This window comes from Oncorhynchus masou, chromosome 23 (assembly GCF_036934945.1).
Source record: "Oncorhynchus masou masou isolate Uvic2021 chromosome 23, UVic_Omas_1.1, whole genome shotgun sequence".
Taxonomy (NCBI): Eukaryota; Metazoa; Chordata; class Actinopteri; order Salmoniformes; family Salmonidae; genus Oncorhynchus; species Oncorhynchus masou.
The window spans coordinates 17,103,682-17,224,473 of NC_088234.1; the positions used below are offsets into that span (position 1 = coordinate 17,103,682).

At 43.0% G+C, this 120,792-nt stretch overlaps 6 protein-coding genes and 1 non-coding gene across 17 annotated transcripts; 3 read left to right on the forward strand and 4 right to left on the reverse strand.

Moving 5' to 3' along the window:
* Positions 1-1,412: 1,412 nt before the first annotated feature.
* On the reverse strand, positions 1,413-7,616 carry LOC135509924 (homeobox protein SIX6-like). The gene is made up of 3 exons (XM_064930745.1): positions 7,148-7,616; positions 2,673-2,836; positions 1,413-1,820 (listed from the first exon to the last, which is right to left on the reverse strand). The coding sequence occupies exons 1-3, from the start codon at positions 7,553-7,555 to the stop codon at positions 1,607-1,609; spliced, it is 786 nt and encodes a 261-aa protein (XP_064786817.1). The 5' UTR covers positions 7,556-7,616; the 3' UTR covers positions 1,413-1,606.
* Positions 7,617-24,215: 16,599 nt separating this feature from the next.
* b4gat1 (beta-1,4-glucuronyltransferase 1) lies at positions 24,216-28,954 on the reverse strand. The gene is made up of 2 exons (XM_064931402.1): positions 27,520-28,954; positions 24,216-25,646 (listed from the first exon to the last, which is right to left on the reverse strand). Exons 1-2 carry the CDS (start codon positions 28,624-28,626, stop codon positions 25,455-25,457), a joined length of 1,299 nt encoding a protein of 432 aa, XP_064787474.1. The 5' UTR covers positions 28,627-28,954; the 3' UTR covers positions 24,216-25,454.
* Positions 28,955-32,680: 3,726 nt separating this feature from the next.
* On the forward strand, positions 32,681-32,762 carry trnas-gcu (transfer RNA serine (anticodon GCU)). Its single transcript has one exon. It is a non-coding gene; the product is annotated as a tRNA-Ser (tRNA).
* A 618-nt stretch (positions 32,763-33,380) lies between these two features.
* On the reverse strand, positions 33,381-36,808 carry LOC135510463 (prefoldin subunit 2-like). 2 transcript variants are annotated; one of them, XM_064931414.1, is made up of 5 exons: positions 36,652-36,761; positions 36,058-36,102; positions 35,684-35,772; positions 35,265-35,388; positions 33,381-34,668 (listed from the first exon to the last, which is right to left on the reverse strand). In XM_064931414.1, exons 1-5 carry the CDS (start codon positions 36,730-36,732, stop codon positions 34,489-34,491), a joined length of 519 nt encoding a protein of 172 aa, XP_064787486.1. In that variant the 5' UTR covers positions 36,733-36,761; the 3' UTR covers positions 33,381-34,488. The 2 variants fall into 2 exon arrangements, with proteins under 2 accessions (XP_064787486.1, XP_064787487.1); XM_064931415.1 differs by lacking the exon at positions 36,058-36,102 and having other exon boundaries at positions 36,652-36,808.
* A 17-nt stretch (positions 36,809-36,825) lies between these two features.
* On the forward strand, positions 36,826-40,104 carry nit1 (nitrilase 1). The gene is made up of 6 exons (XM_064931413.1): positions 36,826-37,153; positions 37,621-37,857; positions 38,011-38,114; positions 38,217-38,353; positions 38,475-38,600; positions 39,100-40,104. The coding sequence occupies exons 1-6, from the start codon at positions 37,056-37,058 to the stop codon at positions 39,367-39,369; spliced, it is 972 nt and encodes a 323-aa protein (XP_064787485.1). The 5' UTR covers positions 36,826-37,055; the 3' UTR covers positions 39,370-40,104.
* Positions 40,105-40,200: 96 nt separating this feature from the next.
* Positions 40,201-94,644, forward strand: LOC135510461 (H(+)/Cl(-) exchange transporter 3-like). Of its 10 annotated transcripts, none has more exons than XM_064931403.1 (15): positions 40,201-40,496; positions 45,924-46,116; positions 68,202-68,362; positions 75,530-75,629; positions 76,374-76,561; positions 78,361-78,483; positions 81,654-81,860; positions 82,566-82,646; positions 82,894-83,442; positions 84,044-84,230; positions 84,518-84,735; positions 85,251-85,431; positions 87,308-87,524; positions 90,746-90,821; positions 93,195-94,644. In XM_064931403.1, the coding sequence occupies exons 2-15, from the start codon at positions 45,951-45,953 to the stop codon at positions 93,369-93,371; spliced, it is 2,631 nt and encodes an 876-aa protein (XP_064787475.1). In that variant the 5' UTR covers positions 40,201-40,496; positions 45,924-45,950; the 3' UTR covers positions 93,372-94,644. The 10 variants fall into 10 exon arrangements, with proteins under 10 accessions (XP_064787475.1, XP_064787480.1, XP_064787476.1 ...); XM_064931409.1 differs by lacking the exons at positions 40,201-40,496; positions 45,924-46,116 and adding exons at positions 50,327-50,513; positions 51,136-51,211; XM_064931408.1 differs by lacking the exon at positions 90,746-90,821 and having other exon boundaries at positions 40,202-40,496.
* A 3,554-nt stretch (positions 94,645-98,198) lies between these two features.
* LOC135510464 (microfibrillar-associated protein 3-like) lies at positions 98,199-108,418 on the reverse strand. The gene is made up of 3 exons (XM_064931416.1): positions 108,004-108,418; positions 100,322-100,617; positions 98,199-100,117 (listed from the first exon to the last, which is right to left on the reverse strand). Exons 1-3 carry the CDS (start codon positions 108,275-108,277, stop codon positions 99,473-99,475), a joined length of 1,215 nt encoding a protein of 404 aa, XP_064787488.1. The 5' UTR covers positions 108,278-108,418; the 3' UTR covers positions 98,199-99,472.
* Positions 108,419-120,792: the final 12,374 nt, after the last annotated feature.

Consider the following 120,792-nt stretch of genomic DNA (forward strand, 5'->3'; position numbering starts at 1 on the left):
CATCCCTAGTAAACACAGCTGATGAATCAAATTGCGTTCTAAACTGAAGATCATGATTAAGTGATTATTGGAGTTAGTTGTGTTAGCTGGGGCTGGTGCAAAACTGTGACACCAATCAAGTCCTCGGGGACTGGAATTTCCCACTCCTGGGTTAGAGCGTTGGACTAGTAACCGAGTGGTTGTAGGATCGAATTCCCCGAGCTGACAAGGTAAAAATCTGTTGTTCTGCCCCTGAACAAGGCAGTTAACCTACTGTTCCACGGTAGGCCGTCATTGTAAATAATAATTTGTTCTTAGCTGATTTTCCTGATTAAATTAAAAATATATAAAGATGAAACGGTCATGTTAAACAGGTCATTCAGTCCTCAAACGTTTATAGGCACATCAATGAGTTAAGACCAAGTTGTGCTTCACTTTATCAATCTTGCTTTCAATTTTATCCCACTTATTTTGTTTTGCTCTGACAGGCAATTCCTGCAAGGACATCTCTAGTGAAATCTGCACAGAGGATTCCACACTGAATGATGCCTCAAACCACAGTCTAAAAGGATATAACAGGTTTGAACTGGATAATGTTAGAATGAGGATGTTTTGGATACACATCAACACTGTTATACAGTAGTCACATTATCATAATACAGGAAAACATTTAAACCACCATGTATAGTGATGTGTAATGTCTTTATCCATGCATTACAAGATTGTCTAGAGACCATTTGTTTAGGCTGTGTTAGCTTTAGGGACAGTTATGGTCTGCAACGGTGCCTAATGTTAGCCAAACTAGAAGATTGGGGCTGTGATGCCAATATACTTCCTTCTTAAGGCAGTGACGTGTATGAAGAGAAATGCAGACCTGTCCAATCCAATCAAGCAGTTTTGCGTCCACCAACGTCTGATCATGTAGGAAACCAACAGCCTACAGAAGGCAGTGGTTATTGTAAGGGGCTAATTAAGAAATGGGATTAAAGCTAGCGCTCAATGATCGACTACTCAAAAATAGACCCCCGATGAGTTGAAACCATTAAGTATCAAAACATATAATATTATAATTCAAGCTCAGTAATTACTCTACGACTTTGTATGTTTATATTCTTTCTATAAATAACGTGCCTGAGAATTGCTGTCCTAGAATATGTTATCGCTGCTGACTGACTGACTGACTGACTGACTGACTGGCTGACTGGCTGACTGACTGACTGACTTCTACCCACGTTGTAGTCCAAATCTACAGAACAGAGAATTGTAATGGGTTTTTATAGCAGTCAGTAGCACAGTCATACGGTACTTAGTAATAGTTTACCTTACAGTCATGTGCGATGGTGCATTTTAAGTGCATGTGTTTGTAGATGGTCTAATCCCCAATCCCCCACCCCTCCCCATTCGTCCACTAGCAACCACATCAATTGTCCATATCAAGTCTCTCATAGAGAACTTCCTGTCCAAGTGTCCAATCTCAAGCTACAGACATAGTAGTTCTACAGTGTCTATTGTCTCTATATATCTGTGGGGTCGGGCCTTCCTGGCTGAGAACTGATGATAGCCTCTCTCTTCAGGATTTAATTAACCAATGAGAGCCTCTCTCCTGCTGTGGTCAGTGACCCGACCCTCAGGATTCGAACTCGCTGTCGCTGCTAACGGAGTGGTCTGGGGTGGAGGTGCCAGTGCCCCGGGGGTCAGTGCTCGTGCTGCAGTCGCTGGCCTCTGGGCTGCCCGGGTGACGCGGAGAGGCGGCCAGCAGGTGGGGGTGGTGGGCGTGATGCTCCTGGGCAGAACCCTCAGGGGAGCTTCCGGAAGGCAGGTGGGTGGGGTCCTGCTGCAGTCTGAGAGAAGAGAGAAGAAGAGATGAGTATGTTTTAGTTTTTAGAGATACATGGTTGGTTTAAGTGGTACCTAACTGGTACTCTCTCTCAACGAGAGCATTCAGCCTGGTCTCATAGGCTAGACGTAACATAGTAATTGTAAATCTGGGACACTAAAATTAACATGTTATGTTACATTTGGTATGGTTACATAAGATAGATAGCTATTTAAGGCAACAAAAAAAGTATGGTGGTTGGTCGGGCGTATAACGCAAACGTCTAGCAACCCAAAACATGCATGATTGAATATCATGACGGATAACTTTAGCATTTTAGCAACTATTTAACTACTTACTACTTTTTAGCGACTACTATTTAGCTACTCGCCATGTAACCAACCCTTCCCCATGTAACTAACCCTTCCCCTAACCCTAACCTTAACCCTTTAACCTAACTCCTAACCCTTAACCACCTGGTTAACAGTAGCCACAACAAATTGGAATTTGTAACATATCACATGTTTGGCAAATTCGTAACATATCCTAAGAATTGTAATTCGTAACATATCATACAAAATGTATGATAGACATCCACAAATGAATACATAGCATACGAAACATAAGGTATGATACTAATTGGAGTGTCCTGGATATCTGTTTACTATGCTACGTGTACCCCTGAGTCCAGGGTGCAGCATTGGTTATGTATTTGATGTAAAACAAAAATTAAGATGTCCACAGTCCTATATTATTATTTTTAACTGACTTATATATATATTCTTTTCTTCATTTCATTTAATTTCTAAAATGTTCAACAAGACACAAGAAGTCAAAAGGTTTCGGCTGAGTAGAGTTCCTGTCTGTCTTTACGTACATGTTCTTTGCCGATGCAGCCCTGTCTCTCTGGCGTCGGTTCTTGAACCAGTTGCCGACCTGTGTGGGCGTGAGTCCCGTGGCCTGGGCCAGGTGCCGTTTCCTGGACGGGTTTGGGTACGGGTCCTGGAGGTACCACTCTCTGAGCAGGCTGCGAGTTCTCTCCTGTGATACATAAAGTACACAATAATGGTCAGTTCCCTGCTTCATGTAACCAACAGTGTTCCTAATAACTATATCTATCACAATGAGATATGACATACACTACCAGTCCAACGTTTTAGAACACCAACTCATTCAACATTTTTTCTTTATTTTCACTATTTTCTACATTGTAGAATAATAGTGAAGACATCAAAACTATGAAATAACACATGTGGAATCATGTAGTAACCAAAAAGTGTTTTATATTTGAGATTCTTCAAAGTAGCCACCCTTTGCCTTGATGACAGCTTTGCACACGCTTGGCATTTTCTCAACCAGCTCCATGAGGTAGTCACCTGGAATGCAGATGTGCGTTCTTACAAGTGAATTTGTGGAATCTCTTTCCTAAATGCGTTTGAGCCAATCAGTTGTGTTGTAACAAGGTGTGTGTGTGTGTGTGTGTGTGTGGAGGGGGTTATACAGAAGATATCCCTATATGGTAAAACACCAAGTCCATATTATGACATGAACAGCTCAAATAAGCAAAGAAAAATTACAGTCCATCATTACTTTAAGACATGAAGGTCAATCAATATGGAAAATTTCAAGAACTTTGGAAGTTTCTTCACGAGCAGTCGTAAAAACCATCAAGCGCTATGATGAAGCTGGCTTTCATGAGGACCTCCACAGGAATGGAGGACCCAGAGTTACCTCCGCTGCGGAGGATAAGTTCAGCCTAAGAAATTGCAGCCCAAATAAATGCTTCACAGAGTTCAAGTAAAGGACACATCTCAACATCAACTGTTCAGAGGAGACTGTGTGAATCAGGCCTTCATGGTCGAATTGCTGCAAGGAAACCACTACTAAAGGACACCAATAAGAAAAAGAGACTTGCTTGGGCCAAGAAACATGAGCAATGGACATTAGACCAGTGGAAGTTTGTCCTTTGGTCTGGTGTCCAAATTGGAAATTTTTGCTTCCAACCGCCGTATCTTTGTGAGACGCGATGTGGGTGAACAGGTGATTTCCACATGAGTGTTTCCCACATTAAAGCATGGAGGAGGAGGTGTTATGGTGTGGGGGGGCTTTGCTGGTGACACTGTCTGTGATTTATTTAGAATTCAAGGCACACTTAACCATCATGGCTACCACAGCATTCTGCAGTTATGTGCCACCCCATCTGGTTTGGGCTTAGTGGGAATATTATTTGTTTTTCAACAGGACAATGACCCAACACACCTCCAGGCCATGTAAGGACTATTTTACCAAGAAGGAGAGTGATGGAGTGCTGCATCAGTTGACCTGGCCTCCACAATCCCCCGACCTTAACCAAATTGAGGTGGTTATGTGGGAACTTCTTCAAGACTGTTGGAAAAGCATTCCAGGTGAAGCTGGTTGAGAGAATGCCAAGAGTGTGCAAAGCTGGCATCAAGGAAAAGGGTATTCGCTATTTGAAGAATCTCAAATATAATATGTATTTTGATTTGTTTAACACTTTTATGGTTACTACATGATTCCATATCTATAACTACATAGTTTTGATGTCTTCACTATTATTCTACAATGTAGAAAATAGTACAAATAAAGAAAAATCCTTGAAAGAGTAGGTGTTCTAAACCTTTTGACCGGTAGTGTATACAGTATGTTGGTGTAGTGTCTTTACTAGGCTACTCCATTGATATCAGTTAGAGAAGATCTCCTAGTCCTAAGACATTACAACCAAATAATCGTATAATTGGATGAAATAATTGGATTTAAGGGATAATAATTATAATCCACATTATCAACATGAATATGTTGCACTGTATATTGGCTCAGGATGAAAAGCTTAGTACTGATGTAACCTGGGGAGTGGGGATATCCCCTAAGCCCCCTGACCTATATACTGTCTATAGCAACAGGGAGCGCTCAGCCTCTGCCCTTTCACCTAATGCTCAGGCACAGACTTTATCCCCTCAATCTTGTAGACAACAACCTGGGCCAGAGACTGACACACGGGGCTTATATTGTTTAACGTCCATGGACCGTCTGTGGAAATGTGACCTGCTCAAAGTGTGTATCTGTCCAGGGTTAAGTCTAGGGCTACTCAGTCAGTCGTGGATCTTTACGCTGTATGTTCTGAAATGCCTATTCCCTGCCCTGAAGCAAGTGCTTTCATATGCATTTAATTGGTTTTAGTTGGTTGAAGTGCTGTCTGCTCCCCTATCATTACCAGGGATGTTCCCTATTGCCGCTGGCCAAAAGTAGTGCACTATGAAAGGAATAGGGTGCCATTTTGGAACACAGCCTAGGTGATTGCTCACTGCTGTGAGGGATGGAAACCCCAGAGTAAAATACTGCCGCAGGTGGTCTCTGACACACACGGCTTAAGCAGACTGACTCTCTCCATGGCTTTGTCCCAAATGGAACCCTTTTGACCAGGGTCCATAGAGTTTGGGTAAGAAGCAGTGCACTCTATAGGGAATATGGTGCCATTTGAGACACAGACCATGAACTACAACCCTAGCATACGGCAGCACAGTCCCTGTTTAACAGGCTTGTCTGGTGCTCTTTAACCCCTGGATTACTACCTGCAGGTTGAAGTAGCCTGATATCCAGACCTGTTTTGTGCTAAAATTCCACTCCTTTTACTCTGTGCCATATGAGGAGTGGATTGTTAGCACAAACAGACTGGTACCCAGGCTGAGGTTGAAAAGCAGAGGCATGACTTCCCGCCTATGTCCTTTACATGTTGAGATGTAGATCAAAATAAAGTTTGAGAATACTTTTAAATTAAATATATATTCTTTGTGTAGCCTATTCAGGTTCACTTTCATCACATTCATGTTGTGATTCCACACATAGATGCTGATGCATGTTGATCAGTGGCAAAGCCAGAGAAGGTTGAGCAATGAGATTGTATAAACAGTCATTTATTGCTTCCATACACTGTAAAAAGTAATTACTTCTGATAACTCAATTTTTGTGTGGAAACCCGTTGCCTAGAACCATTGAAGCAACCCAACTCAAAGTATTGCAGTGTTCAAAACTTAATTAATAAAGTGACATCACCACCCATATGGTTATTTTTTTAAAGTTATAAATACTTTTGTTTTATTAACTTTTTGACACTAAATTGCATTATATATTCTGAACTATAACGATTGTAGTTACTTGAATGGAATATTTGTTGTACTGAACATAAAAATGTGGGATCCCTTCTACTTAAATGATTAACCTTCCTTACAAATTGTTTTCAAGTGTAATTAGTAAGTAGTTCTGATTAGTAATTTCCAGTGGTTGTGTCTTAATGTTTAATATTTTTTTAATGTATTTGATGACTTGTCATTTTAACCTGCCCTAGCAGACATTGTCGATCACCGTGCTCATTCCTAGCAGTAAACGGGAAGAGCTGTAAGCATTACAAGATGCTGCATTAGCCTCTGTCATGAAGAGTGGTGCACATGAACTTGTTGATGGTGGAAATGGCATCTGTCATTATTGAACGTCAATTTGTCTGACTGTTTTGATATCCGTTCATTATGATCAATTACACCTCAGAACAACAAACTGCTTCATACTATTTTAGAAAGAAATCTACTTTTTTTCTTTAAACATTTATACAACATTGTGTAAAAGTCCACAATATTTGAATTACCCACAATCCTGTAAAAACAGAGCCATGTTCACTATTGAGTATTCATAACATGCAAAAACAAAATAATTCTATATCAGCACAACACAGATAAATGAAGTGTTTTTTATGCAAATATCAACTACACCGTTGTTATTTTAAGTAAAGACGTAAAACATAATAAAACAAATGCGTTTCTATTTATAAATAGCCTACGTGATGTATAATCTTTCGTGAACAGACTACCTAAAGATAACAGCTGACCAAATGACGTCCCATTTTAGTTCTGGGTCAACCAAGATTAAGTGATTTACTATTTCTAACCTTGCAGGGTGGCATTGACCCTATAGTTTGCGTTAAGAGCGATCAGGGCTGGAGAAAAATAGATAACCCTGGTCCATGTCATTTAGACTTAATATGCCAACGTGCCATAATGGGACCTTCTGAATTCATTTCAAATGGTTCATTGTAAGAATGTAAAAAAAAAAAAGTTTTACAAATTAGCTTTCAGTGAGTCAGCCCAGTATACCCAAGTATTGAAATGCATGGTTACAGATATGAGTTCAATATAAGTAGCTACATATATATATTATTCTCTAATATATAGCCAGGTGGTGCGTAAAATGGATCATGGAAAGGTGCGTCACTATAGTTATGGAAGGTAAAGTGCCTAACTACAATTGGTGCGAAAGAATATTACTTACAGCTTGGTGTCTCACCTTAAAGCAGTGCGTCTTCTGCTCGCCGTCCCAAATGGTGCGAGGCAGGGGGAACTTCTTGCGGATGCGGTACTTCTCCACGGGTCCCAGGGCACGGCCTCGGAGCCGCTCCGCCTCGCGGTAGTGCGCATCCAGCCACAGATCTTGGAGCTTGGCGTGAGACTCTCGCGTAAAGCGGTGGCTCTGGAGGATCTGGTAAAGCGCCTCGAAGTTTCCTCCGTGGAAGGCAACCAGCGCCCTGGCGCGCATCACTGACTCGTGGCGGTTGAGAGCCTCCCCCGCGGAGCCAGGGACAGCGGCAGGCAGGGACCATAAGAACCGCCCAAGGCGCTCGATGTCGCCGGTCTCCTCGAGGTTCTCGCACACCCGAGCCACTTGCTCCGGGGTGAACATAGGCAGAGGAAACATATTTCGTTGTTCTCAGACTTTGTCAACAAACAAAATAGTCTAAATTTGCTAAATGGACATGGCCAATGGTCATATCATTCCAGCTGCCTGGTGCGTGTTCAAATAAAGAGACCGTAGCCCGCGATGAAGCAAAACGCGCTGGAAGTGTCCTTTTACGCACCACGGTCACCGTGCGCCTACAGAGCGATGTGGAAGTTCAGTTGAGTCAAATATAGGCCTAGTTTTGCAGTGTAAAAAGACACCAAACAAAATCTGATTGGTAGCGAGTTGCTTATATAAGTTGTGTCTCCTCTTTTCCCGGTATTGGCGAGCTATGCTATATGTGAGAAGATTCGTGGCGGGGTCATGCGCTTCCAGGAGTTCAGGCCGTTCTAGTAGGCTAAAGAATGAACGCCAAGAGTCAACCGGTATTTATAGCTAGATGCAATTAGCATCGTTGTAGTTGTTTTGAGACGGATTATGCGCCTCGGAGGTCATTAGCCACTTAGGGGGTGGTGTGTGTGTGGGGGGGGTGGGGGGGGGCTAGCCTGATCAGATTGTTTGGCTTAGTCGAGGGATACACTGACTGTCAGGCTGATTGGTAAGCTAACAACAAGGATATTTAATTGGTCTGATCTGCATAACCTGCAGGCCGGGCGAAATCCATTTCAGGCCAGGGGACAGGGAGGGAGGAAGAGGGGAAGAGTAGAGAGCAGGAAAATGTGGGTAAACAAGATTTACCCAGTAGGCCGGGTTTAATCACCCACTGGAAATAATTTAATCACCCAAATATAATGAAGTGATGAATAAGCAATAACATTTCTGTGACCAATAACATACTTTATATTGGAATAGTAAATGTGTCATAACTGTTGTGCTTAAAATCGTTTGAAAAAATCACGATATGACGAATGTATAGTTTAAGTGTTGGGTGAATTCAGAAAGAGTGGGACAGCATATAAACTGGGACAATTTAATCCTGACGCGTTTAATTCTTGGTCTGACAAGAGAAAATAAAAACTATTCTTACTAACCCTTGCAGAGAACACACATGATCAAAATCAAATCACATCATTGGTGTGACATCATAGAGGGACAGAGCACGCGTTAAATAGGAAGCTCACTCCGTGAAGGACACAGTACACTTTTTGTTTTATTTTGATGTTAAGGTTATAAAACTGTAATAAATAATGCCCTGTGCAAAATTGTGATGTCAAATGTGCATACTATGAACTGGTGCATCAAAATATATTTTAAAACGTTGCTAACGTCATTTCAATTGTGTAATTCAGTCATTTGTGTTGTTGTACTATATCCTGTTCGTTTTGTCTTTGTGTTATTAGACTGTTATTTGAGTGAATTCAGAAAACTGTCCATCTTCTGTAACCTCTTCAGACATCTATCCAACATATTCAACCAGAATGTCATACAGGTATTACATCCTCAGATGCTTCCTAATCACAAAAAAAAAATGGAATTGACATTGGGGTACCATTGGGACTATAATAAGGGTGTCCTAGTGTCATGCCTCCTGTGAACATTTGTTTTGTGTGTGTGTGTGTGTGTGTGTGTGTGTGTGTGTGTGTGTGTGTGTGTGTGTGTGTGTGATTAGGAAACATCTTAAAAAATTCAGAAATGTATCAGGTGTTGGGCTAATAAGTTGGATAGATGATGAACGAGTTTACAGAAGACAGAAATGCCAAACGTGTCCCACTTATTCCAAATTCACCCTACAGAAGGTTTGGCGACTGACTATTTTAGGTCTTGGGTAAATTGTGCATATGTCAGACATACCTAACAGTGATACTTGCAAGAGCAGTGTGCGGGTTTCTCTTTTCTTTTAGATAGGCCCAAACCAATTTATGCTACAGTTGTTTTCAGATGTTTTTTTTTATTATTAAGTTTTGAATCTGCTTTAAAAAATGAAGGCAACAATAATATACGTAATATTATTAGTAGATGCAACTTTCAATGTTTTTGAGTAACAATTGTTTGAATAAATTGTTCACACAAATAAAGTAAGTCCAGGGAATTAATAATAGCCATAAAAAGGTTTTCGATTTTTAAAAATTGAACCATTATTTAACTAGGCAAGTCAGTTTAGAACACATTCTTATTTATGATGAAAGCCTACCCTACTGGGTTACCTGCCTTGTTCATGGGCAGAACGACAGATTTTTACCTTGTCAACTCGGGGATTTCTTTACTGATAATATGATTAAATATGAGTTGATGTCACACCAATATTTAGTAAACCCAACATGAGTGTTCACGTGCTAGTCGGAAGTCAGATTTTTCCAATTTACTAACTGGATGAACGCTTTGACTAGCATGTGAACAAGTTATTATTCCACCAGCAGTAGCCTACCTGAAGGTAGAACTGCAAGCATTGCATGATGCTGAATTTGCCCGTCATTAAAACTGGTCATGGTGGGAATGGGTGGTCTCGCCATTGAACATCAATTTGTCAACGGTTTTGATATCCGTTCATCATAATCCAACATAGCACAACAAACTGCTCAATACTAATATAGAGATATAGCCTACTTTTCTTTCTTAAAAAATGCACACATTGCGTAAAAAAACAATGGGACTCACAATCCTCCAAAAAACGGGCAAATTGTTGCCATATCTTAAAATTGTTAAGTTGAGAGAAATATTATTATTATGAATAATATTTACAAAATGTATTAACATTTAGTAAATTAAATCACATACTTTTCTATCTTTTTTGGTTGTCCTCATAAAATATATATTTTTTGGTCAAATTAAATGAACAAATCATTGAAATGACCTGATCTCATTTTTATTATGTTGGTTGTTGTTTTTTGTTGTTGATTGTTTCAATTGACCTCATAATTGTCTTTTACAGTGTTGGTGGATGGATGCACCCTGGCTATAAAAATGTAGGGAATATAGACGACAGACAGCTATAATATACCCTCCGTTTTTAATAAGGATTGGATATGAGCGCCAGATACCGCGCGTTCGCCTTGCATGTAAACCTGTATCACTTGCGTGGAGGCTGCGTCCATTTATCGCGTCGACATTTCCAAGGCGACTGCATCCTCTCAATGCACCTGACAACTTATTGCATGTTAATTGAAGTGGACACTGTTATACCGTAATCTCCCCATCCCGGTTGGTCCCCGGGTCAGGATTGGAAAAAACACCAGTCTCTCGAGGCAGGATGATGGGGATCCACGACAGTTACACGAGGGCACGGTATTACATGATCCTGCCCCATGGGTTCAATACCTCTCTGATCTTATAGTGTTAATCAGTGTTTAGGGGACAATAAATCTGGTTTAAAATAAGCATATGTCTATGAATGCAGTACAACAAACACACATGAAAAGCTATGATATGTGTATAGGCTATAGGGAATTGATATGTCCAATTAGCCCATTAGGTTATAGCCTATAGCTTTTCTATTTCATTCAACAGATCTGGGTCTTTGTGCACATTGCAGTTTAATTTATTACTGTTTTGTTTAGGAGTGATGTCAATGGGTTTGTGTACAATGGTGGCTAGCATAGCCACAGGATGTAGGGGTGATAAAAAATGAAATATCTGACAAAACATATCCCCCCAAACTACTATGATAGCTAGCCTATATGTTGGTGGAGGTAGGTTGGGATCAGTTTAGGAAGATACACATTAAAAAATACATCTTGCTATTCTTGAATTGGAATTCCAATAATTCTCCTTAATTGATTGAATTGAAATGGGATTGACCCCAACCTTGCCCAGTACATTCCTAGTCTAGAGTGCCACAGGCTTGCCAATCCACCACCACCAAACCAAGTTTATGGGCTTTGTATGCATATATGTTTTAAAATAGTTGTACTCAAATTAAGAGGTCATGGTTTAGAATAAGGTAAATGGATTTAGTCTTGTCTAATAATCTGTCTACACAACACAAATATGGGTTTACTTGTCAGACAATGCTGGCTTAGCTGGGGACATTCAGGGTGATGATTGATTATAGAATTAAGTCAACAGACAAGATATTCAGACTATTAAGTCATCAGACAAGTAATTCAGACTTTATGCAAAATGTAAGTGTAATAGCTGAGTTAGTAAGTAAATATGTTATTGTATTAGAAGGTTTTTGGTTTTCTTATTTTGCTTACTCTTTTGTACACCTCTGAAAATAACTAGTCCAATTGAATCAATCAGTCATGATTTGTAAAGCCCTTTTAACATCAGCAAATGTCACAAAGTGCTTATACAGAAACCCAGCCAAAAAAACTCAAACAGCAAGCAATGCAGATGTAGAAGCACGGTGGCTAGGAAAAACTCCCTAGAAAGGCAGCAACCTAGCAAGAAACCTAGAGAGGAATCAGGCTCTGAGGGTTGGCCAGTGCCCTTCTAGCTGTGCCGGGAGGCGATAGTAAGAGTACAAGGCCATTAAGGCAAAATTGGGTATCTGACCAGCAGGATCAAATAATAATCACAGTGGTTGTAGAGGGTGCAACAGGTCAGGAGTAAATGTCAGTTAGGTTTTCATAGCCAAGCATTCAGAGGTTGAGACAGCAGGTGCAGTAGAGAGAGGGAGAGAGAGGAAGACTCGAAAACAGCAGGTCTGGGACAAGGTAAAAAATATGGAATAAATCATTACATAAAAGCAGTCATATTTTAAAGAAAAATAAGACAAAAATGTAACTTCATATACATTATCTCCAGCACCACCCCAATATCAACATATGTGAAAACTGTGCATTTCTATGTTTTGTAGTAAAAAAGATAGAGGACGATACACTTACATTCTCAAAAGTATGTGGACACCTGCTTGACGAACATCTCATTCCGAAATTATGGGCATTAATATGGAGTTGGTCCCCCCTTTGCTGCTATAACAGCCTCCACTCTTCTGGGAAGGATTTCCACTATATGTCGGAACATTGCTGCGGGGACTTGTTTCCATTCAGCCCAAAAGCATTAGTGAGGTCGGGCAATGATGTTGGGCGATTAGGCCTGGCCCGCAGTCGATGTTCAAATTCATCCCAAAGGTGTTCGATGTGGTTGAGGTCAGGGCTCTATGCAGGCCAGCCAAGTTCTTCCACATCAATTTCGAGTCAACAAACCATTTCAATATGGAACTTGCTTTGTGCACAGGGACATTGTCATGCTGAAACAGGAAAGGACCTTCTCTAAACTGTTGCCACAAAGTTGGACGCACAGAATCTTTTAGAATGTCATTGTATGCTGTAGCTGGAACTAAGGGGCCTAGCCCGAACCATGAAAAACAGCCCCAGACCATTATTCCTCTGCCACCAAACTTTACAGTTGGCACTATGCCAACTGACGCGAGCCTACCAGGCGAGCTAAATGCCTTTTATGCTCGCTTCAAGGCAAGCAACACTGAAGCATGCACCAGAGCACCAGCTGTTGTGGACGACTGTGTGATAACGCTCTGGGGAACCAATGTGAGCAAGACCTTTAAACAGGTCAACATTAACAAAGCCGCGGGGCCAGACGGATTACCAGGACGTGTACTCAAAGCATGCGCAGACCAACTGGCGTGTGTCTTCACTGACATTTTCAAATTCTCCCTGAACGAGCCTGTAATACCTACATGTTTCAAGCAGACCACCATAGTCCCTGTGCCCAAGGCAGCGAAGGTAACCTGCCTAAATGATTACTGCCTTGTAGTACTCACGTCGGTAGCCATGAAGTGCTTTGAAAGGCTGGTCATGGCTCACATCAACAGCATCCTCCCGGATACCCTAGACCCACTCAAATTTGCATATCGCCCCAACAGATCCACAGATGACGCAATCTCAATCACACTCCACACTGCCCTTTGCCACCTGGACAAAAGGAATATCTAGGTGAGAATGCTGTTCGTTCATTGACTACAGCTCAGCGTTCAATACCAAATTGCCCACGAAGCTCATCACTAAGCTAAGGACCCTGGGATTAAACACTTCCCTCTGCAACTGAATTCTGGACTTCCTGACAGGCTGCCCCCAGGTGGTGAGGGTAGGCAACAACACGTCTGCCACGCTGATCCTCAACACTGGGGCCCCTCAGGAGTGTGTACTTAGTCCCCTCCTGTACTCACTGGCAGCTTCATTAAATAGTACCCGCAAAACACCAGTCTCAACGTCAACAGTGAAGAGGCGACTCCGGGATGCTGGCCTTCTAGGCAGAGTTGCAAAGAAAAAGCCATATTTCAGACTGGCCAATAAAAATAAAAGATTAAGATGGGAAAAAGAACACAGACACTGGACAGAGGAACTCTGCCTAGAAGGCCAGTATCCCAGAGTCGCCTCTTCAATGTTGACGTTGAGACAGGTGTCCTGCAGTTACTATTTAATAAAGCTGCCAGTTGAGGACTTCGGAGGCGTCTGTTTCTCAAACTAGACACTAATGTACTTGTGCTCTTGCTCAGTTGTGCACCGGGGCCTCCCACTCTTTTTATTCTGGTTAGTGCCAGTTTGCGCTATTCTGTGAGGGGAGTAGTGCATAGCATTGTACGGGATCGTCAGTTTCTTGGCAATTTCTCGCATGGAATAGCCTTACTTTCTCAGAACAAGAATAGACTGATGAGTTTCAGAAGAAAGTTCTTTGTTTCTGGCCATTTTGAGCCTGTAATCGAACCCACAAATGCTGATGCTCCAGATACTCAACTAGTCTAAAGGCCAGTTGTATTGCTTCTTTAATCAGGACAACAGTTTTCAGCTGTACTAACATAATTGCAAAAGGGTTTTCTAATGATCAATTAGCCTTTTAAAATGATAAACTTGGATTAGCTAACACAACATGCCATTGGAACACAGGAGTGATGGTTGCCAATAATGGGCCTCTGTACGCCTATGCAGATATTCCACAAACAATCTGCAGTTTCCAGCTACAATAGTCATTTACAACATTAAGAATGTCTTCACTGTATTTCTGATCAATTTGACGTTATTTTAAATGGACAAAAAACTTGCTTTTCTTTCAAAAACAAGGACATTTCTAAGTGACCCCAAACTTTGAACAGTAGTATATATCATAGGCGGTGTCAGAGGAAAGCCCATAAAATTGTCAGAGTCTCCAGTCACCCAAGACAGAGACTGTTTTCTCTGCTACCACACAGCAAGCGGTTGAGGAGAGCCAAGTCTAGGTCCAACAGGCTCCTTAACAGCTTCTACCCCCAAGCCATAAGGCTCCTGAACAATTCATCAAAAAATCCACCTGACTACTTACATTATTTACTTTTAATAATTTTTTAACTCTAGTTTATTTGGTAAATATTTACTTAACTCTCCTTGAACTGCACTGTTGGTTAAGGGCTTGTAAGTAAGCATTTCACAGTAAGGTCTACACTGTATGTACAGAGACATTGTTATTTTAAATGTTTATACAGTATGTCCATATAAAAATATCCAGTTTAACTTTAATATCAACCAAAATATTAAGGTTTTAAAAAGTTAAAAAACGATTTGTGACAAATATAGTATTTTTCAAATGAAGTCAGCAGAAACAGCAAGTAGCCTAACTAAAGGAAAGAGTACAGATTCCCAGAGGGCAGCGGATGATAACCTGGCAATATGTTATATCCTAAAACTAGATTAGATTATCAGGGCAGTGGGGTGCAGTGTGTGCGTGTGTGTCAGGGGGGATTGTACTGTGTGTGTGTTCAAGTGGCACACAGCCGGTATTTAGAGGAACAGAGAGAGGGAGAAAGATGAACCGGGGGTAGATCATACCATTAATCTGACCCTGTTAGGTCTCAGACACTTCCCTCCACTGCCACACACACCCCTCTATCCCCCTCACTGAACCCCAACCAACCCCCAATCTATTAACACTGAGAGCAGACTGAGGAAGCTGAAATCTGATAAACCACTCCCAAGACGTTAGAACGGGATGAATCATAAAATGAAGACGGGATGAGGGGATGAGGGTGTGTGTGTGTGTGCGTCAGTCAGTATCAGGGTGTTTAAACTGTATTGATTTACTGAATACTATACATTCTTAGAGGCATTGTTTTGATATGATACAGACAATAGCATGCTGATGGAGCCCGCCAATGTTAACCTAATCAAATTGTTCATATTCTTAACTTAATTATCAGCATTGCACTCTTTGACCTATATAGTGTATTTATTGATATGTAGGCTACGTGTGATTTTACATTTTTTCTATGTAGTTCTGTCCTTGTCTATTAATGTTCTGTGTTATGTCATGTTTCATGTATTCTGTGGACCCCAGGAAGAGTAGCTGCTGCTTTTGCAACAGCTAATCCTAATAAAATACCAAATACCAAGCAAAGTTTTCAAGCTGAATCAAACATATTGGGGCTGAAGAGTGGTCATCAACCTTGTAGCAACATTTATATCTATTTATCCATTTGTTAGCAGAGTTATTTGAAGTGTCAGGAAACAGGTGGGGCTGGATTCAATCTGTATTGCTGAAGTTCAGCAGTGTGGCGCGCTTGAGCCGACATATGCAACGTTTACTGTGTATGCAGTCTCTGTGAATGCGGGAACATTGCCCTTACATTTCAATCACGCTGTAACTCTGATATTCAGCGCTAGGGATTGAATCGAGCCCTTGGTCTTAGTAAGAGCATGCACTGCGGCTTCACCAACTCTCCAATGTGTTTTGTTCAACTTGTAAACTTGCAAGAGTGCAATATTGACTATAAAGGCAAGAAAGTTAACAACGGGATGGTTTAGCTACCTGGCCGAAAAAATGGTCTCATAAGTTATGTGACTAAACAACTACGAACTCAAAGCAGAATGTGTTTGGTTGGTTTTGCCATGGTTTTGCCTTGTGCTATAACACCACTACTTCTACAGAGATACAACATAATACATTTGTGTACATTTTTGTTCTAATTAATTCTGTGACCATATGCGCATATCTGGACCCCCTTCCCATACCCCCCTCCCCTCTTCCCTTTTCTGGACAAGACAAGGCCTGCGTTACAAATGGTACCCTATTCCCTATAAATAGTGCACTACTTTTGACCAGAGTCTTATGGGTCTTGGGAAAATGTAGTGCACCATATAGAGAAGAGAGAGCCATTTGTGATGCAGTCCAAGGCATTATGATGGTGGAACCCCACTTGGCATAATTAATTAGGCTTAAGCAAGAAGCCCTGCTTAAAAACTAGCTGTTGGTTTTGCCATCAGGAAAGGCAGGGGGTGTTAGGCCCTGTGGGCGGGGTATTATCCTTCCAACCATGCTGTATAAATCCACAACACAACACAATTAACAAGCAACTGGGAGGAGAACTAATTACCATTATTTACTCATCATTGGCCCCAACCCCCATTTCTCCCCAAAGAAAAGGGGGTCAACACACACACAGCGAAACACACGCAGTAAGCACACACACACACACACTCGCATAAGCGTAACACACCAACACAAACACACTAATTCCCTCCCTGCAAGTGAAGTAGGGGCTAATTACAAATGCATTTGCAACTCAATACCAGTATAGTCTCAGACAGTTCTAGTGTCCCGCCTGCTCCCCTGTTCCTTCCCCACCTAGCAGAGCCTCCCTCGCAGCACCAAACAAACAATATATTCACTTCCCCTGACGCTGTTGAGCGGTGCTATAGAGGTGAAAGAGCAAAAGACAAGGGGGGAATCCTCATCTCATCGTAACAGCCAGAAGGACACCGCAGAGCTCTTATTTTAGCCAGCATTTACCACGTGTTGACAACATACCGGTTTTTGTTGTTTGCATTGTACTAAATATCAGTTGACTTTTTGTTGTTGTTGTTGAGAGGTACAGTGTATGGCGGGTTGATCAGTTTTTAAATAAATGCATACTTTTCTCCCTGTGATATGATGATATCCACAGGAATAGGTTTTCAAACACAACTAAAAAGCAGAAAGGCTATCTGTCTATGTAACTTTTCATGCTAATGAAAATGAAACCCCCAAAATGTTTACCACATTGTACAATATTTACCACAATGACAAGTTACCTAACTAACACACATCTCATTTCCAGGAGAGATTCTACAGAAAATCCCTTCTAACTTGAATCAATGGTCAAATTAGTCTAGATGTCACCGGGGGGTCATAAAGCCGAACAGAGATTATATATCATAATGAGATGTTCTTTTCCGCTTCAGTTAATGGCCCATCCTCCTAATACAGTCCCAGAAAGTACTCCACCACCCATAGAAGTTGAAGCACGAGCTCTGGCCACCCATCATGGAATCGCCACTTGGATGGAGATGCCCGCTCTCTAGTAATACTATTTCTATGGATCCACCCTAACGAAGGTATCATCCACTGCTGTGTGTGAAGATTAGTTTACACAAGGGGATCTCCTCTCGGTGGCTAACCGACCAACTGACGACACATTCTAATTTAGGCTCTCTGCAGGAGAAAATAGATCCAGAGACGGATGGGTGGGTGGACGGATCACTCTCAGGGTTTGTTTGTTTAATTACTGGGCTGGCCATTGGCCCTTGTGCTCTGAATCTGTCATTAGTGACTAGCACCAAAGGCTACAAGAACTACATATTTACATTTTTGCAATTTAGCAGACGCTGTTATCCAGAGCAACTTTCAGTAGAGTGCATACATTTTCATACTTTGTTTTATTTTGTACTATAGGAGATGATCCTGGTGGCTATTAGTGGTCATGGTGATGTCTGTCTTGACATTTTTAGAAAGGTAAAGGTCATTTACTGCATTTCTATACAATTTAAAAAGTCTAAAATGATATTAGGAGCACAGCAAAAAACAAGCACAAATGACCCCAGCCATTATCACATTGGCTGCTGTAGCTTCATTCACCTCAGTTGATCTACAGACACACAGCTTATGAGCTATACTATTAGCCACTACACAATAACTCACATTTATACAGCACCGGGATTAAAAACTATAATGTAATACGTACAGAGGGATCTGTTAGCAGAAAAAGTATTTTATTGAGAAAAGGTAAACAAATACATTTGCTTTACAAAACTCTTTTGTTGCTACATTTGTACATTTCCTGTAATTCTACACACTTTGGCATGATTTATGCCATATGATATCCAAGTGAGAGTGACTAACAAAATCAATGGGTGGCCCCTGGAGGTCAGGGCCCATGGGGGTCAGGGCCCCTGGGCATGTGTCCTGCAAGCATATGCCAGGTAGGTAATATGGCCATGATTACTACTGGTTTAGAAAGCTGGCTAAACTAACTAGACTGATTTACCGATTTAAAAATGTTATACTGACATGGGCTGATTGAGTGACATAACAAGAGGAAAACTGCTGATGCACAACTAAGTTTTGAAATTTCACCTGTATTCTACTATTCTAACTCTCAACAGTAAGTTGAGACCCCAACTGAGTCTGTATGTATATTTTTTTTACTAAAAAAGACCTCAGTGTCCTCATATGTAACTACAGCCACCCTGCCGCCATGACATCATCACCCAGAGACTAGAAGAGAATATCCAAGGAAATGAAAGAGAGTCTTAGAATTCTTTGAAATCTTAGAAGCCCTGTGTCAAAAAAACTATTCACTGTTCGCTTCATGCATTCCGTCTGCAACTCAATAGGCAGTTCTGTGGATTTGGATTGGAGTCTCAATTCTATTGGTATTGAGTTATATTTGATGGTTACCACTCCTTTACCAATTGTAGTCAAATTGAATATCATACTCATAAACATTGTTTAAAATGTGTACTTGTCTTTCAAGTCTCCATACCTGCGAACTTACTGATAACTTTTCACTCACCAGTTTGGCCATCATGTCTTTATTGTCTTAGGTGTCTCTCAAGGGGAAATCATTTCATTCTCATGCTATGCAGCCTCGCTGCGATTCAATGATATAACAGGTGTTATTGGAGTTGTTTAGAAATGTTAAATGGCTTAGAGGTAGGACTTATTCTCACCTAATACTTTAATGCTCATTAATTCCTGCTTCAGTGACTTACCTCTTCTGATCCTCCCTCCCGCCTCACCCACAGCCATGCCCGTCAGAGGAGAGGTGGTCAGCCAACGGGCCCCACGGGAGGGACAGGTGGACAGAGTGAAGAGTGGGGGAGGGATGAAGAGGATGGTGATTTAAGAGTGCTTAAAGGCTCATGCATAACATTTGTTTGTGTGTCATCTAGAGGCACTGATAGGAGAGTATTGCATACACACTGACCTGAGCTCATAATTACTCTAAAGAGCCCCGAAGAGACTTAAGTAATTGATTGATGGATAGATACTCAGAGATACACTTTGAGACACATTGTTAGCATGGTTATTATTAATTCATAACAAATACAAATGTTTTATTTTCCAGCGGGTGAATGTGTTGTTTTACAGGGCCATCCCATAGTGGTACAATGTCCCCGGAGCAAAATAGTGTTAAGTGCCTTGTTCAAGGGTACAGACAGATTTTTCACCTTGTCGGCTCGGGTATTTGAACCAGCGACCTTTCGGTTACTGACCCAGCACTCTATAATTGTCTTTATTCTTGAGTGACGTTTAACAAATGGAAACTATTTCTACTGCTTTTTGTTATGGAAAAACATGTGTACCAGTGTGTACCAGAGAGGTTTAGCCAGCCAGCTAATTTACCTAAATAATCTAAGTGTAGCTTTTTCAATGAACCAGAAAATCCTTGTTATTTCTGGTTGTTTATCAAAAGTTAGCTGAATAACTCATTGATCCTGATTTATTGTATCCCCTCTTGGTGCACTCGCCTCCACTTAGTCTTAATGCAATACAACATGTATCATGTCAAATCCTAACTGGGGTCCCAAGCTGAAGGCCCAATGAATGTGCAGCTGGTGTACAAACACAGTCAATAACATGTCATCCTTCATCTGTTACTAAATGATTGTGATAGAGGATCTTGCATTAGCGCATCGATCGAGGAGACAGGTTTAATTTAGCACCGTGTGACCAGTGTCAGGTCAGTAGGTTCCTGCACCAACTTGTTGGTTCCTTGTTGTGTGTGTGTCTGTATGTACGCAACTGTGTTCGAGCCTCAGTGCACGTGACAGTGTGCAACTGTGTGTCAGAGGGGGACGCCCTGCCCGCCACCGTCCGTCTGTTCGCTCTTGATGAATTCACGCGACAGCGGGGAGGGGAGAACTTGGAGGAGGCTTCTAGGAAGCCGCTGGGCAGCGGGGAAGACAACGTGAAGGCGAAAGAGGCGAGGAGGACTTGGAGGCTAAAAGCAAGGCGCTGGTGAGGCTCGGTGAGAGAGATTACCGTGATCCGTTAGGCCTGATTGTCTTTGCCCCTGGTCAGTGTCACACCCTATAAGAACCGCCCCTACTAGCTGGATACCAGGGGGGCGGAGGGTGGAAGGAAGACGTGTGAGCAGGATACGTTTAAGGTGCTAGTAGCCAGGGTGTCCAAGAACACTCGACTTAACTGGCCAGAGTAATCTGGGTGCGTGCATCGGTGGGAACTTGTTCCATAAGCAGACATAACCTACTCCTGAAGCTGCCATTTGATGACTGATAAGCTCACACTCGTCTAAGTGAGACAGATCACTCCCTCCCGGTGTTCAGTGTTACCAGGTGACAAAAGCTGACCTGTTCCTCTCACCCCTCAGACAGATGTCTCACCTTTTTGGGGAAATGTATACAAAGTCCCGTTGTGTTTGACCGGTTTCTCTCAACCTGAGACACAAGCACTTCTCACATTTTACTGAAGTGTAGTCCTATTTGGTTTATAGTTAGGATATTACTTAAGTAATTAAAAAAAAAAACATTTCCATGTAGTCAAAAGCTACTTTTGGTTAAAAAAAGAAGAAGTCATAGTTAAGTTTTAACATGTTGTTGATCAGTCATGACCTATCAGCTTGAGAGTGACCTCAGTTGAATTCAGGCAGACCCATCAGACATGGAACACTCAACAACTTCTACTTGGAGAGTGTAGGACAGATTTGATTTCCCTTTTCTAGTTGGTGACATTTTATTTAACTTACGTTAATGTTGTTTCAATGACACACAATGACTCAAAATGCACCTTGAGATAACCAGACAGCATTTATCCTGTACTGCATCATACAGTTATGTTATTCAACTCTGCATACAGAGACTCGTCGTGGTTCAATTCAATTCCCTACAACTTTACTTATCCCCTAAGGGGCAATCAATTGAGAAGGGCATTGATTGATTGATTTACCAGTCAAGTGCTCTCTAATGGTCAATCAACAGAGGTAGCCTGTCATTAGCAGCACGCAATAAGGTTTTAATGGTGAACCTTTTCAATGACTGACTGTTTAACATGCTGTGTCCATAGACAACAGGTCATTCAGCACTACTTTAATATACGTCCCAAATGGCACCCTATTCCCTTTACAGTGCACTACTTTCGACCAGGGCCCATAGGGCTGTTAAAAGTAGTGCACTATAAAGGGAATAGGGTGCCATTTTGGGACACACCTTGACTCTCCAGTCCTAGTTTTGGGGTCACTGCTTCCTCACTCCACAAAGCCCCCCCCCCCCCGTAGTACAGAAGCTGTCCACACACACACACTGTGTGAAACACACCGCCTCTCCTCCTCCTCTCCTTGCTAATCCAGTGGTAGGCCTCCTGCTAGCTCCACATAGAGGCCAGCCCTAATTGCTCTTGTCGTAAAGCTCCCTGACCCAAATAAGCTGCAGCTCTCCAAAGCTGTGGAGATAAACCCCACTTTACCTCACCAAACCTGCTTAATACCACCCCCACCCCCCCAAACACCATGGATGGGACGAGGTGGGGGGTTACTAAGGAGGGGGCTGAGGGTGACACCGAGGAGAAGGGTAGGGAATCAGAGAGAGAGGAAGAGACAATATGCTAATAGTCATTGGTCCGGTGAGATAAAGGAGAGGCACACAAAAAATAAACGACAAAAGAAAAGAATATTGAAGGAAGATTTTTTTTTAAATGATATGGTTGTGAAGTGGAGTTGTTGGGGTGAGAGAGGAGATGTGTATCAGTTTAGATAGGAAGACTTCCAAGAAATGTTCAGCTGGTGTTGAGATTATGAGCTGAACGGGTTGGTATGATGAACCAAGTGTCCAGCAGTAGTGATAGCGTGTTATTCTCTTCTTTGTCTCTCCACCTGGTTCGGGAACGCAAGGCGGCTTAGCCACAAAAATGTCACTTTGTCACGAACGTCCTCACGTGGCAACCGTCACACCACTAGTCAGCTAACCTCATTAACGTGTGTTGTTGCTATTAAGTTTCTCTATAAAATGGAGATGAGTGTCATATAAATGTATACTCTTTATACCGTAATCACTTGCGACAGACTGTTTCGCAAGTCTTTAGTCCCTACTTGTTATGAAAAAATACAGCATTTCCAGTTTGGTTTTCAGATATGCCTATACGGCTGTGTTTACACAGGCAGACCAATTTAGATTTTTGTTGCCCAGTTATGGGCAAAAGAGCTGATCTGATTGGAAAAAAAGACCAATATTAGTGGAAAAATATCAGAATTAGGCTGCCTGTGTAAACGCAGCCTATGAAGGCCTATGATTCCCCCTAGAAATACATTAGGTTAGAAAAAAAAAAAAACACCACTATGAAGTGAAAAACATCACTTGCGGCTCGGCCATTCTAGTGTTGCTCTGTAGTTCCCTCTTATTGGAAGACTTCTAGGCTACGTCCCAATAATATCTCCTTTCTCCTGAAGTGTGCACTTGTTCACTTCACTACATTGATTTGAAAGGACATTACTGGTATAATAAGAAATATGGTGGGAACATCCACTAACCCTGGTCTCCACCTCATCCACCCTCCCAATGCTTTCAGATTTGTGGGAAACTAGTGAATGATCGCACATTTCAAAATAATTCGATATTATTGGGACGCAACCCTACTAGATGTGTGTCTGCCTTACAGATCTAATTCAACATACCCCTATCAGGCGTTAGGCAAATCACAGGGCTCTGTAGAGTTTACTTCAATACAGGTCATGTTGATTAGTAAAAAGGGGCCTTTAATTGGATGTTCGGCCGAATCACCTTTGGCGTCACCTCCCATCGGTTTAGGGATATCTTTTAAACTCACAAGCCATGAACAACACCACACTACAGATACGGTTTGCTTGGATGGAAAGATACATGTTCACTTGCAAATTCATGAATGGATAACTGTCCATTATTTTATATATGATGACTTTTCCACTTCCTGAATTGAAAGCGGAATTCATAAAAAAAACGGGAGAGAAATTGAGATATACCCAATGTGTAGTTTTTGCATCCAATCATCTAAGTCAGTACCCCCAACAGCACAACATTTTAATTTTAGCCCTGGACAAGCACACCTGACTCAACTTGTCAACTAATCATTAATCCCTCAATGAGTAGAATCAGGTGTGTTTGTCCAGGGCTTCAACAAAAATGTGTGCTGTTGGGGGTACTGGAGGACTGGAGTTGAACACTTATCTAAGATGTAAACACCTTCCCAATCATCTAAGAAATATATGGTGAGCATGAAAATCTACTGGATTGACGTACTCAGGAACTTGATTTAGAGTCAACAGAACAAGAACTGTAGTCCTACAAGATATATCCTCTGAACATAGAGAGCCTTCACTCCATTGCCTTCTGCTGGTTTGTGTTGCTACTACACACAAGTGTGTGCCAAAAAAACGTTCTACATAGCAAATTGAAATGGTCAAAAAATATTTTGATCGTTTTAAATAATGTAGTAACATAGTTCAGCCAATTAACTTCCACTCCAAATAGTACATTTAATGAAAAGCAATTTAAGAATGAAGTTAAAGTTTTGTTGTATTTTAATAGGAATCCAAACAAACCATGGACATTTACTTTCGGACAACTTGAACCACTCAAGTCAGGGAGAAAAAATTACATTTGAAAAATATCTCACTAATATGTAAACTTTCAAAATGTAATTAAAATGGTACTCCCAAATAACTAAAAACAACATTTATTAGTGGTTGGAGTACAGAGCTTCTCTGTGCTACAGTAAGTTCTTCACAGGTCTAACGAGTCAGTCCCCATCTATGCAGAAAATAGTAGTACTGTACCATATGTTCACACGCCAAATATCCAGGATGCAGACTATGGGTAGGTCCCGATTGGCACCCTATTGTTCTATTAGTAGTCTATAGAGAATAGGGTGCCATTTGGGATGGACGCTAGGGCCTACACACTGTACGTGACCTGAACAGCTGATCACCTTTAAGAAAACAACATCAGTGTTCACAAAACACTTCACACTTCAAATATTCACAAACCATAACAATCTAATCCTTTATAAATAAGTGAGCATTTAAATTAAATAGAGTATCTATGTCAGTAGTAGTGAATAACATGTATATTATCCGTTGCTTTTACAGTCTCTCTAAACATTCATCAGTGTTTGTAAAACCTGCAGGTATTAAATAACTTTTTCCAGTTAACACGCTGGTATGATAACAGTGGTAGATCCAGACCACTCACTCTTTCCTGCTACATAGACTACATCTCTCTATGGTAGTGTCCCAACTTATATAGAACAAGGTCATATTTACAAAATATTCTGTGTCACAAATGCTCTGTAAGTAAAAAGTTTAAATGTTTTGTTCTCCTTGAGCTGGATGAAGGTCAGAGGGCACTGGAAACCACTGGAAAGTATAAGACCACCCTCACTGTAAATACATAGGTAACGATGATGAAGAAACCCTAGTAGTCAGGTGTCTCTCCAGGGGTTGAATGAAAGAAAAATTTGCAGAAATTGATGGACCAGACTGGCTCATGTTGTAGTGTAGGGAGTCATTTGTTGATTTCTTGCTGGACAGAAGTCTTGTGAACTTCTCCAAATCAACCCTTCGAGCCATACTTAGGGGAGCAGTGATCCAATGCTGAATCAAACTATAGGGCCAGACCGTACTATGTTGGCTTGGATATCAACACTAGCACGATACCAGCAACTACGGTGGCTGCGTAACCAGGCCAACCCATTGATTCACCGTATAGTGTCAATCAGGCACCAGTGTTCTCACCTGGTCTCCTCAGCAGCGTCGAGGGGAGGAGGGGTACTTGGTCTTCAGGCCCTCCTTGAAGCTGCGGAAGAGCAGGCGGTTCCTTCGGTTCTCCTCGTCTTTCCTGCTGTGGAACTCGCCCTGAACTTTGAACCCTTTGTGCACCACGAAGGCAGAGTTCAGCACGGAGAACCTGTAGCCTGCCACATGGAGCTCACAGGCCTAGGGAGGGGAGAGGAGAAGGGGGAGAAGAAGTAAGGGGAACAACATGAAATGGTGATAACTTTATTCAGCTAAAAGTTATCTCCAGAGATGTTCGATCAGGTTCACGTCCGGGCTCTGGCTGGGTCACTCAAGGACTTGTCCCAAAGCCACTCCTGTGTTGTCTTGGCTGTGTACTTATGTAACAGTATAACTTTAGCACGTCCCCTCCCCAGGCTCGAACCTGGGACCCTCTGCACACACCGACAACAGTCACCAATGAAGCATCGTTACCCATCGCGCCACAAAAGCAGCGGCCTTTGCAGAGCAAGGGGAACAACTACTTCAGGTCTCAGAGCGAGTGACGTCACCGATTGAAACTCTATTAGCGCACACCACCGCTAACTAGCTAGCCGTTTCACATCAGTTACACTCACCCCCCTTTTGACCTCCTCCTTTTCTGCAGCAACCAGTGATCCGAGTCAACAGCATCAATGTAACAGTTTTTAACTTCAGTCCGTCCCTCGCCCCTACCCGGGCTCGACCCTCTGCACACATAGACAACTGACACCCACATAGCATCGTTACCCATCGCGCCACAAAAGCAGCGGCCCTTGCAGAGCAAGGGGAACAACTACTTCAGGTCTCAGAGAGAGTGACGTCACCGATTGAAACGCTATTAGAGCGCACCACCGCTAACTAGCTAGCCATTTCACATCGGTAACACTTCGTCATTGTCCTGTTGGAAGGTGAACCTTCGCCATAGTCTGAGGTCCTGAGTGCTTTGGAGCAGGATTTCATTACGGATCTCTGTACTTTACTCCATTCATCTTTCACTCAATCCTGACTAGTCTCACAGTCCCTGCCAATGAAAAACATCCCCACAGCTTGATGCTGCTACCAGCATGCTTCACCGTAGGGATGGTGCCAGGTTTCCTCCAGACGTTATGCTTGGCATTCAGACCAAAGAGTTCAGTCTTGGTTACATCAGACCAGAGAATCTAGTTTCTCATTGTTTGAGAGTCTTTAGGTGCCTTTTGGCAAACTCAAAGTGGGCTGTCATGTGTCTTTTACTGAGGAGTGCCTTCTGTCTGGCCACTCTACCATAAAGGCCTGATTGGTGGAGCGCTGCAGAGATGGTTGTCCTTCTGGAAGGTTCTTCCATCTCCACAGAGAAACTCTGGAGCTCTGTGTCAGAGTGACCATCGAGTTCTCTGACCAAGGCCTTTCTTCTATTTAAGAATGGAGGCCACTGTGTTTTAGGGGACCTTCAATGCTGCCAAAATGTTTTGGTACCCTTCCCCAGATTTGTGCCTCAACACAATCCGGTCTGAGCTCTAAGGAAAATGTATTCGACCTCATGGCTTGGATTTTGTTTTGACATGCACTGTCAACTGTGGGACCTTATATAGACAGGTTGTGTCTTTCCAAATCATGTCAATTGAATTGACCACAGGTGGACTCCAATCAAGTTGTAGAAACATCTCAAGGATGACCAATGGACACAGGATGTACCTGAGCTCAATTTCGAGTCTCCTACCAAAGGGTCTGAATAATTATGTAAATAAGGTATTACAGTTTTTATTTTTTATAAATTTACAAAAATGTCTGAAAACCTGTTTTTGCATCATCATTATGAGGTATTGTGTGTAGATTCCTGAGGATTTTACAAATCTATTTTAGAATAAGGCTATCACATAACAAAACGTGAAAAAAGTCAAGTGGTCTGAATACTTTACAAAAACACTATATATTTTACTGCAGTGCAAGTGTTCTGCAGTGTACGGTGTCAGTTGATGTAATGAAGCCCTAACTGTGTGCAACCATACACACACGTGCCGCATCTCCACTGCAATCTAGAGTACCCGGTTACCCGTATCCATACAGCACATACCTGGCTGATGCGGTTGAAGCCGTACTGCCTGAAGTTCTCGTCATACAAGGGCACGGTGCGGTGCCCGATGTAGAAGGGCTCCCAGGGGTCCACCCAGGATAATGTATAGGCCACATCCAGGGGCCCCAAACCCTGACTGTGTCTGTTCACCCACTGAGAGTAGTTTGTGGGGGCCTGGCACCGCGGGCATAGCTCCTCGTAGAAGGGCCTCACCTCGCCCACCTGATACAGCTGCACCAGCTCCGACTTGGTGGCAGGCATCTTGCGTACGTGGCGGATCTCGAAGGCGGGCAGCACGAAGACCTCGTCCGTGGCGGGTTCACGTCTCATGACCAGCGCCAGAAACTGCTGGTGGAGGTCAGCACTGGGCGCCATGTCGATGTCGATGACCAGGATGTAGTTGGCTTCCGTGCCGCCACGGGCAACGTTCCGAAGGAGATTATTCGGGTAGGAGACGTTTCCATTTCCACCAATGGCGTAGTTCTGGTATTTGTCTCGGTGCGTCTCGAGCCTGGCAAACACAGCGGCACAGTCCTCAAGCCCGGTGAAATGCTCCCGGTCCTGCTCTGGGAAACTGGCCATCTGCCCAGAGTGGCACACCAAGTGAAAGTCCACCAAGGCCTGGATCTGAGGGCAGAAGATGGTGAGGGCGTAGACCAGGGCTGTGGCAAACTTGACATCTTGGCCATGAGCGAATATGGCCACAGAGAGAGGGTTTTGCCACCTTTCCACTAAAGAATTCAGGTGGTGCAAGTTGTTGATGGATGTGTGCGTTGCTAAGGCCAAGAAGTGAGAGCTGGCATCCGCTCCTGGTTTCTGATTGGTAGAGAAATCGCTTTTTATCAAGTTCTTGTACACGCGGTATTGTCCGCTGGGATCAAAGATACCCCCTGTGGACAGAGAGTACCTGAGACGCTCTTTCCGTGAGTTTTTCTCCGGGTTGGCATTTTTCTTGCCAGAGCTCCCGAAGAGCTCTGAGTATCGGTAGCGCTGCTGCTTACCGTGCAGTTTCGATAGGAAGGAGAGGTAGATCATTTGTAAGAGTGCCACGAGCACCAGAGCGCCGAGCACCACTTTGAACGCGGAACATTTCTTAGATAAATGCATTCCCGACCATTACATGTACACCACATGCAGCAAGTCAAAAATACTTGAGCAATATGCCCCAGGAAGGTATCAAATCTACCACTGCTAGTTGGCTAGCTAGCTAGTTAGCTACACGGCGCTAGCTAGCTAATTTGGCAATTTGGGTACGTGGGGGAGCTCGAATATCTCGTGTCGTTGACACCACGCAGTGCTGCCACAGGGTTCGATTTTAGATCGTGAAATCATTGTACGTGCCTCCTTCATATCTGATGCTTTGCGGTTCTGTCAATCTCATAGCGTTTCAGGAACATCAACAAGACGTGTTATTCTTCTTCGATGGGGTTTATCAGCGATTGACATCCAACTTTATGGTGCATTACCGACACCTACTGTACTGGAGTACGGAGAGAAACCAAATCCTACATGCCAGCCCCGTTGCTCTTAAAAATATAAAATATGTGTGACTATATCTAATGACGTTCTACTCCCTCATACTGAATCTCAGCCTCGCTCCTTCCCACACTGTAGCAATAAATTGTAATTCCCACATTAATGCCCACTGCTCTACCTCCTCACTTGCTTCCTGTAACTTCCTGACTACGTATGGCACATTTCTTCCCCTCTTCCATGAGGCCCCATCATCTGCAAATAACAACCTCCCAATATCTGGCTGTACCTGAGAGTAAACATTATTGATCATGATTGAGAACAGAGGATGAATCACACTCCCCTGTGGTGTACCGTTATCCACCAGGTAGCTGCCTGATAGACTTCCCCACCCTCAAAAGGATAGACCTTCCAAACAGGAAATCCTTTATCCAGTTGTACGTTCTTCCTCCTGCCCCCATAATATCAAGCTTGATTAACCACCCCTCCTTCCACATCATACACCTTCTCCAAATAAAAAAAGATAGCTACAACAGTCTCCTTGTACACCTGAGCCTTCCTGACTTCTGCTTCTAAGCAGAGCACTGGGTCCATAGTTCCCCTACCGTTCCTGAACCCCCTGCTCTCCAGGAAGTAAGTTAGCGTCCTTCCTATCCTCCCTCCTATCTAGTGCCCCAGGATGCTCCTCTCTCGTTCTCCCTCTGCCCCGCTGACAAATTTGCTGAGCTATGCACTTGGACAAATGCTTTGGCCATCACCTCTCATCATCTGTTACTGCCACATCCTTCCCACTCATCAACACTGGATAATCCCACTCCCTTCTGACCCCACTCATCCTCTTAATCATCCTCCACACTTCTCTCGCAGATGTCGCCCTTCCAATGGTGTCACAGGACCGACGCCAACATGACCTCTTTGCCTGACGGATAGTTCTCACCAGGGCCTGATAATACTGAATCAGATGTTGGAAGTTATGCATCCTTTTCAGTATTCGAAATGCCCTGTTTCTACTTCTCAGCATTGCCACACTCTTCTGTCCACCACAGGACTGCTTTCCTCCTTCTCCTCCCTGAACTCTTAGGTATAGCCTCAGTAGCTGCCCCCACTAATGCTGTTCTCACCCAGTTATTCATACTATCCACATCCCCTCTCATATCCACCCGAGCCATCACCTGCTCACTCAGCTCCTGAAACTGATCCCACTTTGTCCTTCCAAACACCCACCTGCCTACTCCATCCACTGACACCCCGTCCTCACTCCGGCCTACTGTGTATACTATGGGGTAATGATCACTCCCTACTGTCGACTCCTCCCATACCTCCCACTCACAGATTCCTGCCATCGCACTGAATACCAGAGTGAGGTCCAAGGTAGAGCCTTTCCCTGTGGCTACATCAATCCTGGTCCCCCGGACCTCCCACTCACAGATTCCTGCCATCGCACTAGATACCAGAGTGAGGTCCAAGGTAGAGCCTTTCCCTGTGGCTACATCAATCCTGGTCCCCCGGACCTCCCACTCACAGATTCCTGCCATCGCACTAGATACCAGAGTGAGGTCCAAGGTAGAGCCTTTCCCTGTGGCTACATCAATCCTGGACCCCCGGCCATCATTCAGGCACAACAGATCTTTAATTTCTATTAGATTTTCCATTACTTGGCCATTTCCATCCTTCTGCCCCCCCCCAATAAAATCCCCACACCACATTACTTCTATCCTGGTCCTCCACCCTCTTCAGCACTTCTAGGTCCAATATCTTCCAGGGGTTTTAGTAGTTCACTACCACTAGCACCCGTACTTGCTTTTAAAAGGTAGCACATCACCCCCCTCCCCCTACATCTCTGTCTTTACGAACCACAAGTGGTGCAGTGGTCTAAGGCACTGCATCGCAGTTGCTAGCTGTGCCACTAGAGATCCGGGTTTGAGGCCAGGCGCTGTCTCAGCCGGCCCAGGGGGCGGCGCACAATTGGCCCTGCGCCATCCGGGTTAGGGGAGGGTTTGGCTAGCAGGGATGTCCTTGTCCCATCACGCTCTAGTGACTCCTGTGGTGTGGCAGGCTGGGCGCATGCACGCTGACATGGTCGCCAGGTGTACAGTGTTTCCTTGGACATGTTGGTGTGGCTGGCTTCTGGGTTAAGAGGGCATTGTGTCAAGAAGCAATGAGGCTTTGTTGGGTTGTGTTTCTGAGGACTCAGGGATCTCAACCTTCGCCTCTTCGGAGACCGTACAGGAGTTGCAGCGATGAGACAAGACTGTAACTACCAATTGGATACCATGAAATTGCAGATTTTCTTTACAAAAATATCTATGTATACCATATTGCCGCCCACCAGCCCCGTAATCCCCGGTCTAGATGCTCCTAACCATCTCGCCCTTGAACCTGTATCTCCCTGGATCACCCTCTCTGCCTCTGCATATGACACCCTTCCTTCCACTCTCACTTGTTGCACCTCCACTGCCTGCTTCATTGCCTCACACCCACTATGAGCACCCCCACAGCTGCAGCACTTTGGTTGTACACCATCCCCACACTTCCCATACTCATGCTCCCCTCCACACCTGGCACACCTCTTTTTCTCTTTACAGACTGTTGCCACATGCCCAAACCTCTGGCATTTATAACATCTTAAAGGCTTTGGTACATAAGCCCTCACCTAATAACTCATATATCCTATAGTTACTTTATTTGGCAGTATCCTGTCCTTAAAGTGTAACAGAATAGACAGTAACAGAATCTACCCTAACTCCACCCCTTGTTGCTTGCAATCTTTGAACACACTAGAACGCCTCCTCTCAAATTGTACCTCTTTAGTGCTAACACTCACAGGCACTCCTGTTATCACCCCTTTAATCCACTGCTTCCCTGCTTGATCAGTCCAGCTGCTCCACACCACCTTACACTTCCCTATTTGCGCCACTCTTGAGAGCGTTTTCCCTCTGCGCCATGTCCTTACAGAATACCAACAAGCTCCCATCTCTTAACACTTTAGCATTGACAACTTCCCCAATCAACTCTTTTATCACAGCCGTCAACCTTATCGTACTCATCGCCCCAACTTCTCCTTCCTCCCTAAACTTCAGAATCACTTTATGGTCCTCGCCTCCATGCTCCCCTCGCGATTTATCTTGCCCTTCCTCGGCACTTTCTACCTCTGAACTGCGGCTAGCTTTAGAAACTATGTTGCTCTCCTCAAACTTCCTTTTCTGCCTCCATAGACCTCACGCTCCCCTTCAAACCCCTTCTCCCTTTCTATCCCGCTTTATTTTTCTTACTCCCTCCTTCATTCGTACCACTATGCTTCACTTTCTTATCCATCACTATCTCCTACCATCTCTGACCCAATCTCAGCACAGCCGTGCCGAGTAAAGTTTGATAGTTTTTTTAATCAAAGATTGATCGCCAGCTTCAAGCTCAGACTCGAAGCCTTGTGTGTTTGGAGTAGGGGCAACTGTGCGCCTTTCATGTTACCACAAACCCTAAAATAGAAGGGCATATAGAGTTTGACATAATGGAGCATTTGTTGTGTTCATAGCAACTGCTGGACGTTCAAATATGCTGTGCGGCAAGCTAGCGCTTTTATGAAAATGGTATCTTGAATATGAAAAACCAATATAGCAAAATTAATAAAATAAAAAACACTGGTTTACTTGAGATAAATTGTATTGTTGCTTCTAAAGTATACGTAGAGGACGAGGTGGCCGAGTGGTTAAGGCGATGGACTGCTAATCCATTGTGCTCTGCACGCGTGGGTTCGAATCCCATCCTCGTCGGCAATTATTTTCCCATCTCACGAATAGTAGTGCTATGATGTACATACACTATCTGCCAAATAGTCCATATCCGTGTTTATTGAAATTAAGACGATCTTGGTCAAAACCACCAGTACCTTTGCCTCCTATGAAACTATTCTAACGTTACATTAAAACATATGTTGCGAATTAGTATAGCCAAACTATTTACTTTACTAAATTGTGATAGATGTATGAATGATCGATTATATACAGTAAGTACCAAGAGTATGTTCATGTTGCTGTGTACAGTTCCATCATCTACCCTGGACACACAATCCAAACGTTGTTTGTATGGGTACTGTATGAACGTCATTAACGCACCCTTCTAACAGGTACTGTATAGTTTACTAACTTGCGCCGGGGGATGGCATGCCATAGCTCTGTTCATGACAGCTGGTAGGTCCATCCTCTGAAGATGTTGTCCAGGTTTGTTTCATGTGGTATTTCAGGTATTTGCCCATGAAAGGGTCCCCACAGCAGAACGAGACTGCTGGCGGCTTGCTAAAGACGCTTGAAACAGTGACCACCAGCAAACTGATTGTATAATATGACTTATATATTATGTATATACAGGCAAAAAGCAGCAGACATCAGAAACCATGTTTACATTTATTTTTATTCCTAAACATTCATACACAAAAAAAACTAATTTTCTCCACACAACTACATGGTGATAGATGATGTAGTTTAGGGCTGTGTGCTTCAGATACTTTGGGGGCACTTAAGATTATACCAATACATCAGCTGTCAGAGACTGGGCGTGTCTGAAATGGCACCCTCAGCAAAAGTAGTGCGCTATATAGGGAACAGGCTGCCGTTTGGGAGGCCGATCTTACCTTATCCAGATACTCTGGGCAGTTTTTTTATTTTCTCAAATGCACATAGAAATGTGAGTTATAGATCTGTCATTATCATTGGACACAAGTCTAAGCAGCAGCAAATATGTTCTGTGCGCGCAATTTCTATGCTCCCTGATCTTAAGTTTCATTTTTTGCTTCTTTTAATTTAGGTTTGGTACACCAGCTTCCAACAGCTGGAAATACAATATTTTGGTTATGGAAAAATATATTTCACAGCAGTTAAGAGCGTACAATGATTTTCTACACTTGCTTGTTTTGTCACAAACTGAAATTAGGAGAACTACTAGAATTTTAGCAATGAGGAAATGGCAGAACTATTTCTGCACAGTGCACCTTCAAGAAAGATTGAAACGATACAGTGCGTTGTTATGAAGTGTTTTTCCAATCAGATTGTCATTCCTTTTGCAAGCATTATTTTACAGCATGCCAGAGACAAACCTCAAAAACAAAGCCCCCAACAACAGGATCATAATATACATTGAAATATGACTGACAATATAGTATAAATAAACTTCAAGAAGGCATGTCTTTCACAACAATCATCCCGTAAGATTTTGATCAAACACTGTCTTGAGTAAAAGGCGAAAGGCTTGTAATTAAACCAGAGTGTAAGTGAAAATGTTGGTTTAAGTTTTGTTGAACTACAGGTGAAAAGGGATCACTTTGATCTGAAATTAATGTTCTGGATAATCTGGCCCTTGTGACATTGGTTAATTATATAATTTCTTTCATGCAAGACACACGTCAAACTCTGCCTTTGAAATGCCTTCCAGGATCTGTGCTGACTCGATGCTCGGTGGCATTCCGCACAATTTCCTATCGTACTAAAGTCTCCACACACAAAGCTATGAAACTAGAACACCGGCACCGCCTTTAGACCCGCCCCCATTGGAGGTAGCTGCCGATTTGCCCTGTCCTTCCTCTCCTTCTCCCACCAATCGGATATTGTATTTTTCCCGATACTCCGTGAGCTCCCGGCCTTTTGTCTGCATCTGTATGTTGAGGGACTCTACAATCTTTGATATCTGTAAGGAAAAGAGAGGGGGCAGCAGAATGATAATCATGATGTATGATCAGCAGTGATTTAGTTTTACAAGATAGTATTGCAACAACCTATAGCATTGGTAATTATGTTAAAGGAAAGACGCACCATAATTAACGTTGATCGTGTGCAGTTGATTATGTATTGGGTGTCAACGAACGGCAGTGATTTAATATCTAGAATTGTCAGGAAATTAAAATAAAGTAAAGGCCGGCATTCTTGTCGGAGGCGATAGGACGGCCACCTACTATTTTTAAGTACACTTGGCCATCAGTTGCTCTAGTGCTTTTTCTTTATTAAAAACACTGCCAAGCGAGATTGCCCTCTTGGGAACGTTATGCGACCGGAGTGTTTGGACTGTAGTGTGTCTGGAGTACTTTGGAACCAGAAGGATAGAGGTTTTCTTCCCCAGTCGGACTATGCTCATGGCCACATCATGTATTGACAGTTGATATATTAATGGTATCTTCTCATCAAGCAATCTTCTTTTAGACAGCCCTTTTTACAACGGCAGTCATTACAAAGTGCTTTACAGCAACCCCGGATTATACCCCAAAGAGCAAGCAAACAAAAGCTTACCTGTTCTTTATTGCTTCCCAGAGCTGGTAAGACTTCCTTAACCGTCCTCTCCACGAGCACCCCGCCCACCAGTCGGAAGCACTTCCTGGTTGGATCCACATCTTTTAGGGTCTCGATGACTAGGCTGAGAAAAAAAAGAGGGAAGTTGTGAGAGGAATGTAATAAGGGTGAATATCAAAAAGTTAAGACATTATGCTCCTCCCTTTGGAACCTTTCCTCCAATGCATTTTGAGAGTGAGGCGAGGAGAGGAAATGAGGAATCCAGGGAAGACTTGATTCACCCCCCAGTGTCCAAATCTCTCATCTCCAACACCTTACAGACTGATCAAAGATCATTCCTCTCTGTGGCCAAGTCCATAGTTAAGTCCACAGAGGTGAACAGTGAGTGAAATAGAAGCTGTAACTAGTACTGTAGTTACCTGTGCTCGTTGATCTCCATCTCCAGCTCTGCAGCCTTTGAGGCCATGCTGCGCTGTTCTGAGCGCATCCTCTGAAATGCAGCCACAACCTTTTGAACACACCAAACAGATCACATTAAAACATTTGCTCATTATAATATATGCCCTTTAGCAAACCCTTTAATACAAAGTGACTGAAAAATCTGGTGACCTGCGGGAAGGTCTGCGTGGGCAACAACTTTAGTCAGTGTCAAAGCTCTCTTACAGTAGTGCATGCATACATACATATTCGTATCCGGGTCCCTAGTGGGAGTTGAAACCATGATCCTAGCGTTGCAAGCACCATGCTCTACCAACTCAGGGGAGCCACAACACACACAGATTTCTGAACTTACATTAGATTGAACAAAGTTGCAAAAAGCCTCGTTATATAGGCCTACCTGGAAAAGGAAATATTATTAGACCATTTATTGTTTAGCTACAAGTAAATACAATAGTCGTTTATTTGTGATTTGTCAAACTGGCTGTATTACTAATGCGGTTCTGTATGCCACTGGTTGGCAAGGGAGAGCGACGCTAATAGCACGAACTGTGACATGCAGAAATAGTTTCTCATCTGCTCGACAGCACAACTAATCCCTTCCTTGCAATTCGCCTGAGTATCTTACGTTAATGAATACTGATGGAAACCTAGGCAGGCTAACAGATTTCAGTTATCCAAAATTATTATAAACTCAATGAGGTATTGTGAATACGACTGATACCAGACTTGGCCTCTAAATCATAAAATATCAGTTTTGAGGAACACACTAGTAGGAAGCAGACGATGGGAGCGAGCTAGCTCGATAGCTAGCTTGCTAACGTTAACTAGCCAGATGCGTGACTGGCAAGTCCAGGTTTATATCTCAAAGCCCGCAACTATTAAACAGCATTTGATAACAACACACGAATATTCTGACAGTTAAGGAGTTAAAGGAGAGTGGGGATACCTGCTCGGCCGACGGCCCTGATTGTTTCCCCCCGATAATGTTGCTGGGTTTGCTAACCGTGCTGCTACTGTTCGCTGCCATCTTGGAAGGGTGTCGCTAGTGTTGGGGGCTGAGGGCCCAAGGCTTACCATCTTGAGCTGTCTCATGTGATTGCCTGTTAGGAAAATCGTAATCAAAACAACACATGAAGAATGTTGTACTAGCTTGTCTCGTAGTCGTGCAATTTGGCGCCGCAAACACAACGTAGGTAGTTACATTGTTGATGTTTTGATACTTTACTGACTGGATTTTGCATTCACTTGAAATTAAAACAGAGTCCAAAGTACAGCACGAGCAAAGAAGAGACTTTCTGGTGTTGCTCAGTCGGATACAGACAGATTTGTTTTGACACTTGCGTCAAGCCAATGTTCGTGCTCAGGTGCAGTTTGAGAAGAACTCGGGTGAAACATTTACTGGACTGTCATTCTTCTTGGGGCTCGAGCTGCATTGGGGTGCATCAAAGGTAACGACACCAGTTAACCTTTTAACGTTGTTAATGCATGTGTCTGTTACCATAGCCCATTAAATGAGGGATTAGGGTTGAATTGGTTATTCTAAAATTAAAACTTATTGTCTTTAATTCATTTTCTGTCAAGGTCTACTAGTGTCACTGACTTGTGAATGTAGGTCAATGAGTAATGTTCAGCTATTATAACTAGCCACATATTTTTTACCTCTTACACTAACATGAATCCTTTAGATGCTTGACTTTAAAAAAAACTAGGCAAGTCAGTTAAGAAGAAACTCTTATTTACAATGTTGGCCTAGGAACAGTGGGCTAACTGCCTTGTTCCGGGGCAGAATGACAGATTTTTACCTTGTCAGCTCTGGGATTTGATCTAGCAACATTTCGGTTACTGGCCCAATGCTCTATCCACTAGGCTACCTGCCGCCCGACTAAATGTAAACTCAAGTGTCTTTTTTTCCCAGGATGTCATCATCATCACCTCATCCAGTGGCAGCGGTGTGCCAGGTGACCTCAACCCCTGACAAGGAGGCCAACTTCACTGCCTGCAAGCGATTGGTGCAGGCGGCAAAAGAGGGTGGAGCCAGCATGGTTTTCCTACCTGAGGGGTTTGACTACATCGGCTCTAGTCGAGAGGAGACCCTGAATCTGTCTGAGAGGCTAACGGGAGACATTATCTCACGCTACACACTGCTCGCCAAGTGAGTACTCCTAGCTACTGAGTGTGGTTGTCTATTCTATTAATTTCTATTACATCCTAGTGTAATAATAATTATTGAATGGGGGACTTCATCTCATCATGTTCTGTTATTAATTGGTGTTTTTGCAGTTAATCCACATCTGTCCTTTCTTAGGAAGCTGAGCGTGTGGCTCTCTCTTGGAGGGTTTCATGAGAGAGGGCATGACTGGGAGACGGACAGGCGAATCTACAACAGTCACATCATCATAAATGCAAAGGGTATGAACACACACACACACACACACACACACACACACACACACACACACACACACACACACACACACACTGAAGTGCTGACACTTTCACTTAACTCTACAGGTGATATAGTGTCCGTATACAGGAAGTCCCACTTGTTTGATGTGGAGCTGCCAGGAAGAGGCGTGTCCTTAAAAGAGAGTGCCTTCACCATACCTGGATCCAGCCTCATTCCTCCAGTTCAAACTCCCATTGGCAAGGTCATTCTATGATTCCACCAATCCTGCTCTCATTGAATTGTTATTGCAACTAACCTCCATCTTTGTACACCAGATTCTTAGATCTACCACCCCAGTATTCTGTCACTGTATTGTGTTCCAGGTGGGACTGGGTATCTGTTATGACCTGAGGTTCCCTGAGCTGTCATTGGCCCTGCTGCGACAGGGGGCGGAGATTCTGACCTACCCGTCAGCATTCACTGTGGCCACAGGAGCTGCCCATTGGGAGGTGGGATAGATTTTTGCAGAAACACACATCTTCCTCTGTCTTGCACTATAATTTCTACTAGCTACTATTTCTAGCACTGCTATTTCTATGTTTTAATACAAGTTATAATAGTGTTGTTCGAACATTACATTTACATTTACATTTAAGTCATTTAGCAGACGCTCTTATCCAGAGCGACTTACAAATTGGTGAATTCACCTTCTGACATCCAGTGGAACAGCCACTTTACAATAGTGCATCTAAATCATTAAGGGGGGGGTGGTGAGAAGGATTACTTATCCTATCCTAGGTATTCCTTGAAGAGTCATGGTCTTGGGGACCCACAGGGTATGCAGGCTTTTGTTCCAGTCCAATACATACACACCTGATTCAAATCATACACTTCATTAGTTGATTCAGGAGCCTTAGTACTGGGCTAGAACCCCTGTGGATCCTACTCTTTAGGACCAGTATTGAAGAATGTGGACCAATATAAAACACGCTGCTCTTCTAATCGCAGGTGTTGCTTCGCGCCAGGGCCATTGAGACCCAGTGCTTTGTCCTTGCTGCAGCCCAAGTGGGCAGTCACCATGAGAAGCGTTCGTCGTACGGCCACGCCCTGGCTGTGGACCCCTGGGGGGTGGTGATGGGGGACTGTGGAGGAGAGAACACAGGCATGGTTCTGCTGGAGATTGACTTGGAGAAGCTCAGGGACACACAGAGAAACATGCCTGTGCAGCAACATCGCAGAGACACTAGCTTCTACTACAGTTTGGGTGGAAAGGACTGACAATCAAAGGTGTGTCGTAATTCTCCACACTTTGTCTTGAAGTGTGCACTTGTGCACTCCCCCACATAGATTTAACAGCATAGGATTGGCGTAAGCATGTGGCCATTACACCAATCCTATCATTTTTAATCCATGTGGGTACAATCAAATTTCAGGGAAAAGGGTGGAGAATTGAGACATAAGCACGTTCCTATCAGAAAGAAAAAAACACTGGAAGAGCAGATTTACCATGTTTATGATGTCAACGTTGGTATGCTGTATACAACCAGTAGATGGTGATATTGGTATGAGGATTTTACACTCTTTTTTTTTATACCACAAATGAGTTATGATGCTGCAATCAAGAAGTTCACCAGCTTTTAAAGATGTGATTGACTTTCTGGCTTTTTGACCTTTCAAACAAGAGAAACTAGATTTTCAAACCACAATCCAATGTTAGCCATGACCAGAAGATATTCCTCTTTTACCAAATGCATGGTGGTTTCCAATGAAGCACTGTATGTGTGTGTTATGATGGATGAAATGAGGACATGGATGAAAGAATCTGTTTAATAATACATCCATTATATAGGTCAAATCCTTTGTTTGCTAGAAATGTGTCATATGATCTTGTTTGCCTTCAAATCTAAAACATTGCACTCTGACTATTCCGAATACAATGTCATAGTTTTGGCTTTTAATGTATATTGTTTTATTGTACTTGATGAAACATTTTAATAATAATGTCAAATCCAGCCTCTTTGCTTCTTCTCTCGCTCCTTACGACGGCGGGCGATCAAGAAACCGGATGTTAACGTCACCGGTACAGGATTTCCCCCCCACTAGACAGTACAGCCACAAAGTCGTTAATATCATGAAAACTAAAAATAACTTTTGGTCTTAATTTAACGTTAGGGTTAGTCATAAGGTTAGCAGTGTGGTTACGGTTAGGTTTTAAAAAATAATCGAAATTGTAGAAATAGGCGGGGTTTATTACTTTATGTATGTATGAATTAACTAGTGACGACCCACAGGAGCGGGACAAAAAAACATGAGGAGAATGTCAAATATATTTGAGTAAAAACTCTCCGTTTCTACTCAAGAAAAGGATGATTCGGTATGTCCCGGGTGGAATAGGGATTGCAAAGGTAAAGTATGTTGCTGGTGCACACCGCGATGTGATGAGGTTATATTTTACACACTATCGTAACTACCGTTGGCAATTTTAACTGAATACATGTTGCTCATCTCTCCCTGCATTATGCTTTAAATAATTGTCACCATAATGATGTTGCACATATTCAGCATATGATGCATTTATAGAGAAGTTTGACAGGTCAGTTATGCATATAATAAGAAATCGCTTTGTGAAATTCATCATACCAAATGGTGAAATTGCATCAAAATCGATCAGGCCCCCTTAACCAACTGATGTTATGAAGGAGCGCTCGAGCCCCTGCCAGTCGTAGCTGGTTCGTTAGCAAAATTCTAGTTTGCTTTTATATCATACTACGAGACAGTTATTCCCAGATAAATCGTACTTATTTGTGGTTCTAACTAGCTGGCGGCATCTTTTATGTGACATTTAGGATGATGTCATTGTAAGTTATAACATTTGTTGTATCATCCAGAAACACTGCTGACCTAGCTTTCAAAAATGTCATAGCACCCCCATGGCATGATACATCAGAAAGGCGCGTGATGACAGATACTGTAGTTGCAGTGGAACTTGGTATTTTCATGCTTATTTAGTGGCAAGGTAGCTTACACAGCAAAACAGAGATACATATAGTTTGTATTGCATGCAGATGTTATGGCATAAATCTATATGGAGGTATTGCATAGTGATATGTATTTTTCCTTTCTTTTCACCCATGCGTTGTCCTGAATGGAATGTGTCAGCTGTGTTCTACATACTGCAAAATATAATGCTAGGGTGAGTATGGGGCATAGATTGGCCTCTGCATGTGAGCAACAGAAAGAACCCCAGGCCTCACAACACACTTTCTTTGGGTGAACATGAGCTTTTTTAGGATAAGTGGATGTCTTTTTCTAGTTTCTGCTCGTATTCATTTGCCCCATGCAGCTACAGGTAACTGCCAAAATAAAGGAAACACCAACATAAAGTGTCCTAATGGGGAATTGGGCCACCACGAGCCAGAACAGATTCAATGCACCTTGGCATAGATTCTACAAGTGTCTGGAACTCTGGTGTCACATCCCTCCAATATTCTTGCACAAAAAAAATCCATAATTTGGTGTTTTATTGGGGGTGGAAAAAGCTGTCTCAGGCACCGCTCCAGAATCTCCCATAAGTGTTCAGTTGGTGAGTGATTCGGCCAGGGCATATGATTTACATCGTTTTCATGCTCATCAAACCATTCCGTGACCACTCGTGCCCTGTGGAGGAGGGGATTGTCATCCTATGGGGGCATAGCCATGGTAGGCAACATAATGGCCCGATCATAATTTTATACATGACCCTTAGCATGATGGGATGTAATTGCTTAATAAACTCATGAGCCACACTTGTCTTTTCAGTGCTGCATGATTAAGTTAGCCTTCTGGAGCTCTTGACCAGAGCATCGGTTGGAGTCCATTGTGCTTGAAGTGGACTGAAATAGGTGCCTGCTGGTACTCTTTATATTATTTAAGTGCAGGGTGGAATTCATAGAATTTAAGAGACAATATTCATGTCCATATTTGGTGTTCCATCTATGACAGTGCTGACATATTATAGAAGAATCATCTGTTTTTAACTCTCACTTCTATAATGTGACAACACAAGTTTCTTTTAAGGTTTCTCACAACTTGCAATTGAACAGTTTTGCATTATAAGGCTATATCCTTGATTATTACAGTAGGTAGGGAAGGTATAGTAGTTAAAAAAAATATATTGCTTTTATTTTGTTTGGAGGTGTGTCAAGTCAACCTGTAGTGTTGGCAGTGGGGACTATGCCTTACAGGAGATGTGATCATATCACCTGAGGGACAGGCAAAACGTTGAGTCATATCCCAGCAACAGTCTCCCCTGGCAACACTTTAGCTCCTTGACTACTGACAGAAGAGAACCCTTTCTCCTCTCCTCTATAAGTTGTAGGAGGTGGCAATAATGCTGTTGCCATTCAAACACATATGTTCTACACACCTCACTCCTCTCACACATTCTAAAATGTCAGAGTGAAAATTGATAAGGAACAAGTATCCATTGTAGCAGGGTTGGGGGTGTAACGGATGTGAAACGCTAGCTTAGTTAGCGGTGGTGCGCGCTAAATAGTGATTCAATCGGTGACGTCACTTGCTTTGAGACCTTGAAGTAGTAGTTCCCCTTGCTCTGCAAGGGCCGCGGATTTTGTGGAGCGATGGGTAACGATGCTTCGTGGGTGACTGTTGTTGATGTGTGCAGAGGGTCCCTGGTTTGCGCCAGGGTATGGGCGAGGGGACGGTCTAAAGTTATACTGTTACAGGGGTAATTCCATTTAAATTACAGTCAATTCAGGAAAAACACTGAAATTCCAATTATCTTCAAAGCTTGTCAATAAAAACATTTTTGGGGGGGAATTTGGTTTATTTTCTGAATTGACTGGAATTAAAATGGATTTGACCCCATCACTGCATTTTAGTAGCTGTTTATAAATTCATCATCCTGTCAACTTTAACCTAATGCTGTATTTGTTCTGATACGAGATCAAAAGCTTAGCCTTAGTGTGCAGTAAGCAACTTCATGTACCTGACATCTGTTGGATTGAAGTCTATAAAGATACTTAGCCAATTTATGATTGATCATTTCATACCCATTTGGTTTGTCATGTCAGGCTGGTTCTGAGACTCCCCTGGGAGTGTACATTTCACTATTGGCTCTTATTGGGCTATTGTAAACTAAACATTTCCCTCTGTTGATAATGAAGCCTGAAGTTTGTTAAATTGACCAATAATGTTCACGACTTTACCTCAACCTTGTGAAAAGGTGAGAGGAAGAAACATGCACCTCTCCAGACTGGGTAGGAACAGACAGTTCCATGTGAAAATGTAACAAGATGTTAGTAATTTAAATATGTCATACGGTACCAGTCAAAATTATGGACACACTCATTCAAGGGTTTTTCTTTGTTTTTACAATTTTCTACATTGTAGAATAGTAGTGACGACATCAAAACTATGACATAACATATATGGAATCTTCTATTAATCAAAAAATGTGTTAAACAAATCAAAATATATTTTAGATTCTTCAAAGTAGCCACCCTTTGCCTTGATGACAACGTTGCACACTCTTGGCCATTCTCTCAACCAGCTTCTAAAAGCAAACAGAATTTAATTTCATGCTTTGATTTGATCCAGCTCAAATTGATTTCTTCATTCAAGGTGAGAGGGAGTTGTTAGCCTAGTGGTCCAGACTGTTGGTGTATTGGCATGACAACAATAGAAAATAGTAGGTTACTGTATATGAAGGGACCAGGCTAGGGAAATGTAGGCTCTCTGGTGCGTTTCTTCCTTCATAGACACCTATGAGAAAATGTTGATGTGACATGATGTGTGTCTGTCTCACAACGTGGTGTTCACAGAGCCGTGTCCGCAATGATTATACTTGAATGAAACATAAGCTGTAGTGACATCAGTTAAGCTATCATGTCCTATTGTTTTCATTGTTGAATGTTGATGAGTGCAAATGATCTGGATCAGGCCTAGGAGGACTTCTGACTCTTTCTTCCTGTCATAATGAGCTTGTGACTTGTGTGACTTGCGTCTGTATATGTCCCAAGTTATCATTACTCATTGTGTATTTATTACTTTAAAAAAAATGTTTCTAATATTGCTCTATTTTCTTTCACTCTGCATTGTTGGGAAGGGCCTGTAATTAAGCATTTCACTGTTAGTCTACACCTGTTGTCTGGCTGTTACTTGGTGACTCGTCTACAGATGAAATGCCTTTTGATTTCATATGGTTCACTTTTGGATTAATTTAGTTCATTGCATTGGGTCTGGATGGGATGATTATACACTAGTTCTATTAAATTTAAACGTATCGTTAGCTCAACCTGCTTCCATTTCAACTCATAGGCCTAGCTTGTTTTACCACATGGAAAAAGATCACGTCTTGCTAGATAAGACCAGAAACCATTGTTAGAAGAATCATTAACCTGCGTATTCAGTCATATAGGGTAGCTAGTGAAAAAAGATCACATCTTGCTGCATTAGACCAGAAACAATTGTTTAGAATAATTATTAACCTGGTTATTCAGTCAGATAGTAGCTATCCTATCTTTGATGATCTAGCTCAGATGTTGGTGTATCTCCCCTTCCTCTCTAGTTCTCTACTAACTCATCACATACGCTGTTGCTACTGTTTATTAACTATCACTTTATTCCTAGTTATATGTACATATTTACCTAGTACCCCTGTACCTCGACTCTGTACTGGTTCCAAGTGTATATGTACAATAACTATCGTTACTCATTGTGTACTTATTATTACTTTTATTTTTACGTGGTTTACTTTTCTATTATTTCTCTTTTTTTTCTCTGCATTGTTGGTAAGGGCCCGTAAGGACACACCCAAATCAAACCACACCCCCAAGCCAACTCATAAGCATTTCATTGTTCGTCTACACCTGCTGTTTACGAAGCATGTGATGAATACATTTTTATTTTATTTCTGATCTGGAAGGTGTTGTTTTCCCCTGCCAACACTAGTGGGCACAATAGTGAAGTTACTGTGCTCTAGGAGTGTTGTTCTAAACCAGCATCACATCACTGTACAGTGGACAGGATGTATCCACTCCTGTTCATGTGTGTCACTCTGTTCATCCTAATCCCCAATCTAAAAATAGGACGACACACTCCTGGCTAGTTCTTCCCACACAGAAATGTTTTGTTTGCATTCATGTGTATCCTCAAAACGGATGCAGCACAAATGCCCCACATAACTGATGGACTGGAGAGGTATAAATATTTCAAATAGGAATCGATATCTCCATCTGAGTGGGGACCATATAAACAAAGGAACAAACACAAAACGACAGAGTTCAGATTCAGACAGAGAGGTGACGTGCACAACGTGCAGGGCATACAGACTCGTTACTACTATCTAGCACACACTCCGACAGACAGATGGAGGTAACGAGATACATGGGCTTTAGGATGTTCACAACCAGGGCCCTCCATCATCAGTCCTCCATACTGACAGTAGAAAGATACAGCATATGGGTGTACTGCTACTGCTGTTCTTCCTCATCCATCTTCCTCTTTAGTGAAGCGTCTGGGTCTGACGGCTCACACTCATGTCTTCTAATAACCTCCGCCCTTTCCTCCTTCCGTCACTACTAGAAACAACCCTGCACTGAGGTTGGTACCAGGTTCGGAGTCAGACCTAATCTGAAACCGAAACCTTTACCAGACTCGGCCCTCTGGTTCCAACTCCCTAATCAGCCAGCCCGTGGACTTCCTTGTCTGCCTGAGTGTGTGTGTGTGTGTGTGTGTGTTACTACAGGAGCCACTACACAGGAACAGCTACAACGGCATCGCCACAGTGCCCTACCCTGTGATCTGAGTTTGTGTGTGTTCCCTCCACTCAGGGCACTGCGTGTGTAGCGCGTAGCTAAATGGAGTCGGAGCAGCTCTTTAACAGGAGCGGCTACTACAGGAACGGTTACAACAGTATCACCAGCGCCAGCAGCGACGAGGAGCTGCTGGATGGCACAGGGGTTGTCATGGACTTCCACACCTCTGAGGATGACAACCTTCTGGATGGAGACACCACCTCACCAGGTAGGCCCACTGCTAATTGCTGCTGACTACGCCATCAGACCCCCATAACTGCCCATGGCGCTGGGTTGCTGTTCCCAACGGAGAGAGGGTCTGGCTGGGCTGACTTGTTCAGATAAAGAGGGTCTGTTCCCCCCCCCAGTCCATATTAGCCTGGTCCCAGATCAACAAACATGTTTTTGCATGACAATAGCCATAGGACTAGGCTAATATAGTACAAAGAAACAGATCTGGAACCAGACTGTCCATTCCTGTTTTGTTTTGATACTTTCTCTGCTATCGCCATCCATGCGGTACCTCATTCACTACTCTATTCATTGTGCTTCACTTCCTGTTTACTTTGTGGTCGTGACTTGTGGCGTTACATTTTGCAGTGTTTATGGTTGTGCTGCTTTTGGCCTTATTTGCTGCTTTAATAGGTTTTCCTGCTTGTATCCTGTTGCTGCCTGCTGGCCTGATGCTTGATTTGCTGAGTCATGTCTTGTTACCGTAGTTACACTGGCTTCCTGCTGCTGCTCTAGGTTTGGGTTCTAGTAGCTGATCAAAAGAGAAACAACTCCCTCATATCTGATATGATGTTTTAATATGACAAGTCCCAGAGAAACAGCTCCCTTCTATCTGATATGTTCAATATGACAAATCACAGAGAAACGACTCCCTCAACTCCCTTAATATGACAAGTCACAGTTGGCTACAGTGACAGTGCAAGCTTCCCTAATTACTATTCACAATCTGAAGTTTTTTTTTAAATGAAATTGAATCGAAAGCTAAGCTCCCTCATGAACCTATTTCAGGGTTTTTGTGTGACATTTTAAGTGCGTCTGAACTGAATATGTGAGTCTGAAAGAAGGATCAGAAATGGATTACCTGTATTAAACCTCTTCTGGAAAGGACCCTTCATCTCAATTTCTGCCTACAATGACATACCCAAATCTAACTGCCTGTACCTCAGGAACTGAAGTAAGGATATGCATATTCTTGATACTATTTCAAAGGAAGCACTTTGAAGTTTGAGGAGATGTGAAATTAATGTAGGTGAATATAACACAATAGATCTGGTAAAAGATGAAACATACAAAAAAATGTTTTCTATTTCGATTTTTGTTGCATCATCTTTGAAATGCAAAAGAAAGGCCATACATTGAAATAGGAAGCTGTCAAGGTTAGGGAGTAACTGATTAGAAAACGTTACCAGCAAAAACATTGTAATCAGATTACAGCGTGGTTAAATGTGGAAGACACATTTCAGTTGAAGGAATTCAGTTGTACAACTGACTAGGTATTAGAGGTCGACGATAAGGATTTTTCAACGCCGATACCGATTTTTATTGGAGGACCAAGAAAAGCTGATACCAATTCAATCGGCCAATTTATTACTATTTTATATATATAATAATACTGAATGAACACTTATTTTATCAGAATATAATACATAAATCAAATAAATTTAGTCCCAAATAAATAATGAAACATGTTCAATTTGGTTTAAATAATGCAAAAACACGATGTTGGAGAAGAAAGTAAAAGTGCAATATGTGCCATGTAAGAAAGCTAATGTTTAAGTTCCTTGCTCAGAACACGAGAACATATGAAAGCTGGTGGTTCCTTTTTTAACATGAGGCTTCAATATTCCCAGTTAAGAAGTTTTAGGTTGTAGTTATTATAGGAATTATGATGCGGCTACTATTTCTCTATGTAACATTTGTATTTCATATACCTTTGACTATTGTATCTTCTTATAGGCACTATAGTATTGCCAGCCTAATCTCTGGAGTTGATAGGCTTGAAGTCCTAAACAGCGCTGTGCATCAAGTATTGCTAAGAGCTGCTGGCAAACGCAGGATAGTGCTGTTTGAATGAATGCTTATTAGCCTACTGCTGCCTACCACTGCTCAGTCAGACTGCTATATCAAATCATAGACTTAATTATAATAAACACACAGAAATACGAGCAGTAGTTCATTAATATGGTCAAATCCGGAAACTATAATTTTGAAAACAAAACGTTTATTCTTTCAGTGAAATACAGAACCATTCTGTATTTTATAGAATGGGTGGCAACCCTAAGTCTAAATATTGCTGTTACATTGCAGAATCTTCAATCTTATGTCATAATTATGTACAATTCTGGCAAATTTAATTAGGGTCTTTGTTAGGAAGAAATGGTTCGCAACGAGCCAGGGGTCCCAAACTGCTGCATATACCCTGACTCTGCTTGCACTGAATGCAAGAGAAGTGACACAATTTCCCTAGTTAATATTGCCTGCTAACATGAATTTCTTAACTAAATATGCAAGTCTAAAAAAATATATATACTTGTGTATTGATTTTAAGAAAGGCATTGATGTTGATGGTTAGGTACATTTGTGCAACGATTGTGCTTTTTTTCGCGAATGCACTTTTTTTTTAGATCATCATCCGTTTGGCGACGTTGGAGTAGGCTGTGATTCGATGATAAATTAACAGGCATCGCATTGATTATATGCAACGCAGGGCAAGCAAGTTAACTACACATTGTTGATGAAATTACTAGGTTAACTAGTGATTATGTTAAGATAATTTTAATGCTCGCTAGCACTTACTTTGGCTCCTTGCAGCCACAAGGTCCTTTTGATGCTGCACTTGCATAACAGGTGGTCAGCCTGGCACACAGTCTCCTCGTGGATTGCAATGTAATCGGGCATAATCGCCATCCAAAAAGGCAGATTAACGATTTGTTATGAGAACTTGAAATCGGCCCTAATTAATCGGTAATGCCCGATTTTATTATATATATATATATTTTAAATTGTTATTATTATTTTTAATTGGTCGACCTCTACTAGGTATCCCCCTTTCCCTTAAAAAAACACTAGAAGATTACTTCAAGGATTACTTTTTAAATTCAGAAAGGATGTTTGCGATTTACATTTTTTTTATTTACAGTAAGTTTGTTCCACCTGAGCAAGTCTGACCTCAGGTCCGAGACCACTATGATGACAGACCAAATGTGTTTGATGGATCGCTGGAATATGCTTTTGTAGGCTACAGTCCAAGCTATGTCGTCCAATGGTGTGACTGCTGTCGGCCTCCAAAAGATGATCCAACTTGAATAAACGCTTGGAGGTCAGGATGACAGTAGTGTTGTAGTCTACGGTGATACGGATATCACTTATTATTGATCTCTACATAGCACATTGATGTGAATCACACTGCTGCTCTCATTTGGCTATTTGCACCTTACGGATTGTGGTTGATGTGGATGGCTGTTCACAAATCTAAATGTGTATTTGAACCTAAACAATGGTTGAATTCAAAACGTTTAAGCTGCCTATCAATCATTGTTTTTGAAACCACTGGACAGCCAACTTCACATGGAATCATGTTGTAGCCAAAAAAGTGTTAATATATTTGAATTAGTTTATTTGAGGCTCTTCAAATAGCCACCCTTTGCCTTGATGACAGCTTTTGCACACTTGGCATTATCTCAACCAGCTTCACCTGGTTTGCTTTTTCAACAGTCTTGAAGGAGTTCCCACATATGCTGAGCACTTGTTGGCTTCTTTTCCTTCACTCTGCGGTCCAACTCATCCCAAACCATCTCAATTTGGTTGAGGTCTGGGGATTGTGGAGGCCAGCTCATCTGATGCAGCACTCCATCATTCTCCTTGTTAAAATAGCCCTTACACAGCCTGGAGGTGTGTTGGGTCATTGTCCTGTTGAAAAACAAATGACAGTTCCACTAAGCCCAAAACAGATGGGATTGCATATCGCTGCAGAATGCTGTGGTAGCCATGCTGGTTATGTGTGCCTTGAATTCGAAATAAATCACAGACAGTGTCACCAGCAAAGCACACCATAACACCACCTCCTCCATGCTTTATGGTGGGAAATACACATGCGGAGATCATCCGTTTACTTTTTCAGTTTTGAGAAAAGTTTGTAGAAGAGAATGAACAGCTGTGTAATGTAAACTACTGTACGTCCTGTTTGCTTTCCTCTTGAGAATGAACCCTGTTGCCCACAGCTCTATCATGATGGTTGTTTGTTGTACAAAGGGCGTTCACATACTACTGTAAAGGCCAGCTCATTGGCTATCTAGTTAGCTATGTTTCAAAACGATAGGTGGTCATTGGACCATGACACACTCAATCAAGTGAACATGCTCGTCTCATTGTTGCGTAATGATGGCTTACCTTCATGGGCTAATTGACATGTTGTGTAGCTAATACGTAATGTAGAATGATGAAACAAGTTCGGTTGCCTTCTAGAGTGTCTGAGGATTGCACAGAAACTGAACTTGACCGGGTTAAGCAACGTTTTGTGTGTTAGGATATCAAAATTAATTTTGTCAAACAAAACTATGCTACATTTTATCTCTGGGACCCTAAGGATGACAAATCAGTGGAAGGTTACTGAATGTAAGTACATTATATACCATCAGAGGTGACTGTATCAAACCAGTTGCCAGAATGTATCAAGCCAGTTGATAAGTGTTTTGTTGTTGTGCACTATCCTTAAACAATAGCATGTTTTTTTTTCTCTCTCGCTATAATAGCTACTGTAAATTGGACACAGCAGTTAGATTAACAATCACCTAAGCTTTCTGACAATATAAGACATGTCTATGTCCTGGAAAATTGGCTGTTGTTTACAACGGTATTCTAGTCACATATCGTATATTGAGCAACAACTGTCCTAATTTCGGGACACTGATCCAGTGAGGTTTTAAAGTACATTCATCAAACCATTGATGTAAGGAGAGGTCAAGGAAAGCCAAAATATGGACAGTCTTTTATTTATGTTGATTGAGTCTGATTAGATGTAATACTAGTCGAAACTAGTTATTTAAAAAAAAAATCTAATTGAAGTTGTGCTTAGGGGCACACAGTGCTTGGCATTTTTACTCTGCTGCACAATACTCCTTATCCACTGTCTCTCACCAGTGTGTACAAGCGCAGAGTTCCTCCTGTGTTTACATGTCTGTGTGTGCGTGCACCTCTGAAAGCAGTTATGAATTGCTGAGTTTCTACTTCTTTTCAGCCAACTTCTCGTCATATTTCCAAGCAAGTCAATGAACGGCTGTAGCAGTTGAATGTTGAAACGTTTTGGAAACCAGGTTAGTGAGTCTGAATGCTTTAATGCAACATTGCTGGAGCCTCAGGGCATGTTAAGGCTACATTGCTTCTTTCTGGGAGTCCTCACAGCCAGCTAACTAGGAAATGTTATGTCAAACCAGCGCACTCTGCTGTAGCCTACCATAACTTGGTTAGGCCATGTGGATATGTTTTTCTTTAGTGTTACTGGTGTCCTACAGTGTGCCTGTGACAAGGAGACCAGAGACCATAGATAATTAACAACCCAGTGGAGACTGGCTATCTCTGCTCCAGTGAGGGTGGCCCGGTTTTGTTTAGTAGTGTGTCTGTGTATAAAGGGAATTCTCCGGGGAACCAAAAGGAGAGCAGTTGTTGATAACATCAATCAGAATCCAATCTTGTTTATTTAACAGGGAGACACCTCCAGAGCAGAAGCAGAAACAAATTCTAACGGGCCTTCTCTGAGAATACCCTTCTTCTTAATCACACCGCACCTAATGTTCTGTAAACACCAGCCGAGAGGCTTGTAGGATGTCACAACATCAGCTGCAATAGAATCACATAGCGTCACAGATACATTATCAGTGATCCCTTGACTCAGTCTGGAGTCTAACTTTAACCATAACATTCAACACTGGCAGACATTTCATACTCAAAGGTCAAAGGTCAGTACTTTGTTACAAGATAATTATAGAAAACTACTTAACCATGTATGTTTTAAGTACCATATTTAATAAAGTCCTGTTTCCCTTCCCCCTAGGGAATGAGTGTGAGTTGGGTTACAAGGTCACTCTCAGTAATCTCTGCCCAATCAGTGGTCTCCATTCTCCAAGTCTGCAAACGTTCTCAGTGAACCTTGGTGTAAGCTACTGCCTGTAGGTGTATCCACATGTTACTAAGTAACAGGCTACCCAAGTCAGTGTTCATACACATGCCCACATGATATATACAAAAGTATGTGAACACCTGCTCGTCATCTCATTCCTAAATAATGGGCTTTAATATGGAGTTGGTCCCCCCCTTTGCTGATATAACAGCCTCCACTCTTCTGGGAAAGATTTCCACTAGAACATTGTTGCGGGGAGTTGCTTCCATTCAGCCACAGACACTAGTTAGGTTGGGCACAGATGTTGGGTGATTAGGCCTGGCTCTCAGTCGGCGTTGCAATTCATCCCAAAGGTGTTTTGATGGGGTTGAGGTCAGGGCTCTGTTCAGACCAGTCAAGTTCTTCCATCAATCAAATTCATTTATAAAGCCCTTCTTACATCAGCTGATGTCACAAAGTGCTGTACAGAAACCCAGCCTAAAACCCCAAACAGCAAGCAATGCAGATGTAGAAGCACGGTGGCTAGGAAAAACTCCCTAGAAAGGCCAGAACCTAGGAAGAAACCTAGAGAGGAACCAGGCTATGAGGGGTGGCCAATCTTCTTCTGGCTGTGCCGGTTGGAGATTATAACAGAACATGGCTAAGATGTTCAAATGTTCATAGATGACCAGCAGGGTCAAATAATAATAATAATAATAATCACAGTGGTTGTAGAGGGTGCAACAGGTCAGAAACTCAGGAGTAAATGTCAGTTGGCTTCGACACCCATCTCGACAAACCATAGGCTGAAACAGGAAAGGAACTTCCCCAAACTGTTGCCACAAAGTTGGAAGCTCAGAATAGTCTAGAATGTCATTGTATGCTGTCGCATCAAGATTTGCCTTTAATAGAACGAAGGGGCCTTGCCCGAACCATGAAAAACAGCCCCAGACCATTATTCGTCTTCCACCAAACTTGACAGTTGACACTATGCATTTGGGAAGGTAGCATTCTCCTGGCATCCGCCAAACCCAGATTCATCCGTCAGACTCCAGAGAACGCATTTCTACTGCTCCAGAGTCCAATGGTGGTGAGCTTTACACCACTCCAGCCGACACTTGGCATTGCGCATGGTGATCTTAGGCTTATTTGCGGCTGCTCGGCCATGGAAACCCATTTCATGAAGCTCCCAACGAACAGTACTTGTACTTTGAACTCTGTAGTGAGTGTTGCAAACGAGGACAAACAATTTTAATGCTCTCCAGCACTCGGCGGTCCCATTCTGTGAGCTTGTGTGGCCTACCACTTCGTGGCTGAGCCGTTGTTGCTCCTAGACGTTTCCACTTCACAGTAACAGCTCTTACAGTTGACCAGGGTAGCTCTAGCAGGGCAGAAATTTGAAGAGCTGCTTTGTTGGAAAGGTGGCATCCTATAACAGTGTCATGTTGAAAGTCACTGAGCACTTCAGTACGGGCCATTCTACTGCCAATGTTTGCCTTTCAGTGTCCCTGTGTAAGAATTTCCACAACACTCTATAGACGATCTTAAATGAATCATTGTTTATTGCCAGCGCACTGGAGAGATTTCAACCAACTCAATGCACACATGTCAGTCAGGAGCTCTGCTTGGGTAGTCCCAGCAGTTGCCTTATATACGGCTATTCTAGTTTTGTTTCATTCATGTGTCCGACCAATACTGGTTCATAACATGTAACAATACCTCACAAGGCTTCTTCTCTCTAAGCTGAGACCCTGAAACTGAGAAATCTTTCGTTCTCAAAACAAGGTCTGGGCGTACTGCCAAATTGCAGCTACTGATGGGGAAGATTCAGTCAGCCACTTGCATTAACACAGAAATTGGTCATTAGAACAGCACATGAATAGAACACATAAATTAGTCCTAAGGGAAGCACATGAGTATAACATTTCCATCACAGGCGATTGCATGGCTGTGTGCTCAATTTCTTTTATACACCTGTCAGCAACGGGTGTGGCTGAAATAGCCGAATCCACTAATTTGAAGGGGTGCCACGTACTTTTGTATATATAGTGTAGAAACTGGATGAAGTGACTAGGGGAGTGAAAAATAAATTCCCATGAACCAGTTTGGCAGCTTGATGTCCAATCAGCACTTGCCTAGTGGCAATCCATGAAGTGTAAATGCCGGTATCTGTCAGGATTGTGCCAGTAGGTTAAGCTGCCTTTCTGTGTGTCTCGTGCTATTTATATGCAGTGTGTGTTGGGGGTGGAAGTGGACCCTTGTCTGGCCCACCTGGTGTGCTGTGTCAGACAGATGTGGGAATGTTCTGTAGTGGAACAGAATGGAACTACCTGATCCAGACCTTGAACAGAGGAATTACATATTGGAACTGTGGAGATAGAACATACTTGGTTCTGGAGTGCTGGTTCATCTGATCTCTAGAACCCTGGTGCCACGTTAACTTGGTACTCTCTGTTGGGATTTACTTCCAAACTCCAGATGGTTGATTTCGCCTGTGCCATCACCTAGCAACAGGATCCGTGCTAAAAGGTAGGGGCTTCATTGGTTGGTTGTTTGGTTTGATGGTGCCAGCACAGCAGTCAAAATGTCATCTTTCTTTAGGGTGACAAGTGGAATATTCCTGCTGGAGCTCGTGCTACAGGTGGGTGCTGCTATGGTGACCAGTGAGCTGAGATAAGGCGGGGTTTACCTAGTAAAGACTTATAGATGACATGGAGCCAGTGGGTTTGGCGACGAATATGAAGCGAGGGCCAGCCAACGAGAGCATACAGGTCGCAGTGGTGGTTAGTATATGGGGCTTTGGTGACAAAACGGATGCCACTGCGATAGACTGCATCCAATTTGTTGAGGAGAGTGTTTGAGGCTATTTTGTAAATGACAACGCCGAAGTCAAGGATCGGCAGGATAGTCAGTTTTACGAGGGTATGTTTGGCAGCACGATTCAAATCAAATCAAATCGTACATCAGCTGATATCTCAAAGTGCTGTACAGCATAAAACCCCAAACAGCAAGCAATGCAGGTGTAGAAGCACGGTGACTAGGAAAAACTCCCTAGAAAGGCCAAAACCAAGGAAGAAACCTAGAGAGGAACCAGGCTATGTGGGGTGGCCAGTCCTCTTCTGGCTGTGCCAGGTGGAGATTATAACAGAACATGGCCAAGATGTTCAAATGTTCATAAATGACCAGCATGGTCCAATAATAATAAGGCAGAACAGTTGAAAGTGGAGCAGCAGCACTGCCAGGTGGACTGGGGACAGCAAGGAGTCATCATGTCAGGTAGTCCTGAGGCATGGTCCTACGACTCAGGTCCTCCGAGAGAAAGAAAGAGAGAATTAGAGAGAGCACACTTAAATTCACACAGGACACCGAATAGGACAGGAGAAGTACTCCAGATATAACAAACTGACCCTAGCCCCCCGACACATAAACTACTGCAGCATAAATACTGGAGGCTGAGACAGGAGGGGTCAGGAGACACTGTGGCCCCATCCGAGGACACCCCAGGACAGGGCCAAACAGGAAGGATATAACCCCACCCACTTTGCCAAAGCACAGCCCCCACACCACTAGAGGGATTTCTTCAACCACCAACTTACCATCCTGAGACAAGGCCGAGTATAGCCCACAAAGATCTCCGCCACGGCACAACCCAATTGAAGGAGGCTTTGTTGCAAAATAGGAAGCCAATTCTAGATTTAATTTTGGATTGGAGATGCTTAATGTGAGTCTGGAAGGAGAGTTTACAGTCTAACCAGACTCCTAGATATTTGTAGTTGTCCTCATATTCTAAGTCAGAACCTTCCAGAGTAGTGATGCTGGACAGGCCGGCAAGTGCGGGCAGCGATCGGTTGAAGAGCATGCATACATTTAGTTATACTTGCATTTAAGAGCAGTTGGAGGCCACGGAAGGAGAGTTGTATGGCATTGAAGCTCGTCTGGAGGTCAGTTAACAGTGTCCAAAGAAGGGCCAGAAGTATACAGAATGGTGTCTGCGGTGGATCAAATAATCACCAGCAGCAAGAGCAACATCATTGATGTATACAGAGAAGAGAGTCGGCCCGAGAATTGAACCCTGTGGCACCCCATAGAGACTGCCAGAGGTCCACACAACAGGCCCTCCGATTTGACACACTGAACTCTGTCTGAGAAGTAGTTGGTGAACCAGGCGAGGCAGTCATTTGAGAAACGAAGGCTGTTTTGTCTGCCGATAAGAATGTGGTGATTGACAGAGTCTAATGCCTTGGCCAGGTCGATAAATACAGCTGTACAGAATTGTCTCTCTTTGTTGGTGGTTATGATATCATTTAGGACCTTGTGCGTGGCTGAGATGCACCCATGACCAGCTCTGAAACCAGATTACATAGCGGAGAAGGTACGGTGGGATTCGAAATGGTCGCTGATCTGTTTGTTAACTTGGCTTTCAAAGACCTTAGATAGGCAGGGTAGGATAGATATATAGGTCTGTAGCAGTTTGGATCTAGAGTGTCTCTTCCTCTCAAGAGGGGGATGACCGCGGCAGCTTTCCAATCTTTGGGGATCTCAGACAATACGAAAGAGGTTGAACAGGCAAGTAATAGGTGTTGCAACAATTTCGGCTGATAATTTTAGAAAGCGAGGGTCCCGATTGTCTAGCCCTGTTGATTTGTAGTGGTCCAGATTTTGCAGCTCTTTCAGAACATCAGCTATCTGGATTTGGGTGAAGGAGAAATAAGTGAGGCTTGGGTAAGTTGCTGTGGGGGGTGGAGGGCTGTTGACCAGGGTAAGGTAGGCCGGGTGGAAAGCATGGCCAGCCGTAGAGAGATGCTTTTTGAAATTCTCAATTATTGTGGATTTATCAGTTGTGACAGTGTTTCTTAGCCTCAGTGCAGTGGGCAGCTGGGAGGATGTGCTCTTTTTCTCCATGGACTTTATAGTGTCCCAGAACCTTTTGGAGTTTTCTGCAGGATGCAAATTTCTGTTTAAAAAAAGCTAGCCTTTGCTTTCCTAACTGCCTGTGTATATTTGTTCCTAACTTCCCTGAAAAGTTGCATATTGTGGGGGCTATTTGATGTTAATGCCGTACGCCACAGGATGTTTTTATGCTGGTCGAGGGCAGTCAGCTCTGGAGTGAACCACAGGCTATATCTGTTCCTGGTTCTACATTTTTTTTAATGGGGCTTGCTTATTTAAGATTGAGGAAAGCACTTTTCAAGAATAACCAGTCATCTTCTCCTGACGGAATGAGCTCAATATCCTTCCAGGATGCCCGGGCCAGGTTGATTAGAAAGGCCTGCTCGTTGAAGTGTTTTAGGTGTATCAATACACCCAGTCACTACACTAGGCTAATGACTTTCCTAGTTAAATAAAATAAATACAAAGATGCAGGCGTCCTTCCTAACTCAGTTGCCAGAGTGGAAAGCAACTGCACAGGGATTTAACCACAAGGCCAATGGTCACTTTTTAAGAATGTTTAATGACTGATTTAAAAAAAAAATCCTGTTTGCAACAGGGCACTAAAGTAAAACCAGGCATTGGAACCTAAATTATTTTCCAATCGTTTTGTTCTGAACAGAACCATAATTTTTTTCTTTAACGTTCTATTGTTACTAACAAGCTAGCTAGCTAACAAACTTGTGTGTTCAGAGCGGCACCAGAATTAAAATAAAAACACGTCTTACCTTTTTGTAGTTAATACATCTACTGTGAAACACCATAACTTTGTTATCCTTAACTAGCATTGAAAAAGTTAATAAATTGTTCTCTAATAAAAAAAAAATCTCCCCCTAATTTCTGCATCACGCCTGTAATGTCAGTAGCTACAGTAGACTTTGCATGCTTTGTAGGGAGGGGGAGGGGCTATAGTCTACACACTCACATTGGCAAAGATTTACAGCTGGTAGGCACTGGAATGCACTTCTGAGTGACAGTGAGGGCTTTGCATAGGTGTTTGTTGTGGGACTGAAAAACATGCTCGGAACGTAAAATAACATTAACCGGTTCCCATACTTTTAAAATAACGGTTCTGATCCAGAACAGTATAGATCACTTTTGTTCTCGGCCTGGTTCTGTTCCTTTTAAAAATGTAGTTTATTTTTCAGTTCTGTTCCCTGAACCGGTTACAACCCCTGACTAAAACTGCAAATAACAAATTTTATTCAGGACAAAGTTTATGTTTGGGGCAAATCCAACACAAAACATTACTGGGCACTACTCTTCATATTTTCAAACATGGCGGTGGCTGCATCACGTTATGGGTATGCTTGTCATTGGCAAGGACTAGGGAGTATTTTTATTTAATAAAAATAAAAATTGGGATAAATGTTTTGCACAGGCAAAATCATAGAGGAAACTTAGTTAAGTCTACATTTTCACCAGACAGTGGGATATGGATTTACCTTTCAGCAGGACAATAACCTAAAATAAAAGGCAGAGCATATACTTACCAAGACGACATTGAATTAGTGGCCTAGTTACAAAATGGCTGTCTAGTAATGCTCAACAACCAACTTGACAGAGCTTTAAGAATTTTTAAAAGAATAATGTGCAAATATTGTACATTCCAGGTGTGCAAAGCTCTTAGAGACTAACCCAGAAAGACTCACAGCTGTAATCACTACCAAAGGTGATTCTAAAATGTATTGACTCGGGTGTGAATACTTATGTAAATTACATTTTTGTACTTCATTTTCAATAAATTTGCAAACATTTCTAAAAACATTTTCACTTTGTCATTATGGGGTATTGTGTGTAGATAGATGGGTGAGGGGAAACGTATATATTTAATCAATTTTGAATTTGGGCTGTAACACAGCAAATGTAGACTAAGTTAAGGGATATACTTTCTGAAGGCACTGTTGGTAGCTATGAACCCTTCAGATGAAATCTCACACATGGCTTCATATCCTCTTTGTGCATACGTGTTTGAGAGCAAAAGAGAGAAAGTTAATGTGTTTGTGGAAAGGGAAGGAGAAGGTAGAGGAGAGTGTCTGTCTCGTACTACTGGTTTCACTCATTTGTTTATGGTAGTTTTCATCTTCCGGTTATTTCTCTTGCTCTCCCCTGCTGTGGCTTTTGCTCTAATGACATTTTGGTGTGTGTGTGTGTGTGTGTGTGCACTGTTCTGCCTCTGAGAAATTGCTTAATTTAAGTCAATTAGGCCTATTGATTGTGTAGAAAAACAGTTTTTCTAACATTAATATATTCATTTGTTAATTCCTTGGTAAGCAGCAAATTAAAACTGTAATGTACTGTATAGTGCTGTGTTCAATACAGATCAATATGATGCCAGCAGTACTGGCTCAGCCAGTTGTCTACCCTAGGAACCAACCAGTGCGAGCCGATAGTCTTTCCTGTGACGACATCACCGGCCCCTTAGCAGTCAACTGCTGAGAGCTCGGCTCACACACACACACGCACACACACAGAGACATCGTCACTCACGCACACACACAGTCACAAATAAGCCTACGCACCCAGCCCGCTACACTATTCGTGGCTGCTGTAAATCATGGAGGCTGCCTCCATGGTAAACAGTTCGCCTAGAGACGAGTAGCTAACGCGGAGTGAGAGAGCTCACGTAAGCTTAGCGACCAACTGTCAGTCAACCATGGAGGATATCTCAGCCGAGACCGACCCCTATCTCCCCTACGACGGGGGAGGGGATACCATTCCCCTGCAGGAGCTGCCTAACAGAGGTATGCCACGATCCCCGCACCTTTCCTTCCTTCTGAATGGAGGTTGGAGGTTAGTTTCTGTCTGTCTGTCCATCTGGCTACAGTTAGTCATGGAGCTGGATAATCTAATGCTCAAGCTCCCAGCTGTTGTTATAAAGACTAAAATGGTGTGGCGCTTATGATTTAGGACAGATAGGAGGGCTGTAATGTGTGTGTGTGTGTGTGTGGGCGACAATATTATCTAACTAACGTTAGCTGGCTGTCATTCTTCGACCATTCCACTGCTCGTTGATGATTAACCTTGGCAGTTTGTGACCCAATATCTGGGCTGTGTGTGTGTGCGTTATCTGCGTGGTGAATTAGCTGGGTGTGTTTTTCTCACAGGAAGGCTGGGCTGGATGAAGCAGTGACCGAGGAGTAGCAATGTGTGCCACTGCCTCCACCTTTTAGTCTCTTGACTTTAAATGTTTGTGTGTTCAAGAGAGAGACACGTGTTTGGTGTGTGTGGGAACACCTCTATAACAGCCTCAAGATGTTGGTCTCAGTGTGGTGCTGATCCATTTAACATAAAACAGTGTTTGAATAATTTTTTTATTATTATTTTTTAATGAATTACTAACAGCACCTGATTTGAAACACATTTTGTCAAGGGATCAGTGGAAACCGTTTGAGTGTTTAATACAATACAATGTATTGTAATATTGTTGATATACAGTTGATGTTCTTAACCCAAGGCTTTATGGGCCTGGGAGGCTCACAGGGATATAGGTATCCACAGTAGGCTTACTCCACCAATTATACATTTTTCATCGCAATACATAATGTAATCCCATTTTATTGTTATTAAACTGCAAAGTTTTCTCTGTAAATTGTCAGGATAATTAGCTTGAAAAATGAAAGATTCTCTACGATGCCTAAATGTTCCTTCCCAGGGCCCGAGACTTGGTTCATCCAGCCATGCACTGCACAAGTCCTAGTAAAACTATGTATGCTATTTTGATATAACTTGTTGTGTTCTGATTATGAGGGAGTCCCTGATATATTTAGTATAAAAAAAGAGGTTCCGGAGAACAAAAACACTAACTCACACTAACATCTGTAAAGCATCTGCTATCCTCCTTATTACCTGAACAAAACCTTTACATTCTCAACATGATTCAATGTTGTGTGGATATATCCTTTTTTTCCCAGTTAACTACTATATTGTGCTCTCTTCCCTAAGGCCTTAGCCGTTAATGGCCCACCGCTTAATAATATCCTTGCCTTCAATATAGTGCTGAGCAATTAGTGCTTTTTGAGGTTGTTTCAGTTTGATTCTAAAAAAATAATCACTTCCATTTATTTTTTAAATAAACTGCATTATGTGGGTTGAATGCTATGTAAGCGCAGAATAAAACCATTAATTCAAAAAATTGTAGTGGCTGCCCATTACTGCTTTAACATCATTTATTCACATGACCTTAATACAATATGTGTTTACTTTGATAACTTGATTTCATTCCAAGTCATCATCTCATCTCCATAGAGCTGCTGTCTGACAAAATCACTATTTCAGTAGTTCTTCAAAGTAAATAAGGCATACTTTTATGACTGCTGAATACCAACTATCAATCTCGTAGATCATGTATTTTCAGATGACAATGCCTCTCGAAGCAGCTGCTTTCTATCCCTGGAGATTGAGAGAAGAAAAAGCACACAGTCTCTGTGTCTGCTCCACAGCCATTCTTATTATAGCTCAGTGCTCCACACAGACCGGACAAGTATACGGCGCACAATGGGTTGTGGTAATTGTAGTTTAGCGCAGAAAACGTGGCAACTATCGAGAATATTGGCCTGTTGGCAACTACAGCTCTCTACTACATCACACAGTTCAGGCTTGATCTGATGTATCTCTACAGAAACTGCATTGAGCTCACAGCAAAAAAAAGGAACGAAATGGAATTCAAATACTTTACCCAAAGTTGGTCAATTAGTTGTTTACAAAACTAAAAATAACCTACATTTCGATTAATTGCTCAACTTAAACTTAACCTACCACGTCACGGATTATCTCAAAAGAGAGAAACTACTTAACAGATAATGGTTGGTGTAGTCCTTGTTCATTACTTTCCCTTGCTGAATGAAATGCACTGGCAAAGGATTCTCTCTCTCTCGCTCATTCCCCCTCTCTCGCTCCCTCATTTTTTTTTCTTCTCTCTAGTCTGTTATGAGGTAGGCCTTTCGGTCACGTTTCCTTACTAGCCTCGTGCAGGCCAGGGTTAGTTGCAGCCTGCTGTTCTCCAACCCCAGTCAGTCCAGCTGCTGAGCTGAGCCTCCTTGATCTGCTTTGCAGGACTGGAGTAATACTGGAGTAATACTGGAGTAATACTGGAGTAATGCTGGAGTAGCCTGATGCTGGAGTAGCCTGATGCTGGAGTAGCCTGATGCTGGAGTAGCCTGATGCTGGAGTAGTGGTGGAGTAGCCTGATGCTGGAGTAATGCTGGAGTAGCCTGATGCTGGAGTAGCCTGATGCTGGAGTAGTGGTGGAGTAGCCTGATGCTGGAGTAGTGGTGGAGTAGCCTGATGCTGGAGTAGTGGTGGAGTAGCCTGATGCTGGAGTAGCCTGATGCTGGAGTAGCCTGATGCTGGAGTAGCCTGATGCTGGAGTAGCCTGATGCTGGAGTAGCCTGATGCTGGAGTAGCCTGATGCTGGAGTAGCCTGATGCTGGAGTAGTGGTGGAGTAGCCTGATGCTGGAGTAGCCTGATGCTGGAGTAGTGCTGGAGTAGCCTGATGCTGGAGTAGCCTGATGCTGGAGTAGCCTGATGCTGGAGTAGTGGTGGAGTATCCTGATGCTGGAGTAATCTGAAACTGGAGTAGTGCCTATGTGCACTAAACCCTGACACTGAATGGTCTCACTTTAGGCATGTAACTGAACACACAAAGTGCACGTGTGTGTGTTGTGAACTCATTGATCAGTGTTGCTGTTGTGGTTGAAATCAGTCCTTTGTAGGATTCGGTTTCCATAGTGTTATCATTCAGCTGGATGCTGTGTGTTAGCCTACACAGGTCAGTGAAATCAGAACATGAGGTGCCTGCTGCACTGCAGGACCAGGACCCCCCCTGCGGATTTCACTCACAAATCAGGTTGGCTGGAAGGTAGAAGGCGATAATGTCCATCTCAGTGATTGACTTGACTGCCTGCTCTGTTTGCCAGGCTGAGACTGTTTCAGCTGACTCCACAAGAACAAGCCATTTCACATTGGTCTTCCTCACAAAGGGAAGCACCAGATGAAAGCTATTAAACTAGTGTAACACACACTAGTTCCTGCTGCTCTCTGGGAAATGCCTATTCCTCTCTTAGACTTCTATTTCTACATCAAAGGGCTTCATATATACCTAATACTGTAATTGTAATGGCTTGGCCTTCTAACATCAGGTTAGAGGTCTGAGAAATCCTTTACTCATTTCTCTACTCCGAGTGGTAGCAAGTAGTGTAGTGAATGCACACATTTATAGCGTCTCTGTTATTAGTGTTAATAGATTAGTTTACTTCTATTTTCTTAACCTCGCCATGGTCCTACTTTCCTCAAAATCAAATGTTATTGGTCACATACACATATTTAGTAGACGTTATTGCGGGTGTAGCGAAAGGCTTGTGTTCTTAGCTCCAACAGTGTAGTAGTATCTAACAATTCACAACAATACACACAAATCTAAAAGTTAAGAAATATATAATTATTAGGATGAGCAATGTCAGTGCCATTGACTAAAATACTGTATATACAGTGCCTTAGGAAAGTATTCGGCCCCCTTGACTTTTTCCACATTTTGCTAGGTTACAGCCTTATTCTAAAATATATTTTTCCCCCCAGAGTAATTCTCATCAATCTACGCACAATACACCATAATGACAAGGCAAAAACATAATTTTAGACACTTTGCTAATTTATAAAATAAAAACATATCACATTTTATTCAGATTCTTTACTCAGTACTTTGTTGAAGCACCTTTGGCAGCTATTACAGCGATTACAGAGTCTTCTTGGGTATGACGCTACAAGCTTGGCACACCTGTATTTGAGGAGTTTCTCCCATTCTTCTCTGCAGATCCTCTCAAGCTCTGTCAGGTTGGATGGGGAGCATTGCTGCACAGCTATTTTCAGGTCTCTCCAGAGGTGTTTGATTGGGTTCAAGTCTGGGCTCTGGCCGTGCCACTTAAGGACATTGAGACCTGTCCCGAATCCACTCCTGTGTTTTCTTGGCTGTGTGGTTAGGGTTGTTGTCCTGTTGGAAGGTGAACCTTTACCCCAGTCTGAGGTCCTGAGCGCTCTGGAGCAGGTTTTCATCAAGGATCTTTCTGTACTTTGCTCTGTTCATCTTTGCCTCGATCCTGACTAGTTTTCCTGCCCCTGAAAAACATTGCCACAGCATGATGCTGCCACCACCATGCTTCACGTAGGGATGGTGCCAGGTTTTTTCCAGAAGTGACGCTTGGCATTTAGGCCAGAGAGTTCAATCTTGGTTTCATCAGACTAGAGTATCTGGTTTCTCATATGGTCTGAGAGTGTTTAGGTGCCTTTTGGCAAGCTCAAAGTGGGCTGTCATGTGCCTTTTACTGAGGAGTGGCTTCCGTCTGGCCAATCTCTACCATAAAGGCCTGATTGGTGGAGTGCTGCAGAGATGGTTGTCCTTATGGAAGGTTCTACCAACTCCACAGAGGAGCTCTGTCAGAGTGACCATCGGATTCTTGGTCACCTCCCTAACCAAGGCCCTTCTCCCCCGATTGCTCAGTGTGGCCGGGCGGCCAGCTCTATGAAGAGTCTTGGTGGTTCCAAACTTCTTCCATTTTAAGAATGATTGAGGCCACTGTATTCTTGAGGACCTTCAATGCTTCAGAAATGTTTTGGTACCCTTCCCCTGTGCCTTGACACAATCCTGTCCCTGAACTCTACGGATAATTCCTTTTATGACCTCATGGCTTGGTTTTTGCTCTGACATGCACTGTCAACTGTGGGACCTCCTATACCACAGGTGGACCTCATACCACAGGTGGACTCGAGATGTTTCTACAACTTGATTGAAGGATGATCAATGGAAACAGGATGCACTCGAGCTCGATTTCAAGTCTCATGGCAAGGGTCTGAATACTTACATAAATAAGGTATTTATGTTTTTGCGTTGTCATTATGGGGTATTGTGTGTAGATTGCTGAGGATGTTAATGTAATCAATTTTAGAATAAGGCTGTAACGTAACAAAATGTGGAAAAAGTCAAGGGGTCTGAATACTTTCCGAAGGCACTGTACATATGAAATAAGTAAAACAGTATGTGAACATTATTAAAGTGACTAGTGTTCCATTATTGAAGAAACCAGCCTGCTAGTGAGTGACTCATCATTCACCAGTGTTTGAACTTTGATCACGTTCCCACTTCCCACAGATCAGGTGACAGTCCCAGGTTTCTAGTATTTTATGTTGGCACTTACCGCCTAGGATTGATATCCTTAGTCAGCTTAGCAGTTAGCGCCTTGTTTCCTAGCATTGATATCCTTATTTAGCTTAGCAGTTAGCACCAACTGCCTCTCCTAGGTATCGTTATAGGCTAACACTAGGCTCTACAGCTTTGGATGTCATTGTGCCAACTGTGCCAAGCCACACAACGTTAGCCCCTGGATGACATGGTTGTACTAAACAGCCCCTGTGGCTGTATGCCACCCTAGATAACAAACCCCAGCACAATATCACACACTGCTGGGAAGTTCAGCAACTACACATCAGTGGTGTATCCCTGACCGCATGCCAATGGAGAATGGTTTCGAAGGTCAGCAAACCATGAATCATCATAAATTAATCACATACCCGTGGCTCAGTTGGTAGAGCATGGCACTTGTAACGCCAGAGTTGTGGTTTCCATTGGGACCAGTAAGAAAAAGTATGAAAAATGTATGCATTCAGTACTGTAAGTCACTCTCCATAAGAGTGTCTGCTAAATAAAAAAAATCTATAAAATGTGTTTAGCCGTAACTTGACAACGACTTGTCATTAGCTTTGCATCCATCTTCTGGAGATTGTTAGGGTTAAATCGGGTTATGTCAGTTGATGTGAGGTCACAGAGGGTTTTAGGTGAATACTTTCTCCTACAAGGCCAGATTATCAACAGATTTGAGCTATGCTGGTATTGCTTTGCAGTCTATCCCTGTTTCTCTCTCGCTCAGGTAAAATGTTTCTCTGTAAAAATACACAATACACTGTATTGTATATCAGAGAGCTGAAAAGAAGAATTTGCACAACAAAGAATGGGTCTAATATCATGCATGCCTACCAGTTGTTTAAAGCACATACTTGAGGAGACAACATTGTCTTCTGATGTTTTTTTGGGGACACATAGTGACTTTGTTCTTTCCCGGACACAATCCCACAGACTTGTACAGTTGTCAGAACGACGTGGGAGATTTCCCTTTTTATTGGTAGAGTTGTGTGGGTAGATGAATGTAGGCCTGTCTCTGTGCCTTTGAAAATAATATGTAATCCCTATCATACTCCGAGAATACTGCAAAACAACCCACTGAATTGGATAGTGATCTTACAATTCGATTTTTACAAGGTATTAGTCACGTGCCGAATACAACAGGTGTAGACCTTACAGTGAAATGCTTACTTACGAGCCCCTAACCAACAATATAGTAAAAAAATAAAATAAATAAGAATAAGAGAAAAGTAACAAGTAATTAAAGAGCAGCATCTTTGACGACTACGTGCCGTTGTCCAGTGACACTTGGCATGAATGTGTCTTACTGTAGCAGTGTTTGTTTCTCTCAGATCACAGCCACTGCAGAGAGAGATGACCTTTTTCAAAATGGCGGTTGGCTGCCCAGCTGAGTTGTAGTGCTGTGGCACTACAAGTCACCTCTGCCCCATCTCCGCCTTTTGGTGTGTGTGTGTGTGTGTGTGTGGGTGGTGTGTGCGTGCCTGCCAGCCAGCCAGCCAGTATAATCTATTTAACTATCCTTGTTAGATGCGCCTTAGCACTGTTACCAACCAGCACAGTCGAGCATGACTGGATCTGGGATATCAAGCATTAGCAGTGATCATCAGGCATTGTTCTTGATTATCGTCATGAAGGACATCATTTTGGAATATATATTTTTGGAAATGCAGTCAGTTTTTCTCCTATACTGCATCTCTGTCAGTTGAAACATTTTAAGTGTTGTAATGCAATTTCAAATATTGCTACGTTCTCTGTGCTTTTTGATCATGCTAGAAGGGTGACCAGAGCCGTGTGTTCAAATCCCTAATGGTGAACAGAGCATCAATTGAACATTATTGGTGTTGTGTAGCCTACTGCAGGGTTCACCAACTGGTGTCTGTCTTTCTGATCTATGCCTGAGGCCTACATCCCGTATTAAAACAAGCAGATCTAGACCGAGAAGAATGGCAGACTGTTGTAATCCTTGGCCAGTGTTCACTTTACAGTCACACGTTACTACTGTGCCTCTGTTTCCCCTGCCACATTTGTACTACAACATAACACAGCCTGTTGTGTACACATAGGCATGTGACTGTAGAAAGGTCCTTGTGGCAATTGTATGGGGAACTGTTATCAGAGATTGTGAAATGAGATTCGAGGAAGAAAACCTCAGACTTGTAAGTAAACATTCTCCTTTAAACCGGAACGGTCCTTTTTGAAGGAAGTCTTTAGATTGTAAATGAACCACTGTTCTGAGACCAACCTCCATGACCGGTGAGTGATTCATTAAAAGGAAATGTAGAGCCTTGGCTCAGATTCTACCCCCTGTGTTCAATCTGCAAATGAACGTCTGCAACTGCACCTCCATTTTGGCTCTGAGCTGCAGGTTTACTCACAGTGCTCTGGTGGTGAGGGGGTAAAGGGAGTAAAGACGATTTAGTCCTCTGATGTATTACGGAGCTGTGTGTGTACACGGGTCAGCAGTTTTTTCCACTGTGTCTGACTGGTTGAGATGCAGCAGGCAGCCAATGGATGGTTGGATGGACGGGGTTTTCCCCGGTGTGCCACAAGTACCAGTCAGTCAGACAAACTCTTGTTTTCATATGCAAGCAGGCAGCATGTGCAATGCAGTGTTCCTAATGGAGTAGATATTTACCACTTCCAGGTTGACTCACACAGTGTAAAGAAGAAACGTGAAACTGGGGTTGGTGTAATTTGATTTCAGGGATGATTATCGTGTGAGAAGCAGAAAAGGCTCCAAACACACTGTAGTTATGCCTCTGCTGGTGGGTTTTATGTACAGCAGCAGTGTTTCTGTTGGCGGTCCTTGTCAGGGCGGAGGGAATCATATCTTCTGTGTCAGATGTGACTGTGTTACTCAGAGTGGGAGGTTTTCTCTGACGCTGTTACGGTTGCCTCCTTTTACCTGGGTTTTTCAGTGGTGGCTGACAGGGAAGATCATTACGTCACTGTCTGTCTGACCCAGATGGCTGATTCCTAACAGCATTTGGCCCATTCAGACTTCTAGCAGGCTATGAAGGAACTAGCCATTGTCTGGTTTCTCACAAACTCTCTCTCACTCTCACTCTCTCTCACTCTCACCTGTAGGATCTAACTACGTCATGTCTAACGGGGGAGGGGTGCTGAGCAGCACCACTCACCTGCTGGACTTCCTGGAGGAGCCCATTCCGGGGGTTGGCACCTACGACGACTTCCACACCATCGACTGGGTCCGGGAGAAGTGCAAGGACCGGGAACGCCACCGCAAGGTGAGGATGCGTTTACAGTTTACATTTTGGAAACTAATTTAAGAAAATAATAGCTGCACACTAAATATATATATATATATATATATATAGAATTTGAGTAATTTAGCAGACTTACAATCAGTGTATTCAGCTAGGGTAGGTAAAATAACCACATGGGTGTCCCCAAGGACTCTGTGCTGGGCCCCTTACTCTTCATCTACATTCTACTCACAACTTCTCTTACCACTGTACAGTGTAATTTTGTGTCTGAACAGCTGTCTTATGAGCAATAATGTAATTTCCAGGTCCGTTCTTCATTGTTGCCTGTGTCGTTGTCTTGTGGGATGAGTGGGGGGGAGAGGGAGCTATTCTCCACAGTGTCTGCCACAGGTCAGGGCTCATGTTTGTTGTTGTGTTGTGAAAGAAATCAAATCAAATGTATTTATATAGCCCTTCGTACATCAGCTGATATCTCAAAGTGGTGTACAGATCCCAGCCTAAAACTCCAAACAGCAAGCAATGCAGGTGATGAAGCACGTTGGCTAGGAAAAACTCCCTAGAAAGGTCAAAATCTAGGAAGAAACCTAGAGAGGAACCTGGCTATGAGGGGTGTCCAGTCCTCTTCTGGCTGTGCCGGGTGGAGATTATAACAACATGGCCAAGATGTTCAACTGTTCGTAAATGACCAGCATGGTCAAATAATAGGTCTGGGACAGGTAGCACGTCTGGTGAACAGGTCAGGATTCCATAGCCGCAGGCAGAACAGTTGAAACTGGAGCAGCAGCACAGCCAGGTGGACTGGGGACAGCAAGGAGTCATCATGCCAGGTAGTCCTGAGGCATGGTCCAAGGGCTCAGGTCCTCCGAGAGAAAGAAAGAGAGAACTAGAGAGAGCATACTTAAATTCACACAGGACACGGGATAAGACAGGAGAAGTACTCCAGATATAGCAAACTGACCCTAGCCCCCCGACACACAAACTTCTGCAGCATAAATACTAGATGCTGAGACAGGAGGGGTCAGGAGACACTGTGGCCCCATCCGATGATACCCCAGGACCAGGCCAAACAGGAAGGATATAACCCCACCCACTTTGCCAAAGCACAGCCCCCACACCACGAGAGGGATAACTTCAACCACCAACTTACCATCCTGAGACAAGGCCGAGTATAGCCCACAAAGATCTCCGCCACGGCACAACCCAAGGGGGGGAGCCAACCCAGACCGGAAGATCACATCAGTGACTCAACCCACTCAAGCTACGCTCCCCTCCTAGGGACGGCATGAAAGAGCACCAGTAAGCCAGTGACTCAGCCCCTGTAATAGGGTTGGAGGCAAAGAATCCCAGTGGAAAGAGGGGAACCGGCCAGGCAGAGACAGCAAGGGCGGTTTGTTGCTCCAGAGCCTTTCCGTTCACCTTCACACTCCTGGGCCAGACTACACTCAATCATATGACCCACTGAAGAGATGAGTCTTCAGTAAAGACTTAAAGGTTGAGACCGAGTTTGCGTCTCTCACATGGGTAGGCAGACCCTTCCATAAAATGGAGCTCTATAGGAGAAAGCCCTGCCTCCAGCTGTTTGCTTAGAAATTCTAGGGACAATTAGGAGGCCTGCGTCTTGTGACCGTAGCGTACGTGCAGGTACGTACGGCAGGACCAAATCAGAGAGATAGGTAGGAGCAAGCCCATGTAATGCTTTGTAGGTTAGCAGTAAAACCTTGAAATCAGCCCTTGCCTTGACAGGAAGCCAGTGTAGGGAGGCTAGCACTGGAGTAATATGATCAAATTTTTTGATTCTAGTCAGGATTCTAGCAGCCGTATTTGGCACTAACGGAAGTTTATTTAGTGCTTTAGCCGGGTAGCCGGAAAGTAGAGCGTTGCAGTAGTCTAACCTAGAAGTAACAAAAGCATGGATTAATTTTCTGCATAATTTTTGGACAAAAAGTTTCTGATTTTTGCAATGTTATGCGATTGAAAAAAGCTGTCCTTGAAACAGTCTTGATATGTTTGTCAAAAGAGAGATCAGGGTCCAGAGTAACGCCGAGGTCCTTCAGTTTTATTTGAGACGACTGTGCAACCGTTAAGATTAATTGTCAGATTCAACAGAAGATCTCTTTGTTTCTTGGGACCTAGAACAAGCATCTCTGTTTTGTCCGAGTTTAAAAGTAGAAAGTTTGCAGCCATCCACTTCCTTATGTCTGAAACGCAGGCTTCTAGCGAGGGCAATATTGGGGCTTCACCATGTTTCATTGAAATGTACTGCTGTGTGTCATCCGCATAGCTGTGAAAGTTAACATTGTGTTTTCGAATGACATCCGCAAGAGGTAAAATATATATATAGTGAAAATGAGTGGTCCTAAAATGGAACCTTGAGGAACACCGAAATTTACAGTTGATTTGTCAGAGGACAAACCATTCACAGAGACAAACTGATATCTTTCCAACAGATAAGATCTAAACCAGGTCAGAACTTGTCCGTGTAGACCAATTTGGGTTTCCAATCTCCAAAAGAATGTGGTGATTGATGGCATCAAAAGCAGCACTAAGGTCTAGGAGCACGAGGACAGATGCAGAGCCTCGGTCTGATGCCATTAAAAGGTCATTTACCACCACAAGTGCAGTCTCAGTGCTATGATGGGGTCTAAAACCAGACTGAAGCATTTGGTATACATTGTTTGCCTTCAAGAAGGCAGTGAGTTGCTGCGCAACAGCCTTTTCTAAAAAATGTTTAGAGGAATGAAAGATTCGATATAAGCCGATTTTTAGTTTTTTATATTTTCTGGGTCAATGTTTGTCTTTTTCAAGAGAGGCTTTATTACTGCCACTTTTAGTGAGTTTTTGCTACACATCCGGTGGATAGAGAGCCGTTTATTATGTTCAACATAGGAGGGCCAAGCACAGGAAGCAGCTCTTTCAGTAGTTTAGTTGGAATAGGGTCCAGTATGCAGCTTGACAGTTTAGAGGCCATGATTATTTTCATCATTGTGTCAAGAGATATATTACTAAAACACTTGAGTGTCTCTCTTGATCCTAGGTCCTGGCAGAGTTGTGCAGACTCAGGACAACTGAGCTTTGAAGGAATACGCAGATTTAAAGAGGAGTCCGTAATTTGCCTTCTAATAATCATGATCTTTTCCTCAAAAAGAAGTTCATGAATTTATTACTGCTGAAGTGAAAGCCATCCTCACTTGGGGAATGCTGTTTTTTAGTTCGCTTTGCGACAGTATCAAAAATACATTTCGGATTGTTCTTATCTTCCTCAATTAAGTTGGAAAAATAGGATGATCGGGCAGCAGTGAGGGCTCTTCAATAATGCACGGTACTGCCTTTCCAAGCTAGACGGAAGACTTCCAGTTTGGTGTGGCGACATTTCCGTTCCAATTTTCTGGAAGCTTGCTTCAGATCTCGGGTATTTTCTGTATACCAGGGAGCCAATTTCCTATGAGAAATGTTTTTAGTTTTTATGGGTGCAACTGCATCTAGGGTATTGCGCAAGGTTAAATTGAGTTCCTCAGTTAGGTGGTTAACTGATTTTTGTCCTCTGATGTCCTTGGGTTGGCAGAGGGAGTCTGGAAGGGCATCAAGGACTCTTTGTGTTGTCTGTGAATTTATAGCACAACTTTTGATGCTCCTTGGTTGGGGTCTGAACATATTATTTGTTGCAATTGCAAACGTAATAAAATGGTGGTTCGATAGTCCAGGATTATGAGGAAAAACATTAAGATACACAACATTTATTCCATGGTACAAAACTAGGTCCAGAGTATGACTGTGACAGTGAGTAGGTCCAGAACATGTTGGACAAAACCCACTGAGTCGATGATGGCTCCGAAAGCCTTTTGGAGTGGGTCTGTGGACTTTTCCATGTGAATATTAAAGTCACCAAAAATTTGAATATTATGTGCTATGACTACAAGGTCCGATAGGAATTCAGGGAACTCAATGAGGAACGCTGTATATGGCCCAGGAGGCCTGTAAACAGTAGCTATAAAAAGTGATTGAGTAGGCTGCATAGATTTCATGACTAGATGCTCAAAAGACAAAAACACCTTCTTTTTTTTGTAAATTGAAATTTGCTATCGTAAATGTTAGCAACACCTACGCCTTTGCGGGATGCACGGGGGATATGGTCACTAGTGTAACCAGGAGGTGAGGCCTCATTTAACAGTAAATTCATCAGGCTTAAGCTACGTTTCAGTCAGGCCAATCACATCAAGGTTATGATCAGTGATTAGTTCATTGACTATAATTGCCTTTGAAGTAAGGGATCTAACATTAAGTAGCCCTATTTTGAGATGTGAGGTATCACAATCTCTTTCAATAATGACAGGAATGGAGGAGGTCTTTATCCTAGTGAGATTGCTAAGGCAAACACCGCCATGTTTAGTTTTGCCCAACCCGGGTCGACGCACAGACACGGTCTCAATGGGGATAGCTGAGCTGACTACACTGACTGTGCTAGTGGCCTGGCCTGCACCCTATTTCATTGTGGAGCTAGAGGAGTTAGAGCCCTGTCTATGTTGGTAGATAAGATGAGAGCACCCCTCCAGCTAGGATGGAGTCCGTCACTCCTCAGCAGGAGTTGTGAAAGAAATGGTGCCCTCGATCCCTGTTCTCTGTGGTGGCTCAGTGTGCATGTACAAGCCTTTTTGTCTCAGTACCATTTTATTTTATAACACCTAGTCTTTCTCTACTGGGCTTGGGCAGTATCTAAATAGTCACACCTTCATACCGACTTTGTGCCATACCGGGATATTCGGTAATATTCGAAGGTTAGCAATGCTAACAAGTACATGTAACATCCCATAGAGAGTGCTAATGAGCGCATTGCAAACATTTTATACAGTCTCTGACCTAGAGTATTTGCAGAACAAACATCCCAGCTCATAAAATTATACAAGTAACTCCAAAATGCTACTCAGTTTGCTTCACGCACAAAGCAAATTTTACACAGGCTTCTGATCCAGGAGGAGATTCTTCGCTGTTGCCAAAAAAACAGTTCAGCAAAACTTAATTTTGGAAGAAGCTAACCACTTAGCTAGCTAGCTGCTAAATTAGCAAACCAAATGCACAACTGAAGAGCATGTACCACATTTTAGACAGTTAACTTAATAGTTAAACAGTGTCAAGAAAAAGTATGTGAACCCTGGCTTTTTGCATGAATTGGTCATCAAATTTGATCTGATCTTCATCTAAGTCACAACAATAGACAAACATATTAGTTTAAGCAGACTAACACACAAATTATTGTATTTTTCTTGTCTAGATTGAATACATAATTTTAACATTCACAGTGTAGGTTGTATGTGAACCCCTAGAAGTCATTACTTCTCCAAAAGCTGTTTTGAAGTCAGCAGTCAGCTAACCTGGAGTCCAATCAATGAGATGAGATTGGTGATGTTGGTTAGAGCTGCCTTGCCCTATATAAAACACTGACAAAATTTGAGTTTGCTATTCACATGAAGCATTGCCTGTGAACCATGCCCGAACAAAACAGATCTTAGAAAATCTCATTTTTCCACCGCGTTCCTGGCAAACTATTCAGTGGACAGAAGGAACTACAGCTGAGTTGTTTAGAAGGAACACACAACACTATGTGTGGAGAAAAATGGCACAACACACCAACATCAAAACCTCATCCCGACTAACGTATGGTGGAGGGAGCATCATGGTTTGGTGCTGCTTTGCTGCCTCAGGGCCTGGACAGCTTGCTATCATCGACGGAAAAATGAGTTCCCAAGTTTATCAAGACATTTAGCAGGATAATGTTAGGCTATCGTATCTGTCCACCAATTGAAGCTCAACAGAAGTTGGGTGACGCAACAGGACAACGACCCAAAACACAGAAGTAAATCAACAAAAGAATGGCTTCAACAGAAGAGAATACTCCTTCTGGAGTGGCAGAGTCCTGACCTCAACCCGATTTGAGATGCTGTGGCATGACCTCGAGAGCAGTTCCCACCAGACATCCCAAGAATATTGCTGAACTGAAACAATTTTGTAAAAAGGAATGGTCCAAAATTCCTGCTGACCGTTATGCAGGTCTGATCCGTAACTACAAATGTGTTTGGTTGAGGTTATTTCTGCCAGAGGGTCAACCAGTTATTAAATCCAAGGGTTCACATACTTTCCCACCCTGCACTGTGAGTGTTTACTCTGTGTTCAATAATCCACGAAAACGTATAATTGTCTGTACTCTTTTGTTTAAGCAGACTGTGTTTTGTCTATTGTTGTGACCTAGATGAAGATCAGATCAAATTTGATGACCAATTCTTTGCAGAAATACATGTATTACCAAAAGGGATCACATATATTTTCTTGCCACTGTAAGATATCCAGCTGGCAACATTTTAGTTGTGAATTCCATACTGTAACGTGATCACCTGGCGCGTTGCTGCACAACGGTGTGTGACTCACAAGTCTCCTGTCTCTCGTCGTTGTGTGCATGTAAACACACCACATGACTGAGGATTACTGGGAAACTTCATAATGAAATATTGTGACAGGTGAGGTGAAATGAAGAACGCAATCTTCTTTATCTCCTAACGTATTGTACAAGATGGTATTTACTTAAGTAGAAAGGAAACGGCAAAATGAATAGAAGAAAAAGCAGACATCCTGTGGCTGTTTCCAAATACCCCGTATACAGCCCGAGTCTACAGTGTTGCCAGGGGTCATATCTGTTCTTCTTGTTGAGGAGGTGTTCCCTCCTATGCTCTCTGTGGTGGCTCTGTGTGCATGACTGAACACCACAAGGAAAACCTTTTTGTCTTTAGTGATCTGAATCTGGGTTGCATGGTTCCTCAAGGTTCCATTCACTCTCACATTTGAATGTCATTTGAATGTTGCCTGGAGTTGTTTTTTTTAATCACCCTACAAACAGGAACACGTAACAATTGCTCTGAATTTGAAAAACTGCAGTAGCAGCAGTTCATGGATGGCTAGGCCACTCATTATGAGTGGTAATAAAATAATATGATCATTTTGATAATTTTCTCTTAAAAGTGGAGAACCATACATTGTTTCATACTTTTAACCAGCCGTGTGTGTGTGTGTGTGTGTGTGTGTGTGTGTGTGTGTGTGTGTGTGTGTGTGTGTGTGTGTGTGTGTGTGTGTGTGTGTGTGTGTGTGTGTGTGTGTGTGTGTGTGTGTGTGTGTGTGTGTGTGTGTGTGTGTGTGTGTGTACAGATCAACGCTAAGAAGAAGGAGTCTGCGTGGGAGTTCACCAAGAGCCTGTATGATGCCTGGTCTGGATGGCTGGTAGTGACGCTGACAGGACTGGCCTCAGGTAATACAGACACCTGACCTCACCTGTACTAGTAATGTGAGAACAAAATTCACAAATTATTTTATAGTACTGTTATTGCATCAAATGGTTGTTTTATGCAACAGAATAGAGGGTTTTTATTACACTCATCTCTGTGTGTTCTACTGAGAATGAGCCTCTGGAGGCTTAATGCTGACAATTTACGATGTCTTGGGTGATAAACCTAACAAGACCACATTCCATAGCATGAGTTGGTGTTTCTGTTCTATGAGGTACCAGGGTGGCGATGCCTCCAGTATGGATAATTATGAGAGGAACGTTGTTTTGGGGGCCAGACCCTGGATTCTACACAATGAGAACAGTCTTTGCAGCAGATGCTGTTCACTGTGAATTATTAGTATGTTTTCATACGAATCCTAACCTTGTGACCCATTCCATGCATCTGTTGTTTGGCATGAACATTCAAGAGAATATACTTTGCTATAAAATGCTGTGGTTCAAATCCCCTCGTTGACAACCTTCATTATTGCAATAATTAATTGATGTTATTAATACGTTTTGAATAAGGTAATATCCTGATTGGTGATTGACCTTGTCTTTCCTCATTATTGATTAGAATTTCCACGACAGTAGTCAAGATTATTTACGTTAAATACAGGCTCGTCATTGACAACGTGTTTGTTGTTCATCTTGTTTTTTTATGTCACACTGGCACAGGCTTAAACTATTGTTTCCTTCTCATCCACTTCCTATTTGTCCAATCAGGTGCCCTGGCGGGTCTGATCGACATCTCTGCTGATTGGCTGAACGACATCAAGGAGGGGGTGTGTCTGAATGCCATGTGGTTTAATCACGAGCAGTGCTGCTGGGGCTCCAACGAGACCACTTTCGCTGAGAGGGACAAGTGTCCTCAGTGGAAGAGCTGGGCAGGGCTCATCCTGGGCCAAGAAGAGGTGAGAGGGATTTAAAAATGTCAAAATGTAGATTTCCACCTAAACAGACATAATTATTTATCATGAGAGGGCCATAAAAAATACCAAGTAATGATTATACTACCAGAATGATTAAAATCTCACCTTTTTCTAGTAAAAATTGTTAATAAATTGCTAAGGCGTAGTCACTTTTGAGGATATGATGAATAGGGCTTAACATGTTTGTGGGAATATGGCTTAACATGTTTGTGGGAATAGGGCTTAACATGTTTGTGGGAATAGGGCTTAACATGTTTGTGGGAATAGGGCTTAACATGTTTGTGGGAATAGGGCTTAACATGTTTGTGGGAATAGGGCTTAACATGTTTGAACTGCTTTCTAAATATAGTAACAATCAAATTTTAACCAACTTACTATAAGATTGCACCTTATAACTATAAAATATGTGTTTCTCCCCAATTTCCTGATATCCAATTACGATCTCATCTCATCATTGCAACTCCACAACGGGCTCGTGAGAGGCGAAGGTCGAGTCATGCGTCCTCCGAAACATGACCCGCCAAGCCGCGCTGCTTCTTAACACCCGCTCGTTTAACCTGGAATCCAGCCACACCAATGTGTCAGAGGAAACACTGTTCAACTGACGACTGAAGTCAGTTTGCAGGCGCCCGGCCCGCCACAAGGAGTCGCTAGAGGGCTATGAGCCAAGTAAAGCCCACCCGGCCAAACCCTCCCTTAACCCGGGCGACGCTGGGCCAATTGTGCGCCGCCCTATGGGACTTCCAGTCACGGCTGGTTGTGACACAGTCTGTGATCGAACCCCTGCTGTGAAAGAGCATTTTCTGCTCCACGTTCTCTTAGCGACACACAGACGCCATTCATATGCATGCTGACTTGTTACAACTTTAGTTTTAAGCACAAAGGGATTTTGTCTGTCTGTGACCAAGAGAATATGGTCTTGTTTAAATTCTACTAAATTATTTAAAAAATGTTCATGTTGAGGGCTCTAAATCCATCTGAGAGCACCATAGCGAGATGAGACTGTTGCTGTAATCACTAGGCTCTCCCATTTCATATGCCGTATTCTAAGCTGTGAGGTTCACGGCCAGGGGAGTTCGATCCTTTGTCTGGATAGGCCAGAAAATGTATCACTCCCTACTCAAATTAGGTTTCAGATTTCACATACTGCATCTCAGTTGAGAGCAGAGAACGGCAGGCGAAGCAGGATAACCAGACCTGTCACGAAGTGCACAACAAATAATGTTGCGCCGTTCACAGAGCACTTACACAAAAATGTTGGTTCGGAACCGGTCCTGAACTGCTCAGTCCCCTAATAAGGGACTTAACATTTTAAGAGGTTTTACGTGTCGTATAGGTGTTATAAGCTAGTAGTTTCCATTGCAGAGATGGACAAGTATCATCAGTGGAAGAGATTGGGTGAAGTAATACTTCTGTGTTCCAGCAGTAGTTCACCACTCTTTTCCATTACCTTTTCACTCAGAATATTTCAAACTGTCTCAATGTAGTAACGTTAAAGGGATAGTTGGGATTTTGATGCTAGCAGTACCCAAAGCCTTTCCCTTTTTGTGCTAAGCTAGTTAGGATCAGCTCGCAAAACTAGCTTTAACTTCCTTCATGCTGGATGCAGATAGATTTTTTTTATTTATTTAAATGGTATTCATGAGTTCTGATGATTGCCAAAATCACAAACTATCCCTTTAATGGCAGTTGTAAACGTGCTCCTCTCCCTCCTCCGACTTCCCCCTCTTCTCCTCTTTCTTCTCTCTCTCCTCCTCCTCCTCTCTCTCCTCATCTCCCAGGGTCCTGGTTCCTACATCATGAACTACTTCATGTACATCTACTGGGCTTTGTCCTTTGCCTTGCTGGCTGTGTTACTGGTTAAGGTGTTCGCCCCCTACGCCTGTGGCTCAGGCATACCTGAGGTAAGAACGCACGCACACACATGCACGGATGCAAACACTCACAAGTTTACATGGCTAAACACATACACTATGTATTGTAATTCAGGCGGGTTCTGTACCTGCTTTGTAGGGAAAATTCATGTTGAGGTGAGGTTGTCTGCTCTAGTCTAGCACTCGAAATCTCACGTTCTAGTTGCCATGGCAACAGGAGAGCGAGCGAGATGGGGATGAGCACTGCGGAGCAGTTGGATTTTTAATTTCTTCAAAATTCTTAGATCGTGACATTGACAATATCTGGCAAGCTAGTCGCTGTGGTCTCAATAAATATGAATATTTGGTTCGAAGACTGACAACAAATTTTGCCCTTAGAGAGAAATGATTTGTCAGAGTATATCGTTTATATCAGGGTGGCTTTTCGGGAGCAGTTTGGAATATGTTTGGACATTTGCCTTATTTCTTCAACAGACCGAATCATCTACCTCCTCTACCCTCGGTGCTTCTCCAGATTAAACCTAGAAATCATTTCTCCAGTAGTATATTTACCCCCATCTCTCTGTCTCCCAGATAAAGACCATCCTGAGTGGGTTCATCATCCGGGGGTACCTGGGGAAGTGGACAGTAGTATATTTACCCCCATCTCTCTGTCTCTCAGATAAAGACCATCCTGAGTGGGTTCATCATCCGGGGTACCTGGGGAAGTGGACAGTAGTATATTTACCCCCATCTCTCTGTCTCTCAGATAAAGACCATCCTGAGTGGGTTCATCATCCGGGGTACCTGGGGAAGTGGACAGTAGTATATTTACCCCCATCTCTCTGTCTCCCAGATAAAGACCATCCTGAATGGGTTCATCATCCGGGGTACCTGGGGAAGTGGACAGTAGTATATTTACCCCCATCTCTCTGTCTCCCAGATAAAGACCATCCTGAGTGGGTTCATCATCCGGGGTTACCTGGGGAAGTGGACAGTAGTATATTTACCCCCATCTCTCTGTCTCCCAGATAAAGACCATCCTGAGTGGGTTCATCATCCGGGGTACCTGGGGAAGTGGACAGTAGTATATTTACCCCCATCTCTCTGTCTCCCAGATAAAGACCATCCTGAGTGGGTTCATCATCCGGGGTACCTGGGGAAGTGGACAGTAGTATATTTACCCCCATCTCTCTGTCTCCCAGATAAAGACCATCCTGAGTGGGTTCATCATCCGGGGTACCTGGGGAAGTGGACAGTAGTATATTTACCCCCATCTCTCTGTCTCCCAGATAAAGACCATCCTGAGTGGGTTCATCATCCGGGGTACCTGGGGAAGTGGACAGTAGTATATTTACCCCCATCTCTCTGTCTCCCAGATAAAGACCATCCTGAGTGGGTTCATCATCCGGGGTACCTGGGGAAGTGGACAGTAGTATATTTACCCCCATCTCTCTGTCTCCCAGATAAAGACCATCCTGAGTGGGTTCATCATCCGGGGTTACCTGGGGAAGTGGACAGTAGTATATTTACCCCCATCTCTCTGTCTCCCAGATAAAGACCATCCTGAGTGGGTTCATCATCCGGGGTACCTGGGGAAGTGGACAGTAGTATATTTACCCCCATCTCTCTGTCTCCCAGATAAAGACCATCCTGAGTGGGTTCATCATCCGGGGTACCTGGGGAAGTGGACAGTAGTATATTTACCCCCATCTCTCTGTCTCCCAGATAAAGACCATCCTGAGTGGGTTCATCATCCGGGGTACCTGGGGAAGTGGACAGTAGTATATTTACCCCCATCTCTCTGTCTCCCAGATAAAGACCATCCTGAGTGGGTTCATCATCCGGGGTTACCTGGGGAAGTGGACAGTAGTATATTTACCCCCATCTCTCTGTCTCCCAGATAAAGACCATCCTGAGTGGGTTCATCATCCGGGGTTACCTGGGGAAGTGGACAGTAGTATATTTACCCCCATCTCTCTGTCTCTCAGATAAAGACCATCCTGAGTGGGTTCATCATCCGGGGGTACCTGGGGAAGTGGACAGTAGTATATTTACCCCCATCTCTCTGTCTCCCAGATAAAGACCATCCTGAGTGGGTTCATCATCCGGGGGTACCTGGGGAAGTGGACAGTAGTATATTTACCCCCATCTCTCTGTCTCTCAGATAAAGACCATCCTGAGTGGGTTCATCATCCGGGGTTACCTGGGGAAGTGGACAGTAGTATATTTACCCCCATCTCTCTGTCTCCCAGATAAAGACCATCCTGAGTGGGTTCATCATCCGGGGTTACCTGGGGAAGTGGACAGTAGTATATTTACCCCCATCTCTCTGTCTCCCAGATAAAGACCATCCTGAGTGGGTTCATCATCCGGGGTTACCTGGGGAAGTGGACAGTAGTATATTTACCCCCATCTCTCTGTCTCCCAGATAAAGACCATCCTGAGTGGGTTCATCATCCGGGGGTACCTGGGGAAGTGGACAGTAGTATATTTACCCCCATCTCTCTGTCTCCCAGATAAAGACCATCCTGAGTGGGTTCATCATCCGGGGGTACCTGGGGAAGTGGACAGTAGTATATTTACCCCCATCTCTCTGTCTCCCAGATAAAGACCATCCTGAGTGGGTTCATCATCCGGGGTTACCTGGGGAAGTGGACAGTAGTATATTTACCCCCATCTCTCTGTCTCTCAGATAAAGACCATCCTGAGTGGGTTCATCATCCGGGGTACCTGGGGAAGTGGACAGTAGTATATTTACCCCCATCTCTCTGTCTCCCAGATAAAGACCATCCTGAGTGGGTTCATCATCCGGGGTACCTGGGGAAGTGGACAGTAGTATATTTACCCCCATCTCTCTGTCTCCCAGATAAAGACCATCCTGAGTGGGTTCATCATCCGGGGGTACCTGGGGAAGTGGACAGTAGTATATTTACCCCCATCTCTCTGTCTCTCAGATAAAGACCATCCTGAGTGGGTTCATCATCCGGGGTTACCTGGGGAAGTGGACAGTAGTATATTTACCCCCATCTCTCTGTCTCCCAGATAAAGACCATCCTGAGTGGGTTCATCATCCGGGGTTACCTGGGGAAGTGGACAGTAGTATATTTACCCCCATCTCTCTGTCTCCCAGATAAAGACCATCCTGAGTGGGTTCATCATCCGGGGGTACCTGGGGAAGTGGACAGTAGTATATTTACCCCCATCTCTCTGTCTCCCAGATAAAGACCATCCTGAGTGGGTTCATCATCCGGGGGTACCTGGGGAAGTGGACCCTGCTGATCAAGACGGTGACCCTGGTGCTGGCTGTAGCGTCTGGGCTGAGCCTGGGGAAGGAGGGACCCCTGGTCCATGTGGCCTGCTGCTGTGGAAACATTTTCTCATACCTCTTCCCCAAGTACAGCAAGAACGAGGCCAAGAAGAGAGAGGTATGTATGATCCACTGTTCTATTAGGTGTGGAGATATGCAATATAACTTTGTCCAAGTAGAGTAGGAATGAGGCCAAGAAGAGAGAGGTATGTATGATCCACTGTTCTATTAGGTGTGGAGATATGCAATATAACTTTGTCCAAGTAGAGTAGGAATGAGGCCAAGAAGAGAGATGTATGTATGATCTACTGTTCTATTAGGTGTGGAGATATGCAATATAACTTTGTCCAAGTAGAGTAGGAATGAGGCCAAGAAGAGAGAGGTATGGATGATCTACTGTTCTATTAGGTATGGAGATATGCAATATAACTTTGTCCAAGTAGAGTAGGAATGAGGCCAAGAAGAGAGAGTGTATGTATGATCTACTGTTCTATTAGGTATGGAGATATGCAATATAACTTTGTCCAAGTAGAGTAGGAATGAGGCCAAGAAGAGAGATGGTGTATGTATCCATTGTATTACATTACAAAGTTTAGCATTTTGTTATAAGACATTATTTTGGTGACCTTTTCTGTTGTATGATTTAAGACTGTGTTCTGGGTAAATACCTGTCAGTGTTTCAGCTCACTCGGCCTGTGTTTTGGATAAATTCCTGTCGGTGTTTCAGCTCACTCGGCCTGTGTTTTGGATAAATTCCTGTAGGTGTTTTAGCTGACTCGGCCTGTGTTTTGGTACTAATCTTTTTTATTTGTTGTCTCTGCAGGTCCTATCTGCAGCATCAGCGGCTGGGGTGTCTGTGGCATTTGGTGCTCCCATAGGAGGAGTACTCTTCAGCTTGGAGGAGGTACATTTTATATTGTGTGTGTGTGTGTTTCTATGAGTGTGTCCGTATGAGTAAGCACATCACACACACACTATAGCCTCGTTTTAGGCCGAGTTTCTGTTTAAGCACTTTGACAACTGCTGATGTAAAAAGTGCTTTATAAATACATTTGATTGATCTGTTCATGCAGGCTTGTGCCTCTGTATGAGTTACTGCATCCCACTATAATGTCCCCGATTCACCTGTCTCTCTGCATCTCTCTCTCTAGGTGAGCTACTACTTTCCTCTGAAGACTCTGTGGCGCTCCTTCTTCGCTGCGCTAGTGGCAGCCTTCGTCCTCCGCTCCATCAACCCGTTTGGCAACAGCCGTCTGGTCCTGTTCTATGTGGAGTACCACACCCCCTGGTACCTGTTTGAGCTTATCCCCTTCATCCTGCTGGGGGTGTTTGGAGGCCTCTGGGGGGCCTTCTTCATCAAGGCCAACATCGCCTGGTGCCGAAGGAGGAAGTCCACCCGCTTCGGGAAATACCCCGTCCTGGAGGTCATCTTCGTGGCGGCCATTACCGCTGTGGTGGCGTTCCCCAACCCCTACACGCGACAGAACACCAGCGAGCTGATTAAGGAGTTGTTCACTGACTGTGGGCCGCTGGAGTCGTCCCAGCTGTGCCAGTACAGGAGTCAGATGAATGGCAGTAAGGCCTTTGTGGATGCGTCGCCTAACAAGCCGGCGGGGCCCGGGGTGTACACAGCCATGTGGCAGCTGTGCCTGGCGCTCGTCTTCAAGATCATCATGACAATATTCACCTTCGGACTCAAGGTGAGGTAGGGCAGGTTGGGTACTACCGTCTCGTTAATGTAGCCCGGCAGTTAAAGGGGAAGTTCAGACAAAAACATCCTTTATAACTACTATTGCCTGGTCGTTTGTCATTACCCCAGACAGTTTTTAGGTCCATTGCTTGAGTATTTAGATGTAGGTAATACGCTGATTCTACCTCCGCCTTCCCCATAGAAACCCCATGCAACGTCAAAAGTCCATCCTAAATTCCTCCTAAACACACCGCTCTGGCCTCCCATGATTGAAATAGTCCTTTTAATGACTTTCTCTGCCCAATTTTTCTGCTAACTTATTTCAGTAGGCACATTTTTACCTATGAATGTCGTCTCGGGGATTTCAGCATTTCGATAAAAAAATACATGTGTTATAAAGAGCCCAGAAGTGTTTTTGGGTGAACTTCCCCTTTTAATGTGATGGTATTGGATATGCATGTCTCTCAGATTGTGGTCTAATCCAAATCTTAGATTGTAGTCTAGACTTTAAGTAATGCTGATCAGGGTTAGTTATGGTTGAGAAATACTGAGCAAATTCAGAATTGGAATTTCAGTTCCGGAGAGTTTTTTTTTGTGGTTCCTGTCCCCAGGTTCCGGCAGGACTATTCATCCCCAGTATGGCCATCGGGGCGATCGCCGGGCGGATTGTTGGCATCGCCGTGGAGCAGCTGGCGTACTACCACCATGACTGGTTAGTGTTCAGGGAGTGGTGCGAGGTAGGCACCGACTGCATCACCCCGGGACTCTATGCCATGGTGGGGGCCGCTGCATGTCTGGGTGAGTTACACTGACTGGATGTGGGTGTCTGTAATGTTATGGTCACGTCTGATACTTCTACTCGGTGTTCATTCTTGTGATCCATTGACAAACACAGTCTATATAACAATGGATCACAGAAACACGGAGCTGTGTAAAATGTCATCTATCCTGTTGGATGGCTTTGGTCCTCTCCCATTCAAGCCTTTCCTTTTGTCTGTAGGTCGTTGCTGTAAAAAGAATAGGTTCTCACTTCGGTCAAATTACCTGGTAAAATAAAAGGTCAATAATATCTATTATTTTTCCAGGTGGTGTGACGAGGATGACCGTGTCTCTCGTGGTTATTGTGTTTGAGCTGACTGGCGGTCTGGAATACATTGTGCCCCTCATGGCGGCCGTCATGACCAGCAAGTGGGTGGGCGACGCCTTTGGGCGTGAGGGCATCTACGAGTCACACATCCGCCTCAACGGGTATCCTTTCCTGGACGCCAAGTCAGAGTTCACACATACCACACTGGCGCGGGAGGTGTGTCAAAATCAAATGTTATTTGTCACGTACACAGTTTACAGCATGTATAAAAGGTGCGGTGAAATGCTTGCATGCTAGCTCCATCAACATATTGTGTGTGTGTGTGTGTGTGTTTGGAACAAATGTTTATTATGGACAGATTCAATTAAAACATTGGCACACCGAATCATTAACAGTTAGGTACCATTGACATCAATGTATGATTAAGTAAAAAGTTGACTTAACTTCTTGGTGACCGAGGGGCAGTATTGAGTAGCTTGGATGAATAAGGTGTCCAGAGTAAGGTGCCTGCTACTCAGTCCCAGATGCTAATATATGCATATTATTAGTAGTATTGGATAGAAAAGACTGAAGTTTCTAAAACCTTTTGAATGATGTCTGTGAGTATAACAGAACTCATATGGCAGGCGAAAACCTGAGAAAAATCCAACCAGGAAGTGGGACATCTGAGGCTTGTAGTTTAAAGGCGTCAGTTAGGGTTCAGCCCTAAACCACTTTCTGTGTGACTTCAGGTGATGCGCCCACAACGTAGTGATCCGCCGTTAGCGGTACTGACGCAGGACGACCTGACGGTGGAGGAACTCCTGGTGATCATCAACGAGACCAGCTACAATGGCTTCCCTGTCATCGTCTCCAAGGAGTCTCAGAGACTGGTGGGCTTCGCCCTGCGCAGGGACATCACCATCGCTATAGGTGAGGCGAAACTGAGACGGCAGGTTGTGGGGGGGCACACACGTACTCAATTACATGCTTGCTTACACATACGGACTTGTGTACACACACACACACACACCTGATCTCTCTCTCTCTCTCGAACTGTTTTATAATTTAATGTGTTTATTTGTCTATCTATTTTATGTATTTGTCTACAAGTTCATATGTTTACAACAAGCAAGGGGAAGATATCAGAATAGGGGCATTGGGGAATAATAACATGTTTTACGGAATAAATTTGTACTGTAGTGAAGCCGTATCTAGAGTAATGCAAGGTCTTGTTCATGATCATGTGAAATGTCAATTGCTATGGAAATGCTGGGATGTGTTTTTCAATTATGTTAAAGGTAATTATAATGCAACTATGACGGTGATACGATATGGATTACAATTATCATCATGAATATTAAGGCTATACGCACTACATGTTACACAGTAGTTACAGACTGTTACACAGACTGAGTTTTTTTTATTCAATATAGGTAATTTTCTTATAAAATGGGTAAAAATAATGTATAGCTACCCCAGGTGTAAAATAGTAAATAACGGCTACTTCTCAGAGTTTTGAATTGACAAGAGGAGTTAAACAAGGGTGTCCGCTATCACCATATCTATTTGTTATGGCCATCGAAATGCTTGCTATTAAAATCAGATCCAATAGCAACATTAGAGGATTATAAATCCAAGGCTTAAAAACAAAGGTGTCCATGTATGCCGATGACTCGTGTTTTATATTAAGTCCGCAAGCTTGATCCCTGCAATGTCTCATTGAAGATCTAGATAACTTTTCTGTACTCGCTGGACTAAAACCTAATTATGATAAGTGTACAATATTATGTATTTGGATCCTTAAATTCAACTTTTACATTACCCTGCAGTTTACCTATAAAATGGGCTGATGGTGAAGTAGACATACTCGGTATTGATATCACAAAATATATAAATAAGCTCCCCACAATGAATTTCAATAGAAACCTTGTAAAAATAGACAAGATCCTGCAACCATGGAGAGTTAAATAGACAAAAAAATGCCCTGATTAACTCCTTGGTCATATCTCAGTTTACTCACTTACTTATGGCGCTGCCTACTCCTGATAATTCATTTTTGAAATCATATTAGCAAAAAAATATTTTGCTTTATCTATATAATGAGTATGAATTGCGTGGGTTGAGATTATTACATGTAAGAGCACTATACTTCTCTCTAAAAGCTTCACTCATTCAAAAGTTGTATTTGAACCCTAAATGGTTCTCAAAGTAGATTACTAAGAAAAGCTCATCCATTTTTTTTAAATGGCCTTTTTGCCTTTGTGCAGATTGCCATGTCTCATTTTTGTCTCATAATTGAAAATGATACCTTTTTCAAAGTATCTCTCTTTTTCAAACAAGCATTGCAGAGCTGGCTCCATTTTCAATTTCATCACCCTGAAAAGATGGAACAAATATTATGGCTAACTCAAATGTGCTGGTTGATAAAATACCTGTATTTATGGGAAAGATGTTTGAAAAGGGTATTTTGTTCTTAAATGATATTGGAATAGTAGAGTTATGTCCTTCATGGAGTTATCAGAATTGTATGGAATGGTCTGCTCAATCCACGAGTACAACCAATTGATTACAGCATTACCTGTTGGATGACTGGTATGATGTAGTTGTTGAGCGGCTTCACTGCAAGTATATTGTATGTTTCGAATATTCAATGAATGAAAAGGTTTCGGGGGGTGCTCAGACCTGGGTTCAAAACTTCAAATAGTGTTTATTTTTTATACTTTAGCTGCACTTGACTTAGCTTGCCTGGCTAGCGCGATGGAACCACTCCTTAGACGCTAATCTTTCTCCCTCCTCCTTTTCACAGAAAACGCACGGCGAAAGCAGGAGGGTATCCTGCTGACCTCGCGGGTCTACTTCACCCAGCACGCCCCCACCCTGCCCGCCGACAGCCCGCGGCCCCTCAAGCTGCGCTCCATCTTGGACATGAGCCCCTTCACCGTGACTGACCACACGCCCATGGAGATAGTGGTGGACATCTTCCGCAAGCTGGGACTTCGTCAGTGTCTGGTGACACACAACGGGTGAGAGGAAAGGGGCTTGGGGGAGAGGGGGGAAAGGGGTAGGGTGGCATGTGAAGAGGGCAGGGGGAGGGGAGAGAGGGGTAGGGTGGCATGTGAAGAGGGCAGGGGGAGGGGGAAAGGGGTAGGGTGGCATGTGAAAAGGGCAAGGGGGAGGGGAGAGGGGGGGAAAGGGGTAGGGTGGCATGTGAAAAGGGGGAGGGGAGAGGGGGGAAAGGGGTAGGGTGGCATGTGAAAAGGGCAAGGGGGAGGGAAGAGGGGGGAAAGGGGTAGGGTGGCATGTGAAAAGGGCAGGGGGAGGGGGGAAGAGGCGATTTTAAAAGTGATCTTGGATGAGAACAATGGGGAGGGAATCACAGCCTCAAAATGAGGGAATGTGTTTTGGTGGGGTGGGGGTGAAAGAAGAGAAGGAAGGAACACTGGATGGAGTCTTCCTCAGTCCTCTTAACCTCAACATGAACTAACAAATACCTCAACAGGCAACAGACAGTTCCATCAGCACACCCTCAAGTTCTGTTCCAATGTACACACTACTACTTAGAATGAAGCAGTGTATTGGATGTCATCTATTCTAAGTGGTATGCTAGTGTGGATATTGGGATGTAGTAGCATCCCCTCACATCCTTACGGAAAAAGATTGCAGTTAGGGTGAAGTATTGTGTTTTGTGCTGCAAATAATGCGTTTGAAATCGTGTTATTATTTTGTTTTTTACTTCAGTAATTTTGCAGTTACAGTGCAGTACACTGCAGTTATTCTACAATTACTCTGTCCAAAATACCACAGTCGACTGCAGTTACTTCACTTTTACTCTAGTTTCAAAACTGCAATCTTTTTTTTGTAAGGGATAGAGTGATGCATGGACACTGGGACTGGAAACCCTGGGGTTATAAACTGGGTAACCTTGTAATCTGTACGCTGCATGGCTTTTCAGCTAAATGCTAGCTGTGCTATGCTAACCAATATAACAACTGTGATGCCGCTTAACAAATAGTTGGTATAGTTTTATCCAATATTTGAGAGACTTATGATGTGTTTAGAAGTTGGTGGTCATCGTCAATTACTGTGGATGAGCTCACTGGTTGAATATGACACTTCAGAGACACCTGCTGGTTAAAATAGGAATTAAAGGATCATTGGATAAACCCTTGCTCTGTGCGTTGTAACTAAAGTAAAAATGCTGAAGTAGTTTGTTGGGGTATCTGTACTTTATACTATTTTATATTTTGGATAACTTTTACTACACTCGATTCCAAAAGACAGGGTTCGTACGTCATGAAAATACTGGAAAAGTTATGGAATTTTAAAATAGTGTTTTCGAGGCCTTAAAGTTTTGGAAAATGATGGAAATGTATTTAATAAATTCTGTTCATGTCATTTATTTAGGCACAGTTTTTAAATATTTTATCAATCAAATAAAAATCAACAGTGATTTAACCGTGCACCGCTACTGCTTGTGAGTAAAGCCATACAAAGTTGATTCATTTAAACGGCACATACGAAAAACAAACGATTCCCTTCGCTAATGTATCAGTTGTGATTCGGTTCAATGCAATGAATTGAAGGTGAATCAAAATAATAATTTGTGAATTGCGAATAGTAATGTTAGGAAAAAATGTTTAGATGAAGCCTTTCTTTTGGATTATTTGGCTTCAAAACTTGTTTTGTAGATTCTTCCAGGTGATTTGGGCATCCAATGTATGGGACATTGCAACTCAATACATGCCAGTCAGCCTGCAAAGTAAACACTTCTAAGATAAATTACTAAATGAAAAGGTACATTTCTTGAAGAAAATCCGTGGGCTTGGTTCAGCTAAATAAAAAGATTTCTAACCTACCGTAGCCATTTGATATGTTAAATGAGTGAATTATTTCAGAAGGCATGAAATATATTTGGTTGCAATGTTCTACATCAAGGGTAGTCAACCATCCTCCAGGAGAGCTAATGGGTGGGCAGGATTTTATTCCTGTCCCCCTCTAACAAACCACATTTTAGAAATGAGCTGCTCAACCGGACCTTGATAAACTGGCTCTGATGTGTTTTGAGCAGGGCTTGATCAAAAGCCTGCACACCCAGTAGCTCTCCAGACTAAGGGTTGACCACGTGTGTTTTATACCGTTGCCTAGCAGGTATTCTACTTTGTGCCTTGCACAACGACAGGAGATGGTAGATGGGAACAGAGAGCAACCTCCCGGTGTAAATACCACATTGCGCATACATTTTTTTTCTACATACATGGAGACGCTGCCAACGGTTGGTCACGGAAATGTGGTTAAAAGTCACGGAGAAGTCATGAAATTCCATCTGTCAAAATGTGTTTGAACCCTGTAAAGAGAGTATGTATACGTTTTACTCCCATACATTTTCCGTGACACCCAAAAATACTCATTACATTTCGAATGCTAAGGCAGGACAGCAATATGGTCCAATTCTCGCACCATCAATATAACGAGTTGTCATCCCTACTGCCTCTGATCTGGCGGACTCACTAACCACATATTGCTTTTGTAAATGATGAGTTAAAAAAAATTAAATCATGCATATGGTTTGCTTAATGTAAGGAATTCCATGTATAGCATTTACTTTTACTACCACTGAAAGGCAGTCAGTGTGTAGATCTATGTTTAAAGACGAGTGTTTAAACGCCCCATCAGGAGAGGAGAGCACTGAGAGTGAATGAGATTACAGATGACAGCAGTCCTTTGTTTTTAGACTTTTTCATTTTTTGTCATTTTATCCTTTTCTATTGTTTGGTTCTCAATGAATTGAGTCTACTATTCACAAGATTAGGTACCATTACAAATCAATAAGAAAGTTGTTGAAACTGACAAATATGATATGAGATATGCAATGATAACAGTAGTTGGCATCCAACTGACACACACTTATACACACTCACCATCAGTACAAGTGGTATATTGATGGACAAGTAAAATATATTGTTAATTGAGCTTTTTTTTTTTGCAATACTATTAGAATATATTAGGTAGGTTGTGTTATGATTTGCCACTTTATGATGTCATTAAGTTGTTTATATAAGTTATTTTTTGTGTACTATGCTTTGCTGCTCTCTGTGTGTGTGTGTGTGTGTGTGTGTGTGTGTGTGTGTGTGTGTGTGTGTGTGTGTGTGTGTGTGTGTGTGTGTGTGTGTGTGTGTGTGTGTGTGTGTGTGTGTGAGTGAGTGAGACGGGCAGTCTCCTGAGTAACAGGTGTGTGTTTGTACAGGATTGTATTGGGCATCATCACTAAGAAGAATATATTAGCGCATCTGGAGGAGCTCAAGGAACACACGGAGCTCCTGGTGACTAGCCCCGCCCCCTGTCTCCTCCCATTCCACTGACCCCTTCCCCTCTCCCATTTCCACCTCTTAGGCCTGCCCTCCTAGGAGCGACGCATGTAACTGACAGTTCCCGTTTCCAATAGCAACCCACTCATCTTACTGTGTCTTTTCAACTCACTCATGAATACACTTTTTTTTGAGGAGGGTTTTGTTTGGTTTGATTTGGTTGGGATGTGTGCATCCACTTTCTCCTCACTGGATACCTACCTACTGTGCCACATTATCACTGATCTCCCTATTCATTCCCTAGTAGTCATTGACAACAGTAAGATTACTATTTATTTTTTGAAGATCTACTCTATATGAGTGTTTATTATGGGTCCTGTAGTGTTGGACTTTGATGGGAACTGTCATTTGAACCTTGATTAGTTAGATATCCATAATTTACTATTGCTCCACAGCCATTCCTTTCAACAACATCCTACTAGCTATTAGTCCCTTCATCAGTAGTGTGGGCTGTTTCATCTGCTATAAGAAATCATTCTAGAATATAGATATATAGAAGCATGAATATACTGATTACATATAGTCATGTAGCCATGCCTGTGTATTTAGAGAGTGTGTCTCACTCAACACTTAGAAAACCTTCACATACAGACTATTACATAATTTCACTCTAAAATCATTTCACTCCAACAGATCGACATCTGACCCGACAACGCGTAGCGCTTCCGGTATTGCCTTTACCGAGCAGACCGTTGGTTGATGTTTTTTCCTGGGAGGGGAGATTTCGCATCTAGTGTCCCTCCCACTCTGCCGTAGACCTAATAGAACCACCCTCCTGTAGTGAGAGAGGAAACTCCCTCTATGGTGGTGTAGCGATGGTGGTGGTGGTAGTAGTGTGTTGGTAGATAATACCTCCAGTAGCGGTAACTAGCCAAGCCACACCCATCCCCCTCCCCCTTCCAACACCCACCCTGATCCTAAACCATACCCACCCACCCCTCCTTCACCCCCATCCAACCTGATCTCAACCCCCCTGCCTCATCCGGTGCCTCCCACCTCAACACCTCCCTTCACTTCCTACAGTACTGACTCTAGCTCTACCCTGGACTGGAGCTGTGACAGACAGGCATACAGCCTCTCCTCACTGCTCTCTCTCTCAGCTCAACTCTGCCCTCACCGTCTGTCTCTCTCAGCTCAACTCTGCCCTCACCGCCTGTCTGTCTCTTTCAGCTCAACTCTGCCCTCACCGCCTGTCTGTCTCTCTCAGCTCAGCCCTCACCGTCTGTCTCTCTCAGCTCAACTCTGCCCTCACCGCCTGTCTGTCTCTTTCAGCTCAACTCTGCCCTCACCGTCCGTCTCTCAGCTCAACTCTGCCCTCACCGTCTGTCTGTCTCTCTCAGCTCAGCCCTCACCGTTCGTCTCTCTCCAATGTCTCCAGATGTTTCACTAAATCTCAAGCTTTCGTCATAGCTGAATTCAAGAGCACAAGTCATAACAAAAAGTCAATTCTAGGAATAATTTTGTGCTGTTGATGGACATCAAGTTGTTATGCAGCTGCACACTCTTACAATGTCGTAATTGACACTTTCTGTGTTAGCATAACTCGTTTACATTTCAACCAATTGTGACCTGGGAGTACCTGTAGCGATGACCCACGTTGTATTTTAGATACAAGTGCTCTTGAATTAACCAGAAATGTTGAGTGAGCGTTCCAGTATGTGTATCTGACAAGGTGAAGGGTTGGTTGGTCAGTCGGTAAGGCAGAAGTGCTCTGCCTTGCAATTCCTATAGTGTTCATCTGACCTGCTCTTCCTGTAGGTGTTCAGTAAATCTCCTCCTCAGGCTTCCAACGAGAATCACTCACTCACCATTCTCCCCTGGTTACTCACCCTCTCCTCCTTCTGTCCTTCCTCGGCACCAGTGGGACTTGTTTTTGTTGGCCTGGCTGCATTGACGGTCACAGTCGGCTGAGTGGTTACTAAGTATTACTACGTTCCCTGTATCACCTTGGGCTAAAATACAGATACAGTGTGGTAGTAATGGTGCGTTACTTCTCTTGACTAAAATGTAGCACTATTTTGTAATTTTTATTTGACATCTGATCATTTAAGCTTCAGATCCCAAAATAATGAGTTTCCTCTGACAAACACATTTCCATAATTTTGTCAGTTGGTTAACAGAGCCCATTATTTAGGTTATTGGTGCGTTATCATTCTGTGTTGATTGATTCCACGATATTGTATCCCTGGCTAAAACCACCACTGACTGACTGCACGAGCCAACAAAAACTTGTAATTCTCTCCCACACCAACCAGACTGTGCTCCCTGCCAGCTCCTCCGTGAATAACTTTTTCTTTCTCCTCTCTATCAATCTCTCTCCCCCTGCAGGCGTCTCCTTGGTATTATCACAAAAAAAGATATCCTTCGTCATATGGCCCAGTTGACCAACCAAGACCCCGACAACATAATGTTCAACTAGTCACCTCCTTCCCAGGTCGTCACGATGATGAGGAGAGAGCGGAGGAGGTGGTGCACCTACTGGAGGGTCGAGGCTCCTCTCTATGACAAACAGCCCCCCCCCCCCGACCCTCCCACCCCATGGAACCCTGTCCCTAACCATAGTGACTGAGAGCCCTAGTGCCTAGGGACCCTCCCACAGAGCCCTAGTGGCCACAGGAAGGATGAGACGAACAGATTAAAGGGATATTAAATGGCTGGTTTTGAAGGATGTTCCGGCCACAAAGTCGCTGCTACTATGGACTGGGACATATATACCCAAGGAACACACTTGACACACACACACACACACACACAGGAGCTCACACTCACTCATACAAACACAGATGCCAGACAAGAGCACACACTTGGCCAATTTGACCTCCTACACACACACACACATGCACGCACACACACCCTTCATGCTCCTCCACCCTTATCCTATTCCTATTGGTTTATACTAGCAGACATTGCTGTGAGCCTGATGCCTGGCTGCCAGGGTGAGACGTCAGAATGATCCTCTAGGACACAAGGAGGGACCTTCAGACACACCGATTTGCTGTCTGCCAGATGCCCTGCCAGGCTCCGACCCCACTGTGTCCCTCCCTCACACCCCGTCCATCCTCAAAATAATTGTTTACCTGGGAACTGTGTGTGAGAGCAATCAAGAGTGCTTATGTATGTGTCACGAGCACCTCAACATTCCATTCAGGTTGTTATAGTAACCCCCCCTAAAGACAACCCTGGTCTTGATATTAGACTGGGCCTCGATCCAATGGAGATTTGCTTTAATGTGTGAGAAGGAGAGAGCTAGAGGGTTGTCAAGGATACAAGCAGGATGTACTGTAGTAGTTAGTTCATGTCTGAGTGTATGGATGTGTGTTGTCGTTCAGTATGTGAAAACAGATGCAGTGTTGTACAGAAGACTCTGATACTCATCAGTTACTCCCTGTTGAACTAAAGAACTGTGTGAGCATGTCCCATTAGGATGGAGACCTAGCAACACTCCAACAGTGAAGGTGGGGAGAGTTTGTAGAAGAAAATATTAAAATGTTGAGTTAAGTTTTTTTTGTTTTTTTTACTACTTTTAGTATTGATATCTACATAACCAAGTAACGAGACAATGTCAAGACTGGAGAACTGCTCTTTTTTTCTTTCCAAGTGAACAACATAATTGATGATGTTGATGGTAATACTGCACAGTAACCGTGTCTTGAAGATTTGCTTAATTAAGCTGTTTCATGGTGTGAGAAATGTATCTTTCAAGGCTCCTCTGCCCAGTCGTCAACAAACATTTTTCTTTGCATGTCAGTTTTAACCAACATAAACCATTTTAAATCGACTTCCAGCATTCCATGGTTGCGTCACAAATGGCACCCTATTCCCTATACAGAGCACTACTCTTACAAATGGCACCCTATTCCCTATATAGAGCACTACTCTTACAAATGGCACCCTATTCCCTATATAGAGCACTATTCTTGAACATGGCCCATATGGCTCTGGTCTAAAGTTAGACTGTGTACAACACATTAGGAACATCTTAATATTGAGTTGCTCTCCCTTTTGCCCTCAGAACATAGACTCTACAAGGTGTCGAAAGTGTTCCACAGGGATGCTGGCCCATGTTGACTCCAATGTTTCAGTTGTCAAATTTGCTTGATGTCCTTTGGGTGGTGGACCATCCTTGATACACACGGGAAACTCAAACCGCTGCACCTGGCACCTTCTACCATGTAAAGGCATGTAAAGCTTTTGTCTTGACCATTCACCCTCAATGACATACATAATGTCTCAAAGGTTAAAGAAGGATTTTTAGGCCATCTCCCCTTTATCTACACTGATTTAACAGGTGTCATCAATAAGGGATCATAACTTTCACCTGGTCATTGTAGATCATGGAAAGAGGTGTTTAATGTTTTGTACCCTCAGTGTATAGGGAATAGGGCGTCGTTTGGGACACAGCCATGTGTAATTCTAAAAAGCATGAATTGAAGGTACAACACGGCGTACCACATTGAGTTGTGCCACCAACCTCTTTAAACTTAAAATAAACGTGTATATTTGAGTTGCTGAAACGTACAGCACACCAAAGGCAATCATTTTGAACCAGCCACGTGTAAACCTAGACTCATGAAAAACTGTAAATAGGATCTTATATCTGCTTCACCCTTTAATGTGTGGCCCACCACACAGGAAGCAGTGACCTCAATGTGTGCACCAGCCAAAGGAGTCCCCTTTCTCTCTTACTTCGTTTCCATGACAAGATGCATAGAGTAGCACCTTACCTGCTGAGTGAAGGATAAGGGTTTGTGTCAATAATGCCACCCTTTTCCCTATATAGTGCACTACTGTTGATCAGGGCCCAAAGGACTCTGGTCAAAAGTAGTACACCTTAGGGAAGAGGGTGCCATTTGGGACACATTCTAAAGGGGGAAGGGCAGGTGATGACTACCGCTGCCAATGATTTTTGCTCTAGTTCCTTAGTATTGCAGTGACTGTCCTCGGTCATATTCATTAGGGACCAAAAAAAAAAAGACCCATTTTACATTGCCAAACGTTTTCCGTTGCTTGCCCTAATGGATACGACCTGCTGTCGGTTGATGAAGAGCGCATTGTCCCCTGTGGTGGTCATCTAGCACTGGTTGTCTTCATACTGATCAATGTTTTTCCTTTTATGGTAGTTGTTTAGTTGGTCATTAGGCAGAATTGTATGTATGATTACATTGATTGTACACTTTAACTATATGTAAAGATTAAACATTTTGTTTAATTAAATGTGAATTGCAAAAAATTGACTGGGTTCTTAACAAAGATTTTAAACATTTAACAAGCATGTACTGAGGTAAAAGGCTGAACACACCTCAGTTACTGTCATGTGTTTAGTCACCTCAGTTAACTAAAATGTGTCAAGATTTTCCAGTGACTGATTAAGTTGACGGTATAGTACACCTAGGAACAAAGATCCAGATCATCTGTTCCCAGCAGTACACTAAACACCACCTATCTTTTCACTGGTGTAGAAGAGACAGAGAGCAGGAACACTGGTGTAGAGAGAGGATGGGTTCTGTCACCAACCCAAGGAGGCCCTGTAGCAGCACCTAGATCTTCTGCACAAATTCTGTCAGGCTTGGGCCCTGACAGTAAATCTCAGTAGGGCAAAGAATAATGGTGTTCCAAAAAAGGTCCAGTCCCCAGGACCACAAATACAAATTCCATCTAGACACCGTTGTCCTAGAGCACACAAACTATACCTCGGCCTAAACATCAGCACTACAGGTAACTTCCACAATGCTGTGAACGTGTCAACATACCAATTAGGATCTGGCTAAAAACACTTGAATCAGTTATAGAATCCATTGCCCTTTATGATTTTGTGGAGGTCAGAGGTCTGCTAACCAACCAAAAATTCACCAAATGGGTCAAACACCAAATTGAGACTGCATGCAGAATTCTGCAAACATATGTGTACAACTTAAAACACCAAATAATGCATGCAGAGCAGAATTAGGCCGATATCCGCTAATTATCAAAATCCAGAAAAGAAAAAAAAACGTTAAATTCTACAACCACCAAAAAAGAAGCGATTCCCAAACCTTCCATAAAAGCCATCACCTACAGAGAGATAAACCTGGAGAAGAGTCCCCTAAGCAAGCTGGTCCTGGGGCTCTGTTCAAACAACAGACCCCACAGAGCCCCCAGGGCAGTAACACATTTAGACCCAACCAAATCATGAGAAAAAAGAAAATTACTTGACACATTGGAAAGAAGTTACAAAAAAAAGAGCAAACGAGAATGTTATTTGGCCCTAAACAGAGTACAGTGGCAGAATACCTGACCACTGACTGACCCAAACTTAAGGAAAGCATTGACTATGTACAGGACTCAGTGAGCAAAGCCTTGCTATTGAGAAAGGCTGCCATAGCCGGTCTATGTGCACACTACCCACAACATGTGGAAACAGCTGCACTTCCTAACCTCCTGCCAAATATGACCAGAGAAACATATTTCCCTCAGATTACACAGACCCACATCACAGCAACAATATTTGTGACCAGTTGCCACAAGGGCAACCACTGAAGAACAAATACCATTGTAAATACAACCCATGTCTATTTTCCTTTTTATACTTGAACTATTTGCACATACGACATGTCTTCATTCTTCAGGAACTTGTGGGTGTAAAATTTACTGTATATATTGTTTGTTTCTCTATTCCACTTGCTCGAGAGAAAATAAACACTTGGTTAAAGAACAGAAAGAGGGACTATGCCACCCAGACTTCAACACAAACCAGTCTCTGTGAAGGCCTCCTTTCCTGTGAGTTGGAAGCAGTACAAAGACAAAGCCTAACGTCAGCTTCTAATGCCAGTCAGTTTACACTGTCAGCTCTCTCTCGCTCTCACACACACACACACACACACACGTCTCCTATTACAGGGATTGTTCAAGCTCTTATCAGTCACTGGCCTAGGACTGGTTTTCCATTCAAATTCATATCTGCTCTCCAAGCCTTTGTGCCTGTCCTTTTAACATCCACTGGGCTATTTCTATGCATGTGCACACTGCCCTCGGTATGCGTCACATTACGCATGCTTAGGTTAGTTTGCTTCCCTTGAACATTCCTTCCTGCCAAGATGAGCAGTGAGCTAAAACAAATGTTTTCTTGCTAGCTTGCGACCCATCTATAATGACCACCAAAACTATGGTTACAAGAACAAAATGGGTGCCTTTTGTTTTGGCGTAGTGGGAGCCGGCGAGGCTGATTGGGGGAATGAATCAGGTGGCGATTAGGTGTCCTTGGTCCTCAGAGAAAGAGCGAGGGAGGGAGGGAGGGAGAGGCCTAGGATGGCCCATAATGTTTTGTTTCTGCACAATTCAAACCAAACTGGAGGAAACCATGGTAACACAGATTTTATTTTCACTACAAAAAAAAAAGAGCATAGTTTAAAGCAGAGCAACATCAACCCCCACCCAGACTATTAAGCAGATAAAGTATTTTAGTCCTGTTAAAAGACTAATCCCAATACGTCGCACTCATTTCACATGCATCAGACTGTCAATGAAGCCTTTAATTTCAAACACGTACAGAGGGGAAGGAGGCTGGGGTTTGAGACCCAATTAAAACGAGAAAAGAAAATTCACATATTACAAAAAGGAAATGGGAGAAAATAAGAGGGGAATATTGGAAACACAGACCGTATAAAGGCGGCAAAATTGTAAAACGTCTAACATCTAGGAAGTCAAAACACCACAGGGGCATCATAATAATAATAAATGTCATTTCTCAAAATGTTTCAATGAACCACACTGGAAGGCTATAGTGGCTATGCAATTGTTAATTACGTGCATCACAGACCAGAAGGCCTGAAACATCTAGGTCTTCAATCATCCCCTGAAATATTATTCATGATCCAATAATTCAGCCGTTACAGAAGTTACATCAGTCTATATAAATCACTTGTATAGACTTTGACTAAATGTGACTGTAGACCACACTTTCAAATCCATATTTTATTCTCAGAGTCCAGCATGCATTTGACCTACTATAACATGACACTGAAACTTCAGGTCGGTTGGTTGTAACAGTGGTAGGATAATGTGCAGTCTTTTCAAGCTGAAACAAAAGAAGCCTTGGTGGTCTGTTTAGTAACAGTGATTTGCACAATGTCAGCTTGAAAAGCTAATTGATTCATTTATCATAAAACGGAATAATACTGCAAAGAGAAAAGCATAACCGTCAACAAGTCCATCGGGTTTTTCCTTCCTGAAATCGATTGAGGAAATGCTGGAAACGAAAAACAAACAGCTCTTTCGTCTGCTTACTAATACTAATTAAATGGCCCTTTACAATGCTTTATACTTACGCATATCGCTTCTTAGTTATCCTCTCCAGCCACAATATATTCAACATGAAGATCCATAAGCATGAAGGATGATGATTATACTCAATGTCTTATCAAGTTGATTTATTGGAATCCAGACTAGGTTATTAGAATATAATCCAGATGGACCTACATACGTAGTATCTAGGTTCCAGTTTTAAGCTAGTTCTGTTGAGAAGTGAAATAAAATGACCTTTTCTTGACATATTCTATGTTTTTGAGGGTGGGGGAGGGAAATGCATAGGACAGGATCGTTCATCCCATTCTTTTTCCCCCTCCTGTTGTTTACACATAGCTTTCGTAAATCACCTGACCAGGCTGTAGCTTAGTAGTAACCTCTGGATCTGGCTCCGCCTCCAGCTCCACCCCCAATGCCGCCTCCTCCACTGGCTCCTGCTCCGGCTCGGAACCCTGCTCCTCTTGCTCCTCCTCTAGGTGCAGGGGAGGAGATGAAGGCGTGGCCTCGGCCAGAGCCGGGGCCTCCATGGGTAGCGGGGGGTGGATGGACACCTGGATGGCGATGTGCTGAGGCTGCTCGTGCAACGACGCGTCGTCAGAATCCGCTGCAGGGGATCCAGAACGCTCCCTCTCTCTCTCCCGGAGGATGGTGAAGACGTCGCCGGGCCCCACCCCGACCAGGGCCCCCTGCACCAGGGCTGCCCGGCATCCCAATGCCCCGCCCATGTGGTGCCCCTCTGGGGCCTGGCGGAGGAACGTGTGCCTCATCTCCTCAACCCCCACCACTTCCAGGATCTCCTCCATGAAGGTGCGGCAGTTCATGATGAGCGGGGGCAGCGGGATGCTGCGGGCCAGCTCCTCGATGTAGCGGGCAAACTCCATGGTCTTGAACTGGGTCACCTTGGCCAGCTCCAGGGTCTTGGCTGACGTGATGATGGGGATACGCTTGGCGATTTCAAACGCCTTCTGGAGCTTTAAAATAGAAGAGAATAGATTGGAATTTAACTTTATTGGACATTAATTATCATGGATGGAAATGTTTCGATTCTTATTTTATTTTATTAAAAACATCACCTATGTACATTCAAAACAGTTACACACTCACTCACCCACCCACAAAGTTACTAGCTATGTCTTTGTACGGTCCTCAAAAGTATAGCCAAATGCGACACAAACCTTCTCGGCGCCCTCAGTGCGGAAGAAGTCGTTGATGGCCTTCTCAGTCTTCTTCAGGTGGCTGCTCATCATGCAGAGGCGCGTGATGTTGAGGATCATGATGATGGTGAAGGTGACGAGGCACACGACAACGTAGTAGGCCCCCAGGTCCCCGCTGTGCAGGACCACGCGCATGGTCACTGTGCAGTTGGCGCTGCCGTGCACATTGGACGCCATGCACGTGTACTTACCACGGTCGGCGAACGTGATCTCTGTGATGTTGAGGATGCCATCGTCCGTCAGCAACCACTTGTCACCTTTCGGAGGAGAAAGAGACAGACCGAGACAGTCATTTAGAGGACTGTAGCTTCAAAATCGGTCCCCACCAATTAAACCCAAAATTCACCCAAACCAACTGTAGGTTTTTCACATTAACAATGGTAAAGGACAGACTTAACTCGAACAGATCATGATACATTGCTACAGAAAGAACTATCATACCATAGAAACAGGGTCGATTTTCCTTCAAGGAATGGGCTATCCTTTCTATGAATTCTATTTCTATGGATCAATCAAGTCACAGGAGGCTTCAGAGGGGAGGACGGCTCATAATAATGGCTGTATCGGAGCAAATGGAATGGCATCAAGCACCTGGAAACCATGTGTATGATGCCATTAACACGAGCCCGTTCACCCCAATTAAGGTGCCACCAACCTCGTGTGTTTCAAGGTCAGTGCAATATGCATTTCCTGGTTACAAAGACAGCAGCCAGGCTCAGGCTATGCTAGACGGGAAGGTATCTACTAGTTTTTCCAAGACAGTCACGTGCAACAGCTTTTTATAGCTAGCTGCCATGGCCATGCTTTCTGAGAAGGCCTTTGGGTTTGCACTGCATCAGGCTCGGCCACTAATGAAATGCATGTTTTTGGCACAGAGCTCGATTCATTCATTATCCCCCATAATCTAGGCCTATAAAGGACTCCTGTAATTAATTTATTGCAACAAATAGCGATTCATTAGGTTGCATAATTGATATTATTGAGTGATAATATTATGCCAACTGCAGGACTGTCCTCGAGCCTGCAATCCAGCAACCAGCTATTTTTAAACATACTTTGGATTGGAATCCTCGACCCCCCCCGAAGCGGACCAGTCTTCCCTTTATATTAGTTACTGAGAAACCATCTTTGTTTCATTTGTCCACTGTTGATACAGTCCAAAAACATGTTGCATGTCAACAATCAAGTTTTCTAGATATAGAACTTTCAAAATACAGTGTCACAGTACGATGCGTTTTGTTCCTTGTTTATTTAAAATTCTCCATTCCAAATGGCACCCTATTCCCTATTTGGTGCACTACATTTGATCAGGGCCTATAGGGCTCTGGTTAAAAGTATTGCGACTTAATAATAATAAATGGGCCTTTGTAGTGCTTTTCAAGGACCCAATGTCGCTTTAAAATTGATAGAAATTAAAAAGAAAACAGGAGTCAAAACAAACTAAACAGACGAAACAAAACATGAATAAAGAGAGGGTTGGGCTCAAAGAAGGGAAAGGGTAGGCCTTTTCAAAGAGGTGGGGCTATAGGAGGGACAAAGATAGTGATGAACGCCGAGTCCCGGATGGCTAGAGGGAGGGAGTTCCAGAGCCTAGGAGCAAACCTGGAGAAGGTCCTGTTTCCGAAGCTTTGACCTGGGGATGAATAGTGAATAGAGAATAGGGTGCCATTTGGGATGTAGACTGGTCAATATTTAAATAGAGAGTGGGGCTGAGGGAAGCTGCATTCTGTCTGGGAAAATACCATGTGGTGCTTGCTGGTGAACAGGGAGACAAACGCCTGGAGCGGAACACAAACAAACAAGCTATCATGTAAATGTTGAACCAAGGAAGTAGCCAGCCACACATTAAAGCGTGTTACAAACATCTGTCGACTGTCGAAATTGGTTCGTCTTCCTCTACTACTAGGCTACTACTACTGCTGATACAACTAATCTTGGTATAATATCCAATTTATTAAGAAGCTCTTTTGTTATACCTATCAAGGCAAAATATCCTGAACAAAAATATTAACGCAACATGCAACAATTTTACCGAGTTACAATTCATATAAGGAAATCAGAAAATTCAAATAAATAAATTAGGCCCTAATCTATGGATTTCACATGACTGAGTAGAGGCCCACCCACTGGGGAGCCAGGCCCAGACAACCAGAATACAGGAGTAATGAAAATTCCTCAGTTTCATCAGCTGTCCGGTTGCAGGTCTCAGACGATCCTGCAGGTGACAAGCCAGATGTGGAGGTCCTGGGCTGGCAGGGTTACAGTTCTGCAGTTCTGAGGCCAGTTGGACGTGATGCCAAATTCTCTAAAACAATGTTGGAGGCGGCTTATGGTAGAGAAATTACCATTCAATTATCTGGCAACAGCTTGGGTGGACATCCCTGCAGTCAGCATGGCAATTACACGCCCCCTCAAAACTTGAGACATCTGTGGCATTGTGTTGTGTGACAAAACTGCACAATTTAGAGTGGCCTTTTATTGTCCCCAGCACAAGGTGCACCTGTGTAATGATCATGTTTTATCAGTTTCTTGATATGCCACACCTGTCAGGTGGTTGGATTATCTTGGGAAAGGAGAAATGCTCATGAACAGGGATGTAAACAAATTTGTGCACAAAACTTGAGAGAAATACGATTTTTGTTCTTATGGAACATTTCTGGGATTCTTTTAATTTCAGCTCATGAAACATGGAACCAGCACTTTAATGTTGTGTTTATATTTTTTGTTCAGTATAAATGTCATCCTGGCTATATTTCACCATGGTCTACATTGACCACTATTCTCCTGTCGCTGCATGAAGTGGCATCATCTGCCATTGCGTTAGAACATCAACGTACGTAGGCATGTGGTGAGACCGTGGATGGATGGATGACTTCGCGTCTCTCTCTCTCCAGATTCTGACAGCTCATCCTGAGTGGGTGGGTGACTCAGAAAGAGAGAGTCTATCACAGAATGCGAGAGAACATGAAACCAATTCTGGAGGCGAGTAGTGTTAGGCTTAAGACAGAGCATGAATAGACTAGTACACACACACCTTCGCTTCCCACACACTTAAATCCATCAAGCCTCCAGCCTGTCTGTCGTGTCTCTAAAAAACCTGAATGCGTAAAGGAAATGTACCGGGGAACCTGGACATGAATTTATTTCCATGAGACTAGAGAGACTAAGCGTATACACCCCTGCCCCCGTGTGAAGTGTTTTAAGGCTTCCTTGGAAAGTACGTGAGCGTGTGGAAAGCCAAAGCTCTCTAAAAAAACAAGTGTCGACAGCTATAAAAGAAAAGTCATGCGCAACAGGGAAGAAACAACTGTTGTGTATGTCATAACAGGTCTGTGACAGAGCCTTGTGGAGCATGAAGTCCTCTACTGACTGGCTCACCGTCATCCATTAGTAAAATAGCCCCAGCTATGACCACAACAAAACATCAATCTAAACATTGACAAATGTATTAATGTTGTTTGCATGCTACAGGTAACAGGCCCTAGTGGTTCAATAATGATTGTTGTGCCAGAGCAAGTTCCAACAGGTCTGTTCAAAATGGAACCCGCAATGCTCATTTAGCATTCCTGTTTTATAGCAGGTGACTCACACGGTTAAAAGCTTAGATTTTTCATTATTGTAGCCGACTATTTATCTGGAACATATTTTCTACATAGACAGTATTCTCTCTACATAGACAGTATTCTCTCTACATAGACAGTATTCTCTCTACATAGACAGTATTCTCTCTACATAGACAGTATTCTCTCTACATCTTTTCTACCCAGACAGTGCTCTCTCTACATATTTTCTACATAGAGTATTCTCTCTACATCTTTTCTACCCAGACAGTGCTCTCTCTACATATTTTCTACATAGACAGTATTCTCTCTACATCTTTTCTACCCAGACAGTACTCTCTCTACATATTTTCTACATAGAGTATTCTCTCTACATCTTTTCTACCCAGACAGTACTCTCTCTACATCTTTTCTACCCAGACAGTATTCTCTCTACATATTTTCTATCCAGACAGTATTCTCTCTACATATTTTCTACATAGACAGTACTCTCTCTACATATTTTCTACATAGACAGTATTCTCTCTACATCTTTTCTACCCAGACAGTACTCTCTCTACATATTTTCTACATAGACAGTATTCTCTCTACATCTTTTCTACCCAGACAGTACTCGCTCTACATATTTTCTACATAGACAGTATTCTCTCTACATCTTTTCTACCCAGACAGTACTCGCTCTACATATTTTCTACATAGACAGTATTCTCTCTACATCTTTTCTACCCAGACAGTACTCTCTCTACATCTTTTCTACATAGACAGTATTCTCTCTACATCTTTTCTACCCAGACAGTACTCTCTCTACATATTTTCTACATAGACAGTATTCTCTCTACATCTTTTCTACCCAGACAGTACTCTCTCTACATATTTTCTACATAGACAGTATTCTCTCTACATCTTTTCTACCCAGACAGTACTCTCTCTACATATTTTCTACATAGAGTATTCTCTCTACATCTTTTCTACCCAGACAGTGCTCTCTCTCTACATATTTTCTACATAGACAGTATTCTCTCTACATCTTTTCTACCCAGACAGTACTCTCTCTACATATTTTCTACATAGACAGTATTCTCTCTACATCTTTTCTACATAGACAGTATTCTCTCTACATCTTTTCTACCCAGACAGTACTCTCTCTACATATTTTCTACATAGACAGTATTCTCTCTACATCTTTTCTACCCAGACAGTACTCTCTCTACATATTTTCTACATAGACAGTATTCTCTCTACATCTTTTCTACCCAGACAGTACTCTCTCTACATATTTTCTACATAGACAGTATTCTCTCTACATCTTTTCTACCCAGACAGTACTCTCTCTACATATTTTTTACATAGACAGTATTCTCTCTACATCTTTTCTCAACTCCTTTTTCCCCATCTCCTCTTTTCTCTTTCCAATCTGCCTCCACATATAGCAGATAGGATCATTTCTTTCATTCAGTCCTAATCTATTAGTATCCTACCCGTTAGTATGCTATTAGTATCCTACCCATTTGTATCCTCCCCATTTGTATCCTACCTGTTAGTATGCTACATGTTAGTCTCCAATTAGTATTTTACCTGTTAGTCTCCAATTAATATCTTACCTGTTAGTATCCTATTACCTCCAACCTGTTAGTATCCTATTACCTCCAACCTGTTAGTATCCTATTACCTCCAACCTGTTAGTATCCTATTACCTCCAACCTGTTAGTATCCTATTACCTCCAACCTGTTAGTATCCTATTACCTCCAACCTGTTAGTATCTTGGCTGTTACTATACTGTTAGTATCTTACATGTTAGTATACTATTATCTCCTACCCATTAGTATCTTATTACATGTTAGCATTCTACCTGCTAGTATCCTACCTGTTATAGTATGCTATTAGGATCTTCCCACCTGTTAGTATCCTCCTATTACCCCCTCCCACCTGTTAGGATGATCCTATTACCCCCTCCCACCTGTTAGTATCCTATTACCTCCTTCCACCTGTTAGTATCCTATTACCTCCTATTACCCCCTCCCACCTGTTAGGATCCTACTACCCCCTCACGCCTGTTAGGATCCTACTAGTATCACGCCTGTTAGGATCCTACTAGTATCCCGCCTGTTAGAATCCTGTTAGTCTCCCGCCTGTTAGAATCCTGTTAGTCTCCCGCCTGTTAGAATCCTGTTAGTCTCCCGCCTGTTAGAATCCTGTTAGTCTCCCGCCTGTTAGGATCCAGTTAGTCTCCCGCCTGTTAGAATCCTGTTAGTCTCCCGCCTGTTAGAATCCTACTAGTATCCCGCCTGTTAGAATCCTGTTAGTCTCCTGCCTGTTAGAATCCTGTTAGTCTCCTGCCTGTTAGAATCCTGTTAGTCTCCTGCCTGTTAGAATCCTGTTAGTCTCCCGCCTGTTAGAATCCTGTTAGTCTCCTGCCTGTTAGAATCCTGTTAGTCTCCTGCCTGTTAGAATCCTGTTAGTCTCCTGCCTGTTAGAATCCTGTTAGTCTCCTGCCTGTTAGAATCCTGTTAGTCTCCTGCCTGTTAGAATCCTGTTAGTCTCCTGCCTGTTAGAATCCTGTTAGTCTCCTGCCTGTTAGGATCCTGTTAGTCTCCTGCCTGTTAGAATCCTGTTAGTCTCCTGCCTGTTAGAATCCTGTTAGTCTCCTGCCTGTTAGAATCCTGTTAGTCTCCTGCCTGTTAGAATCCTGTTAGTCTCCTGCCTGTTAGAATCCTGTTAGTCTCCTGCCTGTTAGAATCCTGTTAGTCTCCTGCCTGTTAGAATCCTGTTAGTCTCCTGCCTGATAGAATCCTGTTAGTCTCCTGCCTGTTAGAATCCTGTTAGTCTCCTGCCTGTTAGAATCCTGTTAGTCTCCTGCCTGTTAGGATCCTGTTAGTCTCCTGCCTGTTAGAATCCTGTTAGTCTCCTGCCTGTTAGAATCCTGTTAGTCTCCTGCCTGTTAGAATCCTGTTAGTCTCCTGCCTGTTAGAATCCTGTTAGTCTCCTGCCTGTTAGAATCCTGTTAGTCTCCTGCCTGATAGAATCCTGTTAGTCTCCTGCCTGATAGTATCCTACCTGATAATTATATCCGCTAGTATTCTACCTGTTAGTATGCTAATAGGATCCTCCTACCTGTTAGTATCCTATTAGTTTCCTACATTTTATTCTCCTATTAATATCATACCTGTTAGTATCCTACCAGTCCCCTATCTTTCAATCTCCTATTAGTATCCTACCTGTTAGTACACTATCCGATGCCATTCATATTTACTAACAACCTTCCTGTTTTATGATCTACATTCAGCTCAATACTGTATTATGTATCTACACACAGTTAGGTAGTGGCTGTGACCACCAATCTGCCTCCATATAGGCACCAGTAGATTGTTTTCTCTTTCAGTTGTAATCTATGACAATAGTATCCCATCAATGCCAGCAATATTATGTACTTTATCTAGTATCTGAAGTTATGTAATGGCTGTAACTTTTTAACTCTTGAGGTTTTGAAAAAAAAGAGGGGACAGGCCAGCTTGTTTGGTTTGTTATCATCATGGCTTTGGTGTATGATTATGCTTATCTGCTGGGTTGGCATTGCATAATCGCAGCAAATAATCCCCCTTGATATATATATATATATATATATATATATATCATCATCATAGTCTGTCATAATGCAACTACTCAATGTGACCTTCCTATGAAATCCCCCCCCCCACCCCTCTCTGTTCTTCCTCCCTCCATTGAACACAGCACACAAATATTTTTGACTGTAGTCTACAAATGCTGCCCTTTGGCCATACAAAAACTTAAATACAGAGGGATTTAGTCAATAGTTTACAGAGATTGAGGCTATTTTAACTATAAATCATAATTCTACCTTTTTTCATGACAGTTTGTGTTAATGCCTGTCGTCCACTGCGTCAGACGGTCTGCATAGTCACACGATTTATTTCATAATGCCTTATTATTGAAATAGAACTTGAATGGTAATGCCTTAAGCCGGACACTGGCAGTTCAAATTGGTGTTGAGAGCTGCTGATTCTGTGGCTAAAGCCACATCAAGGATATTATTGATAACTGTACATTCAATTAGCTTGACTTACTTGTCTCCGTGTCCAGCAGGTCTCCATGTGAGTTGAACCACTGTATATTCGGTACAGGCTCTCCAGTGACGTTGCAATCAATCAGCGCGCAGTTACCTTCGCGGGCGATGATCTGGCTTACTTTCGAGAACACCAGGGGGACAAATCCACCATCTGTCACCGTGCCGTTTTCTGTGCTGTTTCTATCTGAAACCGCCGATAGAACCCCGGCGGTGTAGAGGCTGATAGTGGACAGTAGCAAGAGGCTAAAACCGTAGCCACTTGACCGACTCATTTTTTCCCCTTCTTCCTGACCGTCGCTTTCCCCTGAGGATAGTTTGTCATGCCACTCGCGTCTTCATGTTCAACACATACTGGCTATCTCCTGATTGCGGTAATGAAAGGCAATTTGGTATTCTGCTCCAAATCTTGAAGCATTCCACTGGAAGAGGAAAACAATCAAAGAAAGAAAAGCACTCATGAACATTCTGAACAGTTGGTTTGTTTAGATGGTAATGATTTCTCTGCTGAACCAAAAGATAAGGCCAGGGACCTTTGGTTGATAAATGACTCCCAGACCCAATAGTCTTTGACTCGGGCAACAACAAAGAAACACTACCAAATACAATAACAGTTGTTTTACTGTAAAGCCAACAATGCATGTAATATTGTTGTTACAGCAACAGTATCTGTTAATGCATTGTTACAACATAGAGCTGCAATGTTACAGACATGATAGAATTACAATATTGACGCCTACATAATATTTATTTTCGGTCTATTTTTATTAGCTAACGTTAGGCCTAACGTATTGTCTAAAATCAGTTGCTTGATAACAATAAATGTTGTTAGTTAGTTAGTAGTATAAATATATTTATTTGACCGACAATTTCAATGCAAAAAAAGTAGCTAACCTAGCTAGCTATTCTGGGCTGTTTGCAATAGTAAGCTAATATTGGTCTGGATGCAAAATAGTGGAGGCTTGCTAGCAATCTAACGTTAACGTCGCTAGCCAGCCTGGAAAGGACACAACGGGTTGGCTAACTAGCTAGCTTCTTTGATATAGCTAAACGGCCAAGTAGCTCACATAGTATAGTTCGCTAGTTAAATGTAATGTTTAATGTAGTAACGTTAGCTAACTAACAGAAAAATAATCAACCGTTACTGTAGCTAGTAACGTTACTGGGTACAGGGAATGATGAATGCTAACGTTAGTAGCTAACCATCATCATAGCTAGCGATAACGCTATCTCGATTAATAACGTTTTCCAACATCTGATTGCATACTTACACAATAGTCGTCCACTGTTATATTTGCGGAGCGAGTTACTAAAGATGTTTTATCGTTATGCGGTCAAGAAGGAGAACTCCGTCTGTCTTTCGGACACCGCTGCGTTCCGCTATTTATTCGACATCCTCAAATCTCTTGTCTTTTGCTCAGCTGGCGGCTGACACAACATTCGTTCGCTGCAGCGTTCAGCTTCCATACCCTAGTCAAATTACAAGCAAGCAGCAAGAAAACTAGGACGGTCATTGGCAACGCACCAACTTTATTTGATCCGACCTGAAGGGGTGCACATGGCAATCATGAATGTGTCATTAGTGGAATTAAATGTAGCTAGAAAAGTATGATATTTATTCATTTTATTTTATTTTTTTGCAATAATTGAAAAGAACATCATCACTTATTGTTCTTTTTATTTAACTAGGCAAGCTTGCTAATAACAAATTCCCTGATCAAACCCGGACACTGTGCCAATTGTGCACCGCCTACAGCCTGGAATCAAACCAGGGTCTGTAGTGACACCTCTAGCACTGAGATGCAGTGCCTTAGACTGTTGCGCCACTCTGGAGCCCAAGCTTCTTCCAAGAACTAAAACACAGCAACTAAAACATGTCGTTTTTTCATGAATGAATGAAGTGCATTTATGAACTAAACTGTCGGCTACATTTAGGGCTTACTGCTTCGTGTCTGCCCTTTGTCTTTCTATGAAGTCTAATACATTAACATACAGCTCTCCAGACAGTAAACAGAGGCCAGTGTCTCACTCTATCTGAGGTCCAGGCAGTTTGCCATCATCAACCACTGCATTGTTCAATTTGATGGATGTAACTACAGTACTGAAGACTGATGAAGAGGCCAAATGTGGTTCTATTTAATCCTCGGCCTTCCCTTTGTATATATAAATGACCAATGAGATGAGTTGTATTCAGAACACGACTCATTTGAATAGGCAAAATAACTAGGATACAAACAAATGAAATCAATGCTATCAGTAGCTTACTGTATACATTGCAGGCACACTCTCTTCACACATTCTCTCTCCACACACTCACACACAAACTGCTGTAGTCAAAAGAGAGTCTATAAAGTTCAGGTAAAAATAACAAACTGTTTGGCTCAACCCAAGTAGGTCACATCTGCCTTCCGGAGTGGATTATTGAGCGACCTTGTTGGTGCTTTAAAAGCATGAATCAATCTCTGAAATGGACACATGTTATCAAAAGACTCAATTCATTAATCCATACCCCTATCTATCTCGCATTAGCAAGTGTTGATATTGTGGAAAGAGTGTTATTTCCCAATAAATTTACACAACAGCAGAGTTTCAATGAACTGCAAATTCAATTCTAAGCAGGAGTGAGACATAGGGGTTGCTTCAGATGAAACACAAACACATGGCCAGCTGCCTAGGTGCCTCTCAAGTTAGAAAAACATTTAAAAACAATTAATATTTTTTTTGTTCAGAAATGCTTGGCTCAAATAATGCTGATTTAGTTGTAAAGATGTCAACAGAGTTACACAGTGCTAGCTACTAAACTAGGCCGATGACTGCCACATGGTGATTACATTTACAGTTATCTCCAAGGCAAAATGCGTATCTTGTCCGAGGTAAGTTAGTGTCTCTGTGATTCAAGTGTGAATTAGTGTACAGTATTTGAAATATATATATCTCTGTCAATGAAAATAAGTTAATATTTTTGTTATCTGAAGTACTCCTTACAAAGCTTCATTGATGAGTGCAGAGCATCTTGAAAGCCAGTGTAAAAAGTGAGAGAAGATATATTTATTACTCATTTATTGACTTCAAGTGTGTCTGTGTGTGTGTTTCTTCACCTCATCGATCTGTTGCGGTGTGGAGAGGGAGAAGGCCGCTCTGACATGAGGACAAGGGTCTGAGCTGTTGATCATGAATACACCTCTAGGGACGAGCAGCACCTAGGACAACAGACAATATTCAACACACCAGGACCTACATACCAAATCTCATGACAGGGCCAAAACTGTGGTGGTGGTGTGGTGATGAACTTATATCATAGCCCGGTGACTCCATTTGCTCTCTCACACACGCACACGCACACGCACACACACACACACACACACACACACACACACACACACACACACACACACACACACACACACACACACACACACACACACACACACACACACACTCTTATCTTGAAACTCAGAATTATGTGTCTTACAACTGCTGCTTATAGATTCTATGTGCTGATATTAGAGTTGCTCTTTGTTTCTTCCTCTCCCAGTCCCACTCTGCACATAACAAGCCTAATAATCTTCTGCAAAAAGCTTAAATTGTTTCGTGCTGTGAGGGAAAATCCCCCATGTTAGATTATAAAATAAAATCTGAAAGTGTTCCCTGCTATTTTCACATAGAAACAGACCAATCAGAGTGGATTTGGAGTGTTCTCGTGTGGGAGGGGAAACGGTGGGTTTTAAAATCCGTTTGCCTTGGTGAATACTGGCTGTTTTCCATCCTATCCCACATCCTATTCCTGACAACACTAGCCCCGCCCTGCAAACCTCCTGCTGCTGATCATGATGCATGAGTAGAACTAGAAACCTAGACAACCAAATAACACAAGACACACAGTAAGGTTACCTGTAGCCAACCTGTCCTTAATATCCAAAATATATATCACTTTAATGACAGGAACCTCTCAAAGATGCATGACTTCAGTATAAGTGGACTATTTTAGAACCCCAAGCATAATCTCATTCAGTCAAACAGGCTGTATTAGTTTAGTCAGGGTATGTGTCAGCTGTGGTGAGCCCGAGGTAAGGTGCGTGTTTGTTTGTGTGTGAACCTTCTCCTCCAGAGCTTTCTAAATGATTAGCTGCTGGGTGTCTGCATTGCCCTTCAGTTTGATCCACAGGAACATGCCTGCAGCTGGAGTGCGCCACTCTGTCACATCTACACACACACACGCACGCACGCACGCACGCACGCACGCACACACACACACACACACACACACACACACACACACACACACACACACACACACACACACACACACACACACACACACACACACACACACACACAGGAAAGAGAAACAGAATGGTTGGGTCTGGGTGCAGGGATTGTTTCTTGGATTATGCCTTCTGCAAAACGCTAATTCCTCTATAGACTTTTTTCGTTGTAACCTTTTAACAAGCTCCTAGCACTGTGTTATGTGATGGCTTTATCATAATGTTAGGCTTTGATGGGTTTGGATTTCTGAACTTTAATAGTTATTAATCATTAGTTGTAATAGAGACCTGAGGGGTGCCATAGCCGAGGGGCTACGCCAGAGGTGAAGGGTTATCTGTAGGGGGAAGGTCCTGAGAATAGGAAAAGCGATCCCGTGGCAGGCATTGATAAGGGGAGAGAGCCATGGATTAATGATGAAGGGGGGTCCAGGTCAGGTCAGGTCACGTTAAGGGAGAAAGAAAAGTTTATGGCCCATATCACTTAGTTTCCTGCCTAGCAATACAGATCCAACATCGCTAAACATTGTGTTCTGAGAATATGAAATATACTTATTCATGTCACTGAGGGAGAGAGGGTAATGTATAACGTTTACATTATGTCGGGATATGTTGTTAGCCATCAGAGATCCTATAAGAGGGATCGTCTGGAAGGAGAAGAGACACAGCCTGGTACTAGTCACCATGACAGCCGTGAGTTGGGGAGGAGTGAGCACTTTGGGTTAGAGGTCAGGTCAGATGAAGTGAGGGAGAACAGATATCACTAAGGTTCTGTCTAGCAACAGAGATGTATTGGCTGTTCAGATGTGTAGGAGAAGACTCAGCATAGGAGAAAGGGTTAAATATCAATGCTTGTGTGAATTTCCTGCAACAACAGGGTGATCAAATTAAGACCCATCTGTAGGTGTGTTGTTTATTCAGGTGACATTGGTAGACATTGGTAGAGAGAGATAGAGCGAAAGGGAGAAATCGAGATAGGAGACTGAGAACCAGGCCAGGGTGTAGTAGTCAAAGGTAGAAGTCACCACAATCTTGACACCAATAACCAAATCTTGTGCGCACGCTGGCCAGCTACAGTTTAATGTTTTGGTAGTCATGCGAGACTTCTCACCAGCCCCCACTGAGCAATAATGTAAGGTACTACCAACCTTTGAGAACTTGACCATGGAAAAGGAATATACAGTATAGCTATCTCATGGCCGTATTTTTTATTTATTTTCTTCTCTCACATTGTAAACAAATGGAATGAACTCTTTCTATATTCCATATTGTCTATAACATTCCATACTTCTGTATCATGTACATTTACTGAGGAGAAACTGAAGTGACGATCAGACCGACCGATGTAATTCCATCTATTCTAGGGCGCTAGACAGTGTGCTTGTTCTTTAATCACACATCCTCATTTATCTATTCCCTAACTTCCTCCTGCGTGTGAGTGAATAACCCACAGGTGTCACGATGACATGACGTTGTTCTACAAAGAGCACGCAGTGACTGAGTGGGACTCGCTCTTCCAGCCAGTTCATGAAAGGTGAATTAACATTGTGTTAACCTCGGTGATGACACTGATTAAACTACCAACACTTTCTGTCTACTCTCATCTACAGGGAAACGTGGGAGTGTCCGCCTATTGGCACCCTATTCCCTACACAGTGCACTACTTTTGATCACCCTAGTCAAAAGTAGTACACTATATAGGGAGTAGGGTGCCATTTGGGAGGTAATTACAGACAATTATGTCACTAATCTATACTGAGAATGTTACAGTACATTCACACAATTAAATAGAACACTTGTAAATCTCTCTCTCGATGATTGCATTTGTCTCATTAAAACCCAGCCAAACGGTCTCTTGTGGGAAAAGCACTTTAAAAATGTTTTTTAATCATGGTGCTATTCACTATGAACCAAAGGGAAGCAAATGGACCAAAATGGGGAGGGACTACCTAAACTTGTCCAATAAGAAACGCTTGTTCTCGTTTTCTGTTGCGAAACATGTTCCGACGGTGTACACTGATGAATATCACCCAGGAGCTTTCCAGTTTTGCTCTTATTACAGTCACAGGAAAGAAGCCTCTTATGGTATTTAAAAAGTGACTAGAGACTAGACACAACGTAGAAAATACAATCACATTAAATGAAAGATGGCTGAAGTTTTAATTACTACCTACCATGCATTTTAAAGGGGGGTGGTATGAAAGTTTACTAAGACATGCATGCTACATGTACATAATAGTAGTTACTTGTTTATTTCTACATTTATTTTAAAGGGGATGGTGGGGTTGGAAGTAGAGGTTCATTCACCTGTGTGAAGGTGCTGGTGTGCATCGTAGAAGCCTGGATGTGTAGTACCACTCTGTCCACCAGCAGCTTGGGCCCACAGAGCCTATTCTCAGCCTACACACACGCACGCACGCACGCACGCACGCACGCACACACGCACACACACACACACACACACACACACACACACACACACACACACACACACACACACACACACACACACACACACACACACACACACACACACACCCTGTTGTCCATATTGACTAATACTGAAGGGAACACTCTCTGCTTTTGCATCCTTTGTGTGTCTGTGTGTGTGTAATTAAATTGTCAAACATAAACTGGAATATCAAGGTGCCACTAAACAAGCTGTTTACACACATTCTGACTTAATCCCTCTGTAAACAAGTTCAGACGTGTAAATGGACAACCACATAGCCAACGTGTCTCATTGAACACTCTGACCTCAGAGGGAGAGAGACTAATACAAAATAGTTACACTGATATAACTAGTAATCGTGTAATAACTAAAACTAAACAGTTATCTTTTTTTAATGATATTTTAAAGTCTTTGTATGTTTATTGGATAGAGGGAGATAGAGGTGAAAGGTAGGAGAGAGAGTGCTGATTGGAATCCATTCTGGCAGTGGTACAACTGACCTCTGCTCCAGAGGCAGCAGCATAGACTGCTTGGCCACCCCAGACTACTGAACAGGCCTCTCTTGCCAAATAGATTATTATCTCAATGAGATTAACCTGCATTAATAAAGTTTCAATGAAAACAGTTTACTTCCTACTTCCTCCCTGACTACTAACCCCACATGGTTGCTTTGGAGATCTGACAGTGTGCCTCACCTCAGAAAAGAACAAGCTTTCTATTCCGTAACAAAGCCTCCTTCACTCACGCTGCCAAGCTTACCCTAGTAAAACTGACTATCCTACCGATCCTCGACTTCGGCCATGTCATCTACAAAATTGCTTCCAACACTCTTCTCAGCAAACTGGATGCAGTTTATCACAGTGCCATCCGTTTTGTCACTAAAGCACCTTATACTACCCACCACTGCGACTTGTATGCTCTAGTCGGCTGGCCCTCGCTACATATTCGTCGCAAGACCCACTGGCTCCAGGTCATCTACAAGGCCACGCTAGGTAAAGCTCCGCCTTATCTCAGTTCACTGGTCACGATGGCAACACCCATCCGTAGCACGCGCTCCAGCAGGTGTATCTCACTGATCATCCCTTGTTGGAGACTTTTATCTCCCTCACCAACTTCAAACATCAGCTATCTGAGCAGCTAACCGATTGCTGCAGCTGTACATAATCTATTGGTAAATAGCCCACCCATTTTCACCTACCTCATCCCCACAGTTTTTATTTATTTACTTTTCTGCTCTTTTGCACACCAATATCTCTACCTGTACATGATCATCTGATCATTTATCACTCCAGTGTTAATCTGCAATATTGTAATTATTCGCCTACCTCTTCATGCCTTTTGCACACATTGTATATAGACTCCCCTTTTTTTCTACTGTGTTATTGACTTGTTAATTGTTTACTCCATGTGTAGCTCTGGATAAGAGCGTCTGCTAAATGACTTAAATGTAAATGTAAATGTAACTCTGTGTTGTCTGTTCACACTGCTATGCTTTATCTTGGCCAGGTCGCAGTTGCAAATGAGAACTTGTTCTCAACTAGCCTACCTGGTTAAATAAAGGTGAAATAAATAAAATAAAAATAAAAACGACAGGATCTTTGAGAAGGAGTCTGTTCTGATGATCCGCCCGTCAACGTCCATGGAGAGAAACGTGGGAGCTCAGGGCGACAGACAGACAGGCAGACAGGCAGGCAGGCAGAGAGGCAGACAGACAGAAACACATGAGCAGCCTGTTTATGATATACAGTAGGGGTGAAGCCAGTGCTGTGTCCCAATAAAACACACAAGTCAAAATACATGAAACAATTACACCATTTTTACCTTTTCAAACTGTAGGAAGTAATAGGGGTCATCCTCGATAATAAGGAGGTCATACTGTCTGGCAAGCTGTCAAAACGAGAACAAAAGCTGATTAGTTCTGGTGAATTAGACCTTTAGGGAAATCAATTTTCCACTCAGGTCAGAAAAGAACAAGCACAATCATTTCGCTCTCATATGCATAAGTCATTGTTTCAGTGTCAGTAGTTTTTACTGGCCCTGTGACCTGACCAGGACCGTGTCAAACTCCAGTCCCTAGTCATAGGCTGGTCAACATGAATCAGACCGTTAGGGAAATCATTAATGAGAACTAGAACAATGGATTCAGATTGGTTCCCTCTTTTCTTGGCTAATGCATAGCCCTGCTTAAATACTTTATAAATCCTTCCTTCCTGGTTTCCTTGAGGTAAGCACTGATCTATAACTGATTCAATAGGTGAAAGCAAGGTTACCAACTTCTTACTTTCAGCAATTCAACCAATTCAAATCTGTGATTACTTCATGGAAGGAAGGTAGAAAGGAAGGGTGCATTTTCAAGTATTTGAACAAGACCTATATTCTCAGAAAATGAGTGATATGTGGCACCACTTGTCCTATTAGGGGATTCCTCTGAAAAAAAGCTCCAGATAGAACCATTTAAAATCAGTTAGAACTCTTTCTGGTTCCAAATAGCACCCTTTAACAGGTTATATTTGAAACCCAGGTTCTATTTAGAACACAAAAGGGTTCTCTCTGACCTGAAAAAGAAAGCCTATTTTTAAGGGGTTCTCCTATAGGGCTCCTGTGTGGCGCAGCGGTCTAAGTCACTGCATCTCAGTGCTAGAGGTATCAATACAGACACCCAGGTTCAAATCCAGGCTGTATCACAACTGGCTGTGATTGGAAGTCCCATAATAGGGCAGCGCACAATTGGCCCAGCATCGTCCAGATTTGGCTGGTGTAAGCCGTCATTGTAAATAAGAATTTGTTCTTAACTGACTTGCCCTGGTTAAATACAGGGACAATTGGTGTTACATGGCACTCTTTTTTTTCTGAGAGTGTATGGGTCTGCACCTTGAATATCTCCCTCTTCCTCTGGGTGGTCAAGGAGGCCCCGTGGGGTTTCCTCCATTGGGGAGGGTGTAGAGGACCCTGGGTACGGTACTGTGTGGCTTGTGGACATCTGCCAGGTCCCAGCGGGACAGCACCTCCTTCAGACCCCCCAGGATCATACCGTGCTGGTCACCGGAGGGATGGAGGGAAGAATGGTGAAAGAGAGGGAGGGAGAGTGGGAGGGGGACAGAGAGAGAGAGTGAGAGAGTGTTTGTGAGAGAAAGAGAAGTGCTTCTTAATGCAGTGAGAATTCCAGAGTAGGTAGATGCATGGAGTAGAACGTCTCCAGGATTGACAACCATTTCACAAAACTACCAAAAAAGGGGGAAAAATGATCTCGTACCCAGAATCAAAACATTCCCTTCAACATAGACAAAAGTATACTGAACACAAATATAAACGCAGCCTGTAAAGTGTTGGTCCCATGTTTCCTGAGCTGAAATAAAAGATCCAAGAAATGTTCCATACACACAAAAAGCTTACTTCGTTCAAATTTATTTACATCCCTGTTAGTGAGCATTTCTCATTTGCCAAGATAATCCATCCACCTGGCAGGTGTGGCATATCAATAAGTTGATTAAACAGCATGATCATTACACAAGTGCACCTTGTGCTGGGGACAATAAAAGGTCACTCTAAAATGTTCTGTTTTGTCACACAACACAATGCCACAAATGTTTCAAGGCTTGAAGGAGCGTGCAATTGGCATACTGACTGCAGGAATGTCCACCAGAGCCGTTGTCAGAAAACGGAATGTTCATTTCTCTACCATACGCCGCTTCCATGACATTTTAGAGAATTTGGCAGTATGTCCAACCGGCCTCACAACCCCAGATCACGTGTAACCACACCAGCCCAGGACCTCCAGATCCGGCGCCAATAATTAATTGCAATATGAGTGAAATTGAGTGAATTTGTTTTCCTTCCAAAAAACATTGTAATTAAGTTTGTTAGAAAGCAGCTTTTCTGTGTTGGAATGGTGTGGACGTACCCCAACATCAGAATGGTGTGGACGTACCCCAACATCAGAATGGTGTGGACGTACCCCAACATCAGAATGGTGTGGACGTACCCCAACATCAGAATGGTGTGGACGTACCCCAACATCAGAATGGTGTGGACGTACCCCAACATCAGAATGGTGTGGATGTACCCCAACATCAGAATGGTGTGGACGTACCCCAACATTAGAATGGTGTGGACGTACCCCAACATCAGAATGGTGTGGATGTACCCCAACATCAGAATGGTGTGGATGTACCCCAACATCAGAATGGTGTGGACGTACCCCAACATTAGAATGGTGTGGACGTACCCCAACATCAGAATGGTGTGGACGTACCCCAACATCAGAATGGTGTGGATGTACCCCAACATCAGAATGGTGTGGACGTACCCCAACATCAGAATGGTGTGGATGTACCCCAACATCAGAATGGTGTGGACGTACCCCAACATCAGAATGGTGTGGGCGTACCCCAACATCAGAATGGTGTGGATGTACCCCAACATCAGAATGGTGTGGATGTACCCCAACATCAGAATGGTGTGGACGTACCCCAACATTAGAATGGTGTGGACGTACCCCAACATCAGAATGGTGTGGACGTACCCCAACATCAGAATGGTGTGGATGTACCCCAACACCAGAATGGTGTGGACGTACCCCAACATCAGAATGGTGTGGATGTACCCCAACATCAGAATGGTGTGGACGTACCCCAACATCAGAATGGTGTGGACGTACCCCAACACCAGAATGGTGTGGACGTACCCCAACATCAGAATGGTGTGGATGTACCCCAACATCAGAATGGTGTGGACGTACCCCAACATCAGAATGGTGTGGATGTACCCCAACATCAGAATGGTGTGGGTGTACCCCAGGATCAGAATGGTGTGGACGTACCCCAACATCAGAATGGTGTGGACATCTGTCATGAAAAATATTAGGAGAATAACATCATCCATTTTTTGAACAGTCTGAAGTGTTTTTTTCTCCAATTTATGCTTTGGCCACAAATACGAGTATAAGACGAGAGTCAACAACATTACTTGGGTCTGAGTTAACAGAATATAAACTTTCAAAAGTCAGATTTTCACTGGGACAGTTACTTTAACCTTTCCATTCATAGGGGCGAATTCTAAGTTCAGTTGAATTTTTATTTAAGTCAAATGAGAGGCGAAGTGAAAGACGTGAAATTGGAGGTTAGGATTCATTCCATTCAAAATAACCTACAATTACAAAACCTCACCCAATTCTCTTATCTTTTTTTGAAACAAGAAATAGGCCTAATCATTAATATTTACATTTGTATAGCAGCCAAGGTATGGATTAATAACATATTTAGTATTTGATGTGTGTATTGGATCCTGGGCTGCATAACAGGATGCCATTTGAGACTCAACCTTGGCTTTATTGTCCCGGCATCTCTTATCAGCTGTGATTGAACCAATGCAGATCACACACACACACACAAACACACACACACACACACACACACACACACACACACACACACACACACACACACACACACACACACACACACACACACACACACACACACACACACACACACACACACACACACACACACACACACACACACACACACACACACACACACACACACACACACACACACACACACACACACACACACACACAGGTTGAGAGAGCTATAGACCAATACGAGGCACTATTTATACAGATAGTAATAAAGCTAGATAAGGAGCCATTAGAGAGATAACCTCCCTTCTAACACTGCCATTGACGAGTATAGGTGTCATGTTGTCCTAACCTTTTCAATGTTGAACAGCACTGTAACAGGTCAACAGTTTAAACAGGCTAATGATTTTACATTGTAAACTTAGCCAATTCCTGACTATATGAGTTGTGTGTTAAAGCTAGCCATGTACTGTATATTACTCTGTTTGTGTCAAGGGGAGATTTTGGAGGCTATGTTCTTGTTGACTCTCCTATATTGTAGCAATACGAGGGTAGCCCTGACCAGGACACGAACCAGTAACTGTCAAACCAACACCTTAGCCGTTACGCCAAGAGATCCGAACCTCTTGACGAGGTCACTAGATGTTGGGTTAAGGTTGTTACAATATCATGCTCTGAAGAAGCTTCCAGGATCTTTTAGAAGACTAGCCCTTT

Bases quoted from the DNA above. Each gene is read 5' to 3' on its own strand.
- b4gat1 (XM_064931402.1), bottom strand. From the start codon at position 28,626: ATGCATTTATCTAAGAAATGTTCCGCGTTCAAAGTGGTGCTCGGCGCT. The intron at 25,647-27,519 runs GTATGTGCTGTA...TCCCCTCCCTAG, and splicing joins GCTTCAACCGCATCAGCCAG to GCCTGTGAGCTCCATGTGGC.
- LOC135510464 (XM_064931416.1), bottom strand. From the start codon at position 108,277: ATGAGTCGGTCAAGTGGCTACGGTTTTAGCCTCTTGCTACTGTCCACT. The intron at 100,618-108,003 runs GTAAGTCAAGCT...CTCCTCCGAAAG, and splicing joins CCTGCTGGACACGGAGACAA to GTGACAAGTGGTTGCTGACG. The intron at 100,118-100,321 runs GTTTGTGTCGCA...TCTATTTTAAAG, and splicing joins GCACTGAGGGCGCCGAGAAG to CTCCAGAAGGCGTTTGAAAT.
- LOC135509924 (XM_064930745.1), bottom strand. From the start codon at position 7,555: ATGTTTCCTCTGCCTATGTTCACCCCGGAGCAAGTGGCTCGGGTGTGC. The intron at 2,837-7,147 runs GTGAGACACCAA...TATGTATCACAG, and splicing joins AGAAGACGCACTGCTTTAAG to GAGAGAACTCGCAGCCTGCT. The intron at 1,821-2,672 runs GTACGTAAAGAC...CTCTTCTCTCAG, and splicing joins GCTGCATCGGCAAAGAACAT to ACTGCAGCAGGACCCCACCC.
- LOC135510461 (XM_064931403.1), top strand. From the start codon at position 45,951: ATGGAGTCGGAGCAGCTCTTTAACAGGAGCGGCTACTACAGGAACGGT. The intron at 78,484-81,653 runs GTAAGAACGCAC...TCTGTCTCCCAG, and splicing joins GTGGCTCAGGCATACCTGAG to ATAAAGACCATCCTGAGTGG. The intron at 84,231-84,517 runs GTGAGTTACACT...TTATTTTTCCAG, and splicing joins GGGGGCCGCTGCATGTCTGG to GTGGTGTGACGAGGATGACC.
- nit1 (XM_064931413.1), top strand. From the start codon at position 37,056: ATGTTCGTGCTCAGGTGCAGTTTGAGAAGAACTCGGGTGAAACATTTA. The intron at 38,115-38,216 runs GTATGAACACAC...TTAACTCTACAG, and splicing joins CATCATCATAAATGCAAAGG to GTGATATAGTGTCCGTATAC. The intron at 38,601-39,099 runs GTGGGATAGATT...TTCTAATCGCAG, and splicing joins CAGGAGCTGCCCATTGGGAG to GTGTTGCTTCGCGCCAGGGC.
- LOC135510463 (XM_064931414.1), bottom strand. From the start codon at position 36,732: ATGGCAGCGAACAGTAGCAGCACGGTTAGCAAACCCAGCAACATTATC. The intron at 35,389-35,683 runs GTAACTACAGTA...TTTTTTTCTCAG, and splicing joins ATGGAGATCAACGAGCACAG to CCTAGTCATCGAGACCCTAA. The intron at 34,669-35,264 runs GTAAGCTTTTGT...TTTTCCTTACAG, and splicing joins TGGGAAGCAATAAAGAACAG to ATATCAAAGATTGTAGAGTC.